The 134,731-nt window shown below is 40.7% G+C and overlaps 2 protein-coding genes across 5 annotated transcripts; both read right to left on the bottom strand.

Moving 5' to 3' along the window:
- Window positions 1-1,585: 1,585 nt before the first annotated feature.
- On the bottom strand, window positions 1,586-92,665 carry LOC148846401 (Cysteine proteinases superfamily protein). 4 transcript variants are annotated; one of them, XR_016102191.1, is made up of 11 exons: window positions 92,298-92,665; window positions 91,484-91,681; window positions 88,026-88,099; window positions 73,907-73,961; window positions 73,729-73,803; window positions 38,851-38,924; window positions 38,666-38,714; window positions 36,929-37,013; window positions 35,763-35,919; window positions 1,993-2,049; window positions 1,586-1,871 (listed from the first exon to the last, which is right to left on the bottom strand). XR_016102191.1 is itself a non-coding variant. In XM_088954737.1 (10 exons), exons 2-10 carry the CDS (start codon window positions 91,646-91,648, stop codon window positions 1,822-1,824), a joined length of 684 nt encoding a protein of 227 aa, XP_088810863.1. In that variant the 5' UTR covers window positions 91,649-91,681; window positions 92,298-92,559; the 3' UTR covers window positions 1,586-1,821. The 4 variants fall into 4 exon arrangements, 2 of the variants coding, with proteins under 2 accessions (XP_088810863.1, XP_088810862.1); XR_016102192.1 differs by having other exon boundaries at window positions 1,980-2,049; window positions 92,298-92,519; XM_088954737.1 differs by lacking the exon at window positions 35,763-35,919 and having other exon boundaries at window positions 92,298-92,559.
- Window positions 92,666-125,923: 33,258 nt separating this feature from the next.
- LOC148846402 (Tetratricopeptide repeat (TPR)-like superfamily protein) lies at window positions 125,924-129,620 on the bottom strand. Its single transcript, XM_088952940.1, has one exon. It carries the CDS (start codon window positions 128,179-128,181, stop codon window positions 126,283-126,285), a length of 1,899 nt encoding a protein of 632 aa, XP_088809066.1. The 5' UTR covers window positions 128,182-129,620; the 3' UTR covers window positions 125,924-126,282.
- Between the last annotated feature and the right edge of the window lie 5,111 nt (window positions 129,621-134,731).

Raw genomic sequence — 134,731 nt, forward strand, 5'->3', positions numbered from 1 at the left:
ATTCTTTTATTTGTTTCTGTTAATTAACATAGGAACCCAGCTTCTATTGTCATGAACTTCATCTGAATTTTAAAACCAATCCAATGATACAGTAATTAACACCCAAACACAAGGCTTTGGTCTCAAATCATTGGTCTTCTCTCTCAATAGCCTCTCTTCTACTACTGGCAGTTCTGCTACAATCAATTCATATGCCAATTCCTAAACATAGAACAAATCTTCTCTCATGTGCACAGAGAGCATATATTAGAAATGAAAGGATATAAAATCTATAGCCTTTTACATCGAAATATAATGGGATTCTCTCTTGTTCACGAGTTGGGGTGTTACCACTCTCCCTTGATTGTTTCATTGAACACAAGAAGACTAGAAATAGCAATAACTGACAAGTAGCAATAGCATTATACTTCAATAGATTCAGAATCACCATGGAAAGCTCAAGGTTCAACATATCATTACAATCCAATACGCCGGTAGGGGTCGGACTATATCGGGGGCTCACTCCCCTATTTTTTTTAGTTTTTCTAAACCTGGTTCAGGGGGGTCGGTTGACCTGAACCAGGTTAAACCCCAAAACACCCCCTGTAAGGGTGTTATCGGAAAGCCCCCGATACGATACATGTTGGCCAATACGGCCCAATATGTATTAAAATTTCAAACCTTGGGAAAGCTTCAGTTTGCAATCAGAGAGCATTGCAGAAAACTATTAAGTTGGAGAGAAATCTACATTTCATATAGAGTGCATCCATATCCAGGGCGATATAAAGATACCCTCCCCTGTTCAAGGCACAAGAAGGTTGAGAAGGCCTAAAAGTACATTTTACCGTCCATCAGTGATTGGCCTCTTGCAATTACTAGATAGAATGAGGCATGTAACCTCAAGTCCTAAGTTGAATGACAAGTTGATAGGCTTTTAACTTGACAAATGGAGATTGAATCTGGATTTTCAACTACCGGTTAACACTGATCTTACCCCTGGGGAACTTCATTGACAAGTTGATCTAATACCAATAATTATTGAAATTCACCTTCTCTTGATCATATCTGAAAGATTACCTATTCTTGTACCAAGCCCACACTGGCTGACAACTCAATCCACCACCTGATTGATTGATGCTTTTTGGCTTGGCCGTAAAAGTAAAACAACTAGGGTCGCCATGTTCTATAAATGCCACTGGACATTTCTGTATGAAAAGACTGCCAACGGACTTTGATCTAAAATATCAACAAACAAATGTCACATTATTGTAGACGTTTAGATGAGTATCGGTGGTGGTTCAATCAACAAGATTTAGTGGTACAAGGGTGCTCAATCAGAGATGATCGAGTGTCTGGAACTTGGGATGCAATAATATTCTGATTGAAAGTAGTGTGTTGGTATTATTCGATATGGTTGGGACTTATATCATTGATTGGTTAATTCCAAGGGAAATCACCAATTTTAGTGCAGACATGGGTAATCTGGCATGACAGTGGAGGATGGCAGAAGCAGAACCAAAACTACAAATGAAAAAAATAATAATAATAAACGAAATATAACAACAAATTAGAAAGTTCAAAAATTCAAAAGTAAAAAAGTTGAAAAGGAACAAAACAAAATAACTTGGCCACTATATATATTAAATTTGAAACTGATGGAAGTACAGGCTGTGGAAATCATACACAGATTATATAGCTTCTGGTGAGATACAGATCTGGACTGGATAATATAAAAAAGAATATATCTTGTCTATGAAATCGATATGGCAGCCCATCTATAAGGTTTGTAACTGTATTTGTACAAGTAGTGAGGAAGGACGTTCCACTCCAGCAATCAAAGCGTTAAGAACCCCATAGCCAATGCCTTCTCCTGTTTGCTCTTGTTGGAACATCTGCAAACATCCAGAGGGAGTATTGGCTTCATTCTGATATGCAGATTATCAGAAAAAATAAAAAGAAAAACGAATAAAACATAGATATCAAAGGAAGTAATAACAGACACAAGGTCAATACCACCAACTGCATATAAGGAGTTGTAGTGAACTTCGCTCCAGAAGCTCAGCCAAACCTCTGTGACAAAAAAAAAGATCATAAATCCAAATGGGAAAAAAATACTACTATATAATAACTCCACAAGTTCATCAAAAAAAAAAAAAAAAATACTCCACAGAAAATCCCATGAGAATAAAGTGCAAACCAACAATAACATTTTCCATACTGCACCAACACCACATTCAGACAAGTGAAATGATGTGTACCACCTGGACTGGTGACCCACTGGGGACCACTAAAAATGATCAAGAATGACTATACCATTTCATAAGATAAACGGAAATGGTTCAGGAGGAAGCTTGTAAACTGAACACTTACGGATGCCAAACAAGTCAGATTTGGCAAACCACGCTTAGGTCATAAACTAAAGAAGGAAAGAGAGAAAAGCTAGCTAAAAATTTTCCCTCTTTTCTGCCAGATACAGTTACATCATATACCACACGTATGGAACGTTGTGTCAGCTCAGTGGTTTCCACATCTCTTGTAATGTTCTAGATGGTGAGTGTAAGATGCACTTGTATCTGATACAGAAAAAAAAATTTCTATTGTCAAAATTCCTCTTGAACATGGATAAATTCCACTTCTGACATTTTAGGAACACACTATTTTGAGGATCATAGTTAAGAACTGAATCTTAACAAACTAACAAGGTTCAAAGTATTGATACAATACGCCCCTGTATTGGGTATATAATATCGTATCGGCATCTGATACTATTTAAAGGTGTTTTCAGGAACCTATTTATTTTATTTATTAAATAATATTAAAATATTTATAAAAATGAAATTTTCAAAAAAAAACTAAAAATATAAAAAGCATATTGTATAAAGCACTAAACACCTCTGTGTAAGAAATAAGGTTACTTCAGTTTTTCTTCCCCTCAAAACACTGACAAAGGATTAAATAAAGCATTTCTTGCCTTTTTTATATAAATAACCTGATTTCATTTCATTAATATACTTGAAAGAAGAAGAAGAAGAACTGTTTACTGTATTAGAGAAGTAATACAGGTTCGAAGAGAAGAAAAAGAGAGAGAGAGAGAGAGAGAGAGAGAAGAGTGAAGAGAGGAGAAAAGAAAGAAGGGGTTAGGTGGTTAATGATATGCCGCCCCATCTTTATTTATAGCTTTAGGTTCCTTACAAGAATAGGAAATAAACAAAAATTAGAAACAATAAGGCCAACTGGCCCAACTTAAGAGAAATTAAAAATTTCTAATAAAAGAAATTAGAAACTATTAATAAAAGAAATTAGAAACTACTAATAAAAGAAATTAGAAACAAATAGGTGTGAGTATGAAACCACACATACTAGAGCCTGAGTGTGGGTATGGAACCCCACACTCATGGCTAACCAACTATTTCTTCACTCCCCCTCAAGTTGGGAGTAGATATTTGTCATGCCCAACTTGCGTAGGTCTGTCTCCAATTTGCTTTTTGTGACTGCTTTGGTGAAGAGATCAGCTAACTGCATGTCTGAGGCAATGTAAGGAAGGCATACTTCTTGAGATGTGACTCGCTCTTGGATAAAATGTCTATCAGCCTCAATATGCTTAGTCCTGTCATGCTGTATTGAGTTGTGGGCAATATTAATTGCAACTTGATTATCACAATACAGCATTAGAGGCCTCTCATAATCAACCACCAACTCATTAAGAAAAAATCTCAGCCATAACACTTCTGCAACACCATTGGCCATGGATCTGTATTCTGCTTCTGCACTGGAACGAGCAACAACATTTGGTTTCTTACTTCTCCAGGAAACAAGATTTCACTCCACAAATGCACAATATCCAAAGGTGGACCTCCTATCATCAACACCTCTCCTTGGACATCTCTTTAAGTAGGAAAGGATCCTTTCCACTGCAAGGAGATGGGTGGTCCTAAGAGAATGCATCTATTGACTGACAACACTGACGGCATAAGAAATATCTGATCGGGTTAGACAGAGATAAAGAAGTTTCTCAACCGACCTTTGGTACATAGCCTTGTCCTCAAGGAGTTCTCCACTTTCTGCACTTATCTTATGGTTAGGCTCAATGGGAGTATCAGCAAGTCTCACTCCTAACTTGCCAATTTCTTCCAATAAGTCCAGACATACTTCCTTTGGGAGATGAAAATGCCATGATTAGATCGAGCAATCACAATTCCTAGGAAATAGTGTAACTTTCTTAGGTCTTTCACTTCAAATTCCTTGTGAAGGTGTTGTTTAAGGGTTTCAATTTCACTAGTGTCACTTCCTGTTATCACAATGTCATCTACATAAACTGCAAGTAGAGTCAAGGAATGACCTATCTTCTTAAAGAAGAGAGTGATCTGACTGAGCCTATATGTATCCGAATTTGTCCAAAGCCAGTCTAAACCTATCAAACCAAGCTCTCGGGGATTGTTTCAGCCTGTACAAGGCCTTCTTCAAAAGGAAAACCTTCTTTCCTGCTTTTGTACTATAAAAACCAGGGGGTAACTCCATGTATACTTCCTCTTGCAAGTCTCCGTCGAGGAAGGCATTCTTAACATCTAACTAAAATTGTGGCCATGAGAAGTTTGCAGCAATGGATAGAAGAACTCTGATAGTGTTCATTTTTGCAATAGGTGCGAACGTTTCTGTATAGTCTATGCCATAAGTTTGAGTGAATTCCTTTGCAATCAATCTAGCCTTATACCTCTCTACAGTACCATCAACATTATATTTCATAGTAAACACATGCATCCAACAGGTTTCTTCCCTTCAAGCTGGTTAACTAGTTCCCATGTGTTGTTCTTGTCAAGAGCATCATTCTCTACTTGCATTGCTTCCTTCCATTCAGGTATCAAAAGAGCTTCTTGCACTTTTTTGGGTATAGGAATAGCAAAAATAGATGCCAAGTAAGACCTATAGGATTCTGAGAGACAATTATAAGAAAGGAACTTGGAGATGCAATGGGCAGTTGATGAGGTGCAACGGTGCTTCCCTTTACGAATAGAACTTGGAAGATCAAGGTCATCTGTCGCTGAAGGCTGAACATCTGTAATAGTGGGACCAATAGTGGGAGCAGTAGTAGTGTCTAGATCTAGAGCTGTAGAAGATGTTGGAACTGGCCTGGATTGCTGTTGAGTATGAGAAGCAACCTGCCTCCACCACTTTCTGTGATACACTCAACTCCCTGCATTTTTTACAACCTTCTTCGCAACTCCCCCCAGTAACCAGGATAGGTAAAGGAACTCTTGGAGCCGAAATTGAAATCCCTTCATCACTATTCTCCCCTTAAGGAGAAGACTTATGATAGTACGGCATATCCTCAAAGAAGGTGACATCCATGGACACAAAGTGCTTCCTTGAAACTGGCTCATAATAGCAATATCCCTTTCGATTTTGTGCATACCCAAGGAAAATACACTTAGTGGCTTTGGGATCAAACTTAGAGCGATGAGGTCCAAGGATTTGAACAAAACAAGTACACCCAAAAGTTTTGAGGGGAATAGTGAATAGGTCCTTATCTGGACATAGAAGACTGAACGGGGTCTGCATGTTTAGGACTTATGAAGGAACCTTGTTAATGAGGTATATGGCTGTACGGATTGCATCTCCCCAGAAGCGTATGGAACATTGGAGTTGAGCATGATGCTTCTGGCTACCTCTACAATATGCCTATTTTTTTTTTCTCTCAGCAACCCTGTTTTGCTGAGGTCTGTGAGGACAGGTGCTCTGATGAATGATCCCATGATCAAGGAGATAGGATGCCAAGAGTTTTGCAAAGTATTCCTTGGCATTATCAAATCTAAGAATCTTGATCTTGGTTTCAAATTGAGTTAGGATCATCTAATGGAAAAGCTTATGTTAGAGAGGGGACCTCATCTCGAGAGTGCATAAGATAAAACCATGAAAAGGGGTATAGTCATCAACAAATAATAAGAAATATCTGCACCCCCCCCCCCCAATGGTGGGAGTATGATAGGACCCCCAAACATCGGTATGCACAATCTCAAAAGGAAGGTTGCTTCTTTTATTACTTAAAGGATAAGATGATCTACTATGTTTTCCAAGTTCACAACTTTCACATTTTAACCCAGACACTTCTATTGACTCAAACAAGTTTGGAAAAAGACTCTTTAAAGACCCAAAAGATAAATGACCTAAGCGGTTGTGCCAAAGCATAATCTTACTATAAGACTGAGAAACAAGCAATTTCCTTGCTTCATCTGCCCCCCCTGTGAATGTTCCAACAGGTAGACTCCATTCATCTCACGGCCAATCCCAATCACCTTCTCCGTTTCTAGATCCTGAAAAATACACCGATTAGGGAAAAAGGTTACTGAACAGTTTTGATTTTTAGTAATACTACTAACTGAAAGTAAGTTAGCACTAAGCTTGGGAACACGCAAACTAAGGATAGGGTGATGGCATTTGCTAATCTGATGTCTCCCTTACTAGAAATTGGTACAAGAGAGTCATCAGCAATAGAAACTTTGTCTCTCATAGAGAATAAACAATAGGTGCTAAATAGAGTAGATACGTTGGTCATATGATCTGAAGCATCTAAATCTATTACTCAGGAAGGTCTAGTATTACCTGGGATAGAAGCATGGCAAGCAGTAGCTCTTGTACTTGTATGAGCAAGGGCTGAAATAGGTTGTTGAGCTGATGTAGTTTAGGTTTCTTGCACCTTTCTCCTTCTCCTTAGTTTAGGTTGTTGAGCTGATGTAGTTCACATACTAAGTCCTTCTTAGCTTCCTTCTTCTCCTTAGTATGTTTAGGTTTCTTGCACCTTTCTCCTAGTTTCTTCACTATGCACTAGAGAATAGGCTTGTGATAGTCACACTATCTCTTGTCAACAACTATTGTCTCACAATGTCATATTCAGAATTCAAATCAGCTAGAAACTCAAAAACTCTGTTAGTTTCAACTTGCTTTCTATATGTTAGTGCATCTTTCCGACTCCCCCACTCAATTGTTTCAAGATGGTCAATTTCACGCCACAGGGATTTTAAGGCTGAAAAGTAAACAAAGATCTGCTTCTCTCCTTGCCTCAGATTTTTAACCTCACATTTTAGCTCATAAGCCCTAACAACATTATGGGGCTGAAAGTAGGTTACTTTCATAACATCCCATATTTCCTTAGCTATTTTGGCCCACAAGTAGTTTTAGCTGATGTGTGGCTGCATAGAGTTGCACAGCCATGTCATCACCAAAAAATTTTCTTGGACCCACCTAGCATAAGTAGGGTCCTCCTTGGAGGGTTCCTTCACATCCCCTGGCAAGAAGTTCAATTTTCCTCTACCCCCAATAGCCATCATGGCTGATTGGGCCCATTTCAAGTAGTTTGATCCATCAAACTTAACAGTTGTAATCTGAAAGGTGTTTTCAATCATGTTACCTGAACCACCAGTCCCAAAAGCACCTTCCCCTTGGTTCTTGTACTCCATTCTAAGTTAAGAAGAGGCTTTCAACTACTATGACAAGAAAAACTGTATTTCAAGGCCGATAACAACCGACCTAGGACAATGATTTTGTAGTTAGATAACAGGCAACAACTGTCCTGGGATTGATATCAGTCCTAAGATTTTTTATCCGTACCTCTCTGAATGAATAACAAAGTCCTTTTGAGTATCAATCTCAAGAAAAGGTACTTACTTTATGAAGAAAAATGCCTAGAAAACTGATTGCTACCTTCAGTCTTCAAACTTGATCAATCGATTACTGTCAACACCTTGAATCTTGATCAAAGAACCAAGAAAAAGCTTATCAGCACTTCCAATCTTGATCAAGAATCGATCTTGATCACTCAATTCCTACCTGATTCTTCTTGATTACAAGAAGCTCTCTCCAATCTTAGGACAACTGATACAACCTTCTTGCAACCTCCAAGAATCATCCGAAGTAAGGATCTTTCTGAACTTTCAGCCCTAAATAGTTCTCATGTCGTCGACTGAATTAAATCCACGTGAGAAACCCTAGATCGAAGGCTCTGATACCAACTTGAAAGAAGAAGAAGAAGAACTGTTTACTGTATTAGAGAAGTAATACAGGTTCGAGTTGTAGAAACTAGGGTTTCAAGAGAGAGGAAGAAGAGAAGAGAAGAGAAGAAGAAGAACGGGAAGAAGAGAGCAAGTGTCAAGAGGTGTGTGTTTTCTCTGTTCACACCCTCAAAACAATACATTATAATCTGAGAAAATAATAATTACAAGAAGGCCCCTATATGGGTGCCCAAATACTAAAAGAGTATAAGGGAGAAAAAACCAAAAACACCCCTGTCTAGCCATTCTCAACACTCCCCCTCAAGCTAGGCATATATGTCAATCATGCTCGGCTTGGCAATGTTCTTAGCAAACTTTGGATGGTGAACACCTTTAGTGAGGCAATCAGCCAATTGGTCTTCTGACCTTACAAAAGGAAGGCAAATCTCTCTGCTAGCAATTCTTTCTCTAATAAAGTGTCTATCCTCCTCAATATGCTTTGTACGATCATGTTGGACAGGATTGTGAGCAATATTTATGGCTGCTTGATTGTCGCAATATACTCTCATTGGAACATCTGCTTGGATGCCCATCTCAGTCAATAAGGTCTTCAACCAAAGTAGTTCAAACGCTCCATGAGCCATTGCCCTGTACTCTGCCTCAGCACTAGAACGAGCAACCACAAATTGTTTCTTACTTCTCCAGGGAACCGCATTGCCTCCAACTGAGGCACAATAACCGGATGTAGAACTATCATCGATGGACCCTACCCAATCAGCATCTATGTAAGCCTCAATCTTTAGATGGCCGTGGTTGGAATACAACATCCCTTTGCCAGGGCATCCTTTCAAGTAGGCTAAACTTATGTTAACTGCTTGCATATGAGATGTCCTGGGTTCATGCATATATTGGCTAACCACTCCAACAGCATAGGAAATGTTAGGTCTAGTCAAACAAAGATACAGAAGGCGTCCCACCAACCTCTGATATACCCCCCTATCTGGAAGAACTTCTCCTTCAATAGATTTCACCTTGTGGTTGGGATCAATTGGAGTTCCTATAGGCTTACACCCTAATTTCCCAACCTCATGAAGCAAATCAAGTACATATTTCCTTTGTGACAAAAAAATCCCCTTCTTGGATCTTGCAACTTCAATGCCAAGAAAGTATCGGAGATCACCAAGGTCCTTAATCTCAAATTCAGAAGCAATGAATGACTTTAATTGAGAGATACATGTGATATCATCACCTATCACAACAATGCCATCAACATATACTATCAACGTTGTTACTCTACCATCAACTCTTCTAATAAATAAGGTGTAGTCAGCTTGAGATTGAGAAAAACCAATCTTTAAGATGGAATTCTTGAACTTGTCAAACCATGCTCTTGGAGATTGTTTTAGCCCATACAAAGACTTCTTCAAGCGGCACACTTTTCCATCACTATTAGGAAAAATTACCTCAAGTGGTAAGTCCATATACACTTCCTCTTGTAAGTCCTCATTAAGGAAGGCATTCTTTACATCCATTTGATATAAAGGACACGAGTAATGGGCGGCAAGAGACATAATCACACGAATAGAGTTCATTTTAGCAACTGGAGCAAAGGTTTCCAGATAATCAATGCCATAGGCCTGAGTGTATCCTTTGGCTACAAACCAAGCTTTGTATCTTGCAATTGAGCCATCTACCTTGTGCTTAACAGTATAAACCCACTTACACCAAACAGGAATCTTATCTTTGGGGCAAGGAACAACATCCCAAGTCTGGTTCTTTATTAGAAACTCCATTTCTTGGTTCATAGCTTCCTTCCAGTGGGGGCACTGCATTGCCTCTGTAACACCACAAGGGATGGAAACAAAAGAGATAGCAAAAATATAAGCACAATAGGAAGGTGAAAAGAGCACCATAAGACGCATAGTTAGTGATAGGATACTTTCTACATTTCCTCTTCCCTTTTCGAATGGAAATAGGAAGATCAAGGTAAAAATCAATAATAGGATTGTCAGGAGGTTCAAGATTACCTGAGTCCAGGGAATCAGATTGTGATGGGCATTCTGCTTCAAGAGCCACCCTCTTACTGCGCTTGATGAAAAACTGCTGCCAGGACCAAGGTCAATACACAGGAGGAGGAGGAGAAGAAATAGAGGTGGGAAGAGAGGAAGGAATAGAGGTAGGAACAGGAAGGTAGAAGGGAGTCCAATCTTCACTTGCATTCTCCCCCTGAAATGAAGGACAGGGTGACTAGAAAAAGGAAGAGGATTCCAAAAAAGTAACATCCTTAGAGACATATCTCTTGCCAGAGAGAGCATCAAAGCATCTATAGCCTTTCTGGACTAGGGAGTAACCATGGAATACACACTAAACTGATTTAGGATCAAACTTGCGCCAAGAAGGACTCATATCATGAACAAAACAAACACAACCAAAGACCTTAAGGGGTAAATTAAAAGGAGGTTCATCAGGGAAGAGTAGTTGATGAGGAGAATGAAGGTTAAGGACCCTTGATGGGAGTTTGTTAATGAGATATACAAATGTCTCAACAGCATCACCCCAGAAACGAGTTGGAACATGAGTTTGGAACAATAAGCCTCGAGCAACTTCAACCACATGCCTATTTTTTCTTTCAGCCACCCCATTTTGTCGTGGAGTATGACTACATGAATTTTGGTGAATAGTGCCCCTGCTTTCAAGAAATCTATGCAAGTGATGTTCAAAGTATTCATTGGCATTGTTAGATCTTATTATCTTAACTCTTTTCTCAAATTGTGTCTCAACCATATTCATGAAGTTTTGAACAATCATAGGAACTCCATCTCTACTTTTCATCAAATAAAGCCATGTACACTGACTGTAGTCATCAATGAAGATAATGAAATATCTGTACCCCCCATACAAGGGACAACATATGGGCCCCAAATATCAGTATGGATCAAGTGGAAAGTAACATCACTTCTTTTACTGCTTGCAAAATATGTATTTCTACATTGTTTGGATAAATGACAAACTTCACATTCAAAATTCAATTTGGACACAAAATCAAACAAGTTTGGAAACAAAAACTTGACAGAATTGACAAACATATGACCAAGGTGACAATGCCATAATTTCAAAAGACTCATTTTCTCATTAGAACAAGACTTGGTTTGGCTTGACAATCCATGCTCTGAAGGTCCATCCAGGAGGTAGACTCCATCCACTTTATGCCCACTTACAATCACCTTCCCCGTGCTCACTAATAACCTTTCTCTTGACTCTGTTTCACATGTGCTCAACTACAAAACAATTAATTGTCTGTTAGTTCTTTAACAAAATCCCACAATTGCCCAGTGACCTTTTTTTCCAACCATTGTGTTTTTCAGGACCACTGGAAATATTCACAATTCCCGGGAGCATGCTGGGAACCATATGAAAATCCTTAGATGATTCCATATTCTAACAAGACACCTTTTCATCAACCAAAAAGGACCCCCAACACTTTAACCGAGGTTTCAAACCCAAAAACCAGGTTACTACACAATTAAGAACCAAAGGAAGCCTAGAAAAACTAGGTTGGTGGCAAAATAGGAGAAAAAAATCTCCCAAAAATCACACAGTGCTCAAAAAATTACGAGACCACTTCCCATCAATCCCAAATTGAAAAATGACCTGAATGGTCTGGGTTTTACAACAGAAAAATATCATTAAACCTGTTGTACATGGCTCGACATCAGATCTAGAATTTCTGCAATTTTTCCCTTAAAAAATCCACCAAAAATCATAGAAGCTTCATATGATGACAAGAGTCATACAAAAATTTTTCTAAAATCAGGGCAAATCAAACTGTGCTGGTTTCATAGACTGCCGCCGGCACCTGTACGGACTGCTGACATCATCTGGCAGCGGTCTAACGTCAACAATTCACCTCTTGGTAGGAGATTAGCAGAGAAAAACTCCCAGATGCTTTTACCTGCTCTGATACCAAGTTGTAGAAACTAGGGTTTCAAGAGAAAGGAAGAAGAGAAGAGAAGAGAAGATAAGAGAAGAAGAAGGGGAAGAAGAGAGCAAGTGTCGAGAGGTGTGTGTTTTCTCTGTTCACACCCTCAAAAGAATACATCATAATCTGAGAAAATAATAATTACAAGAAGGCCCCTATATGGGTGCCCAAATATTGAGAGAGTATAAGAAAGGACAAAAAAACCAAAAATACCCATGTCTAGCCATTCTCAACAGAAGAAAAGAAAAAGAGAGAGAGAGAGAGAGAAGAAGAAGAAGAAGAAGAAGAAGAAGAGTGAAGAGAGGAGAAAAGAAAGAAGGGGTTCGGTGGTTAATGATCAGCCACCCCATACACTTCTTTATTTATAGCTTTAGGTTCCTTACAAGAATAGGAAATAAACAAAAATTAGAAACAATAAGGCCAGCCGGCCCAACTTAAAAGAAATTAGAAACTTCTAATAAAAGAAATTAAAAACAACTAGGAGTGGGTATGAAACCACACACACTAGAGCCTGAGTGTGGGTATGGAACCCCACACTCGTGGCTAACCAACTATTTCTTCAAATATAAATAGAGATGTACAACATTTCTTCTCAATTAATCCAAATAGAAACACATCAAACAAGAAAATGGTTTCCATGATTCACATATCCTGACTCTTTAGTTCTAATGAAACAGACCTAAATAACAATGTCTATCCAAAAACCACTAAAAGAATTTTTTTATCTGGTTTATGCATGTCATGCATTAACTTAAGTTCTCTTAAGTACTGAGTAACAAAGAGTAGTGATGGAAGATGTCTATACAAGAAAGATAGTTGCAGCCTCTCCAATGGAGATTCATATGAAAGAGGAAAGGCAGAAAAGAAATAAAGAGTAAGATTAGAGGAAAATTCGAACTACCCAAGGGGTAATGGTAAAAGCCATGAAGAGATATCCCACCTGAGACTTCTCAAAAGAATTGTAGAGGCCAAAACATTCCAAATTTCCCATCTTTGAGGGGAAAAAAAGGAAAAGAGAAGATGAAAAAGGTCTATTTCTAGTTAATGTAAGAACCTACTTTAGAAGGAAAAATGTTAAAAACCCTAACTTGTGGGCTATCTGGGTAGATCGCATTTATAGACTCACTTTATAGTGATGTATTTATCAAATGTCCTCAATGGCGTGGTAAGCTGGTCATGTTCCAGTTTATAGTCATACATCAAATAGATCCAGGATTTTGCTCCTCCAACTATGAGTTAAGCATGGATCAAGTGTCTGGAGGTAGAAAGGTAACAAAGAAGAAAAGGAAACAATTCTATTTAGACTTCTTAAGTTCTTATCCCTAAATTGATAACTCATGTTTTTCTTTTTTTATGTCATCTTTTGGTAGTGAAGGAAACCATGATTGAGAGATTGGCTGCATGCAAGAATTCTGCTTATATTCTCTTGTTGGGTGGTTAGGTCAGAAAGCAATAACCACAGATATGAGCATAATACTTCTCGCGTTTAGAAAAGAAACTAATCATAGCACACCATATATGAACCCGGCCACATAAAATCATAACAGAAAAATATGAGAAATCTAGACAACAGAAAGAAGAAAAGAAAAGAAAATAAATAAAAAAGAAAGAAAGAAAGATCTTGTCCTCCCTCCTCTTCTTAAAGAGGCTTACACCTCCTTGTGCTCAGGAGCTTAGGCCGCTTGCATTCTGAACCATGTTCTTATGCCTCCAAGTAGTGGAACACCTCACATCACACCTCTGTGTTCTAAAACTTTGCGAATAATATTAGACAGTTTGCTTCTATGGGATTGAGCCCTATAGAATTGAAGGTGTAGTCAGGAAATCTATTGAGTTGGATAATGAGAAGAAACAAAGACAAAAATAATGAGCTAGAAAAACTAAGATGTGACATTGATTATAGTAAGAATTGTAGCAGGAAGGAGAGAAGAGGCAACTAGATTAGGGACCTAAAAGAAAATGAGAAATATCAATTGGAATGTTAGGGACCTAAGTAGTGCTAGAAAAAGAAGATTAATTAAGCATCTACTAAGGAAAGAAAAACTAGATGTGGTGATTATACAAGAGACAAACTTGAAGAATTAGATAGAAGATACATAGAAAACACTTCGGCATCAAAAAATGACTGTTGGGCTTTAGCTCCCTTTTGAAGGGGCTCTTAAGAGGTTCATAGTAATGCGGAAGGAAGAAAGTGTGGAGCATGTAGATGAGCTAATTGGGAGATTCTTGGTTTCATTGAATATGGGGAATATAGATGATGGCTTTGTATGGGTTCTAAAAATCATTAATGGCCCAAATGGGTATAGAGTAATGTTTTAAAAGGCATTTGAGGCGTATGACTGGAGGAGCACCTTTAAGCAAGGTGCACTGAAAACGCCCCAAGGTGTATGCTAGAGGTGTGGATGTCCCCAAGATGTACACCTTAAATGCCTTTTGCATTAGGTGCGCGTCTCTAATATTTCTTATGCACCTTTGGTACAGAGAGAGAAATGCCTTGTGGGTGAAGTATGGAATATCTTGTATAATGCCTTTGTGGTCTAAAACATTTGTACAGAGAGAGAAATGCCTTGTGGGTGAAGTATGGAATTTGTAGGAAGAAACATGGTGTGTGGGAGAATATTTTAATGTGATAAGATTTTCTCGTGATAACCTTAGTACATTACATCAATTGTGAGAAAATTCAATTGATTCAATAACATTTGTTGGTTAAAGGAACCACCTCTTCTACAAGCTAGCTTCACCAACTTGGAATCCCCTTTAATAATCAATTTACCCAAAGTTCATCTATAATGCTAATTGAGCCCCTTGAAGTGCAGCAAGGATCTCAGCTTTAATTGAGTTCCCCACCTTTACTGGACCCAAGAAAAAAGCCATAACCCATCTTTCTTTGTATCTAAAGACTCCCCCTATACTCAAAGGACCAAGGCTGCCTTGACTGCTCACATCAAGAAAAATGCTTTTCTTAATGGGGATCTACAAGAGGTGTACATGGATCTATGACTAATTGCTTGTATTGCTAGTGGTGAAGAAAAGGTGTATAGACTGAGGAAGGTGATTTATGGCTTGAAACAATCACCTAGAGCATGGTTTAACCATTTTAGAAAAGCTATTCAAAAGATCAATTTCTCTCAATCACATGCTGATCACACCCTCTTTCATAAGTTTTCAAGGCACCAAGGCAAGGCTAGGCAACAGGGGAGGTGCCTTGTTGCCTAGTCACCTAAGCAAGCGCCTAGGCATCGCCTAGGTTATGGAATTTTTCTAGTAAAAAACATATATGCTAGGGTAGTTCCCTAGGTTCCATAACCATATTTCCTTAATAATTATCCATAATTTTCATAAGAATTATAAAATTCATGTTAAAGTATAGAAAATCAACATATTCATGATAAGAAAAAGAAGAAAGAAATGAAAATTCAAAAAATATAGTGCCTGAACCCCTATTTTTGTTGTAGTAAAAGAAGAAACGAAAAGGTGGAAGAAGGAGAAGAAGAAGAAAATGTGTTGATTAGACAAAATTTCAAGTTCTTTCTTACTTATTGCTTAAGGTTTTGAAGTCTTTGAGGGTTCAACACAGCATTTAGCAATGCATGTGTTGATTAAAACGTAACAAATAAGAAAATAATAAAAAGAAATTAGTATATAAACACAAAAAATGAATATTTTAGTTTATTAATGTCTATCTTATAATTATAATCTCAGAAAGTTAAGAATATAAAAATATTTTATAACACAATGTACAAAACTTCTTGGCGATTAGGTGAGGCGAGCCTCCAAGGGTGCCTTGTTGCCTAAGCATCGCCTTGACAACTACGCCCCTTTTTTTCAAGAGAGTTGGAACTTCAATTACATTGCTAATACTCTATGTTGACAACATTGTTACTAAATATGATAATTCAATTAAGATTGCAAAGTTGAAGGAGTTTCTTGGGTCTGAATTTGAAAATAACGACCTTAGAAACCTTGAGTGTTTGTTGGATCTTCTGAAGGAAACATGCAACTTGTAAGTCAAGCCAGCATTGACTCCCATAGATTCCAATTACAAGGGTTACTAATGGTGACGCTTCATTATGTAATAGAGGTACATACTAGAGGTTTGTTGGCAAGCCCTATATCTTTGCTTGACTTAGTCAAACATCTCTTATGCAATTAGTGTTTTGAGTCAATATCAATGTTTTAAAAGGTGTGGTCTTTTCTCCTACTCGTTTTTCAAACTCCTTGTCTCACCTGACCCCCAAGTAGTAGACTTCCCTATGAAAGAAATTTGGAGTAAGCCTATCCCAGTTAAAGTTAAAGCTCTTTGTCAGGAAATGTTCCTTGGCAAAGTAAATTCTAGTGATATGCTGCAGAGAAGAAGGCCTTATGCTTGCCTTTCTCCTCCCATGTGCTTCTTATGCAAGAAAAGTGGTGATACCCTGTCTCATTTATTAATCTCTTGTACTTTAATGCATCGAACTTTGGAGTTTTTCTGTTCTCTTTTTGGTTGCAGATGGATCCCCCCTCAAGATGTGGTGGGCATTTTCAATCCTGACTTCTTGAAGCAACCTAAGAAACGAGGGAAAGTGCTTTGGAGAAGTACAAAGGCAGCAATCTATTGGGTGGAGATGTGAATCAGTCCTCTAATATCAGGTTTAAAATCAGTGATTAACAGTACAAATCAGATCTGAATGATAGTGCAAGAGCTGTGTATGTCGAAGAGAAGAGATAAGAGAAGAAGAAGTCGAATTAGTCTCTCTTCTCCTCTAACCCTATTTTTTATTAATCTCTAACACAAATTGATGATAACAAGTATACCCTTAAGTGAGTGGCCAGCTTGGCAGTTACATAAAGAAAATAAAATAAGAACAAACAACAGGCCCATTAAGTGAGGCCCATCAACATAAAATAAAAGACAAAATAAAGGATATGACATAAGAGGCTGTTAGGGCCCATTCGGTCCAGTCTCTTTACACTCCCCCTCAAGCTGAGCATAGATGTCAATCATGCCCAGCTTGCTTATATAGCGTGTCAATTTCCCCTTGGGAACTCCCTTGGTCAAGATATCAGCCAGTTGCTCTTCTAATGTGATAAATGGTAAACAGACTTCTCCTGAAGAGACTCTTTCCCTTATGAAATGCCTATCAACCTCAATGTGCGTAGTTCTATCATGCTGAACTGGATTATGTGCAATGTTGATAGCAGCTTGGTTGTCACAATAGAGCATCATTGGTTGCTCGTAGTCCACCCCCAATTCCTCTAGAAGGATCGTAGTCATAGTAATTCTGACACACCATGAGCCATTGCCCTATATTCTACTTCAGCTGAGGATCTAGTAACTACTGATTGTTTCTTACTCCTCCAAGACACAATATTCCCAGCAACCAGAGCACAATAACCAGAGGTGGACCTTCTGTCATCAATACATCCTGCCCAATCTGCATCAGTAAAGGCGTCCAGCTTCATGTGACGATGCTTAGCAAAGAGAATACCTTTCCCTGGAGTACCTTTCAAGTAGCACAGAACCCTTTCTGCAGCGGCTAGATGAGTATCTCTGGGAGAATGCATAAACTGACTGAGAACACTTACTGCATACGAAATATCTGGCCGAGTTATGCAAAGGTATAACAACTTCCCAAGCAGTCTCTGAAACACTCCCTTATCAAACAACGATGCACCACCAGTGGCAGAAAGCTTATGATTAGGATCAATGGGAGTGGAGATGGGTTTAGCTCCAAGTTTACCAGCATCAGCAAGAAGATTAAGGATATATTTGGGCTGAGATATGAATAGGCCATCCTTAGATCGAGCAACTTCAATGCCCAAGAAATACCGAAGATCTCCCAAATCTTTAATTTCAAATTCAGAGTGGAGAAATGCTTTTAGTTTATTGGCCTCTTCAATGTCATTACCCGTGACCACAATATCATCAACATAAACAATCAAGAAAGTCACCAGAGAGTCATTTCTCTTCAAGAACAGTGTATGATCAGATTGTGTTTGAACGTAGCCAAAGGAGACAAGAGCAGCCCGAAATCTCTCAAACCAAGCCCGAGGAGATTGTTTGAGACCAAAAAGGGATTTGTGTAGTTTACACACCTTGCCTTTCATTTCTTTCCCATACACTCCTGGAGGTAGAGACATATAGACCTCTTCATGCAAATCTCCATTCAAGAAAGCATTTTTAACATCAAACTAGTGTAGGGGCCAGTCAAAGGTAGTTGCTAGAGAAAGCAAGACCCCAACTGAAGTCATCTTAGCTACAGGAGTAAAGGTCTCAAGTTAGTCAATGCCATACATTTGGGTGTAACCCTTGGCAACCAACCTAGCCTTATACCTCTCAATCGAGCCATCAGAGTGATATTTAATGGTAAACACCCATTTACACCCCACTGGTTCCTTCCCTTCCGGCAAGTCCACAACATCCCAGGTATGGTTCTTATGTAATGCTTCAAGTTCAGTCATCATAGCATCCCTCTGTTGAGTAGGAGACCAAGAAAAAGAAGAAAAGGAGAAAAGAAGAAGAAAAGAAGGAGAAGAGGAAGAAGAATAAGAGGCAACTGAGTTAAGGCCTCAACAAAACTTAGCTTCACTCGAGTGAAGCTTTCTATTTATACTATCATGGCCGTACATAACAATATGTCTACAGAATTACGAAAATACCCCTACGGGTACTAAGCTTGTGTACAGTACTTGTAATACACCTGTTAACACTCCCCCTCAAGTTGGGGCATAGATATCAATCATGCCCAACTTGTCACAGAGACCTTCATGTCTGGAATGGTTTAGCCCTTTTGTAAATAAGTCTGCAAATTGGTCTTCAGAGCTTATGTATGGAGTGCATACTTCGCCTGTGATGATTTTCCCTCTGATAAAATGCTTGTCAACTTCAATGTGCTTTGTTCTATCATGTAGTACCGAGTTGGCAGCGATACTGATAGTTGCCTTGTTGTCACAGAGTAGAGTCATGGGTTTACCAACTGGAAAACCCAACTCTCCCAATAGACTCTTTATCCACATACCTTCGGCTACTCCGTGTGCCATTGCACGGTACTCAGCTTCAGCACTAGATCTAGCTACCGCAGTTTGCTTCTTACTCCTCCAAGTAGCAAGGTTCCCTCCTACAAAGGTGCAGTAACCACTAGTAGACCTTCTGTCACTTTGAGATACAGCCCAATCCGCATTTGTGTAAATTTCAACCCTCAAGTGTCTATGTTTCTGGAATAATAAACCAGCACCTGGGAACTTCTTAAGATACCGTAGTACTCTCTTCGCTGCTTCAAGATGGGTGGACCTAGGTGCATGCATGAACTAACTGAGGACACCAACAACATATGCTATGTCTGGACGAGTCACAGAGAGGTACAACAATCTCCTTACAAGCCTCTAAAATTGCTTCACATCCTTAAGTGGTTCACCTTGACTATCACTTAACTTATGGTTGGGACCAATGGGAGAGTCAGCTGGTTTAACCCCAATCTTTCCCGTGTCCTTGAGCAAATTTAGGACATATTTCCTTTGTGAGATAAAGATACCCCTTTTTGATCGGGCAACCTCAATACCAAGGAAGTATTTGGCAGGTCCTAGATCTTTCACCTAGAACTGAGTGGCATGGAAGCCCTTCAAACTTTGAATTTCATCCTTCCAGTCACCAGTAACAATTGTCATCCACGTATACTATTAGGGCAGCCATTTTACCTTCTACTCTTTTTACAAACAGTGTGTGATCTGACCGACATTGCTTGTATCCCCTCTCCTGAACTGTAGTATGAAATCTGCTAAACCAAGCCCTTGGTGATTGCTTCAGCCCATATAAAGACTTCTTCAACTTACACACCTTTTGTTCACTTCCTTGAGCCAAAAAACCGGGGGGTTGAACCATATAAACTTCCTCTCCACTGTTCCATCAGCCCCATGCTTAACAGTGAACACCCATTTACATCCAACCGGATCCTTTCCCTTAGGGAGATCAACAAGTTCCCATGTGCCATTCTTATAAAGAGCTTCAATCTCTTCCTTCATGGCCTTCATCCATTCTGGAACTGAGAGAGCTTCTGCCACATTCTTGGGAATAGGGATACTATCAATGGAGGTAAGAAAAGCACGAAATGAAGGTGAGATGTTCTCATAGGAAACAAAGTTGGAAATTGGGTGTTTGGTGGTGCACGACCTAACCCCTTTCCTGTGGACAATGGGAAGGTCAAGATCATTAGCAACAGGGAGGTTAGGAGTCAAGTTAACTGAGTGAGTATGATCTTCCCCCAAGGAATTTGATGGCATTTGAGGCACGGCTTCTGGATTCTCCTCAGCTCTTGAACCAAATTGGCCTTTATGACGACGAGAAAAAACACGAAAAGGTGGAGGATCAGAGGGAGAAAGGGGAGAAGGAGAAGGAGTAGGGAGAGGAGGAAATTGAACCAGTTTCTCCTCATACCTACACTCTTCCTGAGGAGAAACAGGAAAGAAGGGCTCATCCTCAAAGAAGGTAACATCCATGGAGACATAGAATTTCCGTGAAACAGGATCAAAGCAACGATACCCTTTCTGAGAGAATGAGTAGCCAAGAAATATGCACGGGATAGCACGAGAGTCTAATTTTCCCCAGGTTGGGGATAGGTTTTGGACAAAGCACCGAAAACCAAAAACACGAGGAGGAATAGAAAGAAGAGGGGCCTTAGGAAAGAGAAGCTGATGTGGAGCTTGGTACTCTAACCAACGAGAGGGCATTCGGTTAATGAGGTATGTAGAACAAAGGACGGCCTCAAGCCAAAAACGTTTGGGAACATTCATGTGGAGTAGTAAACCCCGTGCCACTTCAAGAAGGTGACGTTTGTTCCGTTCAGCCACACCATTTTGTTGTGGCATGCAGGCACAAGAGCTCCGGTGAAGTGAGCCATGTGAAGCAAAGAACTCCGTGAGGTCACTATGAAAAAATTCTTTTGCATTGTCTGATTGAAATATTTGAATTTCGGTCTGAAATTGGGTGAAGACCATCTGCTGAAAAACTTGGATAATTTTTGGTACTTCCTCACGGGTTCGCATTGGATATACCCAAGTGTATCTGGAATAATCGTCAAAGAAGGTAATAAAGTACTTGTAGCCACTCTCAGAAGGTAAAGTAACAGGGCCCCACACATCCAAATGCACAATGTGAAAAGGAAACTCAGATTTACTATTTCTTTGAGGAAATTGAGTTCTACAATGCTTGCTTAATTGACACGTTTGACAAGAAAAATTGGAAGCGGACACGGACTTGCACAGTTCTGGGAAAACAACTTTCAACGACTCAAAAGACAAGTGACCCAAATGACAATGCCATAAATACATTTTACTCTTTCTGAACTGACTCATAGACTCTGTAACAAGAAGGCCAGCCGTATTCTCTAGCATATAGAGTCCATCAACCATACGACCCCTACCAATTGTCCTCCCCGAGGCCAAATCCTGAATCACACAATAGGAAGGGAAAAAAGTCACTGAACAGTTTAAGGAATTTGTAACGCTACTGACTGAAAACAAATTCATAGGAAATTTTGGAACATGAAGAACATTAGAAAGAGTAAGGCCAAGGGGAAGAGAGAGAGTTCCTTGACCAGCTATGGAAGTGTATGATCCATCAGCTAGTTTCACTTTATCTCTTCCGGAAAGGGGGTGATAAGCTTGGAACAAAGAGGACATACCAGTCATGTGTTTTGATGCTCTAGAATCAATGATCCATGGAGAGTCAAGGTCGTGAGAAGCAACATGGAAAGTTGTGGCAAGATTACCTGATGTGAATGCAAAAGAGGTGGTGGGAGGAGCATCCATCTGGCGAATTGTTCTACCATAAAGCTCCAAATGGTCACGGAAGGAATTGACAATATCCTCCCTTGGGTCGGATCTAGAGTAGCTATGTTGGCCATGTGGTGGTTAAGTCACAGTGGAGGTGGAGGGCTGATTCTCCCGAGTAACCATATTGGCCATGTGGTGTTTCTTGGTACCTTGCTGCCCGGGTCTTCTAATACCATCTGAGCCTTGCTTCTTAGGTAAATCCTAAGCCCACTTCGGTTTCCCATGGAGATCCCAACAAGTATCTTTGGTGTGCCGGGGCTTCTGACAATTAGTGCTCCATAATTTTTCCTTATCTTATGCCTTCTTCTGAAGATCCCCTCTCTTGAAAGAAGGTCCACCACTAGTAGAGGGACCCCCCTTTGCCGCCAATATAATTGCATCCCCTCCGGTGTTGTTCATCAAGTTCCTTCTGCTCTCTTCAGACTAGACAAGTGCATAGACCTCCTGAATTGAAGGAAGATCCTTAGAACTTAGAAATTGTACTCTGATGGGTTCATAAATAGGATTGAGACCATGTAAAAAAGCAAACACCCTTTGCTGTGAGACAAGTTTCTTATACAATTTTGCATCTTCCTCACACTTCCACTCAATATTCTGGTAATGGTCCAACTCCTTCCAAACAGTTGTCAGGTTAGAGAAATAAACCGATAAACTCCTCTCCCCCTGTTCACAAGTAGATGAAGTTGCTTGCAGTTGATAAATTTTGGCATAGTGTCGAAGTTCAGAATATGTGGACTTTGCCTGATCCCATATCTCATTTACAGTTTCAGCCCACATGAAGTTCTTCCTTATTTGCGGTTGCATGGAGATCAAAAGCCATGACATAACCATATTGTTCTCCTGATCCCATCTATCATGTTCTACATTTCCAGAAGGTGGTTCTTTGATTCTTCCATTTATGTAGCCTACTTTTCCCCTTGTAGTTATGTATAGCTTGATCCCCCTTGACCACTCTAGGTAGTTTAACCATCAAGAGGAACAACAGCCATAGGGAAGGATAGGTCATTGTTCCCACTCATTCCATTCAGCATTGTGGAGATTCCGGATGTAGCTAAATCTTCACTACTCATGATTCTCAGTTTAGAAGTACACAAAACCAAAGCACAGTCTTACAGAGCTGCAATAGTCCACAACTAGACACTTAGTGATTTTTGGCCTCACAGAGAACCAAGCACAAACACTGCAGCTGCAGTACTAGGGTTTATGGCCTACACTGTGTAGGAGTCTACAGAACAATATACGAACTGCACATGCAGTGTAACCAGGTCTGAATGACCTACAGTTCACAACTTTGATACAGCTTCTCAGCCCCCCCAAAAAAAACACAGTAGGAACAGCAATACAAGTGGTGATTCACCACACCTAATCAGCTGATATCCACTTTCCAGGGCAGCCAAACAATCACTCAAGTTCTAGGGTTCATCAACAATCCCTTAGAGAGCAGACTAGAGCAACATACAATCGGAGGAAGGGGAATGGTCCCTACTCAGATTCTAGGACATTAACAGTCGTGTAAGAAGCCATAAACAGGGAAAAAAAAAGATTCAGTACCAGCAATAGGCAATACAGTCATGAACTCGAACTTCCCTTCAAGTCAGAGCCTTCCTTCGAACATCTGGGACGGATTTCTACAGTCCTCTTAGCCAAAACAACCCAGTTACCAGCAAAAAATACATGTAGCTGAACCCTTTTTCTGTGCTAGGAAGTTGAATAGTCAGCATACTTGTAGCAGAGCCCTACTCGGCAGTGGATACTAACCGCAACACTAGAAAAGCTTCCTCTTCCTTGTCTTCAAGCATCAGTACTATAGCTCCTTCACAGCAGTGGAGAGAGACCTCAACTAGTTGTTTTCTAGGCCTGGACGGACCTGCTATGATACCATGTTGAGCAGGAGACCAAGAAGAAGAAGAAAAGGAGAAAAGAAGAAAGGAGAAGAGGAAGAAGAATAAGAGGCAACTGAGTTAAGGCCTCGACAAAACTTAGCTTCAGTCGAGTGAAGCTTTCTATTTATACTATTCTGGCCGTACATAACAATTAGTCTACAAAATTACGAAAATACCCCTGTGGGTACTAAGCTTGTGTACTGTACATATAATACACCTGTTAACACCCTCCATTTAGGTTGAGATAATGCTTCTGGTACAGACCTGGGTATCACATGTGAAGAGACAAAAGCAAGAAAGGAGTAGTAGGAAGGAGAGAGAATGTTGTAAGATAAATATTTGGAGATGCAATGGGTTGTACACTTCCGCTTGCCCTTGCGAAGAGCAATAGGAAGGTCAAGGTCAGGGACGGTCGAAGATGGGTCTATAGAGGGCTGACCTGTTTCCTCAGGAACTATGGGAGTGGCCAGATGCTCTTTTGAAGGAGTGGAAACAACCTGCATATGTCTGAATCTCCGCCTTTGGTAACACCTTTGGAGAGTAGGAGCAGAAGCAAGAGGAGGATCAGGGGTGGGTCCAATGGAAGAGGTGGACACCCCATGATCAGACTCACAAGGGATGGGAAGAGGAACAGTTGGAGACATAGCAAAGGGTTCATCTGATTTCTCCTCCCTAGGAGGAACACTAAAGAAAGGAGTCAACTCTGCAAAGGTGACATCCCGAGATACAAAGCAGGTGCCACGAATTGGATCAAAACAACAATAACCCTTTTTTGTAGAGGCATATCCCAGAAACACGCACTTATGAGCTTTAGGTTCAAATTTATGCCTTTGGTGACTATGAAGATGCACATAACAAGTACTCCCAAATACACGGAGAGGGAGAGAAAAGAGATCCTCATCCGAGAAGAGAAGACTAAAAGGGGTTTTAAAGCCAAGGACCCTGGAGGGCATACGGTTGATTAGGTAGGTAGCAGTATGAACAACATCTCCCCAAAACCTTAAAGGAACATGGGATGCAAATAAAAGGGATCTGGCAACCTCAACCACATGTCTGTTCTTTCTTTCCACCACCCCATTTTGTTGTGGAGTGTAGGAACAAGAGCTTTGATGAATAACCCCAAAAGTTTCAAGGTAGGTGGCGAGGGTTTTCTGAAAATACTCCTTAGCATTGTCAGAGCGGAATATTTTGATATGGGTATTAAATTGGGTGAGGATGAGTTCATGAAAATTTTTCACAATGATTGGTACTTCATCCCGGGATTTCATGAGATAAACCCAAGTATAACGAGAATAATCACCAATAAAAAGGATAAAATACCTGTAACCCCCCATGGTTGGCATGTGATATGGCCCCCACACATCAGAGTGAACAATATGGGAAGGAGAAAGAGATCTTTTATTACTGATTGAATAGGAATGTCTACAATGCTTTGCTAGCTCACATGACTCACAATGAAGACTAGATAAAGACACTCCTTTAAACATATCTGGGAACAGATGACTTAAAGCAGAAAAAGACAAATCACCAAACCGAAAATGACATAACAAAATTTTGTTAACAGACTCTGACACAACTGACTCTAAAGCAACTCCATGAAGTGATCCCAAGGCTTGATCTGGTGTGTCCAGCAGGTATATTCCGTTCGCCTCATGGCCACTTCCAATCGTCCTCTGAGACTTCAGGTCTTGAAAAACACAATGAGTGGGAAAGAAGGTTATGTTGTAGTTCATGGACTTTGTTAAGCTACTAATAGATAAAAGGTTTGTGTTAAGCTTAGGAACATGGAGAACAGAAGATAAGAATAGGGTGTCAGAGGTCTTTATATCTCCTTTACCAGAGATGGGGGCAAGTGACCCATCGGCCAGGGATATTTTCTCTTTCCCAGAGAGATGGTATGAACAAAAAATGTTAGATAGGCTGGTCATATGGTCTAATGCACCGGAATCTATAATCCAAGGGAGGTTATGATTACCTGAAACTGAAGCATGATTTGCTGAGGCATACGTACCTGAGTGAGCAAAAGTCGATGAAGATGATGTACTGTTGGAATGGTGAGTTGAAGAAACCGTAGCTTGCAGGTGATTAAGGAGCCTCCCATACTTCTCAAAATCCAGTTTCATTGCAGCCAATTGCTCAATAGTTTATTTTTCTCCACTTTCCTTACTTCCCCCCTCAGGCACTGTAGTAGCATTAGCAGTCTTGGATTTTCCCACCTGACTGCCCTTCTTAGGGTTATTATTGTTCTTAAACCTATCGGGAAGAAGTTCAGGATGAAGCTTCCAACAGGTGTCCTTTGTATGCCGTGGTTTCTTGCAATATTCACACAACTGCTCTCTTTTCTCAATAGGGCCCTTCGGTTTCATTCCCGCATGTGCAAAATGTTCTGTAGATGGACTCTGCAACTGCACCTGTCGCCTACTCTCCTCACTACTTATCATAGCACATGCCTGTGAAAGAGTAGCCTCATCCCTGGCCAAAATGTTATGTCTGATAATATCAAACTCAGGGTTGAGTCCAGTGAGAAACTCAAACACCCTATTTCTCTCCACTAGCTTTCTATACATTTCAACATCCTTTTTACTCTCCCATACTGATGTGTTGCTCATTGTAACACTAGCAAGTGCACTAGCCGTTCAAGTAATAAAGTAGAGAGTGAAGTATCGTTCCCACGAGGATTTAGGAAACAATTACCAATACTAAATTGAACATTTCTTATCTGATCAACAAATAAATCAAAACTCTAATGAAAGCTAAGAAATCCTAAATTAAAATCTATCTAAATCATTGGTCCAATTGCCTTCAATTCAGGTTAGAAGAGTAAGCAGTAAATGTCAATCTCAGAATTCAGCAATCTATCAATTTGGATCATTCGAATGAATCATGATTGAGCCTTGGTTTGGTGAAACCCCAAGGTCATGAACAGCCTCTCTCAAGCGCATGTCCATCCTATGCATGAGCGATGGTTCTTCTATCTCTAGCAAGAATCTAATCCCCATGCATGCATTTCTTCAAACACTTCTAAGGCATCAATTCAAATCTGAATTGATCACCAACTGAATTGTGCAAGTTATCTCTAACCTTGCACTCAATTCAGTTCTTGAATAGTAGATCTGAATTCCTAGAGTCTCTCTCAAGCACTCTAGGAATTCCAAGCTGTAGATTAATTCGCCCAATCTGAAAATTGCAGATCTGAATTCTCTTTCAAGCAATTCAGATCTGAGTTTTGAAGGTTAGTTGGCCGAATTAATCTACAATCACACCCTTATTCAAGAAACTTTAAGTACAATGCATGACCATTTGAATGAATCAAAAAGAATTAGATTGCTGAACTGAAATTTTACAAGTTGAAATACATCAAGGAAGAATGGAAACAAGGAGAAAGAAGAAAGAACATATAACTAAGAAACTGAATTCAAATCAAAAGAGAATGAAACTACAAATGATTTATTACAGAAGATCTTTGAATCACAAACTCTCAATTCGAACTCACCTTCTTCTTCTAGCTTGCTTGTCTTGAACTTCCTTCAGCCCTTCTTCTTCTTCTTCCTTGCGCCTATCCTTCTTCTCTTCTCTTCTCTCAAGGTGGCCGAACCTCTATGAGTGGGAGAGCCTTCCTCTCAAGCAATTGAACCACTTTCTCCCCTCCTAGAGGCCTCCTTATATAGTTTTTCAAGGAGGCTCTTGCCCCTTCTTGAAGCCTCTAGAATGGGGTGTATTACACCCCTCATGAACCTTCTAGAGTGCTCCCTCCTTCTCTTCAAGAAACTCCTAGAAGTTGCCGCCCCTAGCTCCCTTTGGGCTGCTATTTGGGCTACAACTTAGCTTGCTTTTGAGCTCATGTGGGCTACACTCTAGGCTGTTATTTGGGCTAAAAATGGGCCTTCCTTGCTGGGCCGAATTCTCCTCATAGCTAGGCTTTATTTTCTTGGGTTTTCTCAAGGAATTCACTTGCTCTTTTTGGGCCGAAGTGCTCTCTCTTGCTTCCACGACCGGGCTGGACTGAAATTGGTCTTTTTGAACCTTCTTTTCTTGCCTTTTTCCTTCCTTTTCTTGGATTGATTATCCCTGAACTTATTCTTAGCATTAAGCTAAATTAAGGCAAAAATTAATAAAACCGGCATAAAAATCCATGCTAAAATCCTCAAAAATTATAGATAAATTGTAAGTTCATCACATACCACTGTTTCCATAACATCAATTTCCTGCCATAGGGACTTTAGTATGTAGTAGATTGCCACACTCTTCTCCCCCTGTCTCAAGTTCTTCACATCACTTTTCAATTTGTATGCTCTGGCTACATTCAGTTTCTGTGAATAGGTCTCAGTTACACTGTCCCATATCTCCTTAGCCGAAGACATCCAGAGATAGTGTTGGCTTATATGAGGTTGCATAGAGTTGACTAACCATCCTATAACAGTATAGTTCTCTTGCATCCATCTTTCAAATTTAGGGTCTGTCTCTTCGGGTTTCACCTTGCTGCTTGTGACATACCTGAGTTTTCCTCTACTACAAACATAGATTTTTATAGACAGTGCCCAAGCAAGATAGTTCGTCCTATTTAGCTTAATTGTGGTAACACCCGTCAAAATGGAATCTACTGGAGCAGGTCCAGAAGCTGCTCCGTTCATCAAATGGGCGGGTGAGAGAAGACACTGCTGCACCTACCAGAGTAACCCAAACTCTTCCAAAGTTTAACTGCCCTCCTTTAGCAGTCACAAGACACCTTCCAAGCACAGAGCGCCACACCCAAGCTTCACCTTTCCTGGTAACTCGAAAATCTCTAGTCGGCTAGAGTTTCAGGCAGCAGCAAGACAGCATCACTTCTAGGCAAAATCTGGCCAGAACTAAATTCTCCAAACCCTTCTACCAACTAGGCAAGTGATTCTCTATACTATAGAGAACCTATCTCTCCATACACTCTCTTGATTTTAGAGTGTACAAGAACAAAGAAAAAAGAAGAAAGAGGAACTGAACCCGCTCTATACCAAGATGTGAATCAATCCTCTAATATCAGGTTTAAAATCAGTGATTAACAGTACAAATCAGATCTGAATGACAGTGCAAGAGCTGTGTATGTCGAAGAGAAGAGGTAAGAGAAGAAGTTGAATTAGTCTCTCTTCTCCTCTAACCCTATTTTTTATTAATCTCTAACACAAATTGATGATGACAAGTATACCCTTAAGTGGGCGGCCAGCTTGGCAGTTACATAAAGAAAATAAAATAAGAACAAATAACAGGCCCATCAACATAAAATAAAAGATAAAATAAAGGATATCACATGTTGTTAGGGCCCATTCGGCCCAGTCTCTTTACAAGTGATTTGGGAGGAAAGAAATAATAGGATATTCTTGGAAACAAGCAGAGCACTAGAGGAAGTGGTAGACACCATAACGTTGAAGGTAGCACATTGGGTAAAACATTGGACAGATTCCATGGCTTTTCAATCAAAGATATTCAAAGAGATAGGACTGAAGTAGAAAAATCTTCGAGAGTAAAAGTGTAAGAGAGGACTAGAAACCCCCCAAAGGCAACAAACTCAAGTTGAACTTTGGTGGAAGTTCTCTTGACAACCCGGGCTTGGTAGGAATAGAAGTAATCAGAAATTCAGAAAGTAGGATCTTGGATTTGTTTTCAGCAGATTGGCATGGGAAATTCCTTAAAGGCTGAGCTTCTGGCTATGCTACAAGGTCTCCATCTGGAAAATCAGTTCGGATTTAGGCAAATAGTGGTGGAAAGAGACTCAAAGGTAGTCATTTCATGGGCATGTTACAACAAACGTGTTCCTTGGACCCTTAAACACATGATAAAGGAAGTGGAAAATATTGCAAAGGATATAGAGGCTGAATTATAAGTGGATCTGAAGGAGTGAAAATGGGCTAGCCAACTCCATAGCCCAACAAGAGGCTCTGAGATAGCAACTTTTTTGGGCCTCCATGTAATTAGAAAATGCTAGTTGTAATATTTTGGGCTTGAAAGTTGGGATCTTGAAAATGGGCTTGAAGAATCTTTTCTTCTTAGATGGGTATTTAAATTAACAAACCTATATTGCATACGATATTGCACACAATCAAGTGGCTACCAATATTGCACACAATCCTGTTCAGCATAAACATAGAAAACATATTGAGGTTTGTAAGCATCTTACCAAAGAATGAGTGGCAAATAAAGATGTGGTTCTTCCTTTTGTGAGATATAAGGATCAATTTATTGATTGTTTGACAAAAGGAGTACCCAATACGAAGTTGAGAAGAAATGTTAGCAAGCTGGGAATGAATGATATCTATTCCCAACTTGAGGGGGAGTGATGAGAATATCTTATTGTAATCAGGGGTGATTATGTCTTTTTATGGTTTCACTAATAAGGGACACCTAATTAAGGGCATATTCATAATTGTCATATCAGAATATAAATATATTAGGAGCATGCTCCTTATTTTCTTTCCATATTCCTATTAGTTCTTCTCTAAAACTATACACGTATAAGTTCTGAAAAAGAAAACAGGTATCATTAAGGAAATTAATAAACTATAATAAACACCAAAAATAATAATTTATCACATAAAAAACACCAAAAATTTAAGCAGAATTTGAGACAACCACTTCAAATAAAGATTTAAGAAAGATAAACAAGCAGCCTTTTAGGAATTTTATAACTTTGCAATTAGAGAGAGAAATTATAGGGATTTCTTTGGTGGCTCACAAGTAACTGGTGTGATCGATGTGCTGCCATATTATAGGGGAGATCATGTGTATTATACAATGAAAAGTCTCTTTTTAATGGTAATCCATATGAACACATCTTTGTGAATTCTAACTTAAATGAACAAAGGGTCAAATTTGCAATGCTTAGTCTGGTTTGACCAAATTGGATTTGCATAAAAAAATGATACGTGAACAGTATTTATAACCTCACTGCATCAGTTAAAACAAGAATAGAAGTTGCTTTGTTAAATCCTATGTTAGAACCTTGAAGAAAACTGAAGAGAGGAGGGCTGAGAGTTTGACAATGAGGGTCTGAGAAGAGAGTTTCGAACTTACCCTCTCTCAGCACCCTAACACTATTTTATTTAAATATATTTGAATAATTACAAGGAGGCCTTTAGTTGGGCAAGAATTTACAAAGAACTTAATATTGACAGGATGGGCCCAGAATAAGGCCCATTACAAAAAAGAAACATAAAAAACAAGAAAGAATAAACAACCTATGGGCCATTCAGCCAATCTTCTCTACACTCCCCCTCAAGCTGAGCATAGATGTCAATCATGCCAAGCTTGCTGGTATCATGCTGAAGTTTTGCCTTGGGAATGCCTTTAGTGAGAAAATCTGCCAACTGTCCTTCAGATGTGATGAAAGGAAGACACACTTCACCCGAAGAGACCCTTTCCCTAATGAAGTGTCGATCAACTTCAATATGCTTGGTTCTATCATGTTGCATTAGGTTGTGAGCAATGTTGATGGCAGCCTGATTATCACAGTACAACATCATTGGCTTGTCATATTCAACTCCAAGTTCTTCCATCAAAGATTTGAGCCATAATAATTTTGAAACTCCATGTGCCATGGCCCTGTATTCTGCTTCAGCAGAAGACCGAGCAACAACCGATTGTTTCTTGCTTCTCCAAGAAACAACATTACTAGCTACCAAGCTGCAATACCCAGAAGTAGATCTTCTGTCATCAATGTTCCCGGCCCAGTCAGCATCGGTGTAGGTTTCAAGTTTCATATGACCATGCTTGGCAAACAGAATACCCTTTCTTGGGGAGCCCTTCAAATAACATAGGATTCTCTCTGTAGCTGCCATATGAGTGTCTCGGGGAGCATGCATGAATTGGCTAATGCAACTGACTGCATATGAAATATCTAGCTGAGTCATGCATAGGTACAAAAGTTTCCCAAGAAGTCTCTGAAAGATTCCTTTGTCTTCTAACAATGTCTCTTCTGAGGCTGAGAGTTTATGACTCATATAAATAGGAGTAGCAACTAGTCTAGCACCCATCCTTCCAGTTTCAGAGAGCAAATCGAGAACATACTTCCTTTGAGAGATAAGAATCCCATCCTTGGATCGAGCCACTTCTATGCCAAGAAAGTATCTCAATTCCCCCAAATCTTTAATCTCAAACTCTGTATGGAGAAAATATTTTAGATCATGAATTTCTGAAACATCATTACCAATCACTACAATATCATCTACATACACAATGAGGTATACTGCCAGAGGTCCACTCTTCACAAAAAGAGTATGATCGGACTATGTCTGCACATAACCAAAGTTAACAAGTGTTGTTCTAAATCTCTCAAACCATGCTCTAAGAGACTGTTTTAGTCCATAAAGAGATTTCTTCAGCCTACATACCTTCCCTTTCATATCAGTTCCATACATCCCTGGAGGAAGAGACATGTAAACCTCCTCATGTAATTCACCATTCAAAAATGCATTCTTCGCATCCATTTGGTAAAGGGGCCAGTCAAAGTGAGCAGCTAAAGATAGAAGAACCCTCACTGATGTCATCTTGGCAATAGGTGCAAAGGTCTCTATATAATCAATCCCATATGTCTGTGTATAGCCTTTTGCAACCAGCCTGGCCTTGTACCTTTCAATGGTGCCATCAGCTCGGTATTTGATAGTAAAAACCCACTTGCAACCAACTGGATCCTTCCCTTCAGGCAAATCCACCACTTCCCATGTGTCATTCTTGTGTAGGGCATCGATTTAAAGATCTCATAGCATCCCTCCATTCTGGAATCTTAAGAGCTTCTGACACAGACCTGGGAATAGGGTGAGAAGCAACAGAAGAGAGATAGGCAAAGTATGAAGGTGAAAGCAAACTATAAGAAAGATGCTTGGAAATGCAGTGTGCAGTGCACTTCCGTTTTCCTTTTTTAACAGCAATGGGAATATCAAGGTCAAGGAAGGATGAATCCAAAGGTGCTGAAACAGTACTTGTTGTCTCTTCTATGACTGGAAGTGTATGAGGCTCATGTGTTGTAGGAGAAACAACCTGCACATTTCTGGATCTTTGCCTTTGATACACCTTGGGATTGAGGATAGGATGAGGAGGTAGAGTACTGGGACAAGGAGAATGGAACGACTGATCCACCCTTGATGCATTTGAAGGAGAGGCAGACACATCAAGAGACTCAACAGAGACAGGAAGAGGAAGAGCAAACACCTGTGACAAATCCTCCCCCTGTGGACAATGTCCTTCTGGAGATGAACCTTAAAAGGGGGAAAGCTCATCAAAGGTGACATCCATTGAGACATACCGATTGCCAGACTTTGGATCAAAACAACAATAACCCTTCTGTGTGGGGGAATAACCAAGGAAGATACACTTTTGAGCTTTGAGTTCAAATTTATGCCTTTGGACACTTGGAACATGAACATAACAGGTGCAGCCAAAGACACGAATAGGAACAAGAAAAAGGTCCTTGTCCGGATGAAGAAGAGTGAAGGGAGACTTAAACCCCAAAACCCTGAATGGAATACGGTTTATAAGGTAGGTAGCAGTAAGAACAGCATCACCCCAAAACCTGGTAGGAACATGTGAGGCAAATAAGATACTTCTTGCAACTTCAACAATATGCCTATTTTTCCTCTCAGCAACCCCATTCAGTTCTGGTCCTAGCACATGAGCTTTGGTGAATAACCCCCATGTCAGAAAGATAGCAGGATAGGTTTTTCTCAAAGTATTCTTTTGCATTGTCCGATCTGAAGATTTTAATCCTGGTACCAAATTGGGTTAAAACAAATTCATGGAATTGTTTTACAAGTCTTGGAACTTCATCATGGGATTTCATCAGGAATATCCAAGTGAACCGAGAAAAATCATCAATAAACAGGATAAAATATTTGTAGCCACCCATGGAGGGTAAGTGGTAAGGTCCCCACACATCAGAATGCACAATATTAAAAGGAACAGAAGATCTTTTATTGCTCAAAGGATAACTGTTTCTACGATGCTTTGACAATTCACAAGACTCACAATGAAGACTGGACAAACTAATTCCCTTAAACAGTTCGGGGAATAGATGACTCAAGGCAGAAAAAGACAGATGACCAAAACAACAACGACACAACATAATCCGACTAACAGACTCTGAAGAGACAAATCTGAGAGCAACATTCCCAAGATGATCAGTGCATTGTCCCGGAGTATCGAGCAGGTATATTCCGTTCGCCTCATGGCCACTCCCAATCACCTTCTGAGACTCTAGATCCTGAAAAACACAATAGGAAGGAAAAAATGTTAGACAACAGTTTAGTGACTTGGTTAAACTACTCACAGACAACAGATTTGTATTTAGTTTAGGTACATGGAGGGCAGAAAGTAGGAACAAGGAATCCGTAGCCTTGATGGTTCCCTTACCAATGATAGGGGCAAGTGAACCATTAGCTAAAGTGATTTTATCACGTCCAGGAAGTAAGTCATATGAAACAAACAAGATAGACAGATTGGTCATATGGTCAGAAGCACCTGAGTCAATAATCCAAGGGATCTTGAGATTACCTAAAGTGGTAGCATGATTGGCAGAAGCCCTTATACCTGAATGAGCAAATGCTGAAGCAGTAGAATTTCCTGAAGGGTTGGAAGGAGGTCACATCACTCAGCTGACTGATCATCTTCCCAAACTTTTCATATTCTGCTCTCATGGCTGCCAACTGTGCAGAAGCAGACATCTCTTCACTATCTAGCCCGGCAGCTACATTTGCACTTCCTAATCTTTTATTATCATGTTTTCTCTGAAACCGAATGGGAACAAGATTATGATGTAATTTCCAGTACTTGTCTTTGGTGTGCTTCGGCTTCTTGCAGTACTCACATATAACTTCTTTCTTTCCTGTGCCACCAGAAGTTCTAGCATTCCCTTTAGGTTTAATCCCCATATTGGCAAAGTGATCATTAATATCAGCCCCTTGAACCTGGACAACCCTTCTGCTCTCTTCACTACTCACCAATGCATAAGCTTGTGACAAAGAGACACACTCCTTGGAAAGAATATTTTGTTTTGTGATATCATATTCTGGGTTTAGTCCAGTTAAGAACTCAAATACCCTGTTCCTTTCAACCAATTTTCTGTAGGTCTCTACATCATTAGTGGTGTCCCAAGTTACAGCTTCTATTAGGTCAATCTCTTGCCATAGGGACTTTAGGGTTGAGAAATATACAGCAAGAGGTTTCTCCCCTTGCCTTAAATTCATTACATCACTTCTCAATTTATATGCCCGGGCCACATTGAGTTTTTGGGAATAGGTTTCTGCAACACCTTCCCAAATTTCTTTTGCTGAATTCATCCATAGGTAGTGTTGACTGATTTGTGGTTGCATTGAGTTCACAAGCCACCCAATGACAGTGTAATTTTCTTGCATCCACTTCTCATAGGATGGATCATCTTCTGGGAGAGCCTTCTTACTCCTGGAAATGAACCCCCACTTTCCTCTACTACATACATGAATCTTTACTGATTGTGACCATGCCAAATAATTAGTTCCATCTAGTTTAACTGTGGTCACAGTCAATAAGGAATCACTTGGAGTCCCCTGAACCAGTCCATATTCAGCACCACTTTTGTTTTCAAACTCTGAGGAGTACATCATGTAAACACTCCAAATATGATTTCATATGACTTCTACAAGTATACTGAATAAGGACAAGCAATAACAGAGTTCAGCCGACTACAAGAAGGCAACACACTAAGTTCAGCCTTCAAGAAGTAAACAGAAACTTCTAGGCACTCAGCTGAAGTACCTTTTCAAATCTGAACTTCAAGGTAAATACCACTTGGTATTGCTGAAATAGCCCTTTTTACAAACACGGTGTGGGCAATAGAGACAACCCCACTGTCAAAAAGAAAAAACGGGCCTCAAGAACAGTTCGTACAGCCCCCCAAAAACAGCCGAGTATAAGTAACAATCCACAGCCTTGTTACAAGAATGTTTCGGCAGTTTTAACAGTCCAAGAAGGAGTGAAAAACAGCCCAGAAATTTCTGGGTTAAACCAGATTCAATGGCAGTCAAAGGTAGTACAGAACAACCAGAGTTTTCGGACACTTCAACAGTCCAAACACATTTGAAAGCAATACAGAACAACCAGAAGAAAACTGAACCCAGAAATCTGAGCACAACTTACAGTTTCGAGCTTCAAACCAGAACCAAGCCGTTCCCCTTCCCCTTTTTTTCTTTTCTCTGATTCTTCTTGGCCACTGAACCACTTCTCCAAGAGATTCGAGTCTTGGGCACTTCCAATGACCTCCAGGAATCAGGCAACACGAGTGAAGCTTCCAGCCCTATGATATTGAAGAGAGGAGAGCTGAGAGTTTGACAATGAGGGTCTGAGAAGAGAGTTTCAAACTTACCCTCTCTCAGCACCCTAACACTATTTTATTTAGATATATTTGAATAATTACAAGGAGGCTCTTAGTTGGGCAAGAATTTACAAAGAACTTAATATTGACAAGATGGGCCCAGAATAAGGCCCATTACAGAAAAGAAACATAAAAAACAAGAAAGAATAAACAACCTATGGGCCATTCGGCCCATCTTCTCTACAAACCTCCAACAAGGATGGATGTCCCATACCTTACAAATGTGTGTTGACATCAAATTCAAGTTTAATGAATTAAAGTTTCTTAGCTTATTTTTCGTTTAGAGAGATTTTGAACTCTTAAGACAAAAGGTGACTATCAACTCTGCCAATTCCTTGAAAATATTAATAGTGCTGATCCATAGTCTACCCCACTTCTTGGTCCTCCTCCTCCTTAAATGTTTTCTCTTTTTATTTTATCAAATTATATTGCATGCTTCATTTCACAGTGCACTAAGACCCTAGTTAAATACAAGACTTTTTTTATGAATAGCTTAATATAAAATTGGAAATCAGCTAGTTTGTATGCATTTAAAGATGAACTTAGATGTATGAATAATTTCTTCTGACATGACCAAGGGAAACATGAATTGTTAAGGAATTTCAGATATAAATATAAAGGCTACCATGAAATTTTGTTGGGAAAATGAATGCTTAAGATGGTATTACATACATAAGTCTTACAAGCGCTTTTTCTACTTTATTATTCTACCCCTTTTTCATCATTTTTATTACCCAAACAAACTAAAGTAAAGCATGCTTAAATGCTTGAGGCAAATCAAATCATGCCACTCTTCATTCCCCTAAGGTCTCTTTTTATAGTTTTCTTCCTTCTCTTCTTATGGTCAGGTTCAAATTGCAACAGTGTGCCTTGAAAGAGTCAAAAGGATAATATGAATAGGCCAAAATTTGTTGTGCAAAATAACATTTACCTCTAGATGGACTTTTATCTTTGGGAACAATTTCGATGTAGCATGTGTCTCTAAAGGAGGTAAGTAAACAAATTTTGGCCTCAAACTGCAGCAAATGCTATTATCAATTACAGAAAATATAATTTAAGACAACATGAAAATCCAGAATGGAAAAAAAAAAAAAAAAAAAAAAAAAAAAAACTCAGGAAAAAAGAACTCCACAAATGTTACAAATATCCACCAATTGTAAGTAATTACACTAGACTTAATGAGCTTACCAGAAATTTCTAAAATGAGAAATATTGCATAAAAGTACCTTATAAAATGATGAAGATTGAAAAATATACTTCTGGATGAAAATATTATGATTGTCTCTATAACAATTAAGTGGTACTTCACAACATATAATTTCTACCTCAGATGATTACATGGATGCAAAATAGATATCGTTGTTTCAAACTGTTGTTCAGAAGCATGAGTTTAACTGTGTAAGGATTGATCATACCCAAGGTTTGAAATATCGATATAACACATCCAATACAGGGTGTAACATATTGGTATCAGTAATGGGGGATACAGGATATGCTACGAATAGGTTCATATCCCCTGGGTCGTGCATATCAGGCCAATACGCACCTGTATCACATTGTATAGGCCAATACACACTGTACAGGGCAATACCAACCGATACACACAAAAATATTGGCATTTGCGTCTCTATTAAAAAAAGTGCAGTTGATGTGATTTGAACCCCAAGTCACCCAAATGCCAAAGACTTAAAAGCATCCATAAACCACTAACCCACCTTCATCTTATGATAATAAATGAAATACACCAACTTTTATTAACTTTAATGCCATGCAATCCAAACAAATAACATATGTTTATGTTCAATAACTCCAACTAAAGATTAAAAAGAATAATATTCAAAACTAGTATTTTTCTAAACTAATAGAATAAATAATCTATCAAATTCACATTTATATCAAAAAATGATTTTTAATCTATCAGATAAGAATATTAATAATAAAATAATTATTTAGTACTTAAAAATTATAAATTTGCACATGATATGCACCTTAAAATTTTCATAAATCATTAATTATTATTTTAATTTACATTAAATAAAAAACATATTTATTGTTTACAAAAATAAAAATATTGTTTACAAAATATTTGAGAATATAAAATAAGTTGAATCTATCAAATCCACTAATCTACATTTATATCAAAATTGATTTTTTATTTTAGAAAATTTATAGAAATAAAAATATTAATAATGGAATAATTATTTTAGTAATTAAAAATTATGAATTTGTATATGATATGTATCTTAGAAATTTTAATGGATTTAATATATTTTAAGTTATATTTTTATAAATTATTAATTGATATTTTAATTTATATTTTAAAATAACAAATTTATGTTTACAAAAATAATAACATTGTTTACCAAACATTTGAGAATTAATTGTTTAGTTGACTTTTTTGTTAATGTTAAAAATTAAAATTAGTAAAATAGAGGCTATAGGATTGTTTGCACGGCATCTAGCACAAAGAGAACTAACTAATGAGCCATTTAGCTAGTTCCTCATCTTTGATTTAGTCTTACTATTTTGCTTGAATGCAAATAGCATGTCTACATATATTGCCAAATATCAAGAAAATTCAGAATATCAAGAATAGTGCAAAGAAAACTAAAAAATCATGCAAATGCATGTTTATAAAAGATCCTAATAAACCAAAAGACAAACTCACCCGATCTGCAGCTGCTTGTAAGGTGACATGATCTCCCCACTCCCCTGATCTTAAGGCATGCAATAATTTTTACAAGAAACAACCAATAAGATGGCATGACAGCACTTACCAGAATGGAAAAGCAGAAAGTTAAAAAAAAATTCAGTGCAAAATGCATACAAATAACAAAATCCAAGATACAATACCTTTTCATCTTCTTCAAGTAACTTCTGTATTTCATAGGAACATAAGCTTCATAGTATTTTTGAAAATTTTTAAGCTGAAAAGAAACAAATTACATAATAAGGCTATATTACAATTGTTTGTATTAAGAAGAAGAAATTTAGAATAGGGCGGCAACTCCTTACCCAACCCTTCAAACTGATATTTATATTAGGGAAACATTAAAAAACATAAGATTACAACTTTATCCCTGGTGCAATACGGGATTCAAACTAACTGATTAAATCATTACTATGTTGGCTTCAACAACCCATCTTAGTTTGTTTTACCAAGTTGGCGCCATCACAGAGTTCTTATCTTAGTTCATATTTACCAAGTTAGCGTTACGTCATGATTTCCAAATTTGTATTCAATTAGGACTTCCTTTTTTGAAGAGATTTAATAGGATTATAATAAGGAGTATTATATTAGATTATGAAACTTTCTTGTAGGAAGCATAAGGGTGTGAAGAAGTCTATATAAAGAGTAGCTAGGGCAATACTAGGGGAGTTTATGTTGATTTTCTCCTAAGTATTCAATGAAGAGTTGTTCTTCCTATTTATTTCGGTTTTTGCTTTTTTCTTTGAAACTTCTTTGAACGTGATTTATTTCCGTACTATGCCATTTGGTATCAGAGCTCATGTTTAATCCTTCTTTGGATTATAGATTCTAAGAAGAAACAAGTGGCTCACATCATAGAGCAGGAACTGAACAACAAAACACATGAAGAGGTGGCAAAGTTGAGAAGGCAAGTCAATGCACTTGCCCAAGAGTTGAAATCGTTGTGAGGGGATAGCGACTCCAATGCAATCCGCTCGTTCCTTTTCATCATCAAGGCAAGCATCCAAGTCAGCTGTAGTTGCGGGTGGTGACCAGAAACAGTGGGAAACAGGTTTCAATGTTGAGATCCCAAAGTTTCATGGAGGTTCCTCTACTTGGCAAGCAACCAAGCCAACTATTGCAAGTGGTGAACAGAAGCGATGAGAAACAAATCTCAAGTTTGAGTTCCTGGAGTTTAATGGAGGTATAACCTCAAATGAATTTATGGACTAGAATTCCATGGAGGAGTTGGCAATTTTAGAGTCTGATGGTAAAATCATATGACTTTGTTGATTGCGTTAATATTGTTGAGGATTGTAACGAAAATCTTGTGTGACCATTTTCCTCAACATCTGTTGAAGAACAACATGTTGATTGGACCAAACCTCCAATTTATGATGAAGAACCCATTGCTCAAGAGAAGTATGTTATCTTTCATCATGATTTTAAAGATAATGGAGATAATACCTGTTGAGCAGAAGAAGAAGAAAGGAAGAAAGAAAAAGAAGGAAGAAGAGGCTGCAGACTTAAGGCCTCAAAAGCACTGCTTCATGTGAGTGAAGCATTTGTGTTTATACTATATTGGCCGTACAACACAAGAGGACTACAAAATTACAAAAATACCCCTGTAGGCACTAATCCTGCGTACAGTACATATAATACACCTGTCAACACTCCCCCTCAAGTTGGGGCATAGATATCAATCATGCCCAACTTGTCACAAAGACCTTGGTGTTTGGAATGGTTTAGCCCTTTTGTAAAGATGTCTGCTAGTTGGTCTTCAGAGCTGATGTATGGAGAGCATACTTCGCCTGTGATGATTTTATCATGTAGTACCAGGTTGGCAGTGATACTTATAGTCGCCTTGTTGTCACAAAGTAGAGTCATGGGTTTGTCTACTGGAAAACCCAACTCTCCCAATAGATTCTTTATCCATATACCTTCGGCTACTCCATGTGCCATTGCACGGTACTCAGCTTCAGCACTAGACCTAGCTACCACGGTTTGCTTCTTACTCCTCCAAGTAACAAGGTTCCCTCCTACAAAGGTGCAGTAACCACTAGTAGACCTTCTGTCACTTTGAGATCCAGCCCAATCCGCATCTGTGTAAATTTCAACTCTCAAATGTCCATGTTTCTGGAATAATAAGCCAGCACCCGAGAACTTCTTAAGATACCGCAGTATTCTTTCTGCTGCTTCAAGATGAGTGGACCTAGGTGCATGCATGAACTGGCTTAGGACACCAACAGCATATGCTATGTCTGGACTAGTCATAGAGAGGTACAACAATCTCCCTATAAGCCTCTGAAATTGCTTCACATCCTTAAGAGGTTCGCCTTGGCTGTCACTTAACTTATGGTTGGGGTCAATGGGAGAGTCAACTGGTTTAACCCCAATCTTTCCAGTGTCCTTAAGCAAGTCTAGGACATATTTCCTTTGGGAGATGAAGATACCATTTTTTTATCGGGCAACCTCAATTCCAATGAAGTATTTGGTGGGTCATAGATCTTTCACTTCGAACTGAGTAGCAAGGAAGCCCTTCAAACTTTGAATCCCATCCTTCCAGTCACCAGTAACAATTATGTCATCCACATATACTATTAGGGCAGCCATTTTAACTTCTACCCTTTTTACAAACAGTGTGTGATCTGACTGACATTGCTTGTATCCTCTCTACTGAACTGCAGTATGAAATCTGCTAAACCAAGCTCTTGGTGATTGCTTCAGCCCATAAAAAGACTTCTTTAACTTGCACACTTTCTGTTCACTTTCTTGAGCCAAAAAACCGGGGGGTTGAACCATATAAACTTCCTCTTCAAGGTCGCCATTCAAGAAGGCATTCTTGATGTCAAGCTGATGTAGATCCCAATTCAGATTGGCAGAAAGAGAGAAAAGTACTCTAATAGAGTTCATTTTGACAACAGGGGCAAAGGTTTCTGCATAATCAACTCCATATACTTGAGTAAAACCCTTTGCCACTAAACGAGTTTTATACCTCTCCACAGTTCCATCAGCCCCATGCTTAACAGTGAACACCCATTTACATCCAACTGGAACCTTCCCCTTAAGGAGATCAACAAGATCCCACGTGCCATTCTTATGAAGAGAATCAATTTCTTCCTTCATGGTATTTGTCCATTCTGGTATTGAGAGAGCTTCTGCCACATTCTTGGGAATAGGAATGCTGTCATTGGAGGTAAAGAAGGCACGAAATGAAAGTGAGATATTCTCATAGGAAACAAAGTTGGAAATGGGGTGTTTAGTAGTGCACAACCTAACACATTTCCTGTAGGCAATAGGAAGGTCAAGATCATTAGCAACAAGGAGGTCAGGACCATCATTGGGAGTCAAGTTACCTGAGAGATTATGATCTTCCCCCGAGGAGTTTGATGGCACTTAAGGTACAGCTTCTGGATTCCCCAAAGCTCTTGAACTTGGTTGGCCATTATGATGACGAGAAAAAACACGGAAAGGTGGAGGATCAGGAAGAGAAGGGGCAGAAGGAGAAGGATTAGGAAGAGGAGGAAGCTGAACCAGTTTCTCCTCATGCCTACACTCCCCTTGAGGGGAAACAGGAAAGAAGGGTTCATCTTCAAAGAAGGTAATATCAATGGAGACATAGAATCTCCGAGAAACAGGATCAAAGCAATGATACCCTTTCTGAGAGAATGAATAGACAAGAAATATGCACGGGATAGCATGAGAGTCCAATTTCCCCCGGGTGGAGATAGGTTTTGGACAAAGCACCGACAACCAAAAACACGAGGAGGAATAGAAAGAAGAGGGGCCTTCGGAAAGAGAAGCTGATATGGGGCTTTGTACTCTAACCAACGAGAGGGCATTCGGTTAATGAGGTATGTAGAACAAATGACAGGCTCAAACCAAAAACATTTGGGAACATTCATGTGGAGTAGTAAACCCCATGCCACTTCAAGTAGATGTCGGTTCTTTCATTCAACAAAATGGTGTTGCTGAACGGGCACAAGAGCTCCGATGAAGAGAGCCATGTGAAGCAAAGAACTCCGTGAGGTCACTATGAAAAAACTCTTTTGCATTGTCTGATTGAAATATTTGAATCTCGGTCTGAAATTGGGTGAAGACCATCCGTTGAAAATCTTGGATAATTTTTGGTACATCCTCGCGGGTTCGCATTGGATATACCCAAGTGTATCTGGAATAATCGTCAATGAAGGTAATGAAGTACTTGTAGCCACTCTCAGAAGGTAAAGTAACAGGGCCCCACGCATCCAAATGCACAATGTGAAAAGGAAACTCAGATTTACTATTTCTTTGAGGAAATTGAACTCTACGATGCTTGCTTAACTAACACGTTTGACAAGAAAGATTAGAAACAAACATTGACTTACACAATTCTGGGAAAACAAATTTCAATGTCTCAAAAGACAAGTGACCCAGACGACAGTGCCACAAATACATTTTACTTTTTTTGAACTGACTCATAGACTCTGTAACATGAAGGCCAACCGTATTCTCCAGCATGTAGAGTCCATCAACCATACGTCCCCTACCAATCGTCCTCCCCGAGGCCAAATCCTGAATCACACAATAGGAAGGGAAAAAAGTCACAAAACAGTTTAAAGAATTTGTAACACTACTGACTAAGAACAAATTTATAGGGAATTTTGGAACATGAAGAACATCAGAAAGAGCAAGGCCAAGGGGAAGAGAGAAAGTTCCTTGACCAGCTATGGAAGTGTATGATCCATCAACTAGTCTCACTTTATCTCTTCCGGAAAGAGGGTGATAAGTTTGAAAGTAAGAGGACATACCAGTCATGAGTTTTGACGCTCCAGAATCAATGATCCATGGAGAGTCAAGGTTGTGAGAAGCAGCATGGAAAGCAATGGCAGGATTACCTGATGGGATGCAAAAAAGGTGGTGGGATGAGCATCCACCTTGTGAATTGCTCTACCATAAAGCTCCAAATGGTCACAGAAGGAGTTTACAATATCCTCCCTTGGGTCAGATCCAGAGTAGCTATGTTGGCCATGTGGTGTTTGAGTCATAGTAGAAGTGGAGGGCTGATTCTCCCGAGTAACCATATTGGCCATGTGGTGTTTCTTGGTACCTTGTTGCCTGGATCCTGTAATTACATCTGAGCCTTGCTTCTTAGGTAAATCCTGAGCCCACTTTGGTTTCCCATGGAGATCCCAACAAGTATCTTTGGTGTGCCGGGGCTTCTGACAATTAGTGCACCACAATCTTTCCTTATTCATGATTCTAGGTTTAGAAAAACTCAAAACAAAGGTACACTGCCTTACAGAGCTGCTACAGTCCACAACTAGGCACTTGCTGATTTTCGGTTTCACAGAGAACCAAACACAAACACTGCAGCTGCAATACTAGTTTGTATGATCTACAGTTTGTAGGTGTCCATAGAACAATATACGAACACTGCACTTGCAATGCAACCAGGTCTAAAATGACCTACAATTTTACAAATTTCATGTAGCTTCACAGTAGCAACAGCAATACAAGTGGTGGTTCAACACACCTAATTAGCTGATATCCACTTTCCAGGGCAGTCGAACAGTCACTTAGGGTTTAGGGTTCAACAAAATAGTCCCTTAGAGAGCTGAATAGAGCAACACACAGTCGGAGGAGGGAAAACAAAATAGCCGAACAGTCCCTACTCAGATTTTTGGACATTAACAGTCCATCGAAAGAGTGCAAGAAGAGAACCATAAACAGAGAAACTTCAGTTCAGTACCCAGGTCACCCGAATTGTGAATAGGCAGTACACTCATGGACCCAATCTTCTCTGCAGGCCAAAACCCTTCTTCGTACATCTGGGATGGTTTTCTACAGTCTTCTTAGCCGAGCAACCCCATAAAACATGAAGCAAAACCTTTTTCTGCGCTAGGAAGTTGAATAGTCAACTTTCTTGTAGCAGAACCCTACTCGGCAGTGAAAACTAATCACAACATTAGAGAATGCTTCCTATTCCTTGTCTTCGATGATCAGGACTATAGCTTCTATGCAGCAGTGAAGAGAGACCTCAGTTGGTTGTTTTCCAGGCCTAGTCAGTCCCGCTCTGATACCATGTTGAGTAGAAGAAGAAGGAAGAAGAGGCTGCTGACTTAAGGCCTCAAAAGCACTACTTCATGCGAGTGAAGCATTTGTATTTATATTATACTGGTCATACAACACAAGAGGACTACAAAATTACAAAAATACCCCTACAGGCACTAATCCTGCATACAGTACATATAATACACATGTCAACAATACCTATCATCTTGGGGGGTTATAATCACATTGTCTTCATACAAGCATATGAGGATCCTTATTGGCAAACAATTTTGCAACATTTAGAATGGTCATTAAAGGAAGAACCATCATACGTGAAGTGCAGGAGATATATTTCAAAATATAAGATATATGGTGAAGATATTCCAATTCATATTGGAGGATTGCACCACCAGTTATCTGTTAGAGGGTCAGAAACAAAGAACCATAGCAAAAGTGCAACATATGTTGGCAACCTCTCAAATGGTAACTTGAATCCAACGTCGGATTCTCTCCAACCCAAGGAGGATGATGCAATATGGGATTCGAACTAACTGAGTAAATCATTACTAAGTTGGCTTCAACAACCTATCTTAGTTCATTTTTACCAAGTTGGCGCGATCACAGAGTTTCTATCTTAGTTCGTATTTACCAAGTTAGTGTTAGAATGTGATTTCCAAATTTATATTCAATTAGGATTTTCTTTTTTGAAGAGATTTAATAGGATTATAATGAGTGTTTTATTAGATTAGGAAACTTTCTTGTAAAAGGCATAAGGGTGTGAAGAAGTCTATATAAGAAAGTAGCTAGGGCCATACTAGGGAGTTTATGTTGATTTTCTCTTAAACATTCAATGAAGAGTTGTTCTTTTTGTTTCCATACTACGCCAACCTCCTTTAGTAAGAGATGGAGTAACATAAAATAAAGAAGCCCAAGCCCATTAACACTTAATAACAGAAGTATATCCCAACAAGAAATATAAAGACAACATAAATGGGCTGAGGCCCACACTGTTAAGTCCCACAATACTCCCCTCAAATTGAACATAGATGTCCATCATGCCCAGCTTGCATACCAAGTCTCCAAATCTTGCTTTAGCAAGTCCCTTGGTGTTGTCGAGTGTAGGAAGAAGAAGAAGAAGAAGAAGAAGAAGAGTTACGGGACAGAATAGGGAGTTACTGTTTACACCCAAAATATTTAATTATATATTAAGTCATAAATTACAGTTATGTCCCAATAAGGGCGCCCAAAATACAAATAATAGGAAAAGGCAACAATACCCCTAAAGCCAAATGCACATTCTCAATACTCCCCCTCAAGCTGAGCATAGATATCTATCATGCCCAGCTTGCTCAAGTTTTGGATTGTAGAGACCCTTAGTGAAGCAATCACCAAGTTGGTTCTCTGACCTAACAAAAGGCACACATATTTCTCCATTAGCTATCATTTTTCTAATGAAATGTCTGTCAACTTCAATATGCTTTGTGCGGTCATGTTGAACAAGTTTATGAGCAATGTTTATGGCAGCTTGATTATCACAATGTAGCATCATTGAGGTTTCAACTTGGATCCCAATCTCTGATAACAAAAACTTCAACCATAGCAACTCCAATACGCCATGAGCCATAGCTCTATGTTCAGCTTCAGCACTAGGTCGGGCAACAACAAATTGTTTTTTGTTTTTCCAAGACAAGCATTACCTCCTACCAAGGTGCAGTAACTAGAGGTGGATCTTCTATCATCTATAGAACCTGCCCAATCAGCAGCAGTATAAGCCTCAACCTTAAGATGTCCCTGGTAAGTGAGAATATAACATACCTTTACCTAGACACCCCTTTAGGTAGGCAAGAATCCTATTGACAGCCTGCATATGTGAAGTTCTAGGACTGTGCATATACTGACTCACCATGCTAACAGCACAAGATATATCAGGTCGAGTCAGGCACAAGTAAAGAAGCCAACCAACAAGTGTCTGGTAGACACCCTTGTCTGGAAGAATATCTCCATCATCAGCGCTTAGTTTATGACTGGGGCCAATAGGAGTTTCAACTGGCTTACACCCCAATTTCCTAACCTCATGAAGGAGATCAAGGAAATACTTCCTCTGTGGAATGAATACCCTCCCTTTGAACTTGCCACTTTGATTCCAAGAAAGTATCTAAGATTCCCCAGATCTTTAATTTCAAATTCAAAAGCAAGGAATGACTTTAGTTGGTTTATCCTAGAATGATCATCTCTAGTGACAACAATATCATCCACATGCACTATTAGCAAGGTGATTAGGCCATTAACCCTTCGTGTAAACAAAGTATAGTCCGCTTGTGATTGTGTAAACCCAATTCTGAGAATAGCCTTCTTGAATCTATCAAACCAAGCTCTAGAGGACTGTTTAAGCCCATAAAGAGATTTTCTTAAATGACAAACCTTCCCCTCACTGTTGAAGATCTCCATGTAGGAAGGCATTCTTCACATCCATCTGATATAGAGGCCAAGAATAACGAGTAGTGAGAGACAATAACAACTCAGATAGAGTTCATTTTGACTACAGGAGGAAGGTCTCTTGATAGTTAAACCCATATGTTTGGGTGTATCCTTTTGCCACCAACCTAGCTTTGTATCTTTCAATTGATCCATCAGCCCAATGTTTAATGGTATACACCCAATTGCAACCCACTGGGACTTTGCATCAGGAAGAGGAACAAGCTCCCAGGTGTGGTTTTTTAAGAGAGCATCTATCTCTTGGTTCATAGCATCCTTCCACTGAGGTGACTACACTGCATCTAAAACATTACGAGGAACAAAAACAGAGGAGATAGCAGTACCGTAGGCATGATAGGAAGGTGAAAGAGCATCATAAGAAGAATAGTTAGGGATGGAGTAGGCAGTGCATTTTTGTTTTCCTTTTCTAACTGCAATGGAAAGGTCAAGGTCAAATTGTGAGACATCAAGCTCAATAATGGTAGGAGAAGGAAGTTCAAAGTTGCTTTCAGAGTTACTTGGAACCGAGTGATTAGATTGTTGTGGACATTCAGCCTCAGGAGTATCCTTCCTTCTACACCTTATAAACCATTGTTGCTAGGATCACTGGAGAGGAATAGGAGGATGAGCAGGAATACTGTCACTACTGAAGGGGATGAGAGATCCATCATATGGATGGCCAAACCCTATAGGTAGGTTGGGTGAAATTTCAAAAATTTCTCTCTCCCATCTGGGAATCACATTCCCTGTTTTAGAAAATCCGCATTTTCAATGATCAATCTTGAACCAAGAACCAGACCAAATCTGAAACAAAAAGGTAGGAGAGGGATATACCTGATACAGAGTAGAAGTAACTCCCAATGAAAGTGTTCACACCCAAAGAAATCTCCAAAGACTGCTCCCACTGAAAATGACACAGTGTAGGGTGGAGCAGAATCAGCAGTGTTCTTCCCAAGAACCGAACCCTTCAGCAAGAATTCGATGGAGGCTGTGAGCACAACTTTAGATCAGCCTTTCTCCAAAGACTATTCTTGATCGCTCCTACAGGAATGGAGATCGAACTAGAAATTGGCGGCAACTGGAGGAGAACACAGGGAGAAGATGGCGCAGTCACACTGTTGTTGTCTTCTCTCTGTGTGATCTAAGATCTGATGTCTGGGGTTTTAAGATATTCAGAATGGTTCGCCCCCTCCTCCTTTTATAGACTTAAAGAGATCAGCTCCTAATCCCATTAGGAGTTTCCTGATTCAAATCCTTATTTGAATCTGGACTCCCTTTAAGTGATAAGGATAGATCCTTGTCTTATCTGTAGATTAGACCGGCTCTCCTAATCTCATTAGGAAGTTTCCAGATAGACTCTCTGAGTGGATAGGGATAACTCCCTATCCTATCTGCTGATCTAAATCCCAGATCTGCCCCTTCTTTAACTAATCAAATTAGACCAGTTCGAAATGGGTTTTAGGCCTAATAAGTCCATGTGCTCAGTAACCCTCCAAACTGTTGTCCAGTTGGGCTTCTTTGTATGGCGTGGGACCCAAACATTGATCTACACATCAGCCACATGGATTCAGCCCAGCTTTTGTTACAAGGCCTGGCCGAATACACTGTTATGGACAATGAACCCCTGAGCCCATCACCATGGGCTCTTAACGGGCCCAACACTTACACTAAGTGGTCCCTAGGCCAAGCCACCTTATAAAAACCCAGGAACTGTGGGCAGATGCAAGATTAGCCCATCAGGTATTACCCTCAATGGTCTTACACTTAACCTCTCAGCCCATAATAATCAAACACTACCTGACAAGAGAGGACCTCTCCCTCGGCTGCAAGGAACAGTGTTGCACTCCCTATTCACATGGATCGTGGGAATTAAAACCTTTTGCAAACATTTTGAAACCATAATATATATGTATATCCGTATATAAATATATTTTGCAAAACAAATTTCAATGATTGAAATCGGCTGCCGACAATCTTGGTTTCCATTAGAGAGAGTGCATCCCCGATCATTACCTTTGTCTGACAAAGGGGTTGATCTTGTCACTATGATCACCCACTCAGATGAATTCTTAGACTGTCCCAACATACCCAGGTTTTGACCCCCTCCAAGGATCTTACTAATTGGCATATCAAAGACAGCCCAATCTGACACCTAGCGCAGTATCATAATCGAGTCTAGGGGTCAGGTGTAACTTTCCAGTTTTGCCCACCAATCTCCAAGGTCCAGGGAAATACTAGAAATCTGGTCCGGTTCAAGGTTTCAAGTAAACCTACACTGCATGTACCTCGGGTCTCACCCTGGCAGCTGAGACAGGCTACCCCAACCAACTTGGCAGCACATCAGTGTCAGCCTTGGCAGGATAAATCTCCCCAAACTTATCCAACGGTTGTGAACATTCTAAACTAACACAAGTCTCATATGTGTCCAGTTTAAGGGTATTACACTGAAACACACCACAATAACATGAATCAAATATGTACTTTATTCATTTACAATAAATGTCATAAGGTACATCATTCTGATTGGAGCTAAGGGCATACACTGTCTAACAACTACAAGGGGAAGACGAACTAGGAATGTCTATAGAGATAGGAATAAGAAAACAAAAAGGAGTCCGATCTTCACAAACATTCTCCCCTTAAAGAGAAGGACGAGTGGACTAAAAGTATGGAGTAGACTCAAGGAATGTAACATCCTTAGATACTTACCTTCGGTCTGTATGGGGATCAAAGCACTTGTACCCCTTTTGGACTGGAGAGTAGCCCAAAAATATACAGTTGACAGATTTAAGGTCATGTTTCAGGCGAGGACTTATGTCATGAACAAAGCAACTACAACCAAAGACTCTGAGAGGAAAATTGAAAATAGGATCCTTAGGAAACAAAAGTTGATGAGGGGATTGAAGAGAAAGGGATCGTGAATGAAGTCTATTAATGGGATACACTGTTGCTTCAACTGCATCTCCCCATAATTGAGTTGGTACATTCATCTGGAAGAGTAGGCCTCTTGCCAATTCAACAAGTCAACATGTCTGTTTTTGCTTTCTACTACACCATTCTGTTGCAGAGTATGAGAACATGAACTTTGATGAATTGCTCCCTTTCCTTCAAGGAATAATTGCAAATGCTTTTCAAAATACTCCTTAGCATTGTCAGACCGTATTATCTTGATGTGCCTTTCAAATTATGTTTCCACCATCTTGAAGAAGTTTTGAACAATGAAAGGGACCTCATCTGACATCTCTATTCTTCATCAGGTAAAGCCAAGTATATCTAGAGTAATCATCAATGAACAAAATAAAATATTTATAACCACCCATACATGGAATAGAGTATGGGCCCCAGACATCAGTGTGTATCAAGTTGAAAGCAACATCACTCCTTATATTACCTGCAGGATATATAGTTTTACATTGTTTTGAGAGATGACAAACTTCACATTTCATACCCAAACTAAACATAGACTGACATAAGTTTGGAAACAATGGACTTAAAAGACACATGACCGAGGCGACATTGCCACAACTTCAAAAGACATTTTCATCATGACTGTAGAGAGGATGAGGGGTAACTTTGTCATTTTACTTCCTTTTATTTGGCTTTTTTGTATATCTCTTTGTACATTACTGTACACACCCATCCATTTTCATATGACTCTCTTGTCTCTTCTCTTTTTCAACTGAAATTGACATGGTACCAGAGCAAGTTGCTCTCTGATCTTATTCTTGCTTCTTTATCACTTTCTGTGGATTGTAATCTCATCTCTCTACTGAGATCTACTGAACCCTTCAACTGGTGGAGTGTATAGGGTTGTTTTTTATCAACCCTACCTGTTGTACAGACAAAGTTCGAACTCTGCAGGAGAGATTTCATTAGATCTCTCTTGGGAGATCTTAGATGAGGCCTAAACTTAAGATCTGGTGTCACCTAGATCAGATCCATTTGTTGTACAAATATCTCTTGATTTGGTGAAGTTTTGAAGGAGCTTTGATCCTTTTCCTTGAGTAGTTGCTACTTACAGTTTCCTTTTTTGGACTGTTGATTTTTCGACTAAGGTTTCAGACTTTGTTTTCTTATTCTAAGGGCCTTAGTGATTCCTAGTGATTATTATCTCCTTCTCAAGGTATTCCTCTTGACTTCTAGTATTGTTATCATCTTGTCTGTAGTCTTCCTTTGGTTTCTTGACTGAATATGGGATCTGAAAGGAGTGACATCATATCTGTAAAATTTGATGGAACAAATTATTCTCTCTGGAAATTTCATTTCCAATTTTTTGTTGAAGGGTATGTGGGGCTATCTGGATGGTACCAAACCACTCCTGATGTTACAGATGCTAAAGGGCCTAAAAACTGTCGATGTAGCTATAGGGCCTAAAAACTGCTAAGGAGATGTATGACTACCTTGAGAAGGTGTATCAGCAGTCAAATATGTCCAGACAATATCAGATTGAAATGGACAAGTTGAAAACAGCCCTCTTGTAGTATAAAACAGCTTGAGATTAGATACAAAACCAGAAAAGAACAAGAGAAGCTTAAGAAGTTGAGAGAGGAAAGGAGCTAGCAGCAATGAGAGAGTTAGAGAAGAGAGGTTCGAAATTAACCTCCCTCTAACACTCTAAATCATTTTATTAACTTAATCTTTGAAATATTACAGAGGGGCCCTTGGATGGGCAAGAAATTACAAAACAGAGTATATAAGAGTATGGGCCCAAAACAAGGATTACAGAGAAAAAACATAAACATAACATAGAAGCCCCATTACTAAGAGACGGAGTAACATAAAATAAATGGGCCGAGGCCCACACTGTTAAGTGCCACAACAACAATTACAACAAATTTATTGTCATAGAAATGAGCCCTAACATAGAAAAAGCAAATGAACTTAAATAGAAAAAAATTTACCAAGGTTCAAAGTTTGCATAGAACAGAACAACAGCCAATTTACAGACAGAACAACAAAATGTAATGATTTACTGATAAAAAACAGAAATGTGCACACGATTTAATAATAACTTCTCAGATCTGATTTAAGATATAGTTGATAATTTCTATTTCATTGATTACCAACCAAATTCAAAATATCATATTTATTTGTTATGAACAGATCTTAACCAAGATGAGTATCATTTCCTAATTCTTTAATTTGAACGCAACTGACTTTTATCTTATTGAAAGTTGAAACAGAAAGACACTACATAATTCCCGCTGACAAAAGAAGGTTCATGTGTCAACAAAAATCTGTAGGATTTAATAATAACTTTTCAGATATGATATAAGATAATAAATGATTTTTTTTATAAGTAAAAGGAATTTTTCATTGAAGAAAAATAAAATTACAATGAGATGTTAAGGCAACAGTTAGAACAATTCAAACAACAATGAAAACAGAAACCAAACTAAACAGCTCCAATTGACCAAATTACAATTTTGAGATTTCATCACCTCCCTAACACTATCCCCCAGGACTTCTTTCTTCACTTGATAAATTCAGGCAACACCAAGACCCAACCTGCAACCTCAGTCCCTACCACATTCTGACCCAAAGCCCTTTTCTTTCAGTTGAAAACCTTTTGTCTCAGACTTGTTACATTCTTCAACAGGTTTCCTCTTTTACATAACTCCTCTTCCTTCCCCTTCTCCAGCTCCAGAGCTCCATACCTCTCCCTCCTTAGAAGAAACTTCCACCCTAGGTAGAGAAGAAATATTGGATAAAGAACCAGAACTCACCTCATTATTCAATCAGGCGATGATCTCAAGAGTTCCTGGGCCAGATATATGCACACCCGGACACCCCTCCACTGCCCTAGAAGCCACTGGAACCCCTGAAATGAACTCAACCCTTCTTGACCAGCTGACAAACCTCTTTGGTGCGATGAACTCCTTCGTTGACTCAGATCCTTACTTTGTTCCAGTTGTGGTGTGGGATACATTGTCGCCTCCGTTTCCCTTGACTTCTGTGACTCAACACTTTGATGTGAATTACAGATTCCCTCCTCAATTTCTTATCCTCTTCTATTGTTATCTTCTTGTTCCCTTCATATCTTCTCATAATTCAGACCCAATATCCCTGTTGAAGTTCGGCCTGCCCTAGAAGTCTGTTTTGTTTGTTAGCTGAAAAGTAAAGTAAACAGCAAGAAGGAAGAAAGGAAAGAAGAAGGAAGAAAGAGGAAGAAGAAGAGAAAAGGTCTGGTTCGAATTAGGGAAAAGTCAACCCTAGTTTCGGCCAGACTTGTTATTATATTATTAATATAATTGGAAAAGACATAAGTGCCCTTATTTAAGTAAGAGGCACTCGAACTAACATAATAGTACACATCAGCATTTTCAACAGGTACAAAGACCGAAATACCCCTTCGCTAACACTCTCCCTCAAGTTGGTGAGTATATATCATATAATCCCAGCTTGTTACATATGTAGTCCACTCTCCCCCGACTCAAACCTTTTGTAAACAAGTCTGCCCACTGGTTTCCCGTATTAACATATGAAGTCTCTACCACTCCATTCAGCACCTTCTCTCTCACAAAATGACAGTCAACTTTGATGTGCTTGGTTCTTTCATGAAACACTAGATTGGAAGAGATATGAACCGCTGCCTGATTGTCACAATAGAGCTTCATTGGAGTATTGATGTCATATCCTATCTCCTGTAGAAGGTTCCTTAGCCACACTAATTCACAAGTAGTATGTTCCATGGCCCTATATTCTACTTCTGCACTGCTTCTTGCCACAATTGTTTGCTTCTTACTTTTCCACGTTACCAGGTTACCCCCCAGAAAGGTGCAATAGCCTATGGTAGATCGTCTGTCAGACATAGAACCTACCCAATCAGCATCGGTGTATCCTTCTACTTCCAGTTTTCTACCATTTTTGTACAGCAAACCATGGCCAGGAGCTCCTTTCAAGTACCTCACAATCCTTAGCACTACATTCCAATGTGAGACCAAACGTTTCTGCATGAACTAACTCACCACACTAACCGCAAATGAAATATCTAGCCGAGTAATGGTTAGGTAGTTTAGTTTGCCTACAAGTCGTCGGTATTTGCCAGGGTATTCAAATACTTCACCTATATCACTACTCAACCTCGTATTTGTTTCCATAGGTGTCTCAGTCGGTTTAGTACCCAACAAACCTGTTTCTTCTAGTAAATCAAGCACATATTTCCTCTGACACAAATTAATGCCATGCTTAGATCTTGCTACCTCTATGCCCAAAAAGTATTTCAATTTGCCAAGGTCCTTTGTCTGAAAGTGTTCCTGTAGGAATGCCTTCAATCTGTCAATGCCTATTTTATCATTCTCAGTCACAACGATATCATCTACATACACCACCAGTAGTATTTTGCCTGTCGGAAGGTCATGACTGAAGATAGAGTGATCAACTTGGCACTGTTTCATACCAAACTTCTTGACCACCTAACTGAACCTACCAAACCATGCTCAAGGGGATTGTTTAAGTCCATATATAGCCTTCTTAAGTCTGCATACCTTATCATCCTCCCCCTGAGCAACAAACCCTAGTGGTTGCTCCATGTAGACCTCCTCGAGCAAATCACCATGCAAAAAGGCATTTTTGATACCTACCTGATATAGGGGCCAATCATACATAGCTGCAAGGGAGATGACAACACGAACTGACCCTATCTTAGCAACTGGGGAGAATCTCTCTGTGTAGTCAATGCCATAGGTTTGGAAGTACCCTTTTGCAAGCAGTTGCGCCTTCAGACGCTCAACACGACCATCTGGCAAGTACTTAACGGTATACACCCACTTACAACTGACAGCCTGCTTCCCAAGAGGAAGAGCGGTGAGGTCCCAAGTGATTATGATGGAGGGCAGAGAGCTCTTCTTCCATAGCACGACACCACTCTAGAGAGGTAAGTGTTTCCTGGACATCCTTAGGAACAACCACTAAAGTGCCAATGGGAGGAGGAGAGGTGAGAAAGGGAAACAAAAGTGGAAATAGGGTGAAGGGTGCAGGTGCGTTTACCTTTCCATAAGGCAATAGGAAGATCAAAGTCAGAGGCTGGTGTCGGATCTGGAGCTGGATCTGTTGACGGTGATGAAATCGGAGGAGTCGCAGCCGGTACACGTGGGCGATGTGTATACACGTGACGAATAGGTGGACGATCAACGGACGGTGGCACCGGAGGCAAAGACGTAAGCACGACTGGAACCAGAGGAGGAGGATCAGCCACAGGAAGGGGAAGAGGAGGTGATGTGGAGGAAGCAGCATCACCGGACCCCATGAAGAACGGAGTAGACTTGAAGAAAGTAACATCAGCACATACCAAGGAACAACGAGAACTAGGATGGTAACACTTGTACCCTTTCTGAGTTCGGGAATAGCCAAGGAAGATACACTTAAGGGATCGTGCATCTAACTTGTCAGTCCCGGGACCTAGATTATGGACGAAACAAACACACCCAAATACCCGAGGAGGAAGCGGAAACGAAGACATGTTGGGGAACAAGACACTAAAAGGAGAATGACCATCAAGAATGGGCATCCGATTAATTAAGAAACAAGAGGTGAGCATTGCATCACTCCAAAAGGGTTTGGGAACATTCATGTGGTGCATGAGTGAGCGTGTCGTTTCTACAAGATGACGGTTCTTTCTCTCAACAACTCCATTTTGTTGTGGGGTGTAAGTACATGAAGTTTGGTGTATAATGCCAAGTTGGTCCAAGTATTCTTGAAAAGATGAAGACAAGTATTCACGGCCATTATCAGAATGGAAAATTTTGATGTGAACACCAAATTGATTGCGGATCTCAGCATAAAATTTCTGGAAGATGACAAATAATTCACTTCTTTCTTTCGTTAAATAGAGTCACGTCATTCTTGAAAAGTTATCAACAAAAATAACAAAATATCCATATCCATTATATGACATCACTTTATAAGGACCCCAAACATCCGAATGAATTAAAAAAAAAGGACTCGACACACGGTTTCAACCTAGAACTAAAGAGAACACGATGGTATTTCCCAAATTGACACGACTCGATCTAGAACAGAAAGTTGACTCAATGAAGGGACCAAGGACTTCAACACTTTTAGCGAAGGATGACCAAATCTACAATGCCACTGGAGAGGAGAAATAGATGACTGAAGGGTCGTTGACGTTTTTCCACCACCATCAAGATAATACAGTCCACCAGCTTCATGCCCTCCACCAATCTTCATCCCCATCTTGAGATCTTGAAAAACACACATAGAGGGGTAAAATGTAATGGAGCAATTAAGGGACTTGGTCAGCTTAATAATAGACATAAGATTAAATGGAAGCTTAGGTACATATAAAACAGAGGATAGGGATAAAGGGTCTAGGTCAACACTACCAACACCACGAATAGATGATGTGGAGCCATTAGCAAGGGTAACAGATTGTGATGTTGAGCAATGAGTGAGAGATGAAAACACACCTGGAGTTCCTGTCATGTGATCGGAGGCTCCAGAGTCAATAATCCAGGGGTTGGGTGTGGATGCCAAACAAGCCATACCTGAGTGTGCAAAGGTAGTTATGTTCTACTGCGACGTGGATTGAACAAACCTTTCATACTCATCATGAGGAAGACTCACCATCTCCTTGCATGGACCATCTGAAGAGGTAGAAGGCATCTGGTCAGCTGACCGGTTCTCCTGTCTAAAGCTGGAACTGGTGTCACTAGTCATGGCATGGTCGACCCACGTCGAGGGTGGACCATGTAAGTCATAGCAGTAGTTAATAGTATGTCCATCCAAACCACAATGAGTACACCTCCGTGGACCCGAGCCACGTCCTCTACCACAAGCTCCCCCTGAATCTCTGCCTCTAGTACGACTACCACCACGGATATGTGTAGATCCACCACTACCACTCTGGCCATACACTAGACCACTACTGCCACCACGGCCAGGCTAGGCTCCTCAAGCCCCACTTCTGCCACCTCAACCTCTTGACACTGCGAATTCTGATTTATCTGGGATATTAGAATTTTCCATATATCCAATGGAAGTCCTTCGAAGACGAGCAAACACCTCCTCTAAAGATGGAAGGCCAGATCCTCCTAATATTTGGGCTCGTACTGGTTCATACTCAGACTTCAACCCCACTAGAAACCGAATCACATCAAGTTGCTCTCTCAGTTGCTGTTGAACCTTGACATCAAAAGTGAGAGGATGATAGACATTTAACTCATTACGGATATTTCTCATACTGGCACAGTACTCCTCAAGGCTCTGATTTCCCTGTTGCAGATTGAAGTATTCCTGATACAGTTGATATACCCTAGTTGTATTATCCTGACCATAATGCAATTTCTTAGCATGATCCCACACCTCTTTGGCTGTGTCAAGAAACATGAAGTTCACACTGATTCTGGGTTCCATACTGTTCCACAACCATGTGATGATCTGTGCATCTTCCTGTTCCCAGTCTTCGTACTCCTGAGAATTAGTGGGGGGTTTCTCCTCTCTTATGTGCTTTACCTTCTTCTTCGCCTTCAGAAAAACCTCTACAGACTTGGCCCAAGGGACATAATTCTCTCCGTTCAGTTTAATGGAGGTCATTTAGACATTCAGGTAGTCAATAGATATCATCACACTAAGTTTACTATCACTGTTATCTACCATTTCCGAATTCCCTTATCACTGAATCCTGAGCACTACACACTGCACACTGCACACAGACACTTCACCGAAATCTGCACACTGATTTCAGCAATAATAAAAGTTGAAAGCCGTACTTGTAACACCACAAACCCTACTCTACAACTACCGGAAGTTTCACCATTAAGTAAACACTACTTCCCTTTGAATCACACACAAACCAACATAAACCCTAGCATACTGCAATATGAAAACCCATCATACGATCTGTACCACACCTCTCATGTGTTCCATAACAGAAATTATGCGTAAAAAAAAAAACTCCTTACCTCATCGCCGGAAGGCCAACCACACGAAGGAATGAAACACCACTGCACCACACGCACCAACCCTACATTAATTAGGGGAGGGCTTAGAAACCACAGCAACCAATCACCAACGACACCACTGGAGGCATAGAAACCTCCAAGGGAAGAGGGCGATCACTCCTTTTCAGCCCTTTTCCCAATCTCCAACCAACAGCTGAGAAATCCAAGAGAAACCCTAGTTCGAATGCGCAGAAAACAGAATTCTAGCAAGTCTAATTTGCTTAATGTGGCTCTGATACCATGTTGAAGTTCGGCCGGCCCTAGAAGTCTGTTTTGTTTGTTAGCTGAAAAGTAAAGTAAACAGCAAGAAGGAAGAGAGGAAAGAAGAAGGAAGAAAGAGGAAGAAGAAGAGAAAAGGTCTGGTTCGAATTAGGGAAAAGTCAACCCTAGTTTCGGCCAGACCTGTTATTATGTTATTAATATAATTGGAAAAGACATAAGTGCCCTTATTTAAGTAAGAGGCACTCAAACTAACATAATAGTACACATCAGCATTCTCAACAGGTACAAAGACCGAAATACCCCTTCACTAACAATCCCTTTGGGTTCTCCTCCGTTCTTTGGCTCTTCGACGCAGTCCACTTTCTTCTTCTACTCTTGCTATCAAAGTGGGTTCTCAAACCCTTCAATCAAAGTCCCCAAGATCCAAGAAAACCCTTCAACATTTGAAACCACCTAATCCGGTTTCCTTTCTTAAAATCTTTCTCCAAATTCCTAAGGGGGTGGAGCCCACCCTTTCTATCACCCAGATTTTGGGCTACCTTTAACTTATCCATGTCATCGCTCACCTACCCACTCACCCCTGTTACCTTCTCTATTTTTTTACACCACGAACTCACCTTTTTCTTCTTCTTCCAAATGTCTCTTCAACACCATCTTCCTTATCGTCTTCTCTATTTTGCAACTCAACGCCTCACCTTCCCGCTCTCTTCTAGCCCTCTCCTCACCAATCACCCCAATGTCATTCTTCTTTCTTCCAATCGGTATTTTCTTCTTGGCCTTTGAAAATGTCCCATCCACACCTTCAACTATTACTCTCAGGTCATATGTTTCCCCAGCAAACCAGAGGCGTACTTTGCTTGGTATTGCAGAAATATCCTCCATTTCAACCAGAATCCTCACAATGTCTAGCCTCTCCCAAATTCTACTTTATCATCGTACTTCAGGAAGCCACCGGAACACTTTCCAATTGCTTCAAAAGGCAATATGCTCCAGGCATGTAATGGTATGCCAACCACTCCAACCCAGCCTGCAAATCTCCTCCTTTCTGCAGGAATTTCTCCAGCCACCAAGAACCAATAATCCAATCATAGATCCAGCTCTCTTCTTTTCAACTTTTCAACTTTTCAAACTCCAAGACCTACTTTGCATGCTGACTGCTATGAAACACTAATACCAACAAACCTGCACACAATCTCTTCACCCCTAAGATTTTCTCCTTTTCCCATTCCATGGCCATCCACTCTTCCAGTTTCTCGACCTCCATAGATGATATTGTAGAGAAGATGGGTTGAATGGCCCAAAGGCTGTTTATCTTTTTTATCTTTTATGTTCTTTGCTGTAATGGGCCTTAATCTGGGCTTTTATTCTTTCTAATGTTATGTTTTTTAATTTTCTGCCCAACTAGGGCCCTCTCTATAAATTACTGAAGTTTAACTTAATGAACTGGAATTAGGGGTGTAAAAGAGGAGGTTATGCTCAAAAATCTCTCTCTCTGAACCCTAGTTGCTACCACCTTCTTCTTCTTCTCTCTTCTTGCAATCTGATTTCTGCTATTTTCTTTTGATTTTCTGCAACTTTTTAAACAGTCCTTTCCTTTCAAAAGGTTGTTTTTCTTCTTGGTATCAGAGCAGGCTCGACTTTTCTCTCTTTTCACCTCTTTTTTCCCATACATAGTGTGTATGGAGAACTGAGTCGTATGAATAGTTAAAGAAATCTATTTCAACCCAGTTGTTGTTAGTGGTTTCTGGAAAGAAGGGGACTAGTTTTGTCGTCCTCCTGACAGATTCAAGTGTGTTGCCCGAAACCCTAATTTTCTGGAGAAATATGATTGCAGGCCCCACAAGGAGTTTGACCTGGGCGCTCAGTGACTGAAGGTCTTCTCATCCTTCATCTTGAAGATTGAATCAAGTGGATTGGTGTTCTATGAAGTCTACAAGGAGCGGCTGAGATTTCTCTGTTTCTCCCAGCTTCCAGGTGTAACGTAGGTACCTAGTACTGCTGCATAGAGGTTGGCTCACAATACAGTTTTTGTTTTGTCTTCATTTGTTGTTATTCGAAGTTGTTAGAAGTTATTTTCGAAGTATTTAAGAAGATGAACCCTTCAGAAGTTGAAAACAAGCATGTTGCTGAATCCGAACAGGTTCCGAGAGCCTCTGTACACTCTCTACTGGTTGTGACTATAGTCAAGTTGAATGGAACTAATTATCTAGCTTGGTCACAATCAATAAAAATTCTTATCTGCAGTAGAGGCAAATGGGGTTTTACTCTGGAAGCAAGAAGGCTCCTTCGGAAGAAGATCCATCATATGAAAAATGGATGCAAGAAAATTAAACGGTTATTGGATGGCTTGTGTGTTAGATAGTTTTGTATGCCCTTAGCTTCAATCAAGATGATGTACTTTATAGGTTTATTGTAAATGAATAAAAGTGCATATTTGATTCATGTTCCCTTGGTATGTTTCTGTGTAATACCCTTAAACTAGACATTTAATGAGACTCGTGTTAGTTTAGAATGTTCACAGCCAGTGGGTCGGTCTGGGGAGACCTATCCTAACAAGGCTGACACTGTGGTGCCACCAAGTCGGTTGGGGTGGCCTGTCTCAGCTGCCAGGGTGAGACTCTAGGCACATACAGTGTGGGATTAATTGAACCCATGAACTAGACCAGATTTCCAGTATTGCCCTGGACCTTGGAGATTGATGGGCAAAACTGGAAAGTTACACCCGACCCCTAGACTCGATTATGATACTGCACTATGTATCGGAGTGGGCTGTCTTTGATATACCAATAAGTAAGATCCTTAGCAGGGGTCAAAACCTGGGTATGTTGGGACAGACTGAGAATTCATCTGAGTGGGTGATCATAGTGACAGGATCAGCCTCTTTGTCGGACAAAGGTAATGATCGGAGATGCACTCTCTCTTATGGAAACCAAGACTGCCGGCAGCTGATTTCAATCGTTGAGATTTGTTTTGCAAAATATATTTTATATGAGATATAAAAGTATATATATTATGATTTCAAAATGATTTGCAAAAGGTTTTAATTCCCGGGATCCATATAAGCAGAGAGTGCAACACTGTTCCTTGCAACCGAGGGAGAGGTCCTCTCTTGTCGGGCAGTGTGTGATCATTATTGGCTGAGAGGTTAAGTGTAAGACCATTGAAGATAAAACCTGATGGGCTAATCTTGCATCTGCCCACAGTCCCTAGGTGTTACAAGGTGGCTTGGCCCAGGGACCACTTAGGGTAAGTGTTGGGCCCATAAGATGGGTTTCAGGGGGTGCACTGTCCATAACAGTGTATTCGGCCAGGCCTTGTAATAAAGGTTGGGCCGAACCCATGTGGTTAATGTGTAGATCAATGTTTGGGTCCCATGCCATACAAGGAAGCCCAACTAGGCAGCAGTTTGGAAGGCTAAGTGAGTACATAACATTAAATGGGCCTTAAGCCCATTTCGAACTAGGCTGATTTGATCAATCAATTAAAAAGGGGTGAATTCTGAGATGGATCAGCTGATAGGATTGGGCCTAGACCCTATCCACTTAGAGAGTCCAAGATCTAAATAAGATTTAGATATGGAAGCCTCCTAATTAGATTAGGAGATGGCTGATATGATCTGCAGATAAGATAAGGGTTATCCCTTATCACTTAAAGGGACTTCTAATCCAAATATGATTTGGATTAGCAACTCCTAATGGAATTAGGAGCTGATCCCTTTAAGATTATAAAAGGAGGAATGGGCGGCAGCCTTTAGAGATGCAACCCAAAACTCTTGTCTTCAGAGCTGAAATCACAAGAAGAGAGAATTCTGCACCCTGCGAATACTCTCTTGCCACCTCCTTCCTGCAACCGCCACCTCCAGTAGTTCGAACTCCTACTCTCTACAGGAGTAATCAAGATTTGATCTTGATACCAGTCTTTTGGGGAAAATATTGATTGGAGCTGTATTCACAAGCCATCCTGTTGATTCTTGCGAAGGGTCAAGTTCTTTTGAAAGAACATTGTTGATTCTGCTCCATCCTGCACTGTGCCATTTTCAGTGGGAGCAGATTTTGGATCCATCCTTGGGCGTAAACACCTCCATTGGGAGATACTGTTTCTCTGTATCAGGTACATCCTCCCTCTTACTCCTTTTGGTTCAGATCTGTTTTGATTAATGGTTCAAGATTGATCCTTGAAAAATATGTTTTTCTAAAATAGGGAATTCGATTCCCTGCAAAGATGGGAGAAATTTTTGAAATTCGCCCAGTCCATTCCGCAAGATTTGGGCGTCCATGTGATGGATATCCTATCCCTTCATTGTGAACTCAATGCAACTGCAAATTAGTCAGCACTATTTGTGGATGAATTTAGCAAAGGAAATTTGGGATAGTGCTACTGAAACTTATTCCCAGAAATTAAATGTGGCCAGGGTTTACAAACTGAGAAGTGATGTAAAGAATTTGAGATAGGGGGAGAAACCATTAGCTATGTGTTTCTCAATACTGAAGTCTTTATGACAAGAAATTGATTTGATAGAAACCGTAACCTAGGACACAACTAATGATGCTGAGACCTACAGGAAACTTGTTGAGAGAAACAAGGTGTTTGAGTTTTTGACAGGGCTGAATACAGAGTATGACATCACAAGGTAAAATATTTTATCCAATGAGACTTGTCCAGATCCAAGGGGCTGGTCTAAATGATCACTTTGCTAATATGGGAGTGAAACCCAAGGGAGTTGCAGGGACTCCAAGTAGCTCAAGGAAGAAAGAAATTATTTGTGAGTACCGTAAGAAGCCAAAACACACTAAAGACAAGTATTGGAAATTTCATCATGAGCTTCTTCCTCTTCAATTTCAAAAGAAGACTGATAATATAAAGGCAGGGAATGCCAATATTGTTGCTGGTCCAGATAGTGACAGATACCAAACTGAAGAGATGACTGCTAGTGAGCAGTTAGCAACTATGAAGGCGGAATATGAGAAGTTTGGGAGGATGATCAGTCACCTAGTGTGGCTTCTTCTTCCAACCCTCCAAGAAATTCAACATCTTCTGCATTTACTCATTCAGGTATACTAGCTTCTGCCAATCATGCAACTATTTCAGGTAATCATAGGATCCCTTGGATTATTGATTTTGGTGCTTCTAATCATATGACCAGCCATTCCACTTTGTTTGTTTCTTATGATTTACTTCCTGGCCGTGACAAAATCACCCTAGCCTATGACTCTTTTGCTCCCATCTCCGGCAAGGAAACCATCAAGGCTACATATTCCTTCATACTTCCTTCTGCTCTTCATTACCCAAACTAAATACAAATTTGTTATCTATAAGTAGCCTAACTAAGTCATTGAACTGTTGTGTAACCTTCTTTCCTTCCTACTGTGTTTTTCAGGATCTGGAGTCTCAGAAAGTGATTGGGAGTGGCCATAAGGCGAATGGAATATATCTGCTGGACAGAGCCATGAACCACCTGGAAAAGCTGCTTTTGGGTCTACATCTACAGAGTCCATTAGTCGAGTCATGTTATGTCATTTTCGTTTGGGTCATCTTTCTTTTTCTGCATTAAGTCATTTATTCCCATAACTGTTTAAGGAAATTAGTATGTCCAGTCTTCATTGTGAGTCGTATAAATTGTCAAAACATTGTAGAAGCAGTTATCCTTTGAGTAATAAAAGACCTCCTTTTCATAATGTGCACTCTGATTAGTGGGGGCCTTACCACTTACCTTCTATGGGTGGCTACAAATATTTTATCTTATCCATTGATGACTTTTTTTCGGTTAACTTGGATATTTTTTATGAAGTTCTCAGACTTGTGAGGTAATTCCATGAATTTGTCTTAACCCAGTTTGATACCAGAATTAAAATTTTCAGATCCGACAATGCAAAAGAATATTTTGAAAAAAACCTGACCTACTATCTTACTGATTTGGGGGTTATTCACCAAAGCTCCTATGTTAGGACCCCAGAACAGAATGGAGTTGCTGAAAGAAAAAATAAGCATATTGTTGAAGTTGCAAGAAGTATTCTATTTGCCTCACATGTCCCTACAAAATTTTGGGGTGATGTTGTTCTCACTACAACCTACCTAATCAACCATATGCCATCCAGGGTTTTGGGGTTTAAGTCTCCCTTCAGTCTTCTTCATCCGGGCAAGAACTTTTTCCTATTCCTCTTTGTGTTTTTGGATGTATAATCTAAAGAGCTATACTCGAAGTAGTAAGGAGGAGAAGAGAACCATAGAACTGAAGAGAATGTCGAACTGTTCTATCCAGTCGACCAGTCCTTTATTTATAGATGAATATGGTACAAGGTACAAGAAATTACTGGGATGCCCCTGATTAGTGATGGGACACCCAGATGACTTAAATCATTAAACAGGATTAGGCCCAGGCCCATTAACACAAGCCCAGTTACAAGATAAATTAAACATAAGAATGGGCTAATAAGAACTCTTATCAGTCGAACATCACTCTAACATTCTAACACTCCCCCTCAAGCTAAGCATGAATATCAATCATGTTTAGCTTGCCAAGTATGTCCCTGAACTTCGTTGATGCCAGCCCTTTAGTTAATACATCTGCAATCTGCATCTCTGATGGAGTATAAGGCACACAAAGTTCTCCTGAAATAATTCTCTCTCTGACAAAGTGTCGATCAATTTCAATATGTTTTGTCCTGTCATGCTGCACAGGATTGTTGGCAATGTTGATAGCAGCTTTATTATCACAATACAGCTTGAGAGGACCCTCAGTCTTGATACCAAACTCATTAAGGAGAGTCCTGAGCCATAAGAGTTCAGCAACCCCGTGTGCCATAGCCCGGTATTCTGCTTCTGCACTTGATCTAGCCACAACATTCTGCTTCTTACTATGCCATGTGACTAGGTTTCCTCCCAAGAATGTACAGTAACCTGAGGTTGATTTTCTGTCTCCAACGGACCCAGCCCAATCAGCATCAGTGTAGGCTTCAATTTCAAGTCTGTTGTTTTTTCTGAATAGAATTCCTTTCCCTGGGCAAGTTTTCAAGTATCTGAGGATTCTTTCCACTGCTCTCATATGAGGGGCCTTTGGTGAGTGCATGAATTGACTGACAACATGCACTGCATAGGCAATATCTGGCCGAGTAAGGGATAAGTATATCAGTTTTCCTACCAACTTTTGGTACCTTTCCTTATCACAGTATTCCTCACCCATTGATTCTTGTAATCCATGGCTTGGTTCTATTGGAGTGTCTGCTGGCCTGCACCCCATCATGCCTGTTTCTTCTAGGAGATCTAGCACATACTTTCTTTGACATATGTAGATTCCTTCTCTTGATCTAGCAACTTCAATTCCAAGAAAGTATCTCAGATTTCCCAGGTCTTTGATCTCAAATTCTGAAGCTAAGAACTCCTTCAGCCTCTTCATCTCTTTCACATCATTTCCAGTAATCACCATATCATCCACATACACAATGAGTGCTGTAAGTTTGTCATCATGTCTCCTTGTAAACAATGTATGATCTGCACTGCTCTGAGTGTACCCTACTTCATGGCCAAACAAAGTCTCTCAAACCATGCCCGGGGAGATTGCTTCAAACCATATAATGCTTTCCTTAGTTTACATACCTTCTTTCCAACATCATATCCAGGTGGGGGTTCCATGAATACCTCTTCATGAATATCACCATTTAGGAAGGCATTCTTCACATCCAGCTAATGAAGTTCCCAAGAGAATTTTGCTGCTAATGGCAGTAGAACCCTGATTGTGTTGAGCTTTGCTACTGGGGCAAAGGTTTACTTGTAGTCAATTCCTTCCTTTTGTGTAAATCCCTTTGCCACAAGTATGGCCTTGTACCTCTCAATTGACCCATCTTCCCTGTGCTTTACTGTGAATACCCACTTGCACCCAACAGTGCCTTTCCCTTCTGGCAAGTCCACCAATTCCCATGTCCTTGCTTTCATTAGGGCTTTCATCTCCTCATTCATGGCTTCTTTCCACCTTGGATCAGATGCCGCCTCTGAATACCTGGAAGGGACACATACAGAGGAAAGAGCAGACACAAAGGAATGAAAGGCAGGGGATAAGTGTGAGTAAGAAACATAATCGGCTATGGGATGCCGAGTGGTACAAGAACGAACAGGCTTACGGAGAGCAATAGGAAGATCCAAATCTAAATTGAGTGAATCAGAATTACCTTGGATTGCAGAGACAGATTGATCTAAGTTCAACTGGTTGCAATCATGAGGTTGAGGGGCCTTCTTCCTTTTACTGTATGTAAGTATCTCTTTTTCTTGTTTACTGGAACCTTCAGGAGCATCAGCCGAATCTGGAGAAGCAACTGGCACAGTGGAAGTCTCACTAGGTTGACCCGGAATGTTACAGCTAGTAGTAGTGGAAGGTGATGAAATGGGAACAAAAAAGAAGGGAAAATGAGAATCCTCTTCCAACCCACTACTCTCCCCCTGAAGAGGATTCTGAGAAGACTGGAAATAGGGTTGAGACTCAAAAAAGACTACATCCCTAGTGACATATTTTTTCTTGGAGACAGGATCATAACACTTATACCCCTTCTGCGTAGGAGAGTACCCCAAAAATATTCCCTTTGTAGCCTTAGGATCCAGCTTGGTCTTCTTTGGATCTTTCACATGTATGAAGCATGTACAACCAAAAACCCGCGGGGGAAGAGGAAATTCTGGAAGAGTGGGACACAAAACAGAGAAAAGGGTCTTCATACCCAGTACCTTAGATGGCATCCGATTTATCAGGTAAGATGCAGTAAGAACAGCTTGAGACCAATATTGCTTGGGCACATTGTGCTAGAAAAGAAGGGCTCGAGCTGTCTCCAATAGATGCCTGTTCTTGCGCTCAGCAACCCCATTTTGCTGAGGGGTGTAAGCACATGATGATTGATGTAACATGCATGCATCTTCCATGAATGAGTTTAGGGATCTTTCAAAGTATTCAGCTGCATTGTCTGAACGGAATTGCTTGATCTTTTTATCAAATTGTGTTTCAACCATCTTGCAAAACATCATAGTTATCCGGGGAACTTCTTCACGTCCTTTCAACAGATAAATCCAAGTGCACCGAGAATAATGGTCAATAAAACTGATAAAGTAACGGAAGTCATCAATGGAAACAATAGGTGAAGGACCCCAAACATCAGAATGAACCAAATCAAAAGGGGCTTGAATTTCATTACTAGAAATTGGATACATTGATCTACATTGTTTTGACATTTGACACACATCACAAATTAAACTCTGACTCGGAATGCCCTTACATAATTCAGGAAACAACATTGCTAAGGAAGAAAAAGACAAATGACCTAGCCTAGCATGCCACAAGTGCAGCCTAGCTATTGACTCCACACTTTCCGGACTAGTAGTAGAAGCTTGCAAGGCTGAGCTGACATCTTCATCAAAATAGTAGAGGCCCCCATACTCATGACCACTCCCAATCGTTCTCCTCGTCAATCTGTCCTGGAAGACACAATGAGAAGGAAAGAAAGTTATACTGCAGTTCAAGTTTTTTGTAAGCTTTGAAACAGACAACAGATTTGAGGTAAGACTAGGAACATGTAGGACTGATTTAAGAGAGAGATCCTTGCTTAGGTCAACCACCCCCTTTCCAGAGATGGTGGAGGGGGACCCATCAGCTACTCTCATCTTATCCTGGCCAGACAACAGATGATATGTGGAGAATAAGGAAGACATATGTGTCATATGGTCAGTGGCTCCGGAATCAATCACCCAAGAGGTAGAATTAATGGAACTAGATGCACTAAATGCAGAGGTTGTACCTGATTTGGCAAGAGAGGTGGAAGCTAAAGAATTGTTCTTCAGACGGGCTAATGCCCGACTGAGAACCTCTACCTCACTAGATGTGAAGCCCAAAGTACTTGGTCCAGAGGAGTCGGCAGCCTGCCCTGCGGTGGAAGATGACACTGTCTGAATACTCTGTGAGTTGTCACTACTGTTGTTGGTGGCAAGATTCCCACTTGCTGTGTGGCCCTTATGTTGCCTTTTGTCCTTTCTCAGAGCAGTTGGCTTCAGATGAGGGTACAGGACCCAACATTTCTCCTTTGTGTGTTTCTCACCACCACAATGTGTACACTTGAGGGACTTCTTGTCTGAAAATCTATTCCCCTTAGTGGAGACTAAGGCTGAATGTTCTCCAGGTAGTTCTGTTGACTGTGTCTGGAAGTCAACTTGCATCTCCTTTCTCCTTACTTCTTCATTCCTCACTAGGTAGTAGACATGGTGAAGCTCAGGTAATTCATCTCTCCCTAGAATCTGTGACCTTATACCTTCATATACAGGGTCAAGACCCGCCAGAAACTTGAAGGCTCTGCCCTCCTCAATCTGCTTATCATGCCTCCCCTTATCATTAGCATTTTCCCAATCCAAAATCAAATGGTGGTCAAGCTCTTCCCAGAGGCCTTCCAGTGTTGCAAAGTAGGTTGCCACGGACATGTCTCCTTGCCTTAGGGCTGCAATGTCTTGGTTCAGCCTGTAGATTCTAGCATTGTTCTTTTTCTGGCCATATGTCTTAGATACTTTCTCCCAAATTTTAGCAGCTGTGGGGAAGTGATGAACAGTTCTGGCCACCCTAGGAGTCATAGAGGCCAGCAACCAAGACATGACTGTGGCATTTTCCTTGCGCCACACAGTGTATTCAGGACTGCCAATTTCTGGTTGTTTCTTGTCTCCATCCAAATAGCCTGTGAGGTCACGAGAGGTAATGAACAGCATTGCTGAGACAGACCACTCTTTGAAGTTATACTCATCTAGCAGCACACTTGTAATCTGCAAGCTGTGCAGATTAGGGTTTTCTAGGTTTGAGGACCTTGTAACAAGTCTGTTATCTCTAGAGGAAACTTCACCGGATAGTGAGGACATCCTGACTTCAGTCCAAGAGTTGTTCACAGTGCTGTAGGTGGTTCTGTTTAGGCCTGGCCGAAGTGGTCACAGTGTTCACAGTGCTGGTAGAAGTGTTCACAGTTCGGGTACTGTGCAGTGCTGTTTAGGACTGGTCGAAGTAACTGAACCAGTTCACAGTGCTAGTAACTGAAGTTACTTCAGTTAGGGCTTGTTCTGCAACCTGAAGTAACTGTGCAGTGCAGTAACTGAAGTTTACAAATAGGACTGATAACCGACCTGAAGAGAATCTGTAACTAAAGTTACCACAGTTCTGCCCAAGTCTTGCTGGGGCACAAAGCTGCAACTGTAGAGGAAGCTCTCCCCCTTTCGGCTAGTGCTAGGACTACTGAAATCAGTCCTCAACTAGGTTTGTCCTATACAGACCTCTCTTAGTAGCCCAATAGCTACTATTTGCTGGAGATAATCTAGTAGGACATCTACTTCTGGGTCTTACTTCCCTTGAGTCCTACAACCAAGAGAAACCCTAGGTTCGAACTTGCTTTACTCTCATACACTCCTAGGTCTTCACTGCAGCAACCCAGAAAAGGAAGAGAGAAGATGAAAAGACAGCAAGAGAAAAGAGTGCGCTTGCTGAAACCAGGAAGGAGCTAATGCTCTGATACCATGTAATCTGAAGAGCTATACTCGAAGTAGTAAGGAGGAGAAGAGAACCACAGAACTGAAGAGAATGTCGAACTGTTCTATCCAGTCGACCAGTCCTTTATTTATAGATGAATATGGTACAAGGTACAAGAAATTACTAGGATGCCCCTGATTAGTGATGGGACACCCAGATGACTTGAATCATTAAACAGGATTAGGCCCAGGCCCATTAACACAAGCCCAGTTACAAGATAAGTTAAACATAAGAATGGGCTAATAAGAACTCTTATCAGCCGAACATCACTCTAACATTCTAACAGGATGCACTTGTTATGTACATAACCCAAGTGTCCAGAGACATAAATTTGAACCAAAAGCCCACAAGTGTATCTTCCTTGGTTATTCCCCCATACAAAAGGGTTATTGTTGTTTTGATCCAAAGACTGGCACTCAGTATGTCTCCATGAATGTCATCTTTAATGAGCTCTCTTCCTTTTATGATTCTTCTCAGGAGAGGCAATGTCCAAAGGGGGAGAATTTGTCACAGTTGTTTGCTCTTCCCCTTCCTGTCCCAGTTGAGTCTTCTGTTGAGACTCTTCCTCCTTCAAATGAGTCAAGGGAGGATCAGTCATTTCATTCTCATTCCAATGTTCCTATCCCTCTTCCTTTACCTCCTCGTCCTCATTTTAATCCCAAGTTGTACCAAAGGCTAAGAACCGGAAATGAGCAAATTGTTTCTCCTACAGCACATGAGCCTCCTACACTTCTAGTCACAGAAGAGACAACAGGTACTAATACAGCCCCTTTGGAGTCATCCTTCCCAGACCTTGATATCCCCATTGCTATTAGGAAAGGAAAAAGAAAGTGTACTACACATTGCATTTCCAAACACCTTTCTTATAGCTTGCCCTCTCCTTCATATTTTGCCTACATTTCTTCTGTTGCTTCTAAACCAATTCTCAGGTCTGTGTCAGAAGCTCTTACTATTCCAAAATGGAGGGATGCTATGAGAACAGAAATTTATGCCCTGCACAAGAATGAAACTTGGGAAGTGATTGATTTGCCTGAAGGGAATGATCCAGTAGGCTGTAAGAAGGTTTTTACTATTAAATATCATGCTGATGGCACCATTGAAAGGTACAAGGCTAGGCTGGTTGCCAAAGATTATACACAGGCATATGGGATTGATTATCTGGAGACCTCTGCTCCCGTTGCCAAGATGACTTCTGTGAGAGTTCTACTATCTCTGGTTGCACACTCAGACTGGCCACTTTATCAGCTGGATGTAAAGAATGCTTTTCTGAATGGAGAGTTACATGAGAAGGTTTATATGTCTCTTCCTCCAGGGATGTATGAAACAGATATGAAAGGGAAGGTCTACAAGCTGAAGAAATCTCTTTATGGACTTAAACAGTCCCCTAGAGCATGGTTTGAAAGGTTTAGAGCTGTCCCTGTTAGCTTTGGCTATGCACAGACACAGTCTGATCATATACCCTCTTTGTGAAGAGGAGAGGATCCTTGGCCGTTTACCTGATTGTGTATGTTGATGATATTGTTGTGACTGGTAATGATGTATAAGGGATTAATGATCTCAAATCCTTCCTTCATACAGAATTTAAGATCAAAGATTTGGGAGAATTGAAATACTTTCTTGGCATAGAAGTTGCTAAATCCAAGGATGGGATCCTTATCTCTTAGAGAAAGTATATAATTGATTTACTCTCTGAAATAGGAAAGATGGGTGCTAGACCAATTGCTACTCCTATTGATACGAGTCATAAACTCTCTGCCTCAGATGGAATATTGTTGAAAGATAAGGGAGTCTTCCAAATACTACTTGGAAAACTTCTCTATCTATGCATGACTCGGCCAAACATTGCATATGCTATCAGTTGCATTAGTCAGTTCATGCATGCTCCCAGGGATACTCGCATGGCAACAGTAAAGCGGATTCTGTGTTATTTGAAGGGTTCCCCTGAAAAGAGAATTCTATTTGCTAAGCATGGCCATATGAAACTTGAAGCCTACACAGATGCTGATTGGGCTGGAAACATTGATGACAGAAGATCTACCTCTGGGTACTATAGCTTGGTGGAAGGTAATATTGTCTCTTGGAGAAGCAAGAAACAATCAGTTATTGCCCAATCTTCAGCCGAAACTGAATACAAAGCCATGGCTCATGGAGTTTCTGAACTACTGTGGATTAGATCCTTGATGGAGGAACTGGGTATTGAGCATGATAAGCCAATGATATTATACTGTGATAATCAGGCTGCCATCAACATTGCTCATAATCCAGTACAACATGACAAAACTAAACATATTGAAGTTGACAGACACTTCATTCAAGAAAAAGTAGCTTCTTGAGAGGTGTGTCTACCTTTTATCACTTCTGAAGAACAATTAGTTGATTTCCTCACCGAGGGCATTCCCAAAACTAAACTTCAACATGATACTGGCAAGCTTGGCATGATTGACATCTATGCTCAGCTTGAGGGGGAGTATAGAGAAGATGGGCCGAATGGCCCATAGGCTATTTATCTTTTTTATCTTTTATGTTCTTTGTTGTAATGGGCTTTAATCTGGACTTTATTCTTTCTTATGTTATGCTTTTTAATTTTTTGCCCAACTAGGGACCTCTCTGTAAATTATTAAAGTTTAACTTAATGAAATGGAATTAAGGGTGTAAGAGAGGATGTTATGTTCGAAAATCTCTCTCTCTGAACCCTAGTTGCCGCCACCTTCTTCTTCTTCTTCTCTCTTCTTGAAACCTGATTTTTGTTACTTTCTTTTGATTTTCTACAACTTTTTAAACAGTCCTTTCTTTTCAAATATAATTATGATTTTCTTATCAAAGAAATGAAATGTTGTTTATAAATTCCCAAAGATCAGATGATCATTCATCAAGTAGCCCTATCCTTCCCAAAGATCAGATGATCATTTAAGAAAAGGAAAGCAGCCTCTTAGATGTCAAGGAATGCATTTTGACAAGGGAAATTCATTGGTTGAGAACTATGGAGTATGGGCTCCTTCCAATTTTTCTCCTTTGATGATCTTTGGAGGAATTGGTCAGCAGTGACTAATAGCTCTTCCAGGAAGGATAGGACTACTGTAGCTTGGGTTCCCTCTCCTGAAGGATGTGAAAAGCTGAACTTTGATGGAAGAAGTCAGGGTAACCCAGGCCCATCTGGTGGTGCAGGAGGGGTTTTGAGAGATAAGGAGACTCTAATAGAACTGAACTACTAGCTGCTATACAAGGTATTCAAATTTTAAACCAACTTGGTGTGGAGAATCTACTAATTGAAGGAGACTCTAAAGTCGTTGTGGGTGGTTAACAGATCTGGATTCAATCATATGGCACTATAGGGACCTCCTAAAGAAAGCTAACTGGTTAACAAGGAACATGACTGTCAGCTTACATTTGGTGGGCAGATCGGCAAATGCAATGGCTGATTATCTTGCCAAACAAGGGGCAAATAGGGAACATCTATACTGGGCTGCTTTGTAATATTCACTCTCTAGGGAGAGGTCACACCTCACACCTTTCTTTAGGATGCTTGTATCAGTTTCCATCTTTTGTTAATTAAATTCTCTCAATTATCAAAATGAAAACATGAATGATTCCTAATCAGGTTTCTTGGAGAAACATCAAATTCAATGATGAGGCTCAATGAACAACTGCAAATTCTGAAACACATCCAAAACTCAAGACTATTAGGTGGTTCAACAAAATCAGAACTGATTAAAAAGATACTGGGGGAGGGGGACTTTATCACTTATTTTCTCTGTTTATTTTCCATTTTTGTAAGTGAAATGAGCAAATGAAATAAGAATAAACAAAAAAAAAATGAAGGTTACCTGCTTCACAACTTGCTTTCTTACATGTCGATGATAGTCAGGATTTCGAAATAACTGATCTGCTAAAGCTCGAAACTGCTCAAGGTTGTCAAGGGAATAAAACAGATTAATATGGAGGACCATGAAACTTAGAGTGAAGAGGAAAAGGAAGGAAGAGAGAGAATTCTAATTGTCAAACCTGGCAATTTCCATCTCCTTCAATTTGCAGCTCAGCTAAACCATACATAGTCAATCTGATTGGAAAGTGAAAATATTATGGACCAAATAGAGAATGTTCAACCATTAACAAAGGCCTCAAGTAAGGTCACACAGCAAAAGCCATGTGTGTGAATGAGAATCACTGCCAAAAAGAAAACAACTATAATCATGCATTTTAGCTGCACTCTATAAATCCAATGAAGATTGATGCTGCACACAAACATCTAATACTCGAACTCATAAGCAGTTAAAAACTTGTCCAAAGTTGAAAGTGGATTAGTGGAGATAATATCAAGCTGTCAGTGTTATCATACTTGTCAAGTTATGTATCCAAAATATTTCACCACTTACTGAACCAACCAATATCTTTGGAATAACTTCCTCATGAGTGTGAGATCCATATATACAAGTCATATTAAGGATGGAATACATTGAGGTTATAAAAGGATTAAAATTTGCTGGTCAGAATCTTATAAGTAAATTACATGCTCCTACCTTTGTTTACTTGGAAACCTAGAATTAGGTTAAAAGTATGCTCTAGGAATGTAAGTTTTATTGGGAGTTTACTTCTTTAGGTTATCAGATGTTTACCTTTTTAAGAATTCCCCTCTCCTATTATTCTCAAAACAGAAAGTTGTAGGCAGGGATTCGTTTTGCTGGAACCTTCATTGAAGAATGAAATAGAATCTTAAGAGACTCTTTTAATCTGAGACTTACTAAATTATCATAGCTGATACTAGCAAATGTGTCTTCGGTTATTGGTTTTTATATTTAAATTCATCTATTGGTTATTATGTAATTGTGGTACAGACTACAGAGTGCTTACTACTTATGAAATACAATGCATTTCGTTTGGGTTCTTCAGCCATAGACAGGGTATATACTTACTGCTCAGAAATTCTTGCATGGTTCTGTTATAGAAATTTCTATATTTGGGTTAAGTCTGTGTTCCACTAGTTGTTAGGGATTACTTTGGAAGGAATTTGGTTATATAACTTGTTTTATCTTTAAAATTCCATGTGAAAGTTGTTAAGAGTAAAAAGTAATCTAAATTTACAAAACCTTTTTAGTCATAGTTTGCAATACTAGTCAGAGCAGGATAGTTACCTATATCTCTTATTGGTTTCTCTTAACCTAGATTTTTTAACTTAATAGAATCTCTTTAATCTCCGTTACTGAAAAAAAATGAATTTAAAGAAATAGGCTTGCAATATTAGATCTATCTATCAAAGGAATCCGCACATTTACATAATTTAGACAAAATATTTTATCTTATCCAATATATTCCATATATTTTGATTAAATCAACTTGCATACATATTATTTTGCATGTCAACCGTATCCTATACTCTTATTCTTATCCATTGATATTTTCATACCCACGATTTGGCTTCAATCCAAATCATGTACGGTAGAAGCACGTAAAGATGCTTCACGCTGTTAGTTAACCAAAACGAGGCATTCTCCTCTCCCTTGAGTGTCGCAGACGAGACACTCGTTCTCTTCTCCCTCTCTCTCCCCCCATCCACCCGGCGGCGACTTAACATCCATTACCGCTGGCCGGTGGATGGCTACCATCACCTGACTGAGGGTACCTGGACTGAAGCCGAACTCGTTTCTATAACCCATCTTCACCCATCCACTTTTTAGTTTTTCACTACTCACTTGTTTCTGCAACATCTCTCCTCTCTCTACCAACTTTACAACTTTGGTAAGAGAAAAAAGAGAGTTTAAAAAAAAAAAAGAAATCTGTAAGCTGTTTCAGTAGATGGTTATAGAAGAAGAAGCTTTAAAGGTAGAATCAGTAGAATCTGATCTTGGGTGTGCTTCTTGCATCAACGTTGCAAGTTGCATTCCTGGAACTCATTTTTGAAGTCCTGTTTAGAGTTGTTACCCAGAAGCACAAAGGGATTTTTTTTTTTTTTGTATGGGTCTTGCAGAAGAAGAGCATCTGGGGAGTTTGATATCACAGAAGCTTCTTTTAGACGGAGTATTTGGCATTTGGATCTTATGATTTATCTAAGCAGCACTCAGGTTTGAATTCCAGTCCTTCACTGCTGTTCAAACATGGGATTTCCTTGTCTTTGTCTTTAGTGGTTTTTCTTCCAACATCAGAAAATAGAACAAGAAGAGGAGTTTCAAAAGTCAGGACAGATATTCCTTCTGAACATAATTTCTGCTATGTTTTGTTTTTCAGTTATCTTGTTTTATTTCTTTGTAAAGAGTCGTTCAGTATAGAAAACTTTCTCATCTGGGCCTGGAACTGGATGTCAGAAGTGGTAGATTCTTATTCGGGTTGTAATGTTGGTAGGAGTTTCAGATAACTTTTGCAGCTTTCAGGTTTTGTTTAAATAATTGGTCGGATTTATTGGCAAAAAATTCCTGGAGTTTGATCACAGGTTTCTCATCTGGGTTTTGAAGATGGACACCTGGAAAGCAGGCTTTCTTCTCCAAGCTGCAGTTCATGGTTGCAGGTGTCTGATCTGGGCTCCATGTCCTCAACCGCTGTGTCCTATGGCGAGAATGGTCCTGTTTTCTGTGGTTTGAAGTCAGATGGGTCTCATCTTGAGACCTGCTATGGAGCAGACTCAGCTGTAATCTACGGAACTCCTTCTCGGTTTCCAATCCTAGGCCTAACCACGGTGATGGATTTGTGTGTGGGCTTCTAATGGAGTCCAACCAGCCTTACTGTTGGGGGAGTAGCATTTACATCAAAACGGGTGTCCCACAACCGATGATTGAGGGAGCTGCTTATTCACCGCCGCTGGTGATGGTTGTTTATTGCCGGCGGTAATGGTTGTTAAGTCGCCGCCAAGTGGATGGGGGGAGAGAGAGGAAGAAGAGAACGAGTGTCTCGTCTGCAACACTCAAGGGAGAGGAGAGGAGAGGAGAATAGAACGATGTCTCGTTTTGGTTAACTAACGGCGTGAAGCATCTTCACATGCTTCAACCGTTTACACGATTTAGAGGAATGCGTGAACGGTACCCTGACTGAGGGTGCCTGGACTGAAGCCAAACTCCATACCCATATGTAGTTTGCTTTGTACTATCTTAGTTTTTCAGTATCAACTACCATGTATATATTAACACTTTTGACATTCGACTACAAGATTTCATTCTGAATGATGCTTCCTGTTGTCAGTTGTTTATGTTTATGTATTCAGGTTTAGTACCATAAGGGTACTGATGTAATTTCCTCTTTGGTTACATTGTTCGGCTGTACTAGTATAAATAACAATAGATCATTCTTTCGCCCCTAAGTTCAATAGGGGCTTTCAGTCCTCTCGGCTCTCCTCTCCTCTCTCCCTCTCTTCTCTCCTCTTGTCTATCACTTGCTCTTGCTCTTGCTCAACATGGTATCAGAGCAAGTTTGTCCAGGCCTGAAAGCAAATTAGTTGAGGTCATTCTCCAATGCCAAGTAAGTTGCCTCTTCATCTCCTAGAAGCTGTATCCCTGATGCTCGACTTCAAGAAGGAAGAAGGTGCCAGCCTGACTGTTCAGCTTCCTAGCGCAGAAAAGAGTTTTGGTACAGAGTCTTTTCGTATTCCAGCCCATATGCTGTTTTCATTGATTGCTCGGCTGTAGAGAGGCTGTCACCTGATGTACGAAGAGGAGGTTCTGGTTTGCAGAGAGGCTGGAGTTCAAGAAGGTACTGTCCATCTGCTGTTTGGGTGCCCTGGTATTCAACTGAAGCTGTTTTTTGTTGTTTTTTTTCTTCTTGCACCCTTCGATGGACTGTTGACGCCCTAAAAATTCGAATGTGGTGTTCTCCTCTGGTGTGTCACTACCATTCGGCTACATTGTTGATGGACTGAAGTTTTTTTCTTCCTTGACTGTTCTTGCTGTTCGACTACATTATTGATCTCAGTGACTGTTCGGCTACCCTGAAGTTGGTGTCAGCCGATTAGGTGTATGGTGAACTATCACCTTGTGTCTCTCTTTCTACTAGGGAGTTGTATGAAAACTGTAAAACCGTAGGTCATACAGACCTGGTTATGTATTGCATTGCAGTGTCTGTATGTTTGTTCATTGGATTCCTACAAAAATTGTAAGTTATACAAACTAGTCCAAGTGCTGCAGCAACAGTGCTTGTTCTTGGCTCTCTGTGAAACCGCAGGTCAGAGGTACCTAGTTGTATGCTGAAATAGCAAGTGCTTCTTCTTTTGTGGACTGAAGGACATAAGATCCCTTTTCTGTAGCAGCTCTGTGAGGCAGTGTGCCTTGGGTGTTGTGTGTTCTTAAACCTGAAATCATGAATAGTGAAGATTCAGCCACATCTGGAATCTCCACAATGCTGAATGGAATGAGTGGGGATGGTGACCTATCCTTCCCTATGGCTGTTGTTCCTCTTGATGGATTAAATTACCTAGAATGGTCAAGAGGGATCAAGTTATACATCACTGCAAGAGGGAAGATAGGCTACATTAATGGGAGGATAAAAGAATCATCCTCCGGGAGTGCTGAATATGATAGATGGAATCAGGAGAACAGTATTGTTATGTCCTGGCTCTTGGTTTCCATGCAGCCTCAAATCAGGAAGAATTTCATGTGGGCTGAAACTGCGAAGGAAATCTGGGAACAAGCAAAGTCTACATATTCAGAATTGAGACACTATGCCAAAATTTATCAACTGTAGGCAGCATCTTCTACTTGTAGACAGGGGAGAGGTGATTATTGGTCTATTGCTCTGACTTAACATCTGCCTGGAAGGAGTTGGATCACTACCAGAGTGTGGATTGGAAGTGTGATGAGGATGCTAAGAAGTACAAACAGATTGTCTCCCAGCAAAGGGTGTTTGCATTCTTACATGGTCTGAATCCTATGTATGAATCTATCAGAGTTCAGATTCTCAGCTCTAAGGATCTCCCTTCTGTTCAAGAAGTCTATGCTCTTGTACAATCTGAAGAAAGCAGGAGAAATTTGATGAACAGCCCTGGTGGGGATACTGTTGTGTTAGTTGCAAAAGGGGGTGTATCTACTGGTGGGGGATCTTCTTCCCGGAAAGGAGATCTCCAGAAAAAAACAGAAGATAAGGAAAAATTGTGGTGCACTCATTGCCAGAAACCCCGACACACCAAAGATACCTGTTGGGATCTCCATGGGAAACCAAAATGGGCTCAAGATCTGACTAAGAAGCAAAGTTCAGAGGTGAATAAGAAGTACGGGCAGCAAAATACAAAGAAACATCACATGGCCAACATGGCTACTCGGGAGCATCAGCCTACCATTTCTACTGTGACTCAGACACATCTCATTGGACCTGACCCGAGGGAGGACATTATGAATTCCTTCCGTGACCATTTAGAGCTCTATGGTAGAGCAATTCGTCAGATGGATACTCCTCCCTCAACCTCATTTGCATCTACGTCAGGTAACCCTACCACTGCTTTCAATGTTACTTCTCACACCCATGACTCTCCATGGATCATTGATTATGGAGCATCAAAACATATGACTGGTACGTCCTCTTACTTTCAAACCTATCACCCTCTTTCTGGAAGAGACAAGGTGAGACTAGCCAATGGATCATACTCTTCCATAGCTGGTCAAGGAACCCTCTCTCTTCCTCTTGGCCTTACCCTCTCTGATGTTCTTCATGTTCCAAACTTTCCCATTAATTTGTTCTCTGTTAGTAGTGTTACAAATTCCTTATATTGCTCAGTGACTTTTTTACCTTCTCATTGTGTGATTCAGGATCTGGCCTCGGGGAGGACGATTGGTAGGGGTCGTATGGCTGATGGACTTTACATGCTGGAGAATAAGGCTGGTCTTCATGTTACAGAGTCTATGAGTCAGTTCTGTAAGAAAAAAGTCTATTTATGGCATTGTCATCTTGGTCATTTGTCTTTTAAGTCTTTGAAAGTTGTATTCCCAGAACTGTTTAAGTCAATGTCTGTCTCTAACTTTTCTTGTCAAACGTGTCAGTTGAGTAAACATTGTAGAACTCATTTTCTTCAAAGACATAGTAAATCTGAATCTCCATTTCCATTTCACATTGTTCATTCTGATGTGTGGGGCCCTGTTACTTTACCATCTGAGAGTGGCTACAAGTATTTCATTACCCTCATTGATGATTATTCTAGATTTGCATGGGTATATCCGATGCGAACCAGGGAAGAAGTACCAAAAATCATTCAAGATTTCCAGCGGATGGTCTTCACTCAATTTCAAACTGAAATCCAAATTTTCCAATCAGATAATGCAAAAGAATGTTTTCATAGTGACCTCACGGAATTTTTTGCTTCACATGGTTCCCTTCACCGTAGCTCTTGTGCCCGCACACCACAACAAAATGGTGTGGCCGAGCGGAAGAACCGACATCTCCTTGAAGTGGCTCGAGGTTTACTACTTCATATGAATGTTCCCAAACGATTTTGGCTTGAAGCTGTTCTTTGTTCCACTTACCTTATAAACCGTATGCCCTCTCGTCGGTTAGAGTACAAAGCCCCACATCAACTTCTCTTTCCTAAGGCTCCCCTTCTTTCTATTCCTCCTCGTGTCTTTGGTTGTCGGTGTTTTGTCCAAAATCTGTCTCCCACCCGTAGGAAATTGGACTCTCGTGCTATACCTTGCATATTTCTTGGTTACTCCTTCACTCAAAAGGGTTACCGTGTTTTTGATCCTGTTTCTCGTAAATTCTATGTCTCCATGGATGTTTCTTTCTTTGAAGATGAGCCTTTCTATCCTGTTTCTCCTCAGGGAGAGTGTAGACATGAGGAGAAACTAGTTCAGCTTCCCTCTCTCCCTGACCCTCCACCTTTTCGTGTTTTTTCTCGCCGTCGCAAAGGCCAGCCAAATCCAAGAGCTATAGAGAATCCGGAAGCTGTACCTCCAGTGCCACCAGACTCCTCGAGGGAGGATCATACTCACTCAGGTATTTTAGCTCCCAATGATGTCCTTGAATCTATTGAAAATGATTCCTCTACTGCTAATGATCTTGATCGTCCTATTGCTCACAGGAAGGGGGTCAGATTGTGCACCACAAAACATTCCATTTCCAACTTTGTCTCCTATGAGAACATTTCACCCTCACATTTCACCCTCATTCCGTGCCTTCCTTACCTCTATTGACAGTGTCCATATCCCTAAGAATGTGGCAGAAGCTCTTTCAGTTCCTGAATGGACAAATGCCATGAGGGAAGAAGTTAATGCCCTTCACAAAAATGGCACATGGGAATTTGTTGATCTTCCCAAGGGAAAGGTTCCAGTTGGATGTAAATGGGTGTTCACAGTCAAGCATAAGGCTGATGGAACAGTGGAAAGGTATAAAGCTCGCTTAGTGGCAAAGGGATTTACTCAAGTGTATGGAGTTGATTATGCTGAAACTTTTGCCCCCATTGCCAAGATGAATTCCATTAGAGTCCTTTTCTCTCTTACAGCCAATCTGGATTGGGTTTTACACCAACTGGACATCAAGAATGCATTCTTGAATGGTGACCTTGAAGAGGAAGTGTACATGATTCAACCTCCTGGGTTTCTAGCCCAAGGCAATGAACAGAAAGTGTGCAAGTTGAAGAAGTCCTTATACAGGCTGAAACAATCACCAAGAGCTTGGTTCAGTAGATTCCATGTGGCAGTTCAGCAGAAAGGATACAGGCAATGTCAGTCAGATCACACACTGTTCGTGAAAAAATGAGAAGGTAAAATTGCTGCTCTAATTGTTTATGTGGATGACATAATTGTTACTGGTGATTGGGAAGATGAAATTCAGAAATTGAAATTTTTCCTTGCAACTCAATTTGAAGTGAAGGATCTAGGACCTACCAGATACTTCCTTGGAATTGAAGTTGCCCGATCAAAGAAGGGTATCTTCATTTCTCAAAGGAAATACGTCTTAGATTTACTTTAGGACACTAGAAAGATGGGGGTGAAGCCAATTGACTCTCCCATCGACCCCAACCATAAATTAGGTGACAACTATGGTGAATCACTCAAGGATGTGAAACAGTTTCAGAGACTTGTAGGGAGATTGTTATACCTTTCTATGACTCGCCTAGACATTGCATATGCTGTTGGTGTCCTCAATCAATTCATGCATGCTCCTAGGTCTTCTCATCTTGAAGCAGCTGAGAGAATCCTCCGATATTTGAAGAAGTATCTGGGTACTGGTTTGTTGTTTCAAAAGCATGGACATTTGAAAGTTGAAGTTTATACAGATGCAGATTGGGTTGGATCCCAAAGTGACAGAAAGTCTACTAGTGGCTACTGCACCTTCATAGGAGAGAACCTTGTTACATGGAGAAGTAAAAAGCAAAATGTGGTAGCTAGATCCAGTGCTGAAGCTGAATATCGTGCTATGGCCCACGGGGTTGCTGAAGGCATGTGGATAAAGAATTTGTTGGGGGAGTTGGGTTTTCCAGTGACCAAACCTATAACTCTATTTTGTGATAACAAAGCAGCTATGAGCATTGCTGCCAATCCGATGCTACATGATAGAACAAAACACATCGAAGTTGACAAGCATTTTATTAGAGAGAAAGTTATCACAGACAAAGTGTGTACCCCCTGTGTCATTTCTGAGAACCAGCTTGCAGACATCTTTACAAAGGGTTTAAACCTTTCCAGACATCATGATCTTTGTGACAAGTTGGGCATGATTGATATCTGTGCTCCAACTTGAGGGGGAGTGTTGTCAGTTGTTTATGTTTATGTATTCAGGTTTAGTACCATAAGGGTACTGATGTAATTTCCTCTTTGGTTACATTGTTTGGCGGTACTAATATAAATAATAATAGATCATTCTTTCGCCCCCTAAGTTCAATAGGGGCTTTCAGTCCTCTCGGCTCTCCTCTCCTCTCTCCCTCTCTTCTCTCCTCTTGTCTATCACTTGCTATTGCTCTTGCTCAACACTTCCATTAAATGGAGAAAATCTCACCATTCTAAAACTTCCTGCCAAGTTTCATATGGAATTTCTAAATTCTCTAATTTTTTTCTAGATTTCTCATTGATTTCTTGATTTCTTCAGTCATCTTTGTTATTAGGTGTGTGTGGTAAACTAATCTTTATTTAGAACTATATTCTTTGAGCCATAGAAGATCAACATATTTCTCCTATGTCAAATATGCTCAAGAAGCTTTACACAAGATCATGCTTATGAAGTTTTGAGTGGGCTGATTTATGTGGGCTGATATATGCCCTGTAGCTGGTCTAGGGTTTCTCATCAGAATCAAGAAAAACTGGAGAAAGGGGAAGAGTCTTGATTTTGTTGGACTCTTCAATTTTGACCTAGGTAGTGGCGCCCTACTTTTTTAGGGTTCCTCTAGGTTTTTTATAAGGGGTGATTCAAGTTCCATGTGGTTTGGAGGCTTCTAGAGAGGGCGGTTGCTTTTTCTCTCTCTTCTCCCATCCCACCAAAAAGGAATCTTTCGTGGAAAGAAAGTCCAGGACACCAAAGGAGTATCGTTGGTTCCAGAAGGTATTATGTTTGTTCTTGCTGCATTTTTTAGTTGTTTTTTGTACCTCTTTTGAGACACATGGAGGGACACAGAGTTGAATATAAGCCCGGGAATGAAATGGGACCCGTGGGAGGAGGTGTTGGAGACCCCTTCGGAGCTGGGACCATTACTACAGTTAGGTTGGATGGTACAAACTACTTGGAATGGTCCCAATCTACAAAGATGGCCATTAGGGCTCGTGGAAATTTGGGGTATATTACTGGTGAAGAGGTGAAACCTGAAACTGGCAACTCCCAGTGGGTGCAAGAAAATTATATGGTAATGACATGGTTGTGTAACTCTATGTTGCCACATATAAGTAAAAATTTTTTATGGGCAAACACTGCTAAGGAGATAAGGGATGGGGTTGCAAAAACCTATTCACAAAGGGAGAATGTTGCTAGGTCTTATCAACTTTGAAATCAAATTATTGCCACAAGGCAGGGAGATAGATCTGTTGTAGCCTATTTTTTAGTCCTTAAGACCCTGTGGCAGGAGATCGACCATCTAGAGACCTTTGCTTAGGAAACCACCAATGATGCAGCTACCTATCAAAGACATTTAGAGAAGTATAGGGTGTTTGAATTCCTTGCTAGCCTTAACCCTGAGTATGACATTGCACGACAGCATCTTCTTTCTAGGGACCGTGTCACTCTCTCCCAAGCATATGCCTTTGTGTCAGGAGAGGAGTGCAAGAGGGATGTAATGATGAAAAATCTCAGTTCTGATCAGTCTGCTATGGTAAGTGTTGTGAAATCTAAACAGAATGGCAATGAAAACAAAAAGGAAGACAAAAGGGACTTGGTCTGTGACTATTGTAAGAAGCCTAAGCATACAAGAGACACTTGTTGGAAGCTTCACCCACATCTTGTGCCGACCAGATTGAAGAATAAGAAAGGAAAAGCTCACATGGCAGTTACCGGTGATACTCCGGCCCCCCTACTACAGCTGCTTTGGAGTCCATTGCAGCTACTGCAATAAGGGCCGAGCTTGAGAGGTTTGGGTTACTTTTGAATCAGAGGGATACAGCTAGTTCCAGTTTAGCCGTAAGCGGACAACAAGGTATAGGTAGCATAAGTGGAGCTCACTCTACCTCCTTTGCCCACACAGGTAGTTCACATGTCACTGCAAACTATGTTTTTGCTTCAAGTAAGGAGAGATCTCCCCTTGGATAATAGACTTTGGAGCCTCAGAGCATATGACGACTATCACTATTTTCTCCTGTTTGTGGATGATTTCTCTCGATATTCCTGAATTTACCTGATGAAACCACGCGATGAAGTACCATCCTTGGTGAGGCAATTCCACCAGATGGTACTAACACAGTTTGGGACAAGAATAAAGATGTTCAGATCTGACAATGCTAGGGATTATTTTGAGAGACATCTTGCCTCATATTTGGAGTATGGTGTTATCCATGAGCAGTTGCTCCTATAGTCCACAGCAGAATGGTGTTGCAGAGAGGAAGAACAGACACATCGTTGAGACAGCAAGAAGCATGATGATCACAGCCACAGTTCCGGTTCGTTTTTGGGGTGATGCAATTCTCACGGCAGTATATCTGATTAACAGAGTGCCCTCTCATGTACTCGGATTCAGGACCCCACTCAGCCTTCTTTTTCCTCAAGGGGAGATGCTTCATATTCCTCTAAGGGTGTTTGGATGTATCTACTTTGCACATATTCTTGGCCCTTACCGTCCAAAGCCTGATCCCAAGGCAAAGAAATGTGTTTTCCTTGGATATGCAGAGAATCAGAAAGGGTATTGCTGCTATGATCCAGTCTCTGGGAACCGGTATGTTACTATGGATGTTACATTTTTTGAATCTACGTACTTCTTCTCAAAGGATCCTTCTCAGGGGGAGTGTTTTGGGGAAGTAAGTCAGCAGTCTATCCCTCTCCTAGTTCCAATTCCTGTGTCTACCCCTATGTTTGACCACCACCCGATGTCACCCACCTTGCCACCTCCTTTGCGTTCCATTTCACAGCATTACTCACGGCAGAGACTTCATAAGGCGGTTGATTTCACTACAACAGAACTCACACCACCACTTCCTGTTGATCCCTTGGAGACTCCAGATTCAGCTGATACGGATTCAGGTATTCCTCTTGATCCCACTATTTCAGTTCCCCCCACTATTTCAGTTCCCGTTGATCCTACTGACACTGTTACAGATAACATTGATCTCCCTATTGCTCTTAGAAAAGGGAAGAGAAAGTGCACTGCTCATTGTATCTCACAGTACTTATCCTATAGTGGACTTTCTCCTTCCTACCGTGCTTTTCTCTCTTCTCTTGATTCAGTGTCTATACCCAAGGGTGTTAGTGAGGCTCTCTCCAAACCCGAGTAGAAGATAACTATGCAAGAAGAGATGGAGGCTTTGATTAAGAATCAGACATGGGAGATTGTGGACCTACAAGAAGGCAAGGAGACAGTTGGATGCAGATGGGTTTACACAGTAAAATATAAGGCAAATGGAAGTATAGAGAGGTACAAGGCAAGACTTGTTGCAAAAGGGTACACACAGACCTATGGCATTGATTATCTAGAGACATTTGCGCCAATTGCAAAGATGACCTCTATTCAGATACTCCTTTCTCTTGCTGCCTCATACTCTTGGCCCTTGTTTCAACTGGATGTAAAGAATGCTTTCCTGAATGGGGATCTGCAAGAAGAGGTGTATATGGATCTTCCAACTGGTTTTTATGATAATGCTGAAAAGGGAAAGGTGTGCAAGCTAAAAAAGTCACTATATGGCTTGAAACAATCTCCCAGAGCATGGTTCGACAGATTCAGAAAGGCCTTGATTGTTTTTTGCTACACTCAAACTCAATCTGATCACACCTTGTTTGTGAAGCGCAGGGGATCTTTGGTATCAATCCTAATTGTTTATGTGGATGACATTGTTGTCACTGGGAATGATCTGAGTGAGATTGATAGTCTGAAGAGGAACCTGCATAAGGAACTTGAGATTAAGGATCTTGGAGAACTAAGATACTTCTTAGGCATTGAAATTGCAAGATCGAAACATGGAATTTTTATCTCTCAAAGGAAGTATGTCTTGGACCTTCTCCAAGAGACAGGGAAGCTTTGAACAAAGGCAGCTAGCACCCCCATTGATCAGAACCATAGAATCAGTGCATCAGAAGGTGAACCAGTGAAGGACCTTGGGAGATACCAAAGACTTGTGGGTCGGCTACTATACTTGTGTATGACAAGACCAGACATCTCCTATGTAGTAAGTGTAGTGAGTCAAAACATGCATGCTCCACGAGATCAGCATTGGAAGGCAGTTGACAGGATCCTTGCATATTTGAAGGGACATCCAAGCAGAGGCATATTGTTTACTGATCATGGACAACTGAAGCTAGAGACCTATATAGATGCGGATTGGGCAGGATGCCTTGATGACAGAATATCAACTTTAGGAGTGTGCACCCTAGTTGGGGGTAACCTAGTCTCATGGAAGAGTAAAAAACAAACAATTGTGGCAAGATCAAGTGCAGAAGTGGAATATAGGGCCATGGCACATTGAGTTTTAGAACTTCTCTGGATCCGTTCTCTATTAGAAGAAATCGGTGTACAGGCAGAAGAACCTATGATGCTATACTACGATAACCAGGCAGCAATCAATATTGCCCATAATCCAGTCCAGCATGACCGAACTAAGCACATTGAAGTAGATAGACATTTTATCAGAGAAATGGTAACTTCTGGAGAAGTTTGTCTTCCATACATTTCTTCTGATCTGCAGCTTGCTGATGTTCTCACAAAAGGCGTTGCGAAGAATAAGCTGGAACATGATCTATGCAAGTTGGGAATGTGTGATATCTATTCCCAACTTGAGGGGGAGTGTTTGAGTGGGCTGATTTATGTTGGGCCGATTTATGTTTAGTTTGTTTTCCTTTAAATTAAGAAGTTGTTGGGCCTTGGGCCCATTAGTCTTTTATTTTTAAAAGAATTGTAAGTACTTAGTTGAGTTGCCGCCCTACTAGGGGCATCTTTGTAATATCTCATATTTAAGTTAATTATAAATAGAATGAGGGGCTAGCGGCTAGTGTTATGCATCACTATCCTAGTCGACCTTCTTCTCCTTTTCTTCCCTTTCCTTTGTCTATTGCTGAAACCCCCAACTTTCTCCTCTTCCTTTCACAAGAAGCTTGGCCAAAATCAGCACATAAGGCTTTCTACTTGAGGCTTTAGCTATACTCAAGTGTCATCAACTGTCCTAAATCATAATGATGATGATACCTTTGAGATCATTCCAAGGAGTCTTAGAGGCATATTTTACAGATTTAAATACATAAAATTCTGCAAATGTATCATAGGCATGGTAGATGCATCAATATTTTGGAAATCTATACCAAAACCAAATAGATCTCATGACAACAGCATGTCAAAGATCAATGAAAAGTTAGAACAAATGATAGTATGAAAGAAATAATAAACAAAAACAATGAAGTAAAAAAAGAAAAAAGCAAAGAAAGAATGGAAAAAAAAGAAAAAGAAAGAAGTCCTCTACCTAATTTAGACAGAAATGGTTAACAAGAATAATGTATACAAAGAAAAGAAAAACCAGGCAAGAAAAGGTCCTTTACCTAATCTAGACAAGAAAGATTAACAAGAATAATGTATATGTCAAGTTTTTGTGATGAAAATTGCAACCTATCTGATAGTCGTTCATGATCTAAGGTGGCATCATCTACATTTGGAATTGCCCCATTAACTCGAGGAGTGTGCTGCAAATAAAGCCAAGGATTATAATGAGTCCAAAGCATGGATTGTAGAAAAAACAAAACAAATAAAAGAAATTAATCTCCTAAAATATCCAGCAGTTATATATATATATATATAGTAAATAATCAAAATTCAAATGTAACAGAGAAATTGTAAGACTGTTAGTGTAGCCTGACTTCCTAACATTAATCAAGATACTTGTCAAAGGGTGGAAAACTAAGACTGAACAAAAGTGCATTGTCCTCACTTCCTACCTATTTATTGTCTCTCTTCCCCAACCCATCCAGTGTAACCAAGATTTTGGAAAAGAAATGAATGAGAGACTTTTTGTGGTGGAGGTGGAAAGAGGAGTTCAAGTTTCATTTAGTCAAGCAGAGCAAAGTTTACAGGCCAAGAAAGAAAGAGGGTTTAGGGATAGGAAAAATCAGAAAATTTTATGTGGCGTCCTTAGATAAGCGATACTGGAGATGGAATGAACAGCCCATAATGCAGCAGAAAATAATAATAATGGTGAAGTATGGGACAAGAAGCTCAAACTGAGAGCCGGGGCAATCCAATTTACCATATGGATGTTTAGTGTGGAGGGGAATACAGAAATCAGCAAGGGGTTTCAAGCAAGGAATTAATCACTACTAGCATGGAAAAATTTAATCAGGTATTCAGGTTGTCTTTGAACATAAGAAATTGTCTCTGCTATAATATCACAGCTTCATGTGGTCTAACCTCCAGCTCAACCCAATTTGCTCCAAGCTAGATAGATTTATTTTTTCCTTGGAATGGGAGGAGCACCGGGGTGGGTTGGTGGGTTGGTTTCAAGAGATTTACCTAGAGTGGCCACTAACCATTGGCCAATCACCATATTTAAGGAGGAGATTAATCGTTTGGAACCTGCTCCTTTTGTACTTGAAAATATGTGGCTATGTCATCATCTTGGATACATTCAGAAAGTATAAAAGTGGTGGGAAAGAAGTAGGCCTAGAGTTAAATGGAAGGAATGAAGTTTCATAGGTAGGAATACAAAATTCTTCCATGCCTTAGCTAATAGAAGAAGAAGCAAGAACTTTGTGTCTAGATTGGAGATTGAGGATAGGGTTATCACTGATACAAGAGAGATTGCAGGGGCTTTTGTGGACCATTTCAAATCTATTTTTAGAAGGCCCCAAGTAGATAGAGTGTGGATTGAAGGGTTGGACTCACCTTGCTTATTTGATGATACAAAGGCTTCGTTAGAAAGACTTTAGAGTTGGAAGAAATCAAGGAAGTAATTTTCTACATGGCCAGATGGTTTTACCATGGCTTTCTACCAGAGCTGTTGGGATATTCTAAAAGGAGAGCTAGTGGAGGTGTTCAATGAATTTTTTGAGAGGGGGTAACAAATCCGAGTTTGAATTCCACCTTTATTTCCTTGGTTTTGAGGAAGAATGAAGTTGTACACCCAAAGGATTTTAGGCCTGTCTGTTTGGTACTTTGGTGAATAGTCTTTACAATATAATAGCTAAGATGTTGTCTATGAGGATTAAAAAAGTCCTCCCTTCAATCATATCGTCTAATCAAGGGGCTTTTGTGCAAGAAAAACAAATTATTGATCAAAGCTTGATTGCAAATGAATGTCTGGAATATTTGAAAAGACCCAGAAGAAAAGAGTCAATATGCAAACTGGATTTGGAGAAAGCCTATGATTTGGTGGATTGGTCATTTATGTTGGAGGTAATGGCTCATTGTGGGTTTGGGGAGAGGTGGTATAATTGGGTGTGGGGTTGTGTCCACACCCTGCTCCTTCTTGTTTACTCTAATTCTGATGTTCTGAGTAGACTAATCCTAAAGGCAGATTCGAGATAGTTAGTACAAGGGTGGAGAGTGGGAGGGATATAGTGTCGATTACCCATTTGCAATTTGCAAATGACACCATACTACTCTATGAAAGCAATGATTTGAATCATATTAGAAACTTGAAATTGGTAGTGCAACTCTTGGGGCGAATAGTTGTTTATGGAGTTAATTAAATTTTCTTTTGTTCAAAATATGATGTTGACAATTCTACAATTTCCATTTCTCCCAATTCCAGACTTATAATATATTTTACAATCAAGCATGGTTAATAATTTATTATTGATATTGTAGTGAATTTTTACATATTTTGCTTATGGTGAGCAATTCCCATAAACCCTAGACTGATTTTATGCCCCTGTTGGGTAATATTAGGTTATCTCTTTCTCTTTTCTCTGTTTACTCCAAAATTCTACCGGTAGATATTACATTCATTAATAGCCTGACAAGTTTATCAAAGGAGCTCATTCAACAATGCCAAAGGACTGAAACTGATCCATGTATGTTTTCCTTTAGTTTACACTATAACCCAAACTTTTCTTGTTTCAACTATTTCTTCCCTTTTGTGCCAATCCATCTTTTATTGCTCTCATATTTGGAGTTTTGGAACAATTATCCCTTCCAAAATACCTTCAAAATTAGATTGAATCATTGAATATTTCCAAACCTAGATTTATTTTCCTCTATTCATAACCTTTCACAATTTTGAAACAAACCTGCAATTCTTGTAGTTGAGCCCCGAGACCCTTCCTAACCCAACTTATTTCTACCTTCAATAAAACCATCCCTAAACCCAATTCTAGTTAATTAGTAACTTCCTAGACTCACTCTTGGGTCATAACAGTCCAACATCATTTGGTATGAAAGTATGAAACCAGTTGGTCCTACATCAGCCAGTGTGGCCCTCTCTCATTTTTCCATTGGTAAAAATTATGATACCACAGAAATAAGCAGACCTGAGGGGGATAAACCGAAAAGAAACTTGTTTTACCAATGGTTCATTTCTATAGAATACTTGGAAAATATTCAACATCATTAGTCAAATATTAGCACATAAGACAGGATATGCATGAAGCTTGGACTTTGCTAGATATTGAAGAGTAACATATCCAAATATGTTTAATAACATAGGAAAGGCAACCCTGACACATGAAACAGGATACCACTCATTTTCCAAAATTGAAAACAAAATTAATTTTATGAGTACAACCAACATGAAGGTAATATGTGTTAGCATTCAGTATATCATAACTAAGTTAAGTATCTAAGTTTACTCCTAATAGTATTTAATCATTCCAAAATAAATGAAATTCCTGATAATTTTGCCAAGAAAAGCACAATGGTGATGGTACAAAAAATAATAACAGACCTATTGGTACTTAAGAAAAATTAGAAATTCACTGATGCATATAAACTATTATGCTATAGGGATGTCAGAAATTTTGCTAAAGAGGCATCTAGAAATATCAAGAAAATCGCAAACCTATGCAGAGTTGCTTAATGCCATTGTATGTGAAACATGACATAATGCATTTAATATTTCAGAGTGAGGGTTTTACTGGGATAGAGTCCAGATGAGACAGCCGCTTCCCAAGCCTGCCATCCTCTTTTAAGGTTTCTTCTGCTAAGATCGTGGCAATAGTTCTATCATCCTCTGTATCTTGCAGGCTGCTATTAAAACTGGAGCTAGAACTTCCGCATGCATTGGCATAGCTTTCAGTCATACTAGCTTAATTAGAAAATCTAGCCAAAATCACCTAGAACAAAGAAATCAAAAGAGCCGAAGAGCTAAGTTAGCAAGTATAGATAACATCCGATGCCAAATATAAGTAAACAACATAATTTAGGAATAAACCAAACAACAAACCTATGTACTTAACTCTAATTGCTCATAGTTTAACACCTTCCAATTCACAACAATAAGTACCTAACAATATGAATGATAGATATCCCTAAATTAGGGGAAAAAAAAAAAAAAAAAAAAAACTCTTGCAAAATTAATAACTCCAACTTCCTAATTCGCTAATAAGAATTCACTCAATTTTCCAACCTAATCTGAGTTGTGTAATGTACATAACCCATCAATAATTCCAGTACGGATTCACAATTACAGTATTAAATTCTGAAAACATAATCTCAATCCACTTCTTTGATCCAAGGCCACTCAGCTGCCAAATATCATCAAAAGTTATACAACAGTACGTAAATTTCTAATAACCCGATTCACACGTGTGAACAGAAACAAACATCTAATTGAGGGAAAAAAACCCAATCAAATTTGCAGAAAGAAGCAAGGAGCGTAAACATACGATGAAAAAGATGCAAAATCAAAAGAAAAGGCATGAGAGAGAGAGAGAGAGAGAGAGAGCTTACGATTACGATGAGCAGGAAACAAGAACGGATTCAGAACTGCGATATCTGTGATGAAAACAATAAAAAGATGGAAAGGAAACAAAAGAAGTTATAGTTCCTTGCAGATGGTAGTTTGGGAATGCTTGGACGTCATTGTCTGCAACAAGAAACGAAGAACTCTTTCAGAAGACTCTTCAAACCGCCGTATGAGGTTCAGTGTTAAGACAATATTAAGATATTCACATGCTCATAAACTTAAGCAGGGTGCTAACTACGCCCAGCTGGTGGTCGTCGTGACGGCACGTTGTTGACTTATCAACGCTTCTTACCGAATAAGTGGATCCAACGAGAGCGCTCTCATTGGATGTCACCTACGTGTTTACCATCCCTTGGTTGAATATGGAAAAAAGTCCATAAATATTTATTATCTGGATTTATGGAGCCAATCAGTGATTAACACGACACATTGCTCATGACAAGTTAGACGAGAGTGTTGGCTATAGAATTATGACTCACCCCAATCCCCAGATAATAATATCTCATCCGTATCTGTGTCCTGCACGGCGGACCCCACTTTGATCTATCTGTAAATCAGGACCGTTCATCATAATAAAGAAACCATCTTTGCAAGCCACGTATCCCTTACCCAGTAGACTGTGCTCGTTATCTGTTTGGCAGATACGGGACATATCGTTGAACATATCGTTGAAGGTTGAAAGATGTAGACAAGTATGGCAGTATGGTATCAGTTCGGATCTCCTACCCACACCTACCCATACCCATGCGTCAATACAGCTGCACATTCAGAACATCTCTCCTATTTGATGTTATCGTTCATCGGAGTTAGTATCCGTAATGTGGGTAGGTGTGGGTAGGAGATCGAATTGGTATGATATCCAACAACTATTAATAAGAGGGTGCCAACAATGTCCCAATTATCATCTCCACAACCTCTTTCATTAATATATCTAACTATTTTTTCAGCTCGCCAAAGGCGATATGACATTTTGCAATCGATTCGAAATCCTTGTTTTCTTTATAATCTTAAAGAAAGGCAAACATTGATCTACCGATTTAAACATGAAGCAACTCAGAGCGGCTATCCTACCGTTTAGTATCTAAACCTCCTTTAGTTTATGAGGTGGTTTTATGTCTAAGATGGCTCCTATTTTCTCAGGTTTGACTTTGATGTCGCGTCGATTGACTATGTAACCCAGGAATTTACCCATGGTGACACCGAAGACGCATTTGTTAGGATTTAACTTCATGTTATACTTACGCAAAATTTCAAAAACACTTTGTAAATCAGTTAATAAAGATTTTGAAATTTGTGTCTTTATGACCATATCATCTACATAACATTCAACTTTATTACTGATCAATGGCTCAAAGATTCTATTTACAAGTCTTTGGAAGGTTGCCCCGGCATTCTTTATCCCAAAGGAAATCACCTTATAGCAATATAGTCCAAACTCGGTTATGAATGCGGTCTTTTCTTCATCGGCAGGGTCCATCTTGATTTGGTTGTATCCCGAGTACGCAACCAAGAAGCTTAGCAACCCGTGCCTTGAGGTCGCATCCACTAGACGGTCGATCTTAGGCAGCGAAAAATAGTCCTTCGGGCAAGCCTGATTTAGGTCGGTATAATCGATGCACATGCGCCATTTACCGTTGGTCTTTTTTACTAGGACTGGGTTGGCTACCCAGCTCAGGTAATGGACCTCCCTTATGAAATCGGCCGCAAGGAGTTATCCGACCTCGTTGACTATTCTCCAACGCTCCGGGGCGAGGTTGTGTTTCTTCTGCCTAACTGGCCTAACTAAGGGATCATTGTTTAACTTGTAAGTTATTATTTTTGAATCTATGACGGGCATTTGTGTCGTGGACCATGCAAATACATCTAAATTATTAATTAAAAAGCTTACTAGTTGAGAACAAAATGGTTCCTCGATTGAAGCACCGATCTGGAGAATTTTAGCTGGATCATCTACTGAGACTGGATATGGATCATCTCTTCCGTTGGTGTAGCTCACTCATCAATGTACTCCATAGGTCGCTCGAGTTCGATGTTAGCCGCTAGCTTGGCTTTCCCCTTGAGGGCGGCAACATAGCACTTTCAAGACTCGAGTTAGTCGCCTCGCACAACCCCTACTCCATAGTCCGTAGGGAATTTCATGGCCAAATAGTAGGTGGACACTATCGCTCATAGTGCGTGGGTAATGGGCCGACCTACTATGGCATTGTAAGGGAAGGGAGTCGCAACCACTAGGAATGTGTGCTCGAATCTGGCAATGTTGGGCCACGTGCCGACCTCTACGGGTACTGAGACTCGCCCTAGAGGCCTGATCTCTTCACCGCTGAAACCTACCAAGGGAGTGTTCGTTGGCTTGAGATCGCTTTCTTGGAGCTGGAGCCTGTCAAAGACGTCCTTGAACAAAATATCGATCGAACTGCCCGAATCCACTAGGACGCACTTCAAAGTCATTCTGTCTCATCTTTATCACCGGGGCATCGTCATGGGGGTACTGGATCCCCCATGCATCGTATTCTGTGAAGTAAAATGGGATCTTTGAGCCTAGGTCACTTTGGTAGATTCTGCTCTTCGTGCTCTAGTTTGCAAATCGAAGCTTTACTTGCTGCCGAAGTGCAGCCTGCGATAATGGACCCACCAGTAATCATGTAGATTACTCCGTAGATCGGCCTTTCTTCTAGTAACTACCTCTATGGCTGATCATTCTGCCTGCTACTGATCATTCTGCCTGATAATGGACCCACCAGGTGTCTAACTGGCCTAACTAAGGGATCATTGTTTAACTTGTAAGTTATTATTTTTGAATCTATGACGGGCATTTGTGTCGTGGACCATGCAAATACATCTAAATTATTAATTAAAAAGCTTACCAGTTGAGAACGAAATTGCTCCTCGATTGAAGCACCGATTTGGAGAGTCTTAGCTAGATCATCTACTGAGACTGGGATATGGATCATCTCTTCCATTGGTGTAGCTCACTCCTCGATGTACTCCATAGGTCGCTTGAGTTCGATGTCAGCTGCTAGCTTGGCTTTCCCCTTGAGGGCGGCAACATAGCACTTTCAAGACTCGAGTTAGTCGCCTCGCACAACCCCTACTCCATAGTCCGTAGGGAATTTCATGGCCAAGTAGTAGGTGCACACTATCGCTCATAGTGCGTGGGCAATGGGCCGACCTACTATGGCGTTGTAAGGGAAGGGAGTCGCGACCACTAGGAATGTGTGCTCGAATCTAGCAATGTTGGGCCACGTGCCGACCTCTACGAGTACTGAGACTCGCCCTAGAGGCCTGACCTCTTCACCGCTGAAACCTACCAAGGGAGTGTTCGTTGGCTTGAGATCGCTTTCTTGGAGCTGGAGCCTGTCAAAGACGTCCTTGAACAAAATATCGATCGAACTGCCCGAATCCACTAGGACGCACTTCAAAGTCATTCTGTCTCATCTTTATCACCGGGGCATTGTCATGGGGGTACTGGATCACCCATGCATCGTATTCTGTGAAGTAAAATGGTATCTTTGAGCCTAGGTCACATTGGTGGATTCTACTCTTCATGCTCTAGTTTGCAAATCGAAGCTTTACTTGCTGCCGAAGTACAGCCCGCGATAATGGACCCACCAGTAATCATGTAGATTACTCCGCAGATCGGCCTTTCTTCTAGTAACTACCTCTATGGCTGATCATTCTGCCTGCTACTGATCATTCTGCCTGATAATGGACCCACCAGGTGTCTAACTGGCCTAACTAAGGGATCATTGTTTAACTTGTAAGTTATTATTTTTGAATCTATGACGGGCATTTGTGTCGTGGACCATGCAAATACATCTAAATTATTAATTAAAAAGCTTACCAGTTGAGAACAAAATGGTTCCTCGATTGAAGCACCAATCTGGAGAGTCTTAGCTGGATCATCTACTAAGACTGGATATGGATCATCTCTTCCGTTGGTGTAGCTCACTCCTCGATGTACTCCATATGTCGCTCGAGTTCGATGTCAGCCGCTAGCTTGGCTTTCCCCTTGAGGGCGGCAACATAGCACTTTCAAGACTCGAGTTAGTCGCCTCGCACAACCCCTACTCCATAGTCCGTAGGGAATTTCATGGCCAAGTAGTAGGTGGACACTATCGCTCATAGTGCGTGGGCAATGGACCGACCTACTATGGCGTTGTAAGGGAAGGGAGTCGCGACCACTAGGAATGTGTGCTCGAATCTGGCAATGTTGGGCCACGTGCCGACCTCTACGGGTATTGAGACTCGCCCTAGAGGCCTGACCTCTTCACCGCTGAAACCTACCAAGGGAGTGTTCATTGGCTTGAGATCGCTTTCTTGGAGCTGGAGCCTGTCAAAGACGTCCTTGAACAAAATATCGGTCGAACTGCCCGAATCCACTAGGACGCACTTCAAAGTCATTCTGTCTCATCTTTATCACCGGGGCATCGCCATGGGGGTACTGGATCCCCCATGCATCGTATTTTGTGAAGTAAATGGGATCTTTGAGCCTAGGTCACCTTGGTGGATTCTGCTCTTCGTGCTCTAGTTTGCAAATCGAAGCTTTACTTGCTGCCGAAGTGCAGCCCGCGATAATGGACCCACCAGTAATCATGTAGATTACTCCGCAGATCGGCCTTTCTTCTAGTAACTACCTCTATGGCTGATCATTCTGCCTGCTAATAGACTCGGAAGCATTTCTTCTTTGCTCCCCCTATCGATCTTCTTGGTTTTTATTTTCTTTGTGTATAAAATTTTTTAGATATCCGCGATGGATGAGCTCTTCAATCTCATCACTGAGGTTTCTAAAATTTTTGGTACTATGACCATGATCTTTGTGAAAGTGACAATATACGTTCCTGTTTTTGGTGGCGGGGTCACCCTCAACTGAGGTGGCCACTTGATGTAGGAGGAGTCCTTTATTGCCATAAGGATTTCTCCTCGCTTCGAGTTGAGAGGTGTGTATCTCATCCTTTTCGACCGGCGGAGTTCGGGAACGCCGACCTGACTTATGTGAGGGAGATCGGTTCCAGAACTTGTTTCCTCCCTTGGTCGAGGGCTTGCTTTTTCTTCGTTTACTGCCACCATTATTTGAGTTGTCACCTTCTCTCTTTCTCTTCTCCGCTGGATTTTCGCTCTTCTAGTTCATCTCCTATTCTCTCCCGATGAACTAGTTGGCGAGCTTGAGGAATTCAGTGATGCCCGTGAGCTTGTTGGCCACTACGTGCCACTTGAATTCTTTGTGAGTAATTCCTCTCTTTGCTGCTGTGAGTCTTACAGCGGGATCCAGGTCAGGGATCTGTAAACATGTGTCATTGAAGCATTTTATGTAACTTCGGATCGACTCCCCTTCTCTTTGAACTATGCTGAGGAGGCTCTCTGGAGACCTCGAGCACTTCTTGCTAGTGATGAAGTGCGAGGTGAACATCTGCATGAACTGCGCCCAGCTTTTGATCATCCTTGGTGTGAGGTTCCTGTACCTAGTGCGAGCTACCCCTTTGAATGTTGTGGAGAAGGCTACACACATGCAGGACTCATCCGCTTTGGCTAAGTGCATCTGGTATTGGAAGGAGTCCACATGGTCGTTTGGATTGAAGGATCCATCATATTTGTCCAGCGGAGGCATTTTGAAGTCCTTTGGCATTGAGGTCGCCAGGAGCTTAGAAGACAGAGGGGAAGACCCAGATAGGAGAGGGATGGTCTTTGTTACTGCCAAACTCGCCTCCTCTTTGCCCTTCACTTGTTCTTGTCGGCTGGGCTCAGCGGGCTGACTATGTGTTGTATCTCGCTGTGCCTTGTGACGCTTTTGTTGTCGCTTCTTGAATGGTTCTGCATTAGTATTGCTGACTTTTGTATGATCGGGGACCATTCTGGCACAAAGTGGCTCCGGGTGTTGGGGCTGATTTCCGTGAACAGATGGGCCTTGCTTCAAGTCCGCGGCTAGGGGTGCGAATTGATTTCCTAGGAGTGAGTCCTCTTGATGGGAAGGCCGAGGTAACGCGGCCTTGGCGGGCTGAGTGTCTCCCGATCTGTTCAAGTTTCCCTAAGAAGTGGGAGGGGTGACTTGTCTGTCTCTCCTGTTGCGGGACAAGACCTGACTCCCTAGAGGAAGAGGGACTTGGGATGTCTCGCCTCTGCGGGGAGAGCGATTATGCTAACGGCGGCGAGGTTGCTTTTGCTACACTGCCAGGTGTCTGGGTGGAACTGGCTGCTGATTCTGCTGCAGCGGAGGGAATTGTTGCTGGTACTGTTGCTGGTACTATTGCTGGTAGTGCTGAAACTGTTGGACTTGCAGCATTTGGACTTGAATAGCCTACACATAGTGTGCCAAGTCGTCAAGTTGATACTGTCCGACTCTAGGGGGAACCACAGATGGTTCAGCAAATGTCACGCCCACTACAGGAGGGAGTGGGGCGTTCACTGGCGTGGTTGCTTGGGGCACGATCAGGGTTTGCAGTGAGCGGGATGGTGAACTGATCGATGCAAACAGAAGAATACTGAGGTTGCCCCCTGGAGACATTCATCTCGTTGTTTTGTTCGGCGTTGCTGGAGGATGCCATGGATCTGAGTTTGTGATTGTTGGTGGAAAGAGGCTTTTTGTAGGTGATTTGTTGGTGGAAAGAGGATCCCGTAGACGACGCCAAATGATGATGTGCAATCTAACTGCTCCCTGCTGGAGGTGATTTGGCTTCCAGTAAACAGTGAACTAGATCGATCTGCAAAGGAAGAATCAGAGAACCCGGGGTTGTTTACTCGGCGAGGTCGCTCCGATGCTTAAGTCAGTATACTTGGTTGCGAGCTGAAAAGCTTTAGAATGTAGAGAGCTAGAGAGCAATGAAATTACGCGTACCTTGAACCACCGGGGGTGGAGCCTTTATATTGTTGAGTCCTCACGGGTTTTGCGAATTGGTTCTGGGATCATCGTCACGATAGGATCCGTTTCCACGTTAGTTGGAAGATAGCATTGCCAATCGATAAGGTTCATCAGTTCTGCCCAAAACGATCGGGGTGATAATGCTAACTGTTATGCGGTGTGATCCCGTGAGGACCGGATCCATTCGAGGGGTTCTCGGGATCACCACGTAGTGGTATGTCAGTATCCCTGAGCTAATATCTTTAAGTCCCGAACTGGGTTGATTGCCGAAGTGCCTTGGCATCGAGGTGTTCTTGTTGTGATCTGGTACTGAGGCAATCTCATCCCGAGGTCGCTTTAGCCCGGGGTGGTTGAGTACCCGATCTCGATCTATTGCGGACTGGTCATGTTAGGCTGAATTGTCATCTCTTGGTCAAGTTGTGTCCACGTGTCCCCTCTTTACTAGATCTGGTCAAATCACCTTACATCAAACCCCACGAAAGCGGTATCCATCCGTTTTTCCAGACTTGTCCGTATCGAGTTTAAGACCTGATAACTTTTCCATAGTGGGAGCTCTGCCTACTTGTGGGTGGAATGGGGATCTGAATCATGAAAAGATGGTTCATGGGGTGATCTACAGACATGAGTTGAGTTTGATCCAATAGTTGGTAATGCTTTGACCGATATGTTTAGCAAAACTAAAGAAATTAAAGTAGCTCAATTGATTTTTAGGGAGATGGAAGTCAAAGATATTGCTTCGTGGACTAGCTTGCGTCATGGGTTTGTCAAATGCAATGACTTGGAATCTGCTTGCTGGGTCTTTGATAGAATGCCGCAAAGAAAACTCCATCTCTTGAACTACAATGATCACTGGTTATATTTGGGGAAGGTCCCCATTCCCCAATTCAAGCACAAGAACTCTTTCAGAAAATGAAATTAGGAGGAAATAGTCCTCCATTTCTTCCCTTTCTCTGACTAGAGCAGCTGATCTTTCTCACGCTCTCATGGTCATTTTCGAACGAACCTTTGATATTGTTTATGCTTCAACTTACCTAACCAAATTCAACAGAATCGAATAAAATGGAGGGCTGATCACTGAAGACTAAGATCCAGAGGAACAACTAACAAGAAGAATAAGCGGATTTGGTTCATTGTTAATAGTCACCAAACAACGTCTTACTAATGCTCACCTAAAGTTTTTCTCCGATCACCGGTGTTAATAGTCGCCGGTGATGGCTGTTAGTCGCCGTTGGTTGGAGATAGAAACTGAGAGTGGAAAGGTTCGATGTGGAGAGAGAGTGAGAGTGAGAGAAATCTGGCGAAAAAGGAGTGGGAATGAGGAGTGTTTAATCACTTCACAAGTTTCAAGTGTGCACATGTTTCCAAGACGTGTGGCATGCCCTCACGCTGTGCAAATGGTGCACGCACCGAATTTGCCCTGATAGAAGTCAAACTCCTTGATATGAAGTGCTAGCCATTTTTGACACAAACAACCATGGGGTCATCCCCTTAAACATTTTCCACTTGGCTTAGGCGACCATGTGACCATTTCTAGACAACAATACTAATAGTTCTTAACAAAGCGTTGATCAATTAAATCTTCTACAAACTATTGGGGGTGTTTTAGTCAAATGCAAATAGACCTACTATGGGCCAGGTAGCCCAATAGGCTGCCCTAGACCAACCCAATCTAAGTCGGGCTTGGATAGGACTTCAGGCCCGTGGACTCAGGTCTAAAACATTGGGCCAGACTCAAGCTTTCTCAAAAAAGCCTGGCCCGAGCCTAACTTGGTAATGTATTTTATAATAAAAATATATTTTATGTAATAAAAAATATTTTTTTTCTTTATTGTTCTTCTCTTTTTCAAGTAATAGTGAGATTTTTCACTATCTTTTTGGGTTTTGAGGTCTTTTAATATAACTAAGATAGTTTTAAATTGAATAAAATAGGGAAAATTTTTTCCAAATTTCTAGCTAGGCTCAGGCTCGGACTTTGGGCTTTATATGAGGGTCAGGTTCGGGCTCAAGACCTAGGTCCAATGTTGTGTCAAGCTCAGGCTCAGGCCTGAGCATATTCTGTTAATGTAGAGGCAAAGCCCAGCCCGACTCATGAACAAGTCTAAATGCAAACTATAGGCTAGGTCTTAGTAAATACTATAAGAGACCTTTGCAATGCTCAAGTTGGTGTTAAAAGATGCCCATGTAAAATGGGGAGTGACTATATTGAGTTTCCTAATAAAAAAGAAACCAAATTAGTTGTAAGTTTCCCCTATTTGATTTTTTATATTTTAAAACAAAAAACATCACAAAAATTTAAAGGGGTTGGGAATAAACCTATTCACAAGCTAGGCCAGACCAGATTTAGGTCAAGTTTTTCCTCTTTATTAACAAAAATAACCAAGCTCAAACCCGAACATGACTAGACCATCAAGACTAGATCTTGTGCCTGAGCCTAACCCTTATATAAATCCCAAAGGCTGGTCTAGACATAAAAGTACCTACCTATTAGGGGTGCGACTTTTGCGGGTTGGGGTTGGGATTTTGTCAAAATTTCAATGGGCCCAACATGAAGCCTAAGCCCAAAACAATGTAAATTATTAACTCAGGACAACCCCACTTGCTCCCCTACTACCTATGATATAATTTAATAAATTAATATTATATTGATAAGATAGTAATTTAATAAACCATATTTCCTAAATTATAAATTGGTATTTGGTAATCATATAATCATTTAATAAACTGACGGCCTTGAGCTGGGCTTATTTGAGAAAACCCAAGTCCGAGCTTGTAGGCCTAAAATTTTGTCAAGCCTGATTAAGAATGGTCCAAGACAGCCCATTAAGCCACCCCACCCACTAATAGGTCTAGTTGGGAAGCATGACATTAAGTTGAGGTCGACAACTGCATTTTAGGATATAATATAAATGTGAAACTATAGGGGTATTTTCGTAAATGACCCTACAATTTACTCTAAAGGTCCATTTGGTTGGCAATTAGAATTGGCATCAAAATCTCTTGCAATTGGAATCGGAATAGTCTATTCCCATAGTCTGTTTGGTTTGGACAAGCATTAGAATGGGAATTGGAATAAACTCGGATGGGATTTCATTCCCAAGGGAGGGGGAGGGAATGGCATTCCCTAAAATTGGAGAATGCCATTCCACTAGGAATGGGATGGGATTCCGATTCTGCCAAACCAAACAGTTGGAATAAAAAATGGTCCATTATGATTCCGATTCTGATTCTAAACCCCTATTCCTACAAACCAAGCAAGTCCTAATTAGTTAAAGTTTTTAAGGTATCATACCTTTCTAGCATCATAGAAATAACCATAGAAGAATTATTGCATACTCAAATGTGCTTAGAACTTAAAGGAAGCTTGCTCATTTTAAGTTGTGTTTAGTATCATTGTTGTTTCTACCTATATAGGTTGTCCAATACCACTTTTGAGTAAATTACAAATTATTACTCTTTACTTTGGAGGTAGTGGCATTTAGGTTAGCCCATAGAATTTTTATTTATGATAATGGCCCCTTGAACTTTTAGATTCCAACACTTTGCCCCTTTTTGTTAGAATTCAATCAATTAACTTCAAAAAAAAAAAAAAAGATTCTCATGTGATTGTCGTGTGCTTGCTAAATATTTTTAAATCTCTAAACTACCTTTTTTTTTTAATTTGTGGAGCCATTTTGCCATTTCTCTTATATTTGTATAAATCCCTTATGTATATTTCTTTCTTCTTCTTCTTCACCAAAGTGGATAGGAAACGGATAATGTGCTTTACCATACCCATTTTTGTCCTCTTGTCTATTTGAATTTCAAAAGGATATTTTAATAAATTATTCTTTCGTCAATCCAATTAACAAGTAGGGGCAAAGTTTTGGGATCTATTTATTTATTTATTTATTTTTTTGGGGGGGTCTTTGTCACAAATAAAGTTCAAGGGGTTAAGTGTTACTACCCCAAAACTATAGGGTGGTGATCTATACCTAGTTTTTGTACCAAAAATTTTTTGAGTTGATGAATACAAATTGCTATTTCTACCTGAAACGTCAAATTTGGCATTTCAACTATAAATACTAATGTCAATGCATACATTTTTCTAGTTAAAGTAACTATCTTATGTAAAAGCATGCATGAAAAAGGCTGAGTTTTACATCAATTTTATCGATGTAGTATTTACATCGATAATGAATGAAAAACTTTACTTCAGATGAAGTTTTACATCGATTAATGACGTAAAACTCCATTCCTTCCATGCATATGCAAAACCGAACTAGAGTGGAGTTTTACGTCGATCTTGATTTACACTCCTTCCAAACACCAACAAAAATGAACCGACGTAAATATTTACATCAATCTTGACTTACATCCTTCCAAGCATAGCCTTAGGTAAATACGAAAATGGTACTAAACACAACCTTAGGAAGTTCCTATAAATGTTTCACCTCTCTTTTCTATATACAAATGCATCAAATCATATATTCAAATAGAAGCACATTAGAATCCAATCCAATAAGAATTTTAGAGATCTGAATTTAATTCAATATTTAATAGATATATAAAATAAAGCAGTTGTAAGGAGAACATACTGTTGATCTATTAAAAGACAATAATGTCTGAGAAAATGAGTGTGATAGAAATATGTATGATTAGATGGATTAGTGATAAAACCAAAAAGGATAGAGTCAAAAATGAAGTCATACAAAGGAACCTATGAGTAGTTCCAATATGTGATAAAATGAGAGAAAATAGATTGAGGTGGTTTATACTTTGTTCACATGCACAAAAGACCAACAACACCCATCAAAAGAAATGAACTATTAGAGACGACAATTGGTGGAGTTAGAGAGGATTTTGTATATTCCAAACTCTCCCCACCTCCCCAAACCTCTCAAGCCATACCCTTTCCAAAACCTGTAGTGCGTTGGGTTTTCAAAATCCAAATCCTCCCCAACCCTACTCTCTGCACATTTAAGGGTGGGGTGAGTCGGGTCTAGAATCTACATCTATTTTCTTGTTATTTCTCATTATAAACTCCAAGAAGCTCAAGATCAGCTCAAAATCAATTGTGAAAATGATTTTGCTTTTGAAATAGTAACTCAATTTTCATGGGAAAGGCATACAACTAAGAGAATTTATATTCAAAAGGATTACAAAAGGAAATGTGTTAGGCATCCCTTTTTTCAAACTGTTGTAACAACCCAATACGGAAGTTCTTTAGGCTTAATTTTTGACAAAAAACACTAGACTGATTGCTAAGGGTTCCAAAAATTTGTGAAAATGCAAGGTTTTCAAACTGCCATTGTCTTAGACGGTCAGACTGTTCGGCCTGGGAACCATCAAGGCAACCAATTCCGTTTTACCTAAAACCCAATTTTGGTCAAAACCCATTGAAAAAGTCAACAACCCATTGACCCGAGCAATCAAACCGTCGACTCGTTCAAGAGTTTATTATTATTTTTTAATTTGGTTGTCAGAACGGGTCATCTGTTCAAACTAGACGGTTGGACCATTAACTCGGAAACCGGTGGCCAAAACGGTTCCATTTTCTGGTAATTTTTTAAAATGTTGGAAAAATGCTTCCAATTTCTCTTGAAACTGGTTTAAAGAGAAGCAATTGGGCCTTAGGTACTATTTTCTCTAAGACCCCAGCCTCTCTACCTTTTTATCCTAGTCTAGAAGAAGTTGAGAACACAAGTTCCCCAAATTTTTAAGACTTCAAGAAACTCAAATCTAAAATAAACCCAATAACTACTGATGGTGCACGATCTGGTCACTCCTATCTGGCAGCGGTTGCGCTCCTAGATGGCGACGGACGAGATACTTATGAGGAAGAAGAAGAATCCCCGGGGAAGAGAGAGTTGCAGAGCAAAAATGAAAGGGCTAGAGTGTAGATCATGCAAGTTACCTTTGCTCTTGGGGGTCGGAGCTCTTATATACTGATGTCATGACAAATCAGGTATAACCGCCTCTGATTCTCTGCCACAATTGTTACTTGCCAGGGCTGAGTTGGGGGGCGCAGGTAACCATTGTAGAGTATGGCCCTGCCAGACAAGGAACACCTCTCAGGGTTGGCAGGCACGACACCGCTTGGCGAGAGACGTGGGCGCAGTCTCTAGATTTGGCAGGTAAGTTGTCAGGCAGGAGATCTTCTTGTGATATGCTGAGCTGCTCAGCCCTGAGCTACCTTGTACCGAGCTACCCTGTGCCGAGGTGCTTCTACCCGAGGTGGCCTACTTGAGTTTGGATAGGGGCGAGTTTATTCTTAGGAGGTTGCCGAGCTCTACCCGAAGTGCCTTTAGCTCGGGAGATTCCCATCTTGGGAGATTCTTTGCTTGAGGCGCTTTCTACCCGGAAGAATCTTATCTCAGGCTAATCAAACTGTCATCTTGTAGCGAGCTGCCACGCTAGATTGGTGGACTGGTCGTGCTGAGTTGTCACTTATGTTGAGTCATGTCCATGCTAGATTGGTGGACTGGTCAGGCCAAATCACCCTCCATCAATTGCCCCCCACTCCCCGAGCCGGGGGTCCTGACCTGGTGTGGGGAGTTCACGATGTGACGGGCGGATTTGGCTCAAAGTCTAGGCCACTCCATCAGATACTTCGTTAGTCGGACCAGTTCGCTGCTCGGCTCAATCAAGGATAACCAGGGTCACGTACAGTTCACGTGCGGACGTCACACGATCTATAGACTCCACGGACGTCAAATAACGCGCTAAACTGATTTCACCTCGGGGGTCGCACAGCCGGTTTTCCTGAGAGCCGTTAGATTGTCTTGATCTCAACCGTTGAATCTCAGATATAGAGGCTATAAATAGGAGGGACACCAGTCATTTTCTCCACCATAAGTTCACCATCGTTCGCCTTGAGGTCGCAGCTAAGTTCCTCAGCTCGAGTTTTCCAATTCATCAGTCTTCCTAGTTCGGTCGTTTTCCCTTGGTGAGTCTCAGTCTCTTCTTTTCAATTCATAGTTCGCTTCTCCTTTTTTAGCTCATTTTCAGCTCGTAGCTATGTTAAACCATAGCTTCGATAGTCTCTTAGATGAGCCCGAGGTGGGTGCCTCTAAGGCACAGTCAATCTATGAGGTGCGGGAGGCCTCGGATAACCCAACGTCTGCCTCTCATCGAGGTCAGATACCATACAAGTTTGGCCCTTCTACTATGACCGTATACAGATTTAGGGGCCTAATAGCTCGGCATAACCTTCCTAGGGAGTATACCTACCACCTTCCTGTGGGCGACTTCCCTTGGGAACATGATCATGACAAGATTGTGATTTTCGATGAACAACTTGCGATTGGGCTCTGCCTTCCATTGCACCCCTAATTATTGAAGTGTTAAATCACTTCGATGTCATTATAGATCAACTCCACCCGAACTCTATCCGGAACGTGGTCGATACCATTTCCCTCTACTTTGACTACACCCTTCCTCTTGACTCGACATTTTCTCCTCCATCCTTTCCATAAAGAAGAATGTATCTAGCATTCTCACTGAAAACAGGATGACCTACTACCTATCCCCCCGCCCGGGCTTCAAGTTGTTACACGAGCTTTCCAACAAAATCCTGGCCTGGAAATGAGATTACTTTGTAGTTCACAACCCTATGGGGTGGCCTTTCCCTACTCATTGGAGGGTCTCCATTCAGGACTCTGGCATTAGGCTAGACCGGGATACAAGGGAGACGCTCCAGTCTTAGGTAGAGCTCGGCTTCGACTACAAGGATTACATTGCCAAGGACAAGCTCATTCGGGCCGGTCTAAGTCCTGGTAGGTCACCTTGTTTGGAGTTAGTACCAACACTTTTTGGTAGTATCACTGATGTCGAGCTTTGTTACAGGACCCATGGAGCAACTTAGTGCAAAAAGGATCTTTGGAAAGATGAAAGGAAGGAAGAAGCGAGCTGCTAAGAGAGCTGGCATTGAATCTCCACGGGCTCCTACTTCCGAGCCGAACAACTTGTTGATGCTCCTCTAGTGATTGACTTGGAGTTGGAGAACCTCCCACCTCGGAAGCCTGAGACGATTGTAGAGCCCATTCCCGAGACAACTGTGGAGCCCACTCTCGAGACCACTACAGAGCCCGCTCCCGCACCCGAGACAACCATCACTACCTCAGGGAGCGAAGGAACAGCTCGGAGCATCCTGAACCCGTAGTATAGCCTTCGAAAGAGCAAAGGGGTTGTGTGTGCCGAGGAGGTCTTTGAATGGCCGATCTATCACCTGCTCAACTCGGAGCTAGAACAGCTACCCACTCTATGGTGTTAAGTCTTGTTGTACTTCAACTTCTACAATTGTTGCCTTATTGGTGGTAACTGGCATTCTCTTAGCAGGTGAACTCCGTTGTGCACGCCTTGACTCTCCAATTCGAGAGGCACTTGAAACGAGCTCTAGCTGTCGAAGACTCAGCCCGTGTAGCTCACACCGATCTGAAGCTAGCTCTCTGTCAAATCCACTGGTTGGAGAGCGATGCCATAGCTCAGAAAAACTACATTCAGGCGCTGATGTCGGAGAAGGAGGGGTGGCTGCGCGAGAAGGAGGAGCTACTGCGGAAGGTGAAAAACCTTGAGGCAGATAAGGGAACTCTAGAGTGTCAGGTAGAGAACCTCAAAGCCAATGTTAATGAGCGAACTGATATCCTTCTCCAGGCCATGGACGAGGCCAAAGTCAAGGTTGTCCAAGACTACGTCAAATCGGAGGAATTCGATGGGGTGTTGGTGGAGGCCTACCGCAAAGGCTTCAAGCTCAACAGGTGAATGATAAAGTGCGAGTTCTCGTAGCTTGATGTAAGCGCCATCACCACCTTGCGAATCATAGGAGAGGTAGCCTGCCAAGCCGTTGAAGACCCAGGCTCTGAGGAAGAGGGTGATGACATTGAGGAGGCTAATGCCACCGACCAGGCTGGCACTTCTGCAGAGGCTCCGAGCAAGAATGATGAGTCCCTCAAGTAGTTCGGGCGGTCCTTGTACTTTGAGCCTACGAGCTCAGTTTTTCCTTTCTTTTCTTCCCTCTTTTATAACAAACTTCTTGTAATGAAACATGTCTTTGTAATGAAAATACACTTTTTGCCAAGTGCTGTGCAATTTACTTTTTCTGCTGAAGTGATTATTTTACCTCGAATTGTTAAGCTATCGAGCTAAGTACCCAAAGTGGAGGTTTTTCAACTGTTGTCACCCTGAACTATCCCCTAGTACTTAGTAGGGGTAATTTTATGATATACACCGAGGTGACCAACATAGTAGGGTATATGCCCGACCTGTTTGCACCTGAGTTACTTAAGTTGAAATTGGTTGTCCCTAACAGGTTCAACCTGTTGTATGCCGGGGCGGGCTATGCATCATAAGGTTCATACCCGAGCTGCCTGTGCCTTAGGCATTACAAGTACTTAGCCTATGCCGATGAGGCGAATAGGTCTTATACGGTTAAAAGGATGAGAGATCCATCCCAAGGATGCCCAAAGATTGCGGAATAAGGGGCGAATTTCAAAAATTTTTCTCTCCCTTCAACTAGGAATCACATTCCCTATTTAGAAAATCATATTTTCAATGATCAATCTTGAACCTTAAACTGAACCAGATCTGAACCAAAAGGAATGGGAGAGAATAATACCTGATACGGAGAAATAATATCTCCCAAGGAAGGTGTTCACGCCCAAGGAATGATCCAAAGACTGCTCCCACTGAACATGGCGCAGCGCAGGATGGAGCAGAATCAGCAGTGTTCTTCCCCAAGAACTCTGTCATTCGCAACAAACAGTAGGATAGAATGTGAGCACAACTTCCTTTTCAATCCTTTCTCAAAGAACTAATGTCAAGATCCAATCTTGACTTCTCCCACAGTTGAAGATCGAACTGGCAAACAGGGCGGCAAGAACAGGGAGGCGGCAAGAGAGTATTCGTAGGGTGCAAAATTCTCCCTTATTGATTTCAGCACTAAAGAGGATATGATGTGTTTCTTGGCGGTCTCTCTCAAGGCTGCCACCCCCTCCTTCCTTTTGTTAACTTGAAAAGATCAGCTCCTAATCCCATTAGGAGTTGCTTATCCAAATCATATTTGGATCAGCCTTATCTTCTAGTGATAAGGTTAAACCCTTATCTTATCTGCAGATTATATTAGCTTTATCCTAATCCCATTATGAGGTTTCTAGATCTGAATCACATTCAGATCTTGTCTCTCTGAGTGCATAGGATTAAGACCCTATCCTATCTGCTAATCCATCTCAGAATTCGCCCCTTTAATTAACTAAATAAATAGCCCAGTTCGAAATGGGCTTCAGGCCCATCAAGCTTATGTGCTCACTTAACCTTCCTAACTGCTGCCCAGTTGGGCTTCCTTGTATGGCATGGGACCCAAGCATTGATCTACACATCAGCCACATGGGTTCGGCCCAGCCATTGTTACAAGACCTGGTCGAATACACTGTTAAAGACAGTGCACCCCCTGAAACCCATCGACTGGACTCTATGGGCCCAACACTTACCCTAAGTGGTCCCTGGGCCAAGCCACCTTATAACACCCAGGGACTGTGGGCAAATGCAAGATTATCCCATCAGGTATTATCCTCAATGATCTTACACTTAACCCCTCAGCCCTTAATGATCATACACTGCCCGACAAGAGAGGACCTCTCCCTCGACTGCAAGGAATAGTGTTGCACTCTCCACTTATATGGATCCCAGGAATTAAAACCTTTTGCAAACATTTTAGAAACCATAATGTATATACTTTTATAACTCATATAAAATATACTTTGCAAAACAAATTTCAACGGTTGAAATCGGCTGCCGGTAGTCTTGGTTTCCAAAAATGAGAGTGCATCCCCGATCATTACCTTTGTCCGACAAAGGGGCTGATCCTGTCACTATGATCACCCACTCAGATGAATTCTCGGATTGTCCCAACATACCCAGGTTTTGACCCTCGCTAAGGATCTCACTGATTGGTACATCAAAGACACCCCGATCCGACACCTAGTGCAGTATCATAATCGAGTCTTGGGGTCGGGTGTAACTTTCCAGTTTTGCCCATCAATCTCCAAGGTCCAGGGCAATACTGGAAATCTGGTCCAGTTCAAAGATTCAATTATTCTCACACTGTATGTGCCTGGGGTCTCACCCTGGTATCTGAGACAAGCCACCTCAACCGACTTGATGGCACCACAGTGTCAGCCTTGTCAGGATAGGTCTCCCCAGACCGACCAACTGGCTGTGAACTTTCTAAACTAACACGAGTCTCAATAAGTGTCCAGTTTAAGGGTACTACACAGAAATATACCAAGGAAACATGAATCAAATATGCACTTTTATTCATTTACAATAAACTCATAAAGTACATCAATTTTGATTGAAGCTAAGGGCATACAAAACTGTCTAACAATGGTGTCGATGTCTTTCGTTAGCTCGACGTTTTAGCCCAAAAGTTGGGGAGTGATAGGAATAAAAAGTGTCGTATTTTTATCCCCAAATATTCATTCTTTTATATTATATTAGCACTTAATTGGAATCGTTACTCTTGTATTTCGATTCAGGGCAAACAAGAAAGCAACTGGAGGAAAACAAGGCTAATCGAATGATTTTGCACAGTTTTGGCACCATTCATTAATCGGGGCATAACTCCCAACTCCGGACTCCGATTGGGATGATTCAAGATGCACTAGAAAGATAAGGGAGAACTCCACAACTCTCATGTTTTGGATTTTGATAGATTCGGTCTGCATCAAGGTCTACATCGGGACCGAAGTCGGAGAAAATTCGTAGTAAAGCCTATTTCACAACTGAAGCCCAATTCGCAGGAAGCCTTGTAGTGGCCCAAGTTATTAAAGAACCCAACTCGAATTCAAGAATAAATAGTCCCATCAAATTTAAATTTCAAATGTAATCCTAGAAGGATAAGAAGATTGAGATTAGATCACTAGATAAGAGATAGGATAGGATTAGTTCAAAACCAATTAGGACTTTCTAATTTTGAGGATAATCTCCTAAAGGGAGTTGGAAAACAACTCTCAAGGGGGATTTTCGATTTAATTGTGTCATCGTGAGGTTCTGTGTTTAATTTAAATTCTTGTTTTTAATTACAGTATTCGTTGATTCTTGTGCATGTTCTTATGGATGTTATGTTAATTAGTCAGGCAAATTAATTAATGTTGATCTTCCTACTGCAATCCATGGTTCGATGATCTGTAATTGTCACGAATAGTGGTACAAGTAGAAATTAGTTTATTATCTTTTTGGGTCACTTGTTTGTGACAGCCTTTGACCAATGTATTGACATGTTTTAACCTAAGGGGAATCAACGGAACAAGATTCGATAATTGCAGCTATCTCAATTTTTGTTATTTTGGTTTAACTGTTTTCACAAAGGTTATGATTAATTGACATGGAACGCTATCATACCCAGTCGGTTAATGATAAGTGTTGATCGAATACTGGGTTTGGTCAGTTAATTCAGGAAAACATGAGGTTTATTGTGGCTATCCTAATAAACCCTAAGGTTAAATGCTTGAATTGCAAGGCTGCTGAAGTTTACCTATGATCGATGACCAATTGACTCAATCCGAACCCTTGGATCAGAATTCGGTAAGACTGAATTTTCCTTGTTAATTGTTATTTACTATTTTGCGTTAATTGTTATTTTAGAAATTTAATCATTCGAATTTCCTACTCTTTAAAATTGTGCATTCGGCTGAGAAATTACTAGCTCCCTGTGGAATTCGACCTGGTACCACTTTTACTACAAATTTATTGTAAGGTGGAACTAGAATTAATTTTGAGGGCTTCAACGACCCATCAAAATTTTGGCGCCATTGTCGGGGAGCCAATTTAATTTCTTAGCTTCGTACCTTCTTTTTGTGTTAACCTATTTTGTTTTATGACTCGTGCTCTCAAAAAGATGAACTAGAGTATATCCCTAAAATTGAGAAGACAATCCATCGTTTGAGAAAGGAGGAGAAGCAAAGGAAGGGCCGATCACCTCCAAGGGTGAATTCTGATATTGACTTGACAACTTGTGATAGACCCATTTTCGAAGAGGAAGAAAGGATGGCTGATAGAGAAAGAACGCTAAGGGAGTTAGCTACACCAATCATGAATCAATAGCCTTTGTGCATAATATATCCCACTCTCGATGTAGCTTTTGAACTTAAATTAGGTTTGATTCAACTACTTCCTGTTTTTCACGGTTTTCAGGCAAGGACCCTCACAAGCATCTTAAAGACTTCCATGTTGTCTGTTCAAGCATGAAACCACAGGGTATGACTGAGAATCAGGTAAAACTGATAGATTTTCCTTTTACTTTACGAGATAAAGCAAAGGACTAGTTATACATTCTTTCCCCTGGTTCAATACGTACATGGGATGAGATGAATAGGATGTTTTTAGATAAATACTTCCCTGCATCACGAGCTGCAAATATTAGAAAGAAGATTTGTGGGGTAAGGCAGTTTAGTGGTGAGACACTATACGAGTATTGGGAAAGGTTTAAACAACTCTATGCTAGCTGTCCACACCACCAAATACTTGAGCAGCTCTTAATCCAGTACTTCTATGAAGGACTCCAACCTGTGGATAGAAGTATGGTATATGCAGCTAGTGGAGGAGCCTTGGTCAATAAAACACCTGAGGTGGCTAGGGAATTGATTTCCAACATGGCCGAAAACTCCCAAAAATTTGGAGCAAAAACAGATGGTGCTATCAGATGTGTTAATGAGGTAAGCCATTCTAATTTGGAAAGTCAAAATTCTGATCTAACTGCTTTGGTTCGTCAATTGGCTGTAGGGCAATTACAAGCGGCTAAGGTTTGTGGCATATGCTCGATTTCGGGCCAACCTCAACGCAAGTATGATCCCTATTCTAACTATTACAATCCTGGGTGGAGGGATCATCCCAATCTGAGCTATGGAAATCAAGGAGGACCATAAAGATTCCAACCTCAAGCTTTCAATAGACAACCTCCAATTCCAACACCTGCCCAAGCTCAAAATCAACCCTCGAGTTCAGGTATGTCTATAGATGAGATGGTTAAGGCTTTAGCAACTAACACTCAACAATTCCAACAGGAAACAACGGCCAGCATCCAGAACTTAGGGAACCAAATCAGTCAACTTGCTACTTCTATTAGCAAGTTGGAGGCACAAAACTCTGGAAAATTACCATCACAGACGGTGGTCAATCCCAAGGAGAATGCGATTGCAGTGGTGCTGAGAAGTGGGAAGGAATTGTGGCCACACCCTACTTCACCAAGGAAAGTGGATAAAGAGGAGGAACAAGAATCACATGAGAGTTTCCATAAGGTAAAAACGGATCCCCCTCTCCTAAAAGTTCTAATGCCATTGTGCTACCTTTTCCTAGTAGGTTGGAAAAGTCTAAGAAAGAACAGTACGAGCAAGAAGTTTTGGAGACCTTTACGAAGGTGGAGATAAATATTCATTTGTTAGATGCCATCAAGCAAATTCGGAAATACACAAAATTTCTGAATGAGTTGTGCACTAACAAAAGAAAGCTAAGAGGTGATGAGAAGGTAAGGGTTGGGGAGAATGTGTCAACTGTCATCAAGAGAACATTGCCAGAAAAGTGTGTTGATCCAGGTATGTTTACTTTACCTTGCGTAATTGGCAAGAAAAGAATTGAGCATACCATGCTAGATTTAGGTGCATCCATTAATGTCATGCCATACACAATTTATTGTGCTTTGAATTTGGGTCCATTAAAGGAGACTAGGGTTGTCATTCAATTAGTTGTCGTTCTAACGCTTACCCTGAAGGGATTGTTGAAGTTGTTTTGGTGCAGGTTAATGACCTAATATTTCCAACTGACTTTTACATCTTGAAGATGGAGGAAAGACACTATCACAAGTTCAACGTCACTTCTATTAGGCAGGCCATTTATGAAAACGGCCAAAACCAAAATAGATGTGGATGAGGGTACCCTCTCCGTCGAATTTGATGGCAGATTGTTAATTTTAATATTTTTGAAGCAATGAAGTACCCCAATGAATGTCATTCGATTTGTTCAATTGACATTGTTGATTCAATTGTGCATGAAACATTTGAAGAAAAAGATTTAAATGAGGAGCTCGAATTGAGTGCACAATTGGATATGAAGAAATAATCACCCTTTGTTTTGCAGGCCCCTATTCCAAATTTGAACTCGCCCATGATGGATGAAAGGGAAAAACACAGAAAGCTGCAACCATGAGAGTTAGAGGATCCGATTCATGATTATTAAAAATAGGGAAGTTTGTTTTTCCTTTTTCTTTTTGTTTTTACATTTCTAGTTTAGTTTTCTACCCTTTCTTTGCATTTAACCACATTGGGGACAATGTAAGTTTTAAGTGTGGGGGAGGGGATTTAGGTTGTGTTTTAAAATTTGATTTAGGTCATGTTTTTCTGCATTTGCTTATAAAAAAAAAAAACAAAAAAAAAACCCAACTCTTTCGAAATCAATTGAAAAAATGTCCTAGGGAAATTCTTGTGAACGTAGTAATGAGCTACGATCAAGGAGTACATGATTTATCTGAAGCCATTTCCAGTTAAGCTAGTCCTAAATTCAGGTTTAAGTAAATGAGGTAGTGTTTTACCATTGCTACAATTGGTATGATGGAGCATAAAATGCACCTACCGATCGAGGATGGTGCGTAGCTTGTTTTCGTTTGATTCATCATTGTACACTTTCAAACGTAGCGTGGGAACCTCGATCTCGGCTGGGATGACTACCTCGGTGCTGTAAGTGAGGTTGAAGGGGGTCTCTCCTGTTGCAGTCTTTACTGTGGTTCGATAAGCCCATAGTACAATGGGCAGCTCATCTACTCACAGTCCCTTAGCTCGATCTAGGCATACCTTTAGTCCGCGGAGAATGGCTCTGTTTGTGACCTCCGCTTGGCCATTCACTTGAGGGTGCGCCACCGAGGTAAAATTTTGTTGTATTCCCATATCTTTGCACCAGTTCTGGAATTTAATGTCCTCGAACTGCTTGTCGTTGTCAAAGATGAGTATTCGGGGTAGTCTAAAACCAGAAACTATATTCTTCTAGAAGAAGTTCTGCACATCCCGCGCTGTGATCATTGCGAGAGGTTCGACCTCCATCCCACTTAGTGAAATAATCAACTGCTACCACTAAGAAACTCCTATATCATGTCGCTGGTAGAAATAGTCCGAGTATATCGATTCCCCATTGTGCGAAGGCCATGGGCTGGTGAGGTACTTTAGGTCGGCAACGGGCTGGTGGTGGATGCTGGCGTGCTTCTAACATTTGTCACACTTTTTAACGAACTCAATCGCATCTGCCTTCAACGTTGGCCAATAATATCCCTATCGTAGCACTTTCTAGGCGAGGTCTCTGCCCCCAAGTGTCCGCCGCACAAAGCCCTTATGAGTGTCGTGGAGCATGAGCTCAACTTCGGAAGGTCACAAGCAGCACAGATAAGGGAGCGCGTAGGATTTTCGGTATAACCATTCGTCTATTATGACATATTTGGCTGCCTGACGCTCTACCCTTTTGGCAGCAATACGATCTACAGGGAGGGTCTCGTGTAGTAAATAGCTCCCGAGCGGATCAATCCAGCTCGACTTTGCTTGTACGACACGAGTGACCTCCTCTACCCCCCTAGAGAATGCTAGGTCGAGGCAGGTTTTCTATGTACACGGTTCTTAGGGTGTTGTCGCTTGTGCTGGCCAATCGGGACAGAGCATCGGCCTCAGCGTTCTCGGATCTCGGGATGTGTTTGATAAAGTATGACTGGAAGTTGAGAAGAGCCTCTCTGACTTTGGCTAAGTAGGCGACCATGGTTGGCTCGCGAGCATTGTATTCGCCGATGACCTGGTTGACCACGAACTGGGATTTGCTGCAGATAACGATGTGTTTAGCTTTAAATTCATTTGTTAGGGCCAACCCGGCTATCAATGCTTCGTACTCCGCTTCATTGTTGGATGCAGCAAACTCGAAGCGTAGCGCATACTCCAATTTCACACCGCTTGGTCCGTATAGACGATTCCAGCTCCGCTGCCCTGCTGATTTGATGAACCATCCACATGGAAGATCCAGGGCTCTTCATCCCAGGTCAGGTTCTGTCTAACCAAGAGAGAGGTCGTGCTAGTTGGAGCCTCATCGTGCTCGGGCTCGGCCAACTCAGGGACCTCGATGTTGAAAGTGAATTCTACGACGAAGTCGGCTAAGGCTTGGGCCTTGATAGCAGTTCACGGCTTATACTGGATGTCGTACTTGCTGAGTTCGATGGTTCACTTTGTCAATCTACTAGATACCTCGGGCTTGAGCAAGACTTGCCTCAGAGGCTTATTGGTGAGGACGATGATCGTATGAGCTTGGAAATACGGTCGACATTTCCAAGCTGCAACAACTAGCACGTACGCCAACTTTTCGAACTCTGGATACCATGTCCCTACTTCTTGCAACACTTTGCTAACATAGTAGATGGGTCGTTGGACCTGATTTACCTCTTTTATTAGTACCGAGCTGACTACCTCGTCACATGCGGAGAGGTACAACTCCAAAATATCTCCCTCCTCTGGTCGGGTCAACACCAAGACGCTAGCGAGGTACCTTTTGAGCTCGTCAAAGGTGAGCTGACACTCTTCGGTCCATTCGAAGCCCTTGCTTCATTTAATTGCATTAAAGAAAGGTAGGCAACGATCTTCCGATTTGGACATGAAACGGCTCAAAGCGGGTATGCGACCGTTCAACCTCTGAACCTCCTTCAATTTCCGGGGTGGTCTAAATATCTAAGATGGTCTTAATTTTGTCAGGGTTGGCCTCAATGCCACGCCGGTTAACAATGTAACCTAAGAATTTACTCGATGTGACACCAAAAATGCACTTGTTTGGGTTTAATTTCATATTAAGTTTGCACAAAATTTCAAAAACAGAGTGCGAATCTTTTATTAAATCATTTGAAAATTGGGTTTTGACGACCATGTCATCTGCATAACACTCTACTTTTTTGTCGATCAATGGCTCAAACAGTCAGTTTATAAGTCTCTAAAATGTTGCCCCATAATTTTTTAGTTCGAAGGGCATGACCTTGTAGCAGTACAGGCCGAGATCGGTTATGAAGGCTGTTTTTTCTTCATCATGAGGGTCCATTCTGATCTGGTTGTAGCTCGAATAGGCCTCCAAGAAGCTCAGCAACTCATGCCCTGAGGTCGCATCCACCAAACGGTCGATATTGGGGAGTGGGAAGTAGTCCTTTAGGCAAGCTTGGTTCAGGTCGGTATAATCAACGCACATGCGCCATTTACCGTTAGCCTTTTTTATCGAAACGGGGTTGGCTACCCAGATCAGGTAATGGACTTCCCTAATAAATATGGCTGTGAGGAGCTTCCTGACGTCCTCGATAACTGCTCTCCAACGCTTTGGGGCTAGGTTGCATTTCTTCTATCTAACGGGCCTAACTACAGGATCAATGTTCAGTTTGTAAGTGATGATTTTAGGGTATACGCCAGGCATCTCAGCCGCGGACCATGCAATAATATATAAATTTTGAAGTAAGAAACTTACCAGCTGAGATCGTAGAGGCTCCTCAACCGAAGCACCGATCTGGAGAGTCTGAGCTGAATCCTTTATCGAAGTGGAGAAGATCGGTTCCTTTGTCTTTGGTTGCTTCGGGGGATTCCGCTCTTCTCTTTCGATCTCACGAGCTGAGGTCCTTGCCGCGGTTGAGATGCAGCCTGCGATGATTGATCCGCTGGTGATCATTTGGATCGTTCCCCGAACTAGCCTTTCTTCGGGTGGTTGCCTCTACAGTTGGTCACCTTGCATGTTGCTGGACTCAGGAGCATCTCTACCTTGCTCCCCCTGTCACCCTGTTTTATTATCATTTTGTACAAAATTTCTTAAATATCTACAACAGGTGAGTTCTTTTATCTCATCGCGGAAGTTTTTACAACTTTCGGTACTATGACCATGATCTCTATGGAAATGACAATACAAATTCTTATTTCTAGTGTTCGGGTATCCTCTCATCCGAGGTGGCCACTTCACGTAGGTCGTGTCCTTGATTGCCATAAGGATCTCAACTCGCTTCGCGTTCAATGGCGTATAGTTCGGCCTTTTGACTGGAGGAGCTCAGAAAGACTGATCGGGCCTTCCTCCTCGAGCTGGTTCTTTCTTCTTGTTGTCCCTGTGGGTCGAGGACTCACCTTCTCTTTTCCTCTTCTCAGGTGGGTTCCCGCTCTTCTGGTTCATCTCCTCCTCTGTTCCGATGAACTGGTCCGTGAGCTTGAGGAATTCAGTTACATCCTTAGGTCTATTGACAAGCACGTGCCACTTGAACTCCTTGTGCGTTATGCCTCTCTTGGTTGTTGTGAGCCTCACTGCGGGGATGGACTCCCCTTCCCTCTGGACTATGCCGAGGAGGCTTTCTTGGGTCCTCAGACATCTCTTGCTGGAGACAAAGTGCGAAGTAAAGATTTGTACGAACTACGCCCAACTTTTGATTGACCTGGGCGTGAGGTTCATATACCATGTGCGAGTTATCCCCTTAAATGTAGTAGAGAAAACTACGCATATGCAGGACTCACTTGCTCCGGCTAGGTGCATATGTGATTGAAAAGCATCTACATGATCATTTGGGTTGAATGATCCATTGTACTTGTCTAGGGGAGGTACCTTGAAATTTTTCGACATTGGGATGGCGAGGAGATCGGGAGCCAGGGGAGATGGCACAGAGAGGAGCTAAGTGGCTTTTGCTGCTCCCAAGCTCGCTTCTTTTTTTAGTTTGGGCAGGATCTGGGTTGTAGCTCGGCGAGTTCTACGACGTCTCCGTTGCTTTTTTGTTGGTTCTGCATTGGTGTTGTTGGCCTCTGTGTTGTTAGGCACCATTCTCGCGGGGAGTGGCTCAGACTGCTAGTGATGGCTACGGATGGAAGGACCTTGCTTGGAGTCTGCGGCCAGGACCTCGAACCGATTTTCCACAAGCGGGATTTCAAACTCAGGGAACCGAGGTGATGCGGGTCTGGCAGGCTGAAGGTCTCCCGACCTATTCACATGCTAAGAGGCAGGAGGAGTGGCATGTTTCTCCCTCCCGCGGGATGAGACCCAACTTCCAAGAGGGTTCTGGATTTGAGAGGTCTCTCCCCAATGAAGGGAGTGTTCATTCTGGCGGCGAGGCTTGGCTGGTTGTGCGACTGGATGTCGAGGCAAAACCGGCTATTGGTTTTGAGGCAGTGGTGGAAACTGTTGTTGGTACTGGTGCTGATAGACTTGGTCAACACTTACTGCTGATACAACTGAAACTGATGCATTAGAGCCTGCATTGCTCGGATGCAGTGCACCAGGTCTTCAAGCTGGTTTTGGTCGATCACCGGAGGAACAATGGAGGGTTCAGCGAAAGTTGCTCCTACCGTGGAGGGGAGTGGAGCGTTCACAAGTGCCATTGTCTGAGGCACGTTTAGAGTAGGAACTTCATCCGTAGAGAGGGGGATGGTGAACTGTCCAATACATACTATTGGGGCCTGAAGTTGCTCCCCGACGGCATTCATTTCTGCGCTGTGTCCGACGTTGTTGGAGGAAGCCATGGAAACTGAAGTTGCAAAGTTTGGTGGAAGAAGGCTTTTCGAAGCGCTCCCACAGACGGCACCAATTGATGGTGCACGATCTAGTCACTCCTAGCTGGCAGCGGCTCCGCTCCTACCTGGCGACGGACGAGATACCTGTGAGGAAGAAGAAGGATCCCCAGGGAGTTCTCCCGGCGGGAATACTCTGATGCTTAAGTTAGTAGAAGGAAGAGAGAGTTGCAGAGCAAAAATGAAAGGGCTAGAGTGCAGATCACGCAAGTTACCTTTGCACTTGGGGGTCATAGCTCTTATATACTGATGTCCTAACAAATCAGGTATAACCGCCTTTGATTCTCTGCCGCAGTCGTTACTTGCCAGGGCTGAGCTGGTGGGCACAGGTAACCGTTGCAGAGTACAACCCTGCCAGACAAGGGACACCTCTCAGGGTTGGCAGGCATGACGCCGCCTGGTGAGAGACGTGGGCATAGTCTCCAGATTTGGCAGGTACAGTTGTTAGGCAAGAGATCTTCCTATGATACGTCAAGTTGCTCTGCCCCGAGCTACCTTGCACCGAGCTACCCTGTGCCGAGGTGCTTCTACTCGAGGTGGCCTACTTGAGTTTGGACAGGGGCGAGTTTATTCTTAGGAGGTTGCCGAGCTCTACCCGAAGTGCCTTCAGTTCGGGAGATCCTCGTCTTGGCAGAATCTTAGCTCGGGGCGCTTCCTAACTAGAAGAACCTTAGCTTGGGGTAATCGGAGTGTCATCTTGTAGTGAGCTGCAACGCTAAATCTTGGCAGACTGGTCACGCTGAGTTGTCACTTATGTTGAGTCACATTCACGCGTCCTCTTATGATGAAGTCGGGCCAAATCACCCTCCATCAACTACAAACTTAATGAGCTAAAAGATAGAGTGGGAGGCTTATTTTTCATATGTGACATTGACAAAGATTTTCCAGTAGTTGCAACAAGTTGAAATGGTGTTTAGACGAGCTCTCAAGCTATTGGAATGCTTCCATTCGATCTTTAATATCAAGGAGAATCTAAGTCTACCAAAGGGCTAAAGGGTTCTTGCAAATTTGAAATCCGAAACGCATCGGGAAGATTTGAAGTTTAAGGCTCAATGATTTGGAGATTTCTTGCAAACAAAACCTTTATAGTGGCTAGAAATGCTTCTAGGCTCTCCCCCTTTCTTTGGGCTCAATTTAGGTCTCTATTTATAAAGAAAGAGAAGGAAACCCAAGTTTGAAACTTGCCTAATCACAAAACTTGGGCTTCAAGAAATCCTAAACATGCAAGAAGGCCTAAGAAACTAAATCTAATAGGGTTTTAGAGGATTTTCGAGGGTCTAATCAATCAATACAAGATTTTTATGAATTTTCCTAGGGTTTCTCATACTTGGGCCATGTTTGGGAGTGCTTAAAAATAAGTGTTTATTTTGGAAGGGACCATACCAATAAGCACTTATTGGTGTTTGGAAAATAAGCCCGAAATAAGTGCTTATTTTAAAAATAAGGGTTTGTTAAGCCCAAATTTCTAGCTTTTTTTAAGTGCTCATTCAATAAGCACTTATTCAAAATTTTCTCCCAAAATTGTCCCGATAAATTTTTAAAATACCAATTATATCCTTTTACAAAAGTAATTTTACAAAGGCACTTTTATAAAAAGTACTTATCGAAAGCACATTTATGAAAGTACTTTAAGTACTTTTAGGAAAATACTTTTACAAAAGCACTTTTATAAAGGTACTTTTACATGAAAGCACTTTTATAAAAGTACTTTTATGAAATTACTTTTAAAAAATCACTTTTATGAAAGTACTTTTACAAAAGCACTTTTACATAAGTACTTTTATAAAAGCACTTTTACAAAAACACTTATAAAAATATTTTTACAGAAATACTTTATCAAAGTACTTTTATCAAAGCACTTTTATAAAATCACTTCTATTAAAATACTTTTATTCATTCACTTTGGATTGGATATTTTGAAAATCTGAAAGAAAATGAAGGACAAAAGAGTCACAATTGCTTGTTTAAGTGCTTATTAGAGAAAAAGGACCACCAAACCCCAATATAAAATAAGTGCTTATAAAGTTGGGTGCCAAATGCAAATAAGTGTTTATTCAAATAAGCACTTATTTTTAACATAAGCACTCCCAAACATGGCCTTAATGGTGTTACTTTCGAGCCTATGTCATGTTCAAATTTGACCTCTCAGTGGCAAAAATGTAAATTTGAAATGGCCATAATTTGCCTTATGTCACTTCTTATGCCCAAGAATGATTCCTTTGGGGTTTTTGCGTTCTTTTAGTCTATTTGGCTTATCCTAATTAGTCTAAAGTGGCATTTGATAACGCTTTTAAGAGGTCTGAAGTCTGAAAACATTTCCTTTCAGACTCCAGAAGCGTTTGGGTATGCATCTTAAAATTGATCTGAAAATTGAGTTTCAGATCTGAAATGTTTAGATCGTGGGCCATCACTGAACGCACTCAAACACGTTTTAGATGTGTTTGAAAATCTTAAACGCCCCTCATAATATTGAAATGGACATCCCTTTTTAAACCCAATTTTTTTCATTATCCTAACCATCGGTGACATAGGGACAAGACTCAAAGGGAGATGGTGATGGAGAACTCAAAGAAACACTATATTCAGTGGTCACCACTGTTGTTATTCTCAATCAGCCAGCGACAATCCTGTTCAATTGCTCAGCAGTGGCATTCTCAGTCATCGGTCCTGTTCGATTTCCCTCTCCCTCCATCCCGTTTCTCACGTTTTCTCTCCCCTAACTTCCCGTCGACCGCCACTGTCGTTGTTCTCAATTGGCTAGCGGCGGTCCTGTTCTCTCTCTCTCTCTCTCTCTCTCTCTATCTATCTATCTATCTATCTATCTATCTATCTATCTATCTATCTATCTTCTAGCCAGCCGCCACTATCGTTGTTCTCAGTCGGCCAAAGGTGGTGCTGTTCGAGGTAGGCAATAATGAAGATCTGAAACCCCCGATCCAGGATAAATCCATCGACAACATCTGTTTAAAGGGAGATGGCGATGGAGAACTCGAAGAAACACTATATTCATTGGCCACCACTGCCGTTATTCTTAATCGGCCAGTGGCAATCCTATTCAATTGCTCAGCAGTGGCGTTCTCAGTCATCGGTCATGTTCGATTTCCCTCTCCCGCGATCCCGCTTCTCGCATTTTCTCTCCCCTGACGTCCCATCGACCGCCACTGTCGTTGTTCTCAGTCGGCTAGCGGCGGTCCTGTTCTCTCTCTCTCTCTCTCTCTCTCTCTCTCTCCATCTATCTATCTATCTATCTTCTAGCCAGCCGCCACTATCGTTGTTCTCAGTTGGCCGGAGGTGGTGTTGTTCGAGGTAGGCAGTAATGAAGATCTGAAACCCCCGATCCAGGATAAATCCATCAACGTCTGTTTAAAGGAAACCCTCGATCCAGGCAGTAATGAAGATCTGAAACCTAGCTCCAACAACAACAACTCCTATGCTCTTTTCCGGTGGGGCGTCAGATAACACCGGGGAGTTGATGGAGATTTGAACGACTAGGGTTCTGAGTCTAGCTCGGTGGTTGTGTCTGTGGAGTTCATGAGAGAGAGAAGAAAGCAGTAGGGAAGGTTTCAAGAGTGGTAGAGAGAAGTTGAATTTTAACTTATAAATTTATTTATAATAATTATCAAATTTATTTTTAATTTATAAATTAATTAAATATCAATGTTTTTATTTGTATTAATTATTAATTATTTTAATTTTTATAAAATTTTAAACATTTAATATTTTTAATTTAATAATTTGATAATTATTAAATATTTTTTTCATTGTTTCTTGGACTTTATTACTATTTTCATTATTATTTTAACTCAATAATTTATTTTTAATATAAATTTATATGTAATTTTCAATTTTATTCTAATTTTAATAAATTATTTTTTATAATTTACTTATATTTTTAATATTATTTTGAATTTAATAATTGATTTATATGAAATAATGAAAATTGAACTCAAAATTACCACATAGTCTATTTTAGGGGTAAAATAGTAATTTGTGAATTTTTAGATGTTGAAGGGTTGATAAAACACAAACAACTTTATCTATTCAAGCATCTAAAAAGTAGAAAAGCATTCATACCTCTTTTCAAATTTCACACACCTCTAATATTTTTTTACCTTTTCAAACTTCAAATTTCAAATTTATCAAACGCTACCTAAGTGTTTTAAAATGTCAAATATAGGGATGACATCAACCTCTACCCTCTTAAAAGTCTAAAGTTAAGACAGATGAAGGGGTGATTTAATCTAGTGCGTCGAAACATAAGACATATAGTTTAATGGTCAAATGGGTGAATTATGTCATAACATTTCACGTACTAGGGTTTTTTCGGGTCTTTGATCATGGTGGTAAGGTTCTATTAGTGAAATGAGGTTTGGGTGATGGAGATCTATATGGTCGATAAGCTCTAATCAATAAAATTTGTTAAAATATATTCTTAGCTTGATGGTGGGTAAAATAAAGGAATCTTAGGATGAAATTTGGTGGATAAACATTTTTAAATGTCATGAATCTGAATAGAAAAATTGGATCTTTAATCATAGAAGTAAATTAAAATATTTTGTTTGAATCAAGGTTCTAACTTATGGATCATTAACCAAACAACCAATGAGAAAGTTTAAAATGAAATCTTACTTATTTTGAAAGGAAATTAAGGAATTTAAGGCTAAAACCGGACAATTAGATTATTTTAAGGATTTTAGAGTTAATGAGAGGGGTTTGGGTGCTTAGGTTATAATTTCTTGTGTGATTTAATTATAAGTACCAAATTAGAATCTTTATTAATCGGATGGTTAAACAAGAGAATATTGAATTGAAATTTAGCACGTGGACATGGATTAAGATGAAAAATCGAATTAAAGGTTTGGACCTAAGAAAATATTTGTTGATCTTAATTGTCTTGTTTTATTCATCCAAGGCCATCGAAATGAAATCTTAACATTTTTTATGGTTGATCGTCGTAGGTTTGCAATGGGATTTAGGGATTAATTGTATCTTAATATCCTTAAAGCAATGGATGTATCGGATTTGATTTCGTGTGGAGTCAAAGTTCTAATAATGCGTAGATCAAGACCATTGAAGAGAAAGTTGGTGTGATAAACGATAAATCTTTGGAATTTGGTCATGAAATACAATGTGTAATTAAGTTATAGTTTCCTAAGTTTAATGATCATATATGATTGGAGAACTAAAACCTATGTAATGTCTAATGTTGATCTTAATGTTCTCATTAATTTTAAGTTTATTTGTGTAGTTTGGGAAGGAGTTTAATTCACAAAAAGGATTTTGGGCTTTAATAAGTTTCAACTTGGTCTGGTTATGTTTTCAAGTTTTGGGGGGTCTAAAAGAAAAACAGAGAGAAATAGGGTGAAGGGACCAAACAAAAATTAAGTGTTGATACTCATTATACATAAATAATAAACAAATGAATAAGATAAATAGACATAAAAATTTCCAATTATTTAATTAAAACAAAATAAACAAACTATCAATTATCCTTCACATAACAAAGACACCATCCAACACATGCTTAATGCCATACCCTACTTGTAAAATCCCAAAACCTGTCCCTAACCAAAAATCTATTAAAAAAAAAAAAAACCATTCTAAAGTATACTTTTACCAAATGATTTGACCGAAACCTGCTTGTTAAAAGCACTTACACTGTTACACAGAAGGCATTAATTACCCTAACCTTTGGTGAGAGATTTGAGAGAAACATGTGAGAGAGCTTTTGAAGTGTAAAATGGTCTCAAAAAGTAACATGAAGTGATGAAGGCAATATGGGGTTTCAAAAGTGTATAAACCCACAAATAACCACATGGAAATATACCGTGTAGTTCTGACAAAATGGTAATTGCAGGGGCAAAGGGAATAAAAAAGTGCATGGTGTCTTTGTCGCAAAACAGAATCCAGGGGTCAAAGTCTCACAACCTCCTAAATACAGGGCGTGTCCGTACTCTGTAATTTACCTAGAATAAAGTAAAGCAACGAGATTTTTCAACCTCTGATCAGTGAAGATGGCAAATATTAGCAGAGAGACCAGTTTTCTAATTCTGCAAAAAAGAACCCAACTCAAAGCTACTCCTAGGGCTCTACACTTCTACCAATAATAGAAGAGGAAGAAAAGGCATAGACAGTTATTAACTAAAAAAACAGCATCAGCATATGGAAGAGCATTAAATTTTGAAATTGGAACTCAAAACGGTGCCCGATCATAAAGATAATAGCATCCATTACACAGTTAATGGCTAAACAACCTACAATGCATACCAAAAATTACATTCAGACAATCAGACCCAAATCCTTGAATCAGGATCATGAAACTTCTTATCCAAATACAGTCAAGATCGGTCTGCAGTGCAGCATTACATCAACAAGGATGTCATTGTCATGTATGACAACACAAATTGTGTAATACAGATGAGTACAAGACAAATAGGAATAAAAAGAAAAGATAAAATAATTGCTCAATTAATAGTTAATTCATTGAAAAATTTACTTATGATACAACAACGTTCCCCAGAGGAGCCGCTTCTGTTAATAATCTGGCTCGATAAATGCAGTTTACCAATAATCCCCACAAGAACATGATCCATCAACAAAGTGGTGGAATCTATTTCGATCCCTCACAACAATCTTACGACCTGTGATCTTTGAAATCAACTTGGTTGCAGTGTGGCAATCTGTACAAACTCTGAGGTTCTTCACAATCTTAATCACGGTACCTGGTTGGGTACTGATAAGCCCAAAAGCAATTGCAAGCTTCTCACTGTGAACTCCAAGTGCATGTTCTTTCTCCGAGTCTCCAATATTATGCAACACTGTATCCGTCTGTGGAGTATATCCATGAGCCTTGAGCCATCCATTCATCTCCTCCAACATTGCATAAATATCTTTGCATTTTGGGTGTTTCAAGTCACCTGAGAGAAATTCATGTACCTTGTTGTTCACTTCAATCGAGCTACACCCTGGCTCCTTCTGCACACCACTATCTTTCATCATGGTCCTCACCTTTGCCACTCCTTTCCAATTACCCACTGCAGCATAGATGTTAGAGAGTAGAACAAAAGTTCCTGAGTCTGCAAGACCACTAGAAACAAGGAATTCAGCTATATTCTCCCCTGATGTGACATTTCCATGGAGCCTACAAGCACTAAGCAATGAACTCCAAAGAACATGATCGGGCTCAATTGCCATGGTTTTAACAAGTTCAAATGCTTCATCCAATTGCCCAGCACGCCCTAGAAGATCAACCATGCACCCATAATGCTCAATTTTGGGTTCAATTCCATATTGCTCTTTCATGGAATGGAATAAAGTCCACCCCTCAGTAACCAAACCTGCACGACTACAGGCATTTAAAACGCCGATGAATGTAATATCTGTTGGGCTGAACCCCATAGCACACATTTTAGAAAACAATACCAATGCACTTTGGCTGAAACCATGCATCGCATACCCCATGATCATTGAATTCCAAGCCACAACATCCTTATTGATCATTCCGTCAAACACCACACGAGCATCATCTAGGCTCCCACATTTGCAATACATGTCAACTAGTGCAGTACCAATATGAACATTGACTTGAATCCCATTATTCTTGATGTAAGAATGCAACCACCTACCCAGTTCTAGTGCTCCAAGCTGTGCGCAAGCAGAGAGTACAGAGATCATTGTCACCTCATTAGGCCTCACTTTTACAGACATCATCTGTCTAAAGAGATCCAAAGACTCGTTTGGTCGCCCATGCTGAGTATACCCATCGATCATCACGTTCCAGCAAACTACGTCCCTGTTGTCCATCCCGTCAAATAACACTCGAGCCTCACCAAGATCCCCATGCTTTGCGTAGCAAGTAATCATAGCAGTAATAGAAACCACACTCCTCTCCCGCATTGTATTGAATAGTTGGCATGCCGAAACAACATCCCCGCCCCGTGCATACACATCCAAGAGCGCCGTTCTGACATAGACATCAGAATCCAACCCAAATTTGAGGACTTGGGAGTGGAGAGCATTTCCCAGTTCAGGAGGGCAGGCCTTCAGGATGGACGAGAAGGTGAAAGCATTGGGTTCAACCCCATTGGAAAGCATTTGAAAATAGAGAACCACGGCCTCTTGGTGGCGGCCATGGAGGGCATAACCATGGATGATTGCACTCCATGAGAACACATTCGGATTGTGGGTGCGATCAAAGAGGGAGCGAGAGTAGTCGAGACGACCAAGAGAGGAAAAAGAGCGCTGGAGCTTGAAATTCAAAATGGGGTGCCGCTCCAATCCGTGTCGGAGAATGGCCGCGTGGATTAGGAGAAGCTGGTTTACGCTTTTGGCCTTGTCAATCAGAAGCGCAGCTCGATCGGCGGAGAGAAGATGGTGGGTGCCGTGGTGGGCAGTAGACGGAAGTGGGAGAGATGGATTGTGGATAGTGATCGACGTGGTGAAATGGGTAGTTGAAGCCATGTTGCGTTAACTGTTTTTCAAAACTTTCGCGCCATTGAACGTTGAGAGGTGATGCAGCCAAGCAAAGATTCTCTGGCTCTGGCTCTCATCTGTTTTCTCCAGTTCTCCTTCAACAAGGGGAATCATGACAGCCACAGCCTACAGAATTTAACCAAAGTGGATTTGGTTGAATTCCAAATCTGCCCTTAAATACAAGATCCCAATTCCCAAACAAACAACGAATTTCAAACTCTTTCCTTTTTCAATCGGGAACCATGAAATTCCAATTATACCCTTTAAACGGACTAGTCTTCCCCAGCCGCTAGGGTTTTGGAGGTTTTTTACGCCATTCCCTTGCCTCCATGAACACCTGCGAATCCTTCCTACCAGACGAAACCGCCATGAGTGGAAGCAGAGGGCAACCCGGAGATCCATCTCTCTTCTCCTTCGCCATCGCCAAGGTCGCGGTGGCTCAAATCTGCGTGTCGATTGGGTTCACCGGCGCCCAACATTCGGCCCTCGAAGTCCTCTCCGACGTCGCAACCAGGTACCTCCGGGCCCTAGCGAAATCCGCCTCGTCGAACGCCAACTCCTGCGGCAGAACCGAGTGCAACCTCTTCGATGCCATCCACGCGATTGAGTACATGAATTCGCCACAAGGCTTTCAGGGCGCTTCTGCAACCGATAGACCCCTGTTAAGTTCCAGAACCATGCGAGACATCATGAACTTCGTCGGCTCCGTCGATGAAATCCCCTTCGCCCAGCCGATCCCCCGTTCGAAAAGATTAGTTATTTCGCGATGTTCCGTCAAACCCAGACGGAATCTCGAGCGGGAGCTGCGGGACCAGCCCCCGTTGCCTCACATCCCGCCATGGCTGCCCCCGTTTCCTGATCCGAGCACGTATAAGGAAGGTGGAACCAGTGGGGTACGTAGAGGAGGGAGAAGCTGGGGAGATGAGGAAGAGGAGGATGGGAGCGTCCATGGCTCTGCTTCTGCTGCATGCGAGAAGGGGAATTGGGAGGAAGAGGAGGAGGAGAAGAAGAGAGTGTTGCCGGTTGAGAGGGGAACTGTGGGATTCAAGCTGGGGCTAGGGTTTAGAGGTCTGGAAGTGGGATTGAGGAATGGAGTCTGCAGAGGAGGAAAAAGGGTTTCTTGGCATACCAGTCATAATAACAATAATAGCGATGACGAAAATGGCGATGAGAAAAGCCTCAACAGAAGAAGATAGTCTCTGTTTTTGTTATACATTTGTTTCCATTTGTTGAGTGTTTCTGAGAATAAAAACCATAAATTTTTGATCGATCTTCGCGGTATGAAGAATGAATGTCGTCCTGTTTTTCTTCTAGTTTCTGGTTAAAAGGAGATGTAATTAAAAAACCAACTTAATTATCTTCCAGTAGAGATGGTAGCAACGCCGACCTCTGAAGGTAGGGGTTATGGGATCGATTCCCATACCTCATTCTCGGTTGCTCGGAACCCGGTATCGCAATTTATCAAAGTCTGAACTCTGAAGTCAAACCGTGCGTGGCCTAGGCGGTTACATCTCCGCCCCCACAACGTCCCACAGTATATCTCCGCCGTTTATTAGGAATATCTTTCGATTGGTCTTTGCCCAACTCCGATTTCACCAGGGTAACGAGTTCAATCAGGTTGTCCCATCTCCTCTCCCGAAAAGTCCGACGCCGATGATCATTCCGGCAGATGCACCAGAACTCTCCATCCCTCTCATTTCATATATTTTCAAATATTTTTTTTTCTTAGTTTTTTAACTTTTTTATACAATAGAAAACGCAGAAGGGAAGAATCGCCGGAAGATATTCTCTAATATGTTCTCTCTTCCTCATGCAATACTCCGCTCTAAATTCACTGATTTGAGTTTAACCATGGAATGGGCTGATACGCAGTGCAGGGATAAGACCAAATTTCATGGTTATTTAAGGAATGAAGATGGCGTTAATTAAAACTACAATAATTGTGTGGGTTAGACGAGCACAATCGTTTATATGACCAAAGGGTTGATTCTCTCAAAAAAATAAAAATAAAAAATAAAAAAGATTAGACCTCATAAATAAGTTCAGAACTTGATTTTGATTGATGATGTATTTGTGTACTTTAAAGGGAAATCAAGAGTAGTTGGAGGTTGAGTTGTGTAAATTAATTCACTTTGGCTTCTGATGAGAGTAGATTTGTCTCTCCAGTGAAATTGTGACATGTGGTACCTTGTGACAATTAGGAAAATATCTAGCCAACAAACTTACGAAGTTAGTGACTCACTTGGGCACCAGTTTGGCCGGCCTGGCGCAGCCTGCGACCTGTGCGCGGCCTGCGCGAACTGCATGCGGCCTAGCGCGAACTGCACGCGGCCTAGCGCGAACTGCGCACGGCCTGCACGACCTGGCCGACTTGGACCAGCCTAGCGCATGTTCTGGCCAAGCCGCCCACCAACAAACCTGGCCTAGACATTGACTCGCCGACTGACACAGGCGCCGACTTGACGACCTGGTCTAGACACTGACCCACCGACTGACACAGACGCCAACTTGATGACCTGGTCCAGACACTGATCCGCTGACTGACGCAGGCGCCCCCTGACAACCCGGCCCAGGCGCCGACCTGGCCGCCTGATACAAGCGCTAGCCTGACGACCTCGAGGAGTTCACCACCGTACCCCGGTTCTGACAAGATGCGACGAGTCTTACCGTTTGGAGGCTTTTCACCCACCTAACCCACGAGGACTCCAGTATATAAAGACCTCACCCTCCAAAGGGGAAGGATGGAAAAAAAAAAGGGAAGTAACCCCCGCTCTCTAGCTCTCTCATTATTATCTTCAAAGCTCTCTACAATAATAGTGCTAACTTAAGCGTTGGAGAGCCCCCGCCAGGAAAATACCCCCGGGACCTCTGATTTAGTTCTCGCAGGTCCTTCAGCTCCCGCCGCCTACAAAGAGGGGGAAAATATGGAGTTCTCGGAGGTCCCTCAGCTCCCGCCACCTACAAAGAGGAGGAAAAGATGGAGTTCTCACAGGTCCCTCAGCTCCCGCCACCTACAAAGAGGAGGAAAAGATGGAGTTCTCGCAGGTCCCTCAGCTCCCGCTGCCTACAAAGGAAAGAAGACCACCTCATGCTGATGGCAGTCGGATTGCGCCGCACCAGGGAGTTCCAGCATTCTCTAAGTCACCGGCCGCCTAGTAGGCAGTTCGCCACCAGGGAGCTCGCCACCAGGCAGTTCACCACCAGGCAGTTCACTACTAGGCAGTTCGCCACCGAGCAGCTCGCCACCAGGCAATTCGCCACCGAGCAACTCGCAACCAAGCAGTTCACCACCAAGTAGCTCATCACTAAGGCACGCCACCACCGGGTCAAATGACAAGTTACTTAGCCAAAAAATTTTACATCACAAAACATTGGTACGTGGCCGAAAACGGTTACATCAGCTTCCATCAAGGAAAATGATGAATCCTTTTCCTATAGTCGTTAATTTAAAGATAGAAAGTAGTCGGTTTGTGCATAATCAAGACAAAGAGATTTCTGGGAATAACATGTAAAGACATTATTGTCATTGTTTCAAGCCTTTATCTCTATCTCCAACAAGAGAGGAGATAGGGTGGTTTGAGTTTCAGAGGGCAGGTCAATAGGAGTGAGAGACTGAGATTGGAACTTTAAAGAGAAAAACTCACTTTTTTGGGCGAAATGGGAGTTAATGGCCGTCCCATTTAACTCTGCACGAGACTGAGATGCATGCGTGTGAGAGGACATGCGGCCTCTTCTGATAGTGTGGGACGATTTTGGGGGCAAATCGGTGGGGGGCAGATTCGAACCCAGTTGGGAGTTTCTGGTACCCTCAAAGATGAGAATGCAACTTAGGGCATCTTCGTTTGCACTAAAGCTTGACGTCTAAATGTCTGAAATCTGAAGGTTGAGTTATGAAATCTAAAATTTGAATGTTGTTCTTAAATAAAGTTTAAAATATAAAGGTTGACATCTAAAGTTTGGCATCTTCTGCACTAAAGTTTAAAATATAAAGAATGTTGTTCAATGCTGAGTTCTGAAAAATGACAATTGATCATTTTAACTTTGGATATGACCAAATGTGTTTAATTATTTAATAAATTAATTGATGATTAATAAAACAAATATAAAATAATTTATTAACAATATTAATAAAAAATTATAAATAATTAAATATTTTTAAAGAATTGAATAATTATTAATTAATTAATAAATATTTAAAATAAATAAATACATAATTATTAATTATGTAACTAATTATTCATAATCTGTATTCATTATCTAATTCATAATAATAATAATTAATTAATTAATTACATAAATTAGTAATTTACAATTATGTATTTCATAATTCATTATAATTAATTAAAATAATGAATAATAAAATAAATACTACTAGATAATAAATATTAAATAGATAAATAAATAATACATAGATAATTAATAAATAATTGTAATTTCTAAATTATAGGGTTTTCAAATTGTAATATACATAAAAGGAGAACGCTTTCAGGCATAATTTTTGGAAACAAAAAATGGAATCATCAAAAAAGAAATGGTGGATTAGCCATTAAGGCTACAGTGCAAAAATGGAACCAAATGCTCTGTTTCCCTCTAAAAACAAACAAGCCCTTACACCACTGATTTGGAATATTTTGTGTAGGGCCCCTTATGGTTGATCTGCAAAAGCATGATTTTCAAAATCGGAGCAGACCGAACAGTTGGACTGAAAAACCAGGAACCAATCAGGTAATCGGTTCTGTTTTTCTCAAAATCAGATTTTTGCCAAAAACCTTTGATTTTGATCAATAAACTATCACCCGGGCAGTTAATCGTTCGAACGGTTTTGATCATTTTTTATTTTCACAGGAATGGGATTCCTGACCGGTTCGTCCATCGAATCGGTTTTAAAAAACTTGTGCAAAAGGATATGAATTTGTATGATTATATCTTTGAGAGTTTCTTTTTCACGGGTCACACAACAAGGAGAGCGTGGATCTCCTGCAAACAAAAACTCTGCTTACATAACATTTCCGACCGCATATTGAAAATATCCCTATATATGTGTATTAAATTCATGGGGAAAGGTCCCAATGTAGCTGAATTTTCATCCTTTCAGAGTATGTTCAAAGTTTTTGTTTACATCCATCACAACGGGGCAACCCATCCCTCATACCCTTGTGTCTTGACCCCCCAACCCTGGTGGCAACAGGATCCCATATCCTTCAAGTTGGGATCTACCGACCATGTTTTTTTTTTTGGATGGGTTATTGACCACTTGTTTTTTATTATCCTAAAAACACATAGAGCCTTGGAAAATAATTACATTGACAGTTACAAGTGTGAACTACGTTGATAGTTTATAATATAAAGTGTAAAATTTTAACAGGTTGAAAAATGAAAAATGAAATAAAAATATGAATATGCAACTTAGTTCTTTATAAACCAAAACAATTCTTGTTGATATTCAGAAATATATAAATTATAAACATTAATAATACATATTTAGTGGAATTGTAGCACCCTTCTTTTATGAACTGTTGGCTTATAACCTTTAAGACTTGGGTTCAAACCTCATTTGTAATTTTTATACAATAAAAGATGGTTAGTCACATGTACAGAAGACCATTAATTTCACTCATAAAAACTTATTTGTTACAAATTGAGAGGTTAGAAGGGCTACAGGTAGACCATAAATAGCATGGGTAAAACCATTATTTGTGTGTCAATAATTTAATAATGAATATGGCATTAATCATAACAGAATGGATGGAAACAGGATTCATGTAGCTGAGCGGTAAAATTGGGATAAGACCTGGTGGTTGATGAATCTTTTTTTTCATTTTTTTGGTAAGCATACCGTAAGAATCGTGAGTTGCAGATTAATGAGCTGGATAATGTATAAATTTGAAATTGTGAGTGAGGAAGAAATAAATTTTGGCCATTGTGCCCGCATGTCAATAACTTGAAAACCCTAGTTTAAAAAATAAATAAATAATTAGAAAAAAAAAAAAAACGATGCATATTGACCGGTAACTGATACTTCAAGCCTTGCACCATTGTCTCTTTTCCTCTTGGATTTTAATTCTGTTTTTCTTAGGGAGGTTGATATTAAAATTACGTTTGGTTTGAAGGAAAAGGAAGAGAAAGGAGGGGAAATGTAAGGAAACCTTTACAAACCTTATATAGGTTTCCCTACCTTTCCCTATTTCTTCCTTCAAAACAAACACAGCCTAAAGGAAATTGGTTAGAAAGATACAAAATTGAGTACAACCTAGATAGCACCTCAATCGCATATTGAATAAATCCTAATGAATTTATAACAATCCTGTTTCACTGTTCAAATGTATTACCCAACATCATCAAGGACAGAGGTTTGGGTTGGGTGTGGTACTACAAGGGCTTATAAACCGATTAGGGCATCTGGCTTGCCATGTCACTGGATCCAAAATTCTGAACCAATAAGGAGCTTCGAAAGATTATTGACTGGAACATGGTTGACCCGTAGAGGTTGTGTACTTGGTATTTCCACTTAACACATGGAATAGAAGTACTGTAGTAA

Source organism: Nelumbo lutea, chromosome 7 (genome assembly GCF_056320005.1).
Source record: "Nelumbo lutea isolate HS-2025 chromosome 7, American lotus-T2T, whole genome shotgun sequence".
Taxonomy (NCBI): domain Eukaryota; kingdom Viridiplantae; phylum Streptophyta; class Magnoliopsida; order Proteales; family Nelumbonaceae; genus Nelumbo; species Nelumbo lutea.

What these genes read in the sequence shown, in the direction of transcription:
- LOC148846402 (XM_088952940.1), bottom strand. Translation starts at nt 128,181, where the DNA reads ATGGCTTCAACTACCCATTTCACCACGTCGATCACTATCCACAATCCA.
- LOC148846401 (XM_088954736.1), bottom strand. Translation starts at nt 91,648, where the DNA reads ATGACTGAAAGCTATGCCAATGCATGCGGAAGTTCTAGCTCCAGTTTT. An exon ending in CATGAACGACTATCAGATAG is followed by an intron (nt 73,962 to 88,025) that starts GTTGCAATTTTC and finishes CTTTCCAATCAG; the next exon opens with ATTGACTATGTATGGTTTAG. An exon ending in GTTGGTGGTATTGACCTTGT is followed by an intron (nt 1,872 to 1,979) that starts GTCTGTTATTAC and finishes GGATGTTTGCAG; the next exon opens with ATGTTCCAACAAGAGCAAAC.